Source organism: Eptesicus fuscus, chromosome 1 (assembly GCF_027574615.1).
Source record: "Eptesicus fuscus isolate TK198812 chromosome 1, DD_ASM_mEF_20220401, whole genome shotgun sequence".
In the NCBI taxonomy this organism is placed as follows: domain Eukaryota; kingdom Metazoa; phylum Chordata; class Mammalia; order Chiroptera; family Vespertilionidae; genus Eptesicus; species Eptesicus fuscus.
In genome coordinates, this window is record NC_072473.1 from 71,393,975 (window position 1) to 71,538,153 (window position 144,179).

Genomic DNA, 144,179 nt, shown 5'->3' on the forward strand with positions numbered 1-144,179 from the left:
AATGTCCATACTACCCAAATCAATCTACAGATTCAATGCAATCCCCATTAAAATAGAAACGGCATATTTCGCAGACCTAGAATAAACTCTCCAAAAATTCATCTGGAATAAAAAAGACCCTGAATAGCCACAGCAATTCTGAGAAAGAAGAACAAAGTTGGAGGGATCACAATACCAGATATAAAGCTATATTACAAAGCCACAGTTCTCAAAACTGCCTGGTACTGCCACAAGAACAGACATATAGAACAATGGAATAGAATAGAGAGCCCAGAAATCAAGCCACACCACTATGCTCAATTAATATTTGACAAAGGAGGCAAGAGCATACAATGGAGTCAAGACAGTCTCTTCAATAAATGGTGCTGGGAAAATTGGTCAGATACATGCAAAAAGATGAAACTAGATCACCAACTTACACCATACACAAAAATAAACTCAAAATGGTTAAAGGACTTAAATGTAAGACTGGAAACCATAAAAATCTTAGAAGACTCCATAGGCAGCAAAATATCAGACATAGGTCGTAGCAATATCTTTACCGATACAGCGCTTAGGGCAATAAAAACTAAGGAGAAAATAAACAAATGGGACTACATCAAAATAAAAAGCTTCTGCACAGCAAAAGAAACCCTCAACGAAACAATAAGAAAGCCCACTGCATGGGAGAACATATTTGCCAATGCTATCTCAGATAAGAGTTTAATCTCCAAAATTTACAGGGAACTCATACAACTTAACAAAAGGAAGATAAACAATCCAATAAAAAAAATGGGCAAAGGACCTAAATAGATACTTTTCGAAAGTGGACATACAGAAGGCCAAGAGACATATGAAAACATGCTCAAAATCACTAATCATCCAAGAGATGCAAATCAAAACAATGAGGTACCTGTCACACCTGTCAGAATGGCTATCAACAAATCAACAAACGACAAGTGCTGGTGAGGATGTGGAGAAAAAGGAACCCTCGTGCATTGTTGGTGGGAATGCAGACTGGTGTAGCCACTGTGGAAAACAGTATGGAGTTTCCTCAAAAAGTTAAAAATGGAACTCCCATTTGATCCAGTAATCCCACTTCTAGGACTATATCTCAAGAAACCAGAAACACCAATCAGTAAGGAAATATGCACCTCTATGTTCATAGCAGCACAATTTACAATAGCTAAGATTTGGGAACAACCTAAGTGCCCATCAGCAGATGAGTGGATTAGAAAACTGTGGTACATCTACACAATGGAATACTAGGCTGCTATAAAAAAGAAGGAACTTTTACCATTTGCAATAGCATGGATGGAACTGGAGAGCATTATGCTAAGTGAAATAAGCCAGTCGGAGAAAGATAAATATCATATGATCTCATTCATCTGTGGGATATAATGAACAACATAAACTGATGAACAAAAATTGATCCAGAAATAAGGTAACACTGACAGACCATCCACATTCAGAGATAAGGCAGGGGAGGGGGGTTAGAGATCAACCAAAGGACTTGTATGCATGCATATTAGCATAACCAATGGACGCAGACACTGGGGCTGTGGGGGCTTGTCCTGGGGGGTGGGAGTGGCTGGGGGATCAATTGGAGAAAAAGGAGACATATGTAATACTTTAAACAATAATAAAAATCTTCTCCAATAAAACACTTCTATGCCTCAGGAAAAAAAAAAAGCTATGATACATTTACACCATTGAATATTATGCAGCAATACAGAAGAAGGATCTCTTACTCTTTGAGACAGCCTGGAGGGACTGGAGGATATTGTGCTAAACAAAATGAGCCAGTCAGAGAAAGACAAGTATCACATGATCTCACTCATATGTGAAATATAAAGAACAAAATGAACTGAACAAAATAGATCCAGAGACGTAGAAGCATGGAACAGATTGTTGAATCTTAGAGGGAAGGCGGGGGTGTGTAGGTGTGTGGGAAGAGATTAACCAAATAACTTATATGCATAACCCATGGATGCAGACAATGGTGTGGTGAAGGCCTGGGGAAGTGGGGGAGTATGGGCTAGAAGGGGTCAATGGGGAAAAAAGGATAGATCTGTAATATTTTCAATAATAAAGATACATTAAAAAATTAAATACACTTCATTTTCAAAGTTGAGCTATCAGCTGTTAAAAGTGTATACGTTTTTGGGACTGTATATATACATATATATATATATGTGTGTGTGTGTATGCATATATATATATATATAAATATATATATAAATATATGTATATTTATATATCACACATAGACACAGACAACAGTATGCTGATAGCCAGAGGGAAAATTGGGGGGCAGGGAGAGGTGGAAGAGGGCAAAGGGGGAATAAATAAATGGAGATGGAAAGTCCCTTTACTTTGGGCACACGATGTAGTGTGCTGATGATGCTTTGTTGAGTTGTACACTTGAAATCTATATGGTTTTGTTACCAATGTCACCCCAATAAATTCAATTAATATAAAAAAAAATAAATAAATGCTAGAGACTTCCATGGATGAAGGGGAAGACTGGACCTTCTGGTCTTGGCCCTGTTGGCTCATGTTGGGACAGGGGAAGAGCAATCCAAGACACAAAACATACAATGTGCAATGTAACTCTTTAATATGAAATTAAACAGGGATCTTGAGTGGGAAAACTACAGAACAACTGGCAGGCTTCAAGGTAAACTTTGGATTCCTGGTCAGTCCGGCTTCAACCTTAGTCATGGTGTGGCCTCAGACTGCAAGAGAGATATAACAAATATGATGAGGATGAAAATGAGAGTACCTAAGGGCTCATTTCCCGGGCTTTGTTTACAAGATCCTAGGTCACTGCATGAAGGCTTCCTCTGGGATCTTGCCCTTCATCTAGAAAAAGTCAAGAGAGAGCATTGTGAAGACAGCAGAGCAAGGAGCACTGAGATTCATCCCCAGGCCACCTGACTTGTGTCCACTTGGCCTTGCTAAAAGCCTGGGACCCACTTCCTTTTATCTCTGAATTCTCAGACTTCACTTTTTAATGGGCTGCTATCATGTATTCATTGTACTAAAAGCACATGTGGTGGGGGAGGACAGATGATCTCTCTTAGGACCAAAGTGGAGACACTTTGACCACACAATGTCACTGCTAAATCTTGCCACAGAAAGAAGCCTCCAAATTTACCAAGATGTATGCACCAGAATGACCAAGTGGCACTCCACGTAATCTTGAAAAAGCAGTGGAAAGACAAATATCTATCAATAATAGCTTATGGCCTACTGGAATTCAATTGCTTAATGTATACTTCTTAGCAGAAATAAGGTAGCCTAAGATATACTTACAGCAAACTATGATGGTGCTAATAATTAATAAACAAGTTTCAAAACAGTATGTTCAGCAGGAAAACTAAATGTTATATTTCAATGTATTAGCATAAAATTAAGGTATTTTTCACGTGAACTTTTGAAAAAAAAAAAAAGATCTAAAATAATTACCTGCAAGTTCCCACTATTCAATCCTCCCAGCTCCCTCCTATCCCATGCATACACATCACTTACTTCTGAGGCAACTAGAGGCTCATCTGAGAGAGGCTGAAGGAAATCTGCACAATTTCCTGCTGTTCCTGAGAGAGGGTGGGCCCAGTGCTGCAGGAAGGTGTGGGCACTTGGGTAGAAAACGCACTTTGAGTCTCAATTGGAGTGGCATCCCTCACAAACAGCTCATCATTCATGATGAACATACTGGGGAAAAATGATACCTCAGACAACTGATGGATGGACAACCCCACAGCCTCAACAATTATCCTGCTTCCACTGCCACTCAGCAACCAGATTCCTCCCATACCCACCTGTTATCTGCTCCCCAGATTCCTCTTCCCTTCCCACATCCCAACCCTTGGAGAGATTGCCTACCAGCTTCACTAGATTTGTACCCCTAGCCCCATTGCATTTACTCAGTGAAACAGCCCAAGGGAGAGGACAGTTAATCCCATTTTCAGAGGAAGACATAGGTCACAGAGAGGGTCATGTGATTTCACTCAGGGACAAATCTAGTGAGTGTTGGCGCCATGAAGAGAACCTGAAAGAAACCTGAAACACTTTCAGTGTTCTAACTCCAGAGCCCACGCTCTTAACCCCTATGCAGGACTGTTCCTTGGATCAACCTACTGGCTTCCCGCAACACTGAGAAAACCCTGAGAACAGGCACTGCCACATTCCCACAGCCCTGAGCCCAGGTTGGGCTGTATGTTCCCACCCAGAGCATAACACTCACCTGGAATCGCTGGCAGGGGTAGCGATGAAGGTCCGGGTGAAGGCACGCACAGAACCCTGAGACCTTCCTTCCACTTCAACAACAACAAACAACAATACCCCCTTGGAGTCACACATGCGTCACACACTCACTCAGCATTCCCAAGTCAGGGTGGGACTGCATACTCATGCCCAAGGAGACAACTATTCTCTGGGAGTCAGGGTGCGGGGAATTGGGAGGGCAACATTAGGAGAAATCTGCTTCTACTGAGAGGGAACCTACAATGTGCTGGGCCCTGGGACAACCACTTCACTAGTTCATTTGATTCATTTTTGGAAGCCACCCAAGAGGTGTATTTTGTTATCCCCATTTTGCAAATGAGGAAAATGAGAAGTTAGGTAATGGACCTATTTTGCACAGACAGGATCTGGGATGATAGCCATCAAACCCCACATTTGTGTACTCATCACCCCAGCTGTGCAGGGCTGATAGGCATGGATGCAGGTCAGACCAGGCTGGTTTGGGGGCAGTCTGGAGGCAGGAGAACATGGAGGGAATAATGAAGGAATCAAGGAAGCTGTGAGAGTTCTGAGAGGTAGCCCAGCCTGGAGGAGGGAGCAGTGGGGGACCTGGGGAGGGGTCTCTACACACACTCACTTTCTTTAAACACTCCGTTGACACAGAAGAAAAGCAGGTTTTCCTGAACAAAAAAAGACCACATGTGCTCAGTCTCCACATACACTTCACTCCCATCTGCATCTTTCTGGGCCTGCCCCAGGGAGGAAGAGGGTGCTCACCGACTGGAACCACATGTCCACCACAAAGGAGTTGAGGTCATGCTGAGTTTTGGGAAACACACAGAGAGAGCTCACAATGTCACGTTTTGTACGTTTCAGCAGCTGAAAACGCAGGTCTGAAGGGGAAGGACAGAAAAGTTCAGGGTTGCCACATTCTGGGGCCTATGACTGACCCTTCATGCCCCCTTTCCCTGCCCAATCCTCCCCATCCCACACGCACTGGGGTCCTGGAGGTTCTTCATATTCCTGTTATCCTTGAAGTACTCAAACAAGCTGCTTCTAGGAGAAAACACAAAACAGGATGTGGAGGTCCAGACAGTGAGGATGTTTCCATGAGGTGGCAGATTTCTGATAGGGAGACACATGCCCCAAATGAGAGTCTGAACTGTGATACTCACGTGGCTGGGTTGTCTTGGATGAAGGGAATGGTCAAAGAGAAGCAGGCCTCATCGTGATAAGCACCGAGGAGACTCTGTCTGTCTCCAGAGTCATAGATCAAGTAATATCTGTGAGGGGACAATGAAGACAGTGTACCTCTATGGACTGGATCTCAAAAGGGACTTTAAAACTTACAGGGGTACTTACTGCTGCAGAAATTGCAGGATTTGACTCTTCATAACATCAGATCCTTTACATTTTTCCTGAAATCAAAGACATTTGAGACCATGTGGTTGATAAACCCTCCCTTACAATAGCCCAAGTGTTGATGTTTCTTCCTCACCTTTATTAAGGGCTTTATTAAGCAGTGTCTGTCAATGTCAAGAGCAATCGGTTGGGGTAATTCCTGGCCATCCTGGAGAAGGGAGGGGTAAGTTAGCAGTATAGACCAGGGCGGGGGGGGGGGGTACTGGATGACTATGGGAAGTATGTGCCCAGAAGATGGTGAAGGTGAGAGGTCAGGAGTGCATGGCCCCAGGAAATTCCATGGGCAAGATTCCAGTGGGCGTCTGCATCATGAGGTCCTGGAAGTCTCTACTGTTTACTTTTATGGTTGACTCATTTATAGGTGTTCCCCCACCCCCACCTTTGTCTCTCTCCACCCTGCAACAGTACTCTCCACGACCCCCAATCCCCCCACCCCCGCCCAGGCCTTCACCACATAAATGTCTGTGTCCATGGATTATGCATACTACTTTACGCAACTTTTGTGTATGTGTGTTTGTTTTTCTCTCTCTCCCTTCCTCCCTCCCACTTTCTCTCCCTGTCTTTCTACCTCTGTGTGTGTGTGTGTGGGGGGGGGTACATTTTCATAAATATCATCTTCATGTCTTTTTTAGAAATCCATGTCCCCCACAATGGAGAAGGCTCTGATGCAAACATGTAATCTAAGCAAGACACAAAGGGCTTGAGGGCAGGTGTGGAGGTTGTCAATGTAAGTAAGAGATGATGAATGTAGGCACTTACCAAGCGTAACAACTTGGGGAAGTATTTCCTGATGGCGCTGTCCAAATGCAAAAAGAAAGAAGTGGTTGATAGTTTGGGTTGCAATGCTTCCATTTACTTAAAACACTGATGTAATGAACAGAGACGGGTGTTCTGCCCACCCAGAATCCCCTTTGCCCGCCTCAGCCTCACATTTCAAGGCTTCTGGGTCTACTTCCCTGCTGAGCACTGACCATCTGCCATATGGAATCTCTGAAACACAGTCTCCTCACCTCTCTCCACACCTTCACATTCATATTACCTCCCTTCCTTCCTGCATCCCTCACCTTTTCCCTCTATCCCTCCCTCCCTCTCCATCCTCCTGGTTAACTCCTGCCTAGAAGGCCCTGCCTCCTTCCTCAGTGCCACAACCCTCAGCATTTGGATCCCAGACTCCAGAGCCCCTTTTCCCTCCCTGCCTCCCTTTCCTTCTTCCAGGCCACCACTGATGGCTCCAGAGAGAAGAGAGAATGGGGTGGGGGCCCAGGGCTCTGCCACCTCACTGGGGATCCAGCATCCTGCCATGAACAGGACATGCCCCAGGGATGGCCCAGGACCCTAGGGCAAGGGGGTGATGGAGGGAGGGATTAGGAGACAGGGAGTGGAAGGGGGAAGGATGAAGACAGAAAGAGAGTGAAAATAGGAGATTGGGAAGACATCGAAGTGTAGAGACAAAGGACAAGGAAAAAGAAAAAGTAAAGGGAAGGGAAAGAAGCTCTGCCCTGGCAGTGGGGGTGGGTCAGAGAAGAAGAAAAGAGAAAAGGGGCATGGCTCCCCTGTAGCAGCCCTTTCCTTCTTCTGCCCCTGGCTGGCCCTGGGTCTCCAAGCAGGAATGGAAAGCATGTGTCTGTTAGCCTGTTAGAATGTTCGTTGAGCCTTTGTCACCTGTGGGAGCTCAATGTGAACTGGGCATGGGAAACACACCACCCACAGGATCAGGAGACCTTCCCAGAAGGAGTAAAGGGCCAGGCTGCAGCTCAGCTTAACCTTGGGGATCTGTGGCCCACTCATATAAAAACCACCTTCTCTCTTCATGGCCCCTGTGCATCTTTGTCTGTCTTAGTTGGTTTCTTTTCTGAGGAATCCTACCCATGTCAGGCTACCCAGGGCTCCTCTGAAGGACCGGGCAGGTGTGATGTCTGTAGGGAGGACCAGTGACCCTGAGAGGACTCTCCTCTGTCTCCTCAAACCCCTCTGCTGTCTGCCTTCCACTGCTGCTGCAGAGGGCCCCTACTCATTGCTGGTGGCTCACTTCTTTTTTTTTTTTTTCAATCCTCACCCAAGGATATTTTTTGAGGGCAGGTGTGGAGGTTGTCAATGTAATGTAGCTGATCATTAGAAAGACAGTGGAAGGAAGAGAGCGGGGGGAGAGAGAAATATCTCTCTCACATCAACTGGTTGCTTCCAACCATGTACCCCAACAGGGACCAGGGATCTAACTTGCATCCAAGGTACATGCTAAAAATTGAAACCCTTAGGTCTGTGGGGCGACACTTCAACCACTGAGCCAAACCCGCCAGGGCGGTGGCAGCTCACTTCTAGCCCCTTGACTAGGGAACCCTGGATTCTACTAAGGATGGCTCATTTCTGGTATTGCACTAAAGAAACAAATTGGGCCTGGGTCCTTGGCATGGGGTAGGTAAGTCCCCACATTGACCTGGGATTTGAGGGAGACCCTTTACAAGCAAGGGGAAAAGGGGTTCCTCCCAGAATAGGTTGGGGATACTCTATCGTTTCAGAAGAAGGAAGGACTATCTCAGCATGAGTCTGGGGTGGAGGAAGTTTCTTAGTCCAGATCAGCAGTATCTGCCTCGAGGCTCAACACTCCTAGTCCTGGTGGCAGGAGAAAGGGAGCTCTGCATCCTGGAGCATGTTTTTGGTGGGCATGCCAGAGAAAACTAGATGCAGAGTAAGGAACCACACTGGAGACAATGAGAACGGGTAAGCAGGTCAGAGGAAGGACAGAAGACCTCTAAGCACAGACGAGGGACATAGAGAAGAGACTGTGGGGCCTCTAGTCCTCCCAGAGGACCAGGGCTGCCACCATCTGCAATATGGTACTGTCAAGGGTAGTTTATGCTCCCAGGAGTCAAAGGACCCCAGGAATGATGAGAGGGCTCACACTGACCTTATGTAAGTGGACTGGTCTGAAAAGGTGCTGCACAAAGGGTTATCTTCCAGCCACAGTTCTTCCAGTTTCAGGCCTTTGATTTTGCCCAACTCCCAGGTAGAGTTAAGCTGAGAAATATGGGGGGAAACTGAAAAACAGTCCAAGGAAAAAGGGACATACCAGCCCCTAAACCCACAGCCCACTCCCTTCCCCACAGGTACCTTCGCTTACTTCCTGTCATCACTCTGATGAACACTACCACCCATATCAACCCAACTTTGATCTGTCCCTCTTCTCACCTCATTTTTGGAAAGGTTCAGGATTTTGACTGTGGGTGCCATCTGTGAAATATCAGACAGGCCATCCAGCTGGCGCAGTCTGTTGTTGTGCAAGTTCAAGGACAACAGCTTTGGGGAAGAAGAGTTAGAGTGATGCTTACCATCTAGGACCTGAGAGACAAATCTGCCCACTGTCCCATCTGTTCCACCCCCTACTGTAACACCAGCACTGGGTCTAAGGCCTCACCTCAGGGAAATCCTTTTCAATGATCTGCAGGGTGGCAGCCATGCAGTTTCTTCTATTCAGGATTATATCAACATCATGGTCCACCAAGTCTTCAGGAAGCCAAGAGTAAGAAATCAAAAGGCTGAGAGAGGTCCAGGATGAGCACCAAACCTTCCCTTGTAACCGTATCTAAATCTCCCTCCCAGGCAGAAACCTCTGCCCTAGAATTACTGCTGCCAGCTGTACCTGGGTCATAGCGGAGCAACTGGAGATCAAGAGCTTTCTGAGAGACATCATATCGTTTGCACATGGCCAGCTGCAGAGTGAGATGGAGAGAGAAGTCTGAGGCTGTGGTGGTGACAGGGAAATCAGGGTGGAGGAGGAAAAGGGAGGTATCTGAGGGCAAACATATACCCTTGAGTCTGCATTACCTTTAGCTGTTCCATTATTTCTGGCTCCAACTTATCCCGCACAGAGTAAGGTACAGCAGACATATTGACAAAGATAACTATCTGCAGGAAGAAGAGGCGGGGTTAGCACCAGGAACTCTAGTCCTACAGAAGGTGACCAGCTCTGCATGACCTCTTGCCACAGGACTAAGTACAGATAATGACTTTGACACATACCTTCCAGTTCTCCTGGTCACAAATCTTGTAGCTGACATCCTTCAATGCATAGGCAGCGCGAGCATCCTGGACAAAGAACTGGGCCCTGTTTTTCACGTAGTGAAACTACATGGAGTGAAGATAACAACAATAGTGTCAGAGGCCATGGGCTCCAGCTGAGTCAGGTCTCTCTCCCTTCCCTGTGCCCCCTCAAGTGGCTTCACCATCCTCTCTTACGTCCACTGGAGTGAAGGGGACACTGCAATGGCTCTGGATAGAATCCATTAGCCATGTCCTGTCGTACTGTCTTCCACAGGCAACCTAAGGGCGAAAAGGGCATGGAGACAGGAGGGACAACATGAAAGAAGGCTGGAGAACATACGTAACCCAGTGTTCTTTTCCTACCTTCTACTGAGCTTTAAAGGGCTTCTAAAGTAAAGACCACTCACATGATTTCTTATGTTTGTGACAAATATGGAGTTCTTAAATCCATTCTCTCTCCATTTGAGACTCTCCTCCCCATAATCAACTTAAGGTGTTAGACATTTCCTTCCTTTTATAAAGTTCCAGGGGATCCTCTCTAGGACACTGCTTGCCCCTCTGAGAAGTTTTCCACAGACTCTACCCCCCATTTCCCACATCCAGCTTGAGCCAAACTGAGACATCTAGTGTGGACTTGCTCCATTTCCTTGACAGTATTTCCACCTTTCCTTTTAGACAGCCCCCTGTTTATCATATAGTCAGCCTGTTTCCTTATATTGCTTCTCTGAATATGCCCTTAGATGGAGTAATAAAAAGGACAAATTGTAAATTCTCCCCAGCAAAGTACCGAGCATCTCTACATGAGACCACCATAGTCCACCTGACCTTTCTCTCCTTCATACTCCATAGATTTTTTTTTCAGGACACTCACTGTGACCTTGAACCAACTCCCCATGGTTTGATCTTGTGTATTCTCCCCAATTTCTCTCCTGAAATATTTTCTCTTATGCCATAGAGTAACACGGAGACAGCCTTCATCATGCCATAGCACTCTCCTCTTCTCATGTCTCATGGTATACGGAGTGCTGCGGGGGGAAGGGGGGCGGGAGTGGAGAGAAAAAGAGTGGCCATGAATGCTAAGTCTTCTATACATCCTTCATCCCTGAAACCAGGACTATAATTAGGATTGCTCAACCATGATTTCACTTCTAACATTCTTCAGTTTTCCAGTGAGAGAAGAAAAACAAAATTGCAGGCAGTGAGAGTTGCACAGCCCCATGGGCTGCTACATGAAAACCAGGCTTCCCAGTCACTTACTGTCTGACTGGGTACCTATGGACTCCCCTCATCTCCATGTATCCATCATCCTTCAGGAGGTGTGGAGGCTGACGCTCATATCCACCATGTTGATAATGACGGGTCCTGTTGCCAAAATTACGTCGAAAAGAACCCCAACTGTTCTTTCTTCCTTGAAGTGAGCTATAACCGTCATTGTCTTCTGAAACAAGGAACAAAAATACAAGTTTGGAGACACATGTGTACTCACTTATCATGTACCACATCTTGGACGAACACTAAGACAGGGTAACAAAATGCCAACCTGCCCTAAGAGATCAATCCCACAAACCTCAGAAAGGAAAATCCTCTGCCTGTCCAGGTAACTGACAGATGGTGCTATCAGGGGAGAAATGGTGCAGGGTGAGGAAGGAGGAGCAATAGCAGGAGGAAGAGGGGAGGAAAGAGGAGGAGAAAGAGGTAACTGTGCGAACCTTTTTAAAATGGTGTAGGATTTATAAAGGACAGAGGTGAATGCATCTATGTTACACTAGATGCCAGCCATACATCAGGAAGGCATATGAATCTTGCCTCTCTCAGAGTTCTCTGACAACCCCTCCAATACATGGGAAGCACCCTCTCTCATGCTTCCCAAACCCAATCACCCACCACACTGATTCCACTAACACTCAGCAAGCTGTGCTTCCTTTGCCAGTGTAGTACAAGCTTTAATGTCAGATGGAGCAGAGGTAGCAGCCTCCTAAACTGTCCTCCTCCATCCTGCTTTGCCCCCAACAAAACTCTACTTGAAATATCCAGAGTGAGCTTTCTCTTTGCCCAGTCTGAAATGCCTTTGAGTTCAGGAGACAGCTCTTCCAATCTCAACTCTTCTGTAACAAGGGTCTGAATGACAAACTGGAATAATGTTTCAACTACCATTTCCAAATCTCCAGGGATTCTTCTTTTCTCTTTCTGCTATGATCAGAACATGCTCTGTGTCATTTTAATTCTTTTTAAACTTGTGGGTTTTTTTTATGGCACAAGAGATGGCCTGTCTTGGTGAATGTTACATAGACATTTCAAAAGTACTGTACTCTGTTCCTTTTAGACGGAGTATTCTATTTGTCAGGTAAATCTTGCTAATTTATTGTGTTATTCAGATCTCCTATATACTGATTTTCCCTCTAGTAATTCTGTCACTTGCTGAGAGGGGGTATTGAAGGCATTACACAACAATAAAAGAACCAATCCAGTAAGTCTCTTGTAAATTTTCTACTTTATTGGAGAATGTAGCCACAGGTATGCACATAATGTGTGTTGTTTATATTGCACTCTGTAGTCACTCCTAGGAGTTGTGTTGCTGTCCATCCTTCCCCACACAAACACTCCCACCAACATATGTAATTCAACGTGTGGAAGGATATGGAAGTATTTTTTTGGCATATATAGAAATAAGGTACTCTCAATCATCTCTCTCATATGTGGATTCACTAATGATATTTTATTTTTACCACATTCAACTGAAACTGTACCAGCAGACAACAACACTGGTGGTTTGGAGGTACTGGAAGATTATGAGAATTAGACTGTTAGAAACCAGCTTCCTTTGGGTCTCATATTTAATGTTCTCTAGGTTTGTGTGTTGTACATCCATTACTCCATATTGCCTCAGGGCCACTTATGAGTGAAAATCTGTTCATGCTGACCACCTCACCGCGTACTGATGACAATCAGGCCTCAAATGAACTCCTCTGGGAAATCACTGTTGTCCCTCTGTGGCCCACTGTCAGGACAATCCTGTAATTCACAGCTTTTTAGACCTTCCATGTGTGGCACTGATAGTGAAATTATGACATTCTGATCTCTTATATTCTTGCTGATTTAAAAAATATATATTTAATTGACTTTTTTAAGAGGGGGATGAGAGAAAAAGAGAAACATGGATGTGAAAGAGAAACACTGATTGGTTGCCTCCACACACACCCCAACTGGGGATCAAACCTGCAACCAAGGTATGTGACCTGACTGGGAATCGAATGCACAAACTTTTGGTGTATGGTATGACACTGCAACCAATGAGCCACCTGACTAGGACACACATTGTGATTTTTATTTGCATGTCTCTGTTGGTTAGAGATGTTTCCTTCTATTACTTGTTTGTGGGGTGTTTTTTTTAACTTATGAAAGGATATTGACTCGTGTGAAATGTTAACAGCAGACACCAGAATCTTCTTCCATATACCCATCTATTCTCTTTCTCATTTTTTAGGGGACTTGTAACAATGTATATAAACAACACACATTCGTCCCTTGCTAAACACCAGACATTGTGCTAAGTTCCTGACCTAGTAAAGCTGAGACACTTAAGAGGTTTAAGTCACAGGCATTTCTCCAGGTACTTTCAGTGTAGCTCCATATAGTAACTCAATGCCTGCAATTACCTCATGACAGAGAGACTGTTACTATCCTCAGTTTAAGGATAAAAATTTATGTGAGTCACTATGAGGTCAAAGATACTTGACCCAGATAATATAATTTATTATTAGCATTCAAATCCTGACCAAGCCACCTCAAATCCTATGCGCAAAACCAATAATGTGTGACTCTGTGTTAGGGCTGAAGTGAGCCCTGGATGGGACTCACTCAAAGGTTGTTAGGCAGTGATGGGTACATTGTCCCGGACTAAGATGCCTAGCACTCCAGCCTCCAGCTGTCTGTTGAAGAGACTCATCATTGCACACAGTTCCCCTGTACTTAGTCTTTTTCCCACACTCCATGGGAACTGTTTCTAACAGGTATGAGGTGTTATCTCATTGCAGTTTTGATTTGCATTTCCCTAATAGTGTGGTTGAACATCCTTTAATGTATCTGTTGGCCATTTGTATGTGTTCTGGGGAGAGGTGTCTGTTAAGCTCCTCTGCCCATTTTTTAATAGGATCATTTGTTTGTTTAGTATTGAGTTGTATTTCTTTATATATTTTAGATATCAACTCCTTGTCAGAGTTATTTGCAAATATCATTGACCGTTCTTTTGGTTGCCTTTTTGTTTTGTTGTTGATTTCTTTTGCTGTGGAGAAGCATTTTAGTTGGATATAGTCCCATTCACTTGTTTTGGCCTTTACTTCCCTTCCCTTGAGGTCAACTTCAACACTGAAATTTTTAAGGTGGTTCTCAGACTTGTTTAAACAATTCAGCCACATGAGGAGACTGAAATAATCGCTAGCACCACTCCACACCCACAACACTTAAAGCACAATTGGGGTGAAACCCAGGCAAATATATTTTTAAACTTTCCATGTGACTGCAGTGTGCCACTGAAGTTGAAAACCACTGTGTTAAAATATCAGCTTTTGATGTATGCTTGCCATAAGTTCCTAGGAATGGCTTCCATCTTATTTTACTAATTTTCTTCTTCAATGTTGTTTTGGGGTGCTAGTGATTCCATATGCTTAGATCAGGCACTGGCAAACTATAGCCCATGGGCCAAACCTGGCTTGTGGAAAAATTTTGTGGAGCCTTTAAGATAATAATTATTTTTACATATTTGAATGTTTGCAAAATCAAAATAATATTTCCTGAGAAAATTATTTGAAATTCTGACGTCAGCATCCATACATCGAGTTTTATTGCAACGCAGCCATATTGTTTCTATTGCAGCTTTCACTCTACAATAGCAGAGTTGAATGGTCACAACAGAGATCAAACGACCCTCAAATATTTATGATCTGGCCCTTTCCAGAAGTTTGTTGAGCTCTAGCTTAGAACAAGTGTCCTTCAAGCAAATGCACAGTAACTCTGGTGAATCACTGACAGTCTCTCTGGAAAAGCTCAGGAAGATTTATGTTACTTGTGACTTCATTGTAGGGTATTTCCTCAGTAGTCTATTTGTTCATGGTTTTATGGGTCAGGTGTGGGAATTGAGTAAAGGACCATCATTTGCCATCAAGATGGCTCAAGTCCCCAGATCTAGAGTTTATATACATTTTGTTTTCTTATCTTTTATTATAATTATATTTTATTTATCTTTACATTGATCAAATGCAACATTTGAGAATTTCCAGATATTTTAAGATCCAAGGGATCTGTTTATCAATAAGCCATCTTCAAAGGTTGCTATAGCTCAAACCAATGTCAGTACCCTTCCATACTTATTGCCTATTAAGGTAAAGAGCATTCTCCTTCACCCAGGAAGTTAAGTGTTTCTACTTAGCCTGTGTCTTTAGAATTCCAACATCCCCACTGAAATAAGGGGACCATGTCAATGGCGGTATCCCCTATTCCCATTTCCTCTGTAGCCTACATAAGCCAGCCACTTCAGAACACTTCAAAGATGACGATGTCCTTCTCATCAATATGTTTCTCAATGCTGTGGGGAAAGGAGTGTCCTCCTGAGTTTCTAACAACAGCTATTTGGGTTACCAACACACTGGCCTTAAAGGTATTTCAATTCAAGTGACTATAAGTGATAACTTTTGCAACTGTTTAATCACTGCATGCTATGGAACACCAATATATCACCTAATGTCAATTGGATCTTTACTATCTTCACATCCTCCTAGGCCAGATAACCTGTTTCAAATCCCCATTTTCTTTGGGGTCCTTTAATTGCAACCAATTTTGAGGTCACCTACTCTGTTAATCAATGTTCCCACTTACCTATGACAGAGTTTATTCTAGCTACTTCATAAAAATAAGACATCTTTAATGTGATGATCAGGAAAGTGGGCTTAGATGATCAGGAAAGTGGGCTTAGATGCTGCACAGTTAGGGGAGACCTGCTCATGCCATGGGACTGTTATAGGTGAAATACCACTGCTCCCTGACTGCTACTTTACATGTATAACAGAGACTGAATTCTAGAAACTCTCCTATAGTTGTCCCATAAAAAAACATAGATTTCTTTCACCATACAGAGCTTACCACATCATTGAGCCATATGTGGCTCCCATGTCATTCAGTTACACCTCCAAGTCTCAGGCTGATGCATATGTTTGATACACAGAGATCTGTTTGGGACTCTATATGCAAGGAGCTCTAGTATATATACACACACACACATGCACACACACACACTCACATAAGCCTCCATTTTTGTTTTAAGCTTTCCAGTCTCTACAGTACAGGAAAGCATATAAGAATGTTTACAGCCCAGCTGGTGGTTGCACATTGACCAATGAATCAAGTGGTCAAGGTTTAATTCCTGGACAGGGCACATGCCCAGCTTGTGGGCTTGATCCAAGTTGAGGGTGTGCAGAAGGCAGTCTCTCTCTCTCTCTCTCTCTCTCTCTCTCTCTCTCTCTCTCTCTCTCTCTCTGTCCCGCCCTCTCTGAAATCAATAATATATATAAAGAATGTTTATGAGTGTTGAAATATTTTCCAAGTCTGCCAATTCATAGTGTATTTCACAGAACCAATTTTTTTTGCTATTGTAAATGGTATATTCACAGTGAAAATGTTATTTTCTATTTGCTGCAATTATGTTGTATATATTAGTCTTATATCTAATAAACTTATTAATCACTTTTACTATATTTTTGTAAATTCTCTTGAGGTTTATATAAAGACAATTATACTTACAGTTTTGTTTCTTTTAACATTTATACAATTATTAATTTATGTATATATTTATTTATTTTGCCTTATAGTAACGCCTCAGAGTCTCAGTTTAGATCTTGAACAGAAGTGATTATTTGTGAGTCATTTTTGCTGATTCTGATTTTAAAATGGAAATGCTTTGTCTTTCTCTGGCTGGCTTATGTTAATTCACTTGTATGCCTGAAACCTATATAATTCTATTAATTAATATCACTCCAATAAACACAATAAAAAAGCAACAGCCACTAAACTACTAGGCATCCTTAATGAAAAAAAAAGTTAAAATAGATAGAGTTAGCAAAAATGCTTCAAAAATTTAAATGGAATGCTTTGGATGTTTCACTGTTATGTATGGCATTCATTGTAGTTTTTTTTAAAATACCTGTTATCAGTTTAAAGAAGTATATTTTTGTATTCCCAGTTAGCTGAGAGAGTTATTGCTGTTCTTGTTCAAACTTCATTGGTTGTTGAATTTTATGGTATGCCTTCCCCTCCCCTCTGCCCTAGAATCTTTGTGGTAATCTCCCTTTTCTTACTCCCTTATCTTATTGTTAAATTACATTGTGGATCTCCTAATGTTAAACCAACATTGCAAGTTTGGGATAAACACAACTGTGGCATGGTGTAGTATCTGTTTTAGCCATTGCTGCATTTAATTTGTTATTATTTTATTTCTATTTTTTATAGTTCTATAACTAATATTGACCAGTAATTGTGTATTCTCATCACTGTTTGGCAAGAATACAGTTAATATTCATATTTTTATTTCTTCAATATAAAAAATTTTTCCTAGAATTTATCCATATAAATTTTCAAATTATTAGACTGTCTTATATTTTACATCTTTACTGTAAGTGCAAACATGATGCCTTTTTCATTCAAAGGTTACTTATTTGTGCCTTCTAATTTTCTTGACCCATTACACGAGAAATTTATTATATTTTAAAAGCACTAACATCTAGCACTTTATTCAACTTTTCCATATATTATCAATTTCATTGATTATTGCTCTCATTTTTATTATTTTTCCTTGACAATATGGAAAGACATGAGAGTATTTTTATTAAGTATGAAGCAAATGAACAGTCTCTCATCTACCATCAGGTTTTCATGGATATTCAAATATGTAATGACGTGTGGCTTACCAGTCCAGGGGATTTAAATCCATATTGTCTATTCAATTTCATTGTTGGAAAATCAGACAATTAAGGAAGATAGACCTGCAGCATTGTAGTAAAGGAATTTCTATTGTAAGTATATATGAACTTCATTTAAGAGGACAGCGTAAATGTACAAAGAAGTAGGAGTAGAAAGAGTGTGGATTTGAAATATATATGTTTATCTGGAATATGGTCTGTCACTTACTACCTATGTGATTTTAGGCAATACCCAATATCTCTGAGCTTCAATTCAATGATATGGTTGTCAATGGTGCTGTTTGCCAAGTGTTTCCATTTCTCCCGTTCCAGGCACCTGGTAGAACTGCACTTCTTGACACCCTTTTTATGAGTGTGGTGGTGTATGTGACTAGTTAAGGATAAAGGTTTGTGAGTAACGTGTTATTTCCATGTGATAACCTATGGTTGTTGGTTTGAATCACTTCAGGGCACTCTTCCCCTTAGGCACAGTGAGAGGCAATTTTTTAGATGGTGGCTCCTCATCAATTTGGGTCTCCAAGTCATTCCAATAAGAAATGCTCAGACCTCCAACATCCACCATCCTGTGATGGACATGCACCTGCCATGGATATGTAGTACAAGTGAAGAATAAGCCACTGACATTTGGGGATTTTCTATTACCATGGCATAACCCAACCTTTTCTGTCTCATATACTTCATCTTTAAATTAAAATAACACCCTCTCAGGATTTTTCTGAAAACTGAATAATTTATATGATGAGATTATCACAGTGCTTTACATAAAATAGAAATTTTAAAAATGGCAGCTATAATCCTATCCTATATAATAAAAGCATAATATGCATATCAACTGAATAGTGGAACAGCCAGTGGCTATGATGCCCACTGACCACCAGGGGGCAGATGCTCAATGCAGGAGCTGCCCCCTGGTGGTCAGTGTGCTCCCACAGGGGAAGCGCTGCTCAGCCAGAAGCTGGGCTCATGGCTGGCGAGTGCAGCGGCAGTGGTGGTAGCCTCTCCCACCTCCACTGCAGACAGGCAGTAAAGAGTGAGGGGTCCCGGACTGTGAGAGCCCCGGACTGCAAGAGGGATGTCCGACTGCCAGCTTAGGCCCTGTCCCCTAGGGAGTGGGCCTAAGCCATCAGTCAGACATCCCCCAAGGGGTCCTGGACTACAAGAGGGTGCAGGCTGGGCTGAGGGACCCCCCTGAGTGCACAAATTTTTGTGTACCAGGCCTCTAGTCCTATATAATAAAAGCCTAATATGCAAATAGACCGAACAGTGGAATGACTGGTCACTATAACATGCACTGACCATAGCTCAATGCAGGAGCTTCCCTCAGCCTGCAGGCCTCAGGCAAGCCAAGGCGGGTGTCAGCAGGGCCCCCGATTGCCCCACTGGTTGCCCCACAGAGGGAGGCAACCAGCGGCGGTGGAAGGCAGGGCCAGTGATCAAGCGGTACCAGGCTGCCAAAGCAGGTGCCAATGGGAGACCCACCCATCACCCTGCCGGTTGCCCCACAGATTGGCCCTGATCACCAGCCAGGCCTCGGGACCCTACCCATGCACAAGTTTCGTGCATCAGGCCTCTAGTTAAGTGATATCAGTTAAGTGATAATAGCTGGTTTTTAAAAAGTGTGGGAAATTGGTATAAAATGATTCTGCATCTGCTTATCTTTACGGGTAAGTTGTATCTTGCTCTATGAGTGGGACACTGTACTTGTAGTATTATATACTAGAGGCCCGGTACACAAATTTGTACACTGGTGGGGTCTAGCCATTGCTCCACTGGGGCGAGGGGCTGAAGGCGGTTTGCCTGCCAGCTGTTATAGTAATAATGATAAGAACAATATAGAATAAGTATCAAAGTGTGGAATTACAGTGTGATATTAAAAAATGATGTTAAGAAGTATTAAATGTAATGTAAACAAGTTGATTAAACACCCCTGAATGGCCTGTATGCAGAAAAAAAAAGTAAAGTGATCTGTTCCCCATATGTAAAACCAGATATGCAAGGCTCCTGGGACCCGCTGATAAGACACACTGAAGACGCCCATCTAGGCACATAAAAAGAGGAAGCACCAGAGGAAGATCAGAGAGGCTTGTTCTGCTCCTCCACAGACGGTCACTCTCCACCCCCCTTCCTGCAATCTGCCCAAGCTCTGCCGTGGACTGTGAGTCCAGACAGTGAGCCGGAAACTGAGGCCTCAAGCAAGACGCCGAGCCGCAGCTGCAACGTCCAACGTCCAGTGTGTGTGTCTGTCGGTGCGGATCCCCGGGTGGCCTGCCGAGGTCTGGAAACCACCAGGACTCTGGTAAATAAACCGTGTGTGATTCGTGCATTGCATGTCTGTCTCCTGTGTAACTTATGCTCGGTCAATATTAAGTAAGTACCTTGGGTAGTACGTGTCAGTATCTGTTTAGAGACTGGCTGAGGCACCCTTGGTCACCTGTGCTTACGTCCCTGAAGGAGAAATTGGGACAATTGGCGTAGTCGGCAGTTGCTAAATTAAAATTGGACATTAAGGGGGTAAGTGAAACAAAATTTCCTAAATTAATTTTTTCTAAATTGCTCCGGGCACAGCGGAGATTAATTTGGACAAGAGAGAAAAGGGGAAGCTTCTAGCCAAATCTGAAGTCAAGTGCTGGGCCTGCTAAAAGCAGATAATGTCGTCCACCCAAACCCGAAAGTAATCAGGCATAGAGAACCGATCGGTGTCACTTCTGAAAAACCTTGAGCTTGCTTTAAACTAAAAGTCGTCCACCGTAAGGGCACGCCCAGGAGAGGCTGACTCCCGAAGGCAAAGCCGGAGGGTCCTAGCAGTTTCTCTGTCCAAGCGGAGCCGTGCAGACGGGTTATATCTGCCGACCGTTTACGCAAGCAAGGGGCTGTGGAGGCAGCCAAGAGGAAGGACACGCGAAAGGGGAAACTACGCTTGAGAAATCGGTGGAGGGACCCGAGTTGGCGGATTATACCAACCGACAGCTTACGTAGGCAGCACAACCGTGGCATAAACGGGACGGAGGAATTGTGGTTGGAAGGAATAATTCTCTCATTGCAAATTAAGAAAAGAAAGAGGAATATATATATATAAATATAGATTTTATAAATGAATGGCAGAGCATAAATTACAAAACAGGATCCTGAATTTCTTAAGAAAGGCTCACAATTATCTCTTTCTTTGTAATATATACCTGACTGAAGTCCAGAGGGAAACTTCCCCTTGTGCCATCTATCCCTTTGGGAGAGCAGGTCCTAAAATAATAATTTGTCCGGACTGCCTTCGAGATAGGAAGGAAGATTAAAATGGAAAAACTCAGAAGCTTCTAGCAGAAACTAAGGAGGAATAAAGAACGACTAGCTAACATACCGGCCGAAAGTAAATAGTGCACCCTAGAGGACAGTCTCAGGGAGAAATGCAAGGTCGGATACACTCCCAGATTGGGAGAGAAAGTAACCAATAACCCTGACACATTAATACCAGTAATTCAAAGGGCTTCACCTGAAGAGGTGATCCCAATACTTCTACATACAATTCATAATCTTCAGGAAGATAATGATAAAGGCAAAAGATTAGCACAAAAGGTGATAGGACAATATTCTAGCAAACCAGCCATAGTAAGAAAAAAGGTGGTGAGGAAGGAAGGAACAGAAGGTGAAGGAGAGACAGTAGAATTTTCCTCCTTCACTAGACAAGAAATGAATGAACTTAGAGGCCTATTAATAAAGGGAGAACTGACAGACATTGATTGGTTGCTACATCTGTATGAGAAAGGAGGCCACACTCTTATGGTCAGTGCAGATGAATTATCACAAGTAATTGATGCAATAGAACACCCAAAACTAAGAGAACAACTACTAAAAGACATAGAACAGCAAGGAAGACAGGCACTGGCGTCTATATGGCACTGGGTGTCTAAGGCTTGGAAAAAGTCTTTTCCTCATATAGATTTCTCCTCATCACAATTTTCAAAACCATGGAATAATATAGGCCAGCTCCAACATCAATTGAGGAAACTTACTATCCTTAATGGAATATACCATGGAGATAATCCCTGGGAAGCCACTGATGTGGATGGCATCATAAGATGTCTAATTAAAAATGCACCCGAGGGATATAAAATACAAATGCAAAATTTATTAGCAGGGTCAAGAACCCCAAATGAGATTAAGGAAAAAATCACCCTCCATCAGGACATGATTACAGATAAAAAATTCACCTTTGTAGCAAAGGAGAAGAGAACACAAAATTACTCTTTTTTCACAGAAAAAAGGAAGGAAATAAGGGGACCCCAGAATATGTATAGAAATAATAATAATTTCCAGAACAAGGGAAGAAATTGGACACAACCAAAGCCATACCTAGCACAGCAAAAACCTTACTGGAAGGTGAATAACCCTTTCTTTAAAAAGGGACCCCCACAAAACCCATTTACAAAAAATCAATCTGGAAATTCATTTAATAAAACCCAATACAGAAACCCCTTCCCCACTTACCAATCTAAGAATAACCCATTTCAACAACAACCCAAAAATAATCCATTCAGACAACAGGGAAACTACCAAGGCCCCCGCCCCCAATGGAAGGGCAACCAAGGGGGCATAAGAAGAAACTAACCTCTCTTGCTCTAGCAGATGAGTTCTATAGGGAAAATGATAACAGACCATATATTACTTTGAATATAAAACCCCGAGATGATTTAATCTTACCTAAAACATTTTTAATAGATACTGGATCCCAAATCTCTTCAATGGCCATAGATAATATACCCCCAAAATCCTGTGAAAACACAATTTCTATTGAAGGAATCACTGTAAATATTATTAAGGCAAATCCAATAGACTGTAAAATACTGTACAGAAATAGATAGATTAAAGAATACATTGGGATTCTACAGGAAGAACAGTACCAAATAAGGTCATCAATAAATTAGACTTACTTAAAAGCCCCACATCAAAAAAGGAAGCACAACAAGTTATGGGATTATTTATGTTTTGGAAACAACACATACCATATCTGTCAGACATAGCAAAACCTATATACAAAGTAACTAGAAAGGCAGTAAACTTCCAATGGAATAAAGAACAGGAAGAAGCTTTCCAACAATTAAAACACTACATCCACCTCTTCTCTCAACTACAAAATATACAACCAGGTGACAAGGTAGTTCTAGATATTGCTTTTATATCAGAACATGGTAATTGGGGACTATATAAAAAAGGGAAAGATGACCATAAGCTAATGCCAGTAGGATTCTGGTCCAAGAAATTTCCATACTCTCATTTTAAATACTCATATTTTGAGAAATTGATTTGGACTTTATATGCAGCACTGCTACACACAGAACCTCTGACAGGACAACAGCCAATAACAGTCAGGAGCACCCTGCCTCTTAAGGCATGGTTAAATATGTCAGCGGAAGAGTTGGCAGGTAGCCAAATTGAAGAAAAGGTACTCGCGTGGAAGTGGTACATAAACACGCGTTGTATCAGCGGCTCCGGAGAACCAGCCCTCCTCATCGAGGAGGTAAACAAACTTGAGGTGGAACCACCCACCTGTGCCAACAAGTTTGAACCTATAGAGACACCTATAGGTGTACAGGGGCCAAAATACACCCCTGTCTTTAAAAATGCCTGGTTTACAGACAGATCAGCCCCCGTATCCGGTGACCGCAACATCTGGAAGGCAGCAGCCTTCATTCCCGCGACACAACAAGCTCTGACTGTGTCTGGTGAGTCCAATTCTGCACAACATGCAGAACTTATAGCCGCATATATGGCTATACAGGAAGCAGTGCGGACACAAAAACATAAAATATATATATATTTACAGATTCTTGGGCAGTATATAATGGCATTATATTATGGTCAGGAAAATGGAAACAAACTAATTGGCAAATTAATGGCAAAGATTTATGGTCTAGAGAATATTGGGAAAAGATATATATTTTATCACAAAAGATAAAAATATATGTAACACATTTCAATGCACATGCTAGTGACAGCTCTAAAACAACACTATACAACAAAATAGTAGATCAGCTAGCAAAAGGACTAACACCAGGAAATAACCTCACTATCACTGACAAATCTAAATCTTTAGCTATAACATTAGCATTAAAAAAGGAAGATAACAATTCTTACTCCTTGCCACCAATTCCATCAATTAAATTAAAAAAGGAAGATGGAAAATACAAAATACAACCTCCAGAATTAGAAATGAAATTGACCATACCATTTATCACACAAATACATCAAACATTAGGACACATAGGACAATCAGCACTTATAAACTGGTTTCTAAAAAGAAACATAAAAGCCCCAATCAGAGACATTAAATCAGCTATAAATACATGCACTATTTGCAAAGGAACATACATGTTCCGCACACTTCAGCCACCTAGAATGAATAAACCATATATCCCCAACCAACTCTTACAGATAGATTTTATTGGACCTTTAAAAGTACCATATTCACAAAAATATGCATGCACATTAGTGGATGTAAATACAGGAATCCTTGCTGCCACAGCATCGTCACATCCAGATGCAAATACAACATTACGCTCCCTAAATACCTGGATGATGCATTTTGGCCCACCACAAATAATTGAATCAGATCAAGGATCACACTTTACTGCCACATCTGTACAAAGGTTGGCAGCAGAATATGACATAGATTGGAACTTTCACTTATCATACAACCCAACAGCAGCAGGAACAATTGAAAGGCACAATGGACTCCTCAAACATAAAATGCAAACACTATTGATGGATAATAAATATCCATCTTTACAAGTTCTTTTAAATAAAGCATGCCTTTTATTAAATTCTAGACCTAGACAGAACAGACCCTCCCCCCTAGAACAACTGTATCTTCCACACATTGAAAATATCAAAGAATACCAATTCAGCCCTCCACCTAGAATAAATAGGAAAATTCCTTACAAAATCTTAACAAAAAACTCTAAAGATAACTCCTTGTCCTTGCAGGAAATCATAGCTGACAGCGGAGCCTCACTTTACTGGACAGTAAATGATAAGGGAGAACTACAACAAACCAAAATCCAAAACACACAACCAAGATTTTAAATTAACATTATATTATTTATTTATTGTCTTATCTCAGCCATAATCACTCTTACACTCCTCCTACCATTCATATCATATATTGAACAAAATGTGCAGAAAAATAGAACGCCTCAGTTTTATTACCTTTATGCTCCTTTTACTATTGATTTCCACTTGGACTGCCTTGTCATTGACATGGTGTAAATATAGACATATTATAACCAATAATACCATAAACATTAGTAGCATAAGTAGCCTAACCAAAACCCCATTCCTTAAAACCCTGATCCAAGAATTATCAAACCCACTATCCAAGTTCTATAATTACACGATCTGTGCTCCCACAGGATTATCATGGAACAATGGGAAGCGGACCTAGAGAACTTTATGGAAGAAGCCAAAATACAAATAGTGTCCCCTACCCAACAACCTTCACCACCCCCATATTATCCCACACCCCCAAATTCACCAGATCTTCCCCAACTTCCATCACCACCAGCTACAGCTTTGCATATTCCTGATTTACAAACTTCTACTCCCTTGTTGCCCAATCAATACACACATAGACCAGGATACTGCAGATTTTATCCTGATATCTGCAACCCAGCATGGTACACTAGATTTCAATATGATCCACATACCCAATACCAAGGAATATATCGCCATGTATTTTCAGGAGGAGTCATCGAATCTATCCTAAACATACTGGATGAAACTCAATCTATTATAGAATATTTGCCAGGAGAAACGGCTGTACATTTCCTTGCTCTACTTAGAGACTATATTGCCATAGGAGAACAAGCAATCTATTCTGCTTACAGATACCCAAGCTCACTTCCACCATTAACAACCCCAAATGAATTACTGAATATAATTTGTATAGGAGACCTAAATGCAGAATATTTGACACCACCTTGGAACTATATCCCTGCAATCTCTCAGAGAGAACTTGAAGACAGAGAAAGATGGGAACATATGATGGAACTAGATGGCCCAGAGGAATTTTCCACTGGACATTGATTTCACTCTTTACTAATATTCTTGTTAATGATGCTATTTCTAGTGCTTCTAGCACTACAACTACTTTTAGTACCTCTACTAATGCTGATATTACTACTGAAGTGCCTACTACTACTTTACCTACTACTATTACTACTACTAATACTGGCAAGCCAGATACTATAAAACCAGCTATAACCCATAAATTATCCATACAACTAACTAAACCAAACAAACATTATGTTTTCCACCACCCAGTCACACTTACAGCAAATAACTCAATCTTTTCACTAACTATAGGTGATTTTTCTTTCAATACTTCTTTACAATATTATTCCACATACAAGATGTGTCCATCATATTACCACCCAGATTTTTGCCAACTTAAAACATTGAATTATATACAAAATTCTATGAGGACATATGGTCACACTCAATTGAAAGAATGCATTTCCCAACAATGGTTTCAGGACTCTCTGACTCTGAGATCAGTTTCCATTATAGATGTCCAATCAAGAGATCCTCCCACATCAACTTATCATATAACTACTGATACCCTTATAACTCTCAATTCCAAATTTATAAACATAGTTCAAAATGTAGATCCATATTTAAATATAGAAAATAATTCATGCATTCAGAGAGCACTAGTTAATGTAGTTCCATTTCAAGAACATCTCATACATTTTTGGTATACAGGAGAACTAGGTGATGAATTTGAGGATTATGATGAATATGAGGAGATGATGAACACAACAGAGACATCCACACCTACACTCACAACAGAAGCACCCATATCAACCTATTTTAACAGACAACCATTCTTTTCACCACCCACCACGAACCCAACCCTACCAGAAGGCTTTCCTATCTCACCATATTATAACATGACACACATTGTAAAAGAAAATGATATAACTTATTATCAATATTATTTAACAGGCTTTCCAAATTTTCCAACATTTGGCAACTTTTGTGTAGGCATTAAATGTCACATGTCAAAGTCTGAATATGGCCCTGTGATGATAACCTCTTTAACTGATGCCATCACACCAGAAGAATATTTAGCTCATGATAACAACTATTGGCCATTTAGACACATACCTCAGATGATGACGGACCTCATTAGTCCTGTCAATTTTGACTCTGGTGAAACTATGTATAAACTTTGGAATTCACCTATGTTTGGCACCATACATCAAATTTGCTTTCCAGCAGCTATATCTAATAATTCCCTTCATATTAATACCACTGGGACAAACTTTACTCATTTTTATACCAAACTAGAACCAGCTATATATTGTGTTGACCCCAACAAGAAATTGGCCAAATCTGTTCTAAATCTATTACAAAGACTAACCCCCAATATGCTATATCCAAATTCTTACAAACTAAGATCACAGCAATTTCTAGGATTCTGGAATATTAATTATACCACCCTTTATTATCCAGATATAATTACACATACCTTTACAGAAATCCCACAAGGAGAACAATTTGTCATGAATTCAACCCACATTTGTTCTAATACCATAGCCATTGGTAAAATCAACCCACCAATTATGCCCTCCTATAACTGCTCTACATTATCCACAAAAATGACAATGGCTATAACGGATTGGTTACAGTCTAAAAGATACATACTAGAACAGGCTAATTCCTTAGCAAATGTAACTATGTTTTTCTCTAACTACACACAGAAATTTTTTCCTTTATTCATGTTTAATTCCTCTACAACATCATATCTATTAGATTGCTCCCCAAGTATCACAGAAATGCTCACCTATGCAATTATTCCTAAACATGATCAACAAGCACGACAACCTACATTTTTAAACCACCCATACTCATATGGACCATTCCCCATTATAAGCTATAGAAATTTTACATTTAGCTACACCTCTACAAACATTCTTTCAAATCTTACCACAGGCCAACAACACCAAACAACCTATACAGTTCTTTATCCCAACTCAACATTAAGACCTACCCCTATACCACTAAATCACTCACATTTTGCTTGCAGAGGATATGACCCACTCATTAGTTTACATTATAATATTTCTTATGGACTAAAACCTACTTCTTGGTTTACAACCTTTGGAGCCTATATTAATCCATCAAAAGCAAAACGTATAGCTGGATCCTTCACTACTGGTTTTCAATCATATATGCTACATTACTTAGACGGCGGATGGAAGAAATTATTCCTCCACCACCATTCACCCATGACTAATCATTCTCTTCTACCCTTCACTGATTTCTACTATGTACCTAATATAGCTGATAAATGTTATAATAACCTATTAGAACCATGTATCATACAAAGAGGTTGCTACAATTCTACAACATGCCTAAGAACCTTACATTTCTCACCTGTCTATTCTTATGGCATTACAAAACCTGCACCTAAACTTCTTGAGGCCCCATCAGTAATTACACAAATCAATAACCCAGGTAGACTAATTTTCCAACCACAGATTCAGAGAACTACCATATACTTCTCACCAGATGATTTTTTAGCCTCCTCATTAGTCAAAGCTTGTGCAGATGTAGAACCCCCAATTCCAATTAGAAATGCACCATTCCCTCAAAAATTTAGACAACATTCAGGAAGGAAACTCTTACAACTAGATGCAGCTTCCTTTGCATTGGCATCAATCGCCGCATCTGTATCTATAGCAAATTCAGTTAAAATTAATCAGTTAACTAATGATTTAAATAAATACTTCCACCATACAACCGAATTTGAAACTAAAACATTAGAACTCATTTCTAAATCATTTGACAGTGCCTATCAACTGGCAGCACAAACCCATCAGCAAGTTATGCTCTTATCAGACATAGTTAAGGAACAGGATCACTATATGAACACATTACATCAAGACATAGAGGACATTAATCAAAGATTCCAAAAATACCAATTTAGACAACAATGTCAACTTATACAAAATTCCCTAACACAAGCCCAAAGAGACCTTTTGTCTCTCATTGTCAGGGGACAAGGACTGAACCCATTGTGGAATGATGCAATAGCTGCAATTGACTTTACAAAACCTATAGGATGCTCCTACTCAGATTGTGAACTTTCAATACTCACAGCAGTAGGAGGAGAAAACTTAGTGGCATATCCTACATTGAATATACCAATACACATAAACAATAATGAATATGCAATGCCTAATGGAGACATACTATATGTGGAATCTTATTTCTTCTTAAAATCTTCACTAATACAATTCACTCCAAATATCTTCATTGCATTCCAACCACTATCTGTAGATACATTTCCTATATCACTTCTTCCACATGACCCAAGACCACTCATGTATAATATAGGCAGACATAACTTTGTCGCCTGCTTTACAAATATCTCTGTATATGATCACACAATAAGAAAGAATGTGAATTACTCCTTCCCTAATTCTTGTCACTTAATCACTAATGCTATGAACATCACCTTTAATAATAAAATATATTATTCATTCTTTGACACCAAAACCTCTCTATACTTCTCACCCTCTTTACCCTTATACCAACGCTTGCAAGAAAAACATTATACTGCACCCCCTACTCTTAATGAATCTTTTAACAAGCTTAGCTCTTTAGAACCCCTCGTAAAAGATACCATGAAGACCTTGAAGTCGCAAGCTGAACAACTACATCACTTAGCCTACATCCCAAACGCCGGAACCATCACAACCTTGGAAGACTTGAAAAAACTACACCGAAATTGCAAGACAGCAGATACTCTCCTATCCTTATGGAGGACCGTCCCCTGCACTCCTGATTGGAATTTCATCAACCCCATCGCATGGATTCAGCATGGACTCTCTTCATTTGAAGCTACATGGACTTTAATTAAGGAGATATTATTTGCATTGGCTATTATTTTCCTCTTTTGTTTATTTGTTAAGATTGCTAAAATCATTATATGCCTTATCCCCAATAAAATAAAAAATAATTGATTCCCTTGGGGTAAACCCTTCAGGAATCACCGGGTGGAATGTTATAGTAATAATGATAAGAACAATATAGAATAAGTATCAAAGTGTGGAATTACAGTGTGATATTAAAAAATGATGTTAAGAAGTATTAAATGTAATGTAAACAAGCTGATTAAACACCCCTGAACGGCCTGTATGCAGAAAAAAAAAGTAAAGTGATCTGTTCCCCATATGTAAAACCAGATATGCAAGGCTCCTGGGACCCGCTGATAAGACACACTGAAGACGCCCATCTAGGCACATAAAAAGAGGAAGCACCAGAGGAAGATCAGAGAGGCTTGTTCTGCTCCTCCACAGACGGTCACTCTCCACCCCCCTTCCTGCAATCTGCCCAAGCTCTGCCGTGGACTGTGAGTCCAGACAGTGAGCCGGAAACTGAGGCCTCAAGCAAGACGCCGAGCCGCAGCTGCAACGTCCAACGTCCAGTGTGTGTGTCTGTCGGTGCGGATCCCCGGGTGGCCTGCCAAGGTCTGGAAACCACCAGGACTCTGGTAAATAAACCGTGTGTGATTCGTGCATTGCATGTCTGTCTCCTGTGTAACTTATGCTCAGTCAATATTAAGTAAGTACCTTGGGTAGTACGTGTCAGTATCTGTTTAGAGACTGGCTGAGGCACCCTTGGTCACCTGTGCTTACGTCCCTGAAAGAGAAATTAGGACACCAGCCCCACCCCCGATCGGAGTGGGGAGGCCCGCTGGGCACGGGGCTAGCAGGGGCGAGGGGCTGTAGTCCTTCTGGTCGTTTTGTTTGGTCACTGGGCTTTTATTATATAGGATGACTTCCTAATGACTTGCACTTATACACTTATTTCTTGCCATCATGATATTAGAAACATATAAATTGGGGTTATGTAAAGAATAAACAAGTGGAAAGATTAAGAATGAGAGAGAAATAAGATAAAATGAGTTAAGGAGAAATAAGTAGTTTCTTAATGAGCGGCATAAGTTATACATATTAGTAAACATACATTACATTGTAGGTATACATAGGTACACAGTATTAGTGTTGTACAAGAGAATTAGTTTGAACAGTGTCTCCTAAATGTTTTCCATAGCACACTAGTACCTCAAATGGTCTGTGGAAAAGTGTTCCATTCCCATATAAGTTGAGGAAACTACCTACTTTAGACTGAATGTTTACATTTCAACCTAATTTCTAATTTGATCTGAAGATGTGATTTTGGGAGGTTATTAGGTCACAGCGGAGGTACGTTCATGAATGGAATTAGTGTCATTATAAGAGACCCAGAGAGCTCTCTTGCCCTTTCTGCCATGTGAGGACACAGGAAGAAGACAGACATTTTTGAACCAGGAAGTGGACCCTCATGAGACACTGACCCTGCCAGTTCCTTGATTTTGGACTCCTCAGCCTCCAGATCTGTGAGAAATAAATGTCTTCTGTTTATAAACCACCCAAACCATGATGTCCTGTTTTAGCAGCATGAGCCAACTAAGACACTACCCACTCCTTGAGATATTAGCATATCTTAAAAAATACGATATGGAAACCCTTTTACCTTCATTTCTGTATGTCCCATAGTCTTTTAATAGAGCACCACATTTTTGTTGTTGCTGTCTCTTAGACATAGTGTCTCTTTTAACAAACCTGGAAGTGCTGAAATGAGAGAAAAATAAAGTGGATATAATAAAATTATAGCATAAGTGATAATATTCCTTAACCATCCTTCATACAATATTTAAATACCCATAAATGTAAACATATCCCTTACTTGATGAATTTTACTCATTCAGTATCATCTACATGTTTATTAAATGCAAGTATCACATATAATTTCACTTAATGTGTTTTTCCTTAAAAAGTTATTGTTTTCCACTTGAAGAAAAGCATCAAGTTTTAAAGGAGTCTAAGAAGCAATGGTTAGAAAATCAAAAGCTAATAGTGTTTGGTTGGACTAGTTTAAACCATTTAGGGAACCCAAGCAGAAAAAGATTATGGCAACCCACCCTATATGCCTTTATTTATTTATTTGTCTATCTATCTATCTATCTATCTATCTATCTATCTATCCATCCTCACCCGAGGATATGCGCCCTGACTTGGGATCGAACCTGCAGCTTAGATATGTGCCCTGACCGGGAATTGAACCAGGAACCTTATAATGTTTGGGACAATGCTCCAACCAACTGAGCCACCTGGCCAGGTCTCACATGAATTTTAAAGAAACTATTGAGCAGCAAAGTAAATATAAGAAATTCTGATTCTTCACAACATGGTACTTTCACACTTTTACTGAAAAAAAATCAAATTCCTTTAAAAAATTATTTATCTTTTCTTCCCTCTCTTTTTCTCTAGAAGCCAATACGGAACAGAAATTAAAATCAGATTTGGAATCGGTTATACAAATTGGCATCTGAGAGGTCTCTGGTGACCTTAATAACCAGAGTAAGCCATCACACTGCACAGACAGTGAATATGGGAGGGTGGTAAGCAAGATCAGAGTTAGTTTTTTTTTGTTTTGGTGTGTGTGTGTGTGTGTGTGTGTGTTTATCAGAAGTTCTCTTTGAACCAGAGATCACCTCATTTAACCTTCACATGAACTTTATAAGGCAGGTACCATTATTATTCCCATTTTGAAGATCAGAAAATGAGTACAAAGAGGTAAATTATTTACCTGAAGTTGCACATCTGGTAAGTGGCAGAGTCAAGAAGACTGAAACTCAAGTCTGGTTAACACTTAATCACCAAGAATATGTTTCTGCTGTATAAATATTGAGGGTGGAGCAAATGGCCACCTTCTACTTCTAAAAACCCTAATTCCTAGGTTTTATATGCACTCCCAAGCAGAGTATTCCTCAGCTGGGTTTTTTTCTTTTATGGGGGAGCTACTTTTTTAAAATCTTTATTATGAGAGTATTACAGATGTCTCATTTTTCCCCCACAGCCCTCCTCCACCAGGTTCCCCGCCTGCTCCAGTCCTTCACCATGAGGGAGCTACTTTTTAAAAATATGTATTTTTATTAATTTCAGAGAGGAAAGGAGAAGGAGAGAGATATGTAAACATCAATGATGAGAGAGAATCACTGATCAGCTGCCTCCTGCAGGACCCATACTGGGGATCTAGCCGGCAACATGTGCCCGACTGGGAATTCTGACTTCTGGTTCACAGGTCAACGCTATACCACTGGGTTGGCTGGGGAGCTACTTTTTGTTACCCAAAATGCTTCCAGTCACTATGGAGAGAAGAGGGGAGGGGTGTAGAACGACCATTGAGAAAAAATGGGAAAGGGGCAACAGGGCTGGTTTACTATCCTCCCTTCAAGAAATTTGGCAAATTGAGACATAGGCCATGGCAGTAGCTAATGATAATGACCCTGCCACAGCTAGAACATCCTGCCTATTTTATTTTATATTATTTTGCTTTTTTAATTAAAATTTTCCCATTTACCCGTTCTATGACCTCTTCCACCTCCACCTATGACCCCCGCCCCACAATCACCACACTGCTGTCCATGTCCATGAGTTCGCTCTTTTTTCTTTTTTGCTCAATCCCTCCATCTCCTCAACACCTCTTCTAACAACCCCCCCCCCCCCCCCGCCACACACACACACACACACCAGAACTGTCTGCCAGAAGAGCAGGGCTTTGGTGTGGCAGTGAAGGGAAATGGGCCGGGGTCTCACCCTTTTTCCTGAGCCTGGGCCCTGAGAGAAGTCCATAAACCCCTGCCGCGCCCTCTCCCGCCGCCAATTCTCTGAGGAACCTTCTAGTACAGACTCGGGACCCTCCTACCGAGTGGGTGGCGCCCCTCTACCGAGTACGGCCCACCGCCCAGGGAGGCAGGACAGGAACGGGGAACGATAGGGTGTGAGCCGGTCTCATCAAAACCCCCCTCAGCCAGCGCGGACCAGTTTTAACGGTTTTCTGAACCCACCGGCAGGTCTGACTCCTCAGAAAGGTAAGCGGAGCTACAGTTGAGGAGTTACCACACACTTAAATGGTAGACATGACCATAGGGGGGTCACAAAACTGCGGAATCCACGGCACCCCAGCTGTGGGGCCTCACCTGACTTCCAAGACCTCTCCTGACAAGAGTCACAAGACGGAGACACTCAGGGTTCTAGAACTCTCGATCCTCGCCTGAGAACGGACTCTCGCGTGATCCTATGTGATGACAGCGTGATACGTGATCATAGCGTGGTGCGTGATCATAGCGTGGTGCGTGATCATAGCGTGGTGCGTGATCATTGCGTGGTGCGTGGTGCGTGATCATAGCGTGACCCTAGGATAAACATGACCCGCAGTGATTGGGTAGCGGCAGGGTTCACCCGAGTGGCCGGCTCTGCCTGTGCTGTGATGGCAGAAGCCACGGAACTGCTGAGTTAAAATCTGCGCAGTTCCGGAGCCCACAATCTTCACATGATTGAGATGGCTGAGCCTGACATGTGACCATAGGCGCATACATGTCCATACCATCCACATAGTAGAGTTTCCATTTACTTTGTGCCTGTGTTTTTCTGGTGTGTTCGCATCCTACAGGTCTTGCCTTCCAAGGTATTACTCTTTCCTTGAGAAGTTTATTTTGCTGTCATAATACTGCCTAAGATCAGCTTTCTCCGGATTCTTCCTCCATTCACTATCTCTGGATTCTTTCCCCTTCACCTTACCCACAATGAGTCTGTCCAATTTGATTTCTGAAACTAACATTCTATTTGTTGTTCTGAAAGAAACTATATGCTTGATAGTTCTGAAATCCTCAAGTGCTTAGTTCACCACAGCATTCTGATCTGTTGCTAATTTTGTGCAGTTTTTTTCTACTGACCTGTAATTCAGAACCTGTGATGATTTTGCCAAAATTTCCAGTTACTTTCAAATCTATTTTACCAGTTTGATTAAAAAATAATATTTCAGATTAGGGTGCTGGCAGTGACAAAAATAATTGAACATTAAGAGAAGTATTTTGGTGAGATGATCAAGGGGAATTGTTTATGGTCTAATATAGTAGTGAAGAGGTGCTCAAAATGGTGTGTGGCTTGAGCAATTGGATGAACATTTTACAGAAATGGGGGAAAGTGGGAGAAGAATGATTGGCAATGACAGAAGCAGGCACTCTATTTGGCTATATTAAGTTTGAAGTACATAAAATATAGCATGTGGATATATATCAAAGAAAGTCTTTGAACTGAAAGGAAAAGGTCTGTTTAGATGTCACTTTGGGAAGCCTTTCCTGAATGCCCACTTCCCATCCCTTTAAGATTGTTACCCTTGCTACTCATAGCATCCATCATCACTTCTAGTGTAGATTTTATCAAATTTACATTGCAATTTCCTTTTTATTGGTCCATTTTCTCTGTTAGTAAAAAATGTTCTGGTTTTTTTTTTTTTTACTAATGACTGTGAGTTGTTTGTGGAACAGAACCTATGTTCTCATGTTTTTCTCAGGTTCTTTCCTGGCTCAATGCTGACAGTCATCTCTTCTTATTTGTTCAATGCATGCATATAACAAGGTAGTCAACTCAGTTTTTTCTATAGCTCCAATTATTGAAACTCATTTTCCAAATTCAGTTAAAATTTGCCTTCATTTATCTTTTATTCCTATGAAGCTAGATGCTATTAATTTACTTGTCTGAATACTGACTTCAATAATTTTCCTTAGATCATATATCTGGATGAGTATACTACTCTTTCAAACCAGGCATGAAATAAAAATCCTAACACTGTTTCTGTATGTAATATCTTAAAGTATGTCTTCTCAAATATGTTTTGTATTGTCTTCCATAGCCAAATGCAGGATTAAATACATATTATTCAATTTCATTTTACTAGAGATTCAGCACTTAATTCCAGAAGTGGAGATCATTTTGGATTTTGGATCATAATATATATATATATATATATATATATATATATATATATATTTAAATATCTTGACTTACACTTTTACCTCTAAGTGTTCAGATGTCAAAGTAGGTGTCAGGTCCTTCTCCCCAGCTTCAACCAGAAAACAACGCTTTCTGGTTAACAGAAATTTTATTTTATGGTGGCTAAACATAAAGTTTATTTTGGGTAACTTTTAAAAACCACTGTCTACAGCAAGTCAGTGGTGACTTCATCAATAATGTAGTCAACACCACACCCTCATCCGTCCCCAAGTTGCCACCACCACCAAATTAAAATGGTTTTAATGTTTAAAATTTGTATGATTTACCCATTATTAATTAAAAATGTGTGGCTAATTTTAATGAATCATCTATCTATTTAAGTTATTTTGAAAAAATCACAGTAATTTGGTATCTTAGTGAATATTCTTATAAGTTTTGAATTCCCACCCCCCAGCTTTAAACACAAAGTGGACTTTATGCAAAAGAGTTTTTCAGTTCTTTTTGATTTCTCACCCCCACCCCCGCCTTCTCTCTGAGGTTGGATGGTCTGTTCAATGCTTCTGTCTATGGATCTATTTTAGTTCATCAATTTATGTTGTTCATTAAACATGTATGCATGCATATAAGCATAACCCATGGACACAGACAGAAGGGGGGTGAGGGCAGGTGCTGAGGAAGTGGGAACAACCAGGGAGAGGTCAATGGAGGGGAAAAAGAGATATATATGATACTTTAAACAATAAAGAATTAATAAAAGTAAAATAAAATTTTAAAAAATAATTTGTCAGTTCTAAAAATGCTTACAATTCAATTTATCTTGTCTCACATTTTTTGTGGGGGGAAAAAAGTTGCCTTTTTGGCATGTTCAGAAAAGAGAAGTTGTCTTTTTGTGTGTGTGACTAATTGACACCCTCTTTGCTTGACTGTGGTTCTTCTTTCCCCATATCTCCAGTACACCAGATATGTTTAAATAGGGAAAATGATATTGTATCACCAAATAATCTTATACCAACTGTCTTGTGGAATACAAGTTAATTTGTGGACCATCTAAATCCCTTTTGGACTATTCATTCTACCAGCTACAAACCCAACCAATCATATGCTTCTGCTCATATTTACCATTTTATTCAAATCTCAAGAAAACCCAAGTATTTCCTAAGTGAAAATACATCACCATCTAATTTTATGTGCTTTTTGATAGGATTAACCATCAAGGAAATACTGTAGCCTATTTTTGTTTCCTGTTCCTGATGACTCCATGTTGAATTCTTTTTATTTTACTTTTTATTTTTATTTTTATTTTTATTTTTTAGATTTCAGAGAGGAAGGGCAAGGGAGAGAGAGAGATAGAAACATCAATGATGAGAGCGAATTTTTGATTGGCTGCTTCCTGCACTCCTCCCACTAGGGATCAAGCCCACAACCTGGGCATGTGCCCTTAACAGGAATCAAACCTGGGACCTTTCAGTCCATAGGCTGATGCTCTATCCACTAAGCCAAACCAGCTAGGGCCATGTTGAATGAATTCTGGTAATATTCCCACAAGGTCACACAGAAACTTGATGTTACAACTGAAGCCAGAATCCCGAGATTTAGATTCCCTGGCTATTACTCCCTCTATACTATGGTGATGCTCAAATGCTTACAAGAGGTGCTTACTATATAAAAGGAGTAAAAAAATAATCAAGATGAAGCCCTTTAAAGGTAATGTACCCTCACAGCCTTCTTCCACATATAAATTATCCCTTCTTCATTTTCAAGTATATTTCTCTAACTTAAAACTGAGCTCATATGAATATCAGCTTCTAAGCAAGCTGTAGAAGAAATAAAATTATTACCACTTTATAATGTGATCTCCCCAGAGGTACAGTCTTGTTTAATTATTTCCTCTCTTATTCTCAAAATAAAATTATCTTTGGCTGGGAAATGACCATTTACATAAAACAATATGTAGAAATTAAAACACTTTAATACAATATAAACATTTCCAGAATATAGACTGACTTTGTATCAGTACTTTTAAAACTATATATCATCTAAGATTATTATAGACTGTTTCATTTTCCACTTTCAGAACTATAAAATACAAAAATACACTGCAAATTAAATTGAACAAAAAAGTAGTCTAAATCTCTTCATACATTTTGCTTAGAGAAAATCAAGAAACGTAAACAAACACACAACAACAATAAAATACCATCAACACTAACACAAACCCAAACAAAGAATGGATTTTGTAATGCCTAGTAATTCTTTCACTTAAAATAAATTATCTCTCATGGGTAAATTTCATTATCACAGCGATTTGATGAGTAGAAAGAGAGAAAACCTCACTAAGGGAAATTACATTATATGTAAGAAATATGTAATCTCTCTCTCTTAAAAGAAAACGAGGAGGAGAAAACCAAGATGGCGACATAGGTAAACACCTAAACTGCTGCCTCACACAACAATTTCAAAACTACAACTAGAAGACAAAATGAACATCATCCAGAACCACAGGAAAGCTGGCTGAGTGGAAATTCTACAATTAGAAGGAAAGAGGAAAACACACAGAGAATCAGAGGAGCTGCAAAAGGCTGAGGTACAGAGACACATACGTGGGCGGCTGAGTGCCTGGCTGGCTTTCTCTAGCAGGAAGGAGACAAAAGCTCCCGACTGCACTGAACCCCAGTTCCGACTGCACTGAACCCCAGTTCCGGGCGAGACCCTGGGGACCCAGGCTTATATGGGGGGAATCTGGACTGTCAGGCGGAAACTCAGGGGAGCCACGAAAGGCAGAGGTTTGGAGGCGCGAACGCGCAAGTGCGCGAAGAGAGGACTGACTGCTGAATGCCACTGGCTTTCTCTAGCTGGTGGGAAATGGAAGCTCTCCCATTACGCTGAACTCCAGTTATGGGTGAGAATCTGGGAATCCAGATTCATTGGGGGAGAAACTGGACTGTCTGGCAGCGGGTGAAACTCAGGGGCAGCTTACTCTTAGAGGTGCTTGCAGCTATTACTGAGGGACACTGAGACCCAGGGGCATCATAGGGCAGGGCTGATGGGAAGCCAAGACTGTCTGCTCAGCCCTGAGACTCTGCCCCATCCAAGCTGAGCACAGAGGCTTTTGCAATTTTGCAAGTCTTTTCTCATAAGACTGTCTCCATCACAGAAGTTCTCCCGGTGTAGACACAGCTGATCCTCACAGCCAATTGGCCTGGAGGTCAATTCCTCCTAGTGATACCAACAACAATCAAGACTTAACTACAACAAGGCTGTACACACAGTCCACAAAGGGGTGCACCAAGAGTGTCCACCTCAGGTAACTGGGGAGGCCGAGCCACTGGGCCCTATAGCACACCTACCACACAAAGCTACCCTACCAACTCAGGGAAGCAGTGAAAATGCAGAGACAAAGAAACAGATCACAAACAAAAGAAATAGAAGAAAACAAATGACTGGATATAGAGTTCAAAACCACGGTGATAAGGTTTTTCAAGAATTTCCTAGAAAAGGCCAATAAATTTAGTGAGACCCTCGAGGATATGAAAAAGGACCAACTAGAAGTTAAACATACACTGACTGAAATAAAAAATATTATACAGAGACCCAACAGCAGACTAGAGGATCGCAAGAATCAAGTCAAAGATTTGAAATACAAAGAAGCAAAAAACTCAACTGGAAAAGAAAAAAGAAAAAATAATCCAAAAAGTTGAAGATAGTGTAAGAAGCCTCTAGGACAACTTCAAGCGTACCAACATCCAAATTATGGAGGTGCCAGAAGAAGAGAGAGAGCAAGGTATTGAAAACCTATTTGAAGAAATAAAGACAGAAAACTTCCCCCACCTGGTGAAAGAAATAGACTTACAAGTCCAGGAAGTGCACAGAACCCCAAACAAAAGGACTCCAAAGAGGACCACACCAAGACACATCATAATTAAAATGCCAAGAGCAAAAGACAAAGAGTGAATATTAAAAACAGCAAGAGAAAAATAGTTAGTTACCTACAAGGGAGCACCCATACGATTGTCAGCTGGATTTCTCAACAGAAACTATGCAGGCCAGATGGGAGTGGCAAGAAATATTCAAAGTGATGAATGGCAAGAACCTACAACCAAGATTACTCTACCCAGCAAAGTTATCATTCAGAATTGAAGGTCAGATAAAGAGCTTCACAGATAAGGAAAAGCTAAAGGAGTTCATCAACACCAAACCAGTATTATATGAAATGCTGAAAGGTATTCTTTAAGAAGAAGAAGAAGAAGAAAAAGGTAAAGATAAAAAATCATGAACAACAAATACATATCTATCAACAAGTGAATCTAAAAATCAAGTGAATTAAAAATCTGATGAACAGAATAAACTGGTGAATATAATACAATCAGGGGCATAGAAAGGGAGTGGACTGAAAATTCTCAGGGGGAAAGGGGTGTGGGGGGTGCGGGAAGAGACTGGACAAAAATCGTACACCTATGGATGAGGACAGTGCAGGGGAAGTAAGGGCAGAGGGTGAGGTGGGAACCAGGTGGAGGGGAGCTATGGGGGTGGGGGGGGGAAGAGGAACAATAGTAATAATCTGAACAATAAAGATTTATTAAATTTTTTAAAAAAGGAAAAAAAGTGAAATTATGATACATGCTGCAACATGGATAACCCTTGAAAACATTATGCTAAGTGAAATAAGCCACACAAAAAAGGAATATCATATCATATTAAATAAATATTATAAAAGTAAAAAAAAAAGAAAACAAGGAAAAATAAATCGACAAAAAGGCATATTAAATACTTTTACTTCACTTGGCTTTTGTTAGAGGTTAAAGTCACTGTCCACTTAGGAAAATTCAAATAACATGTATCTCATAAAATGAAACTCTTTAACTTATTTCTTCAATTCAAACTTAAAACTAAAACATTCAAAATCCAAGAGTAGACTCATCCCAAAGAATGACTTCTATCTTTTCTTCAATAGGTATACTTTTGTCTTATGTTCTTGTTTTGTTCTTATGTTCTTTCTCAAAGGCTAGGTTTAGGGTTGTTTGTTTCTTCTTTTAATTCAATTTCAATTTTTACACACACACAAAAAGCTTTACTGAACAGACACTGACTGTATCCACCTCTCTTTTTCTTCACTGAATGTTTCTTTGCCTAAATCCATATTCTTATAAGATTTCTTCAATGCATCTTCAGGTAAATTAACCTAAAAGTTCAAAATCCAAGAATAGACTCATCCCAAAGCATTTCCTCTTCTGTCTTTTCTTCAACAGATTTCTTTTTCTCTTTCCTGTGCTTACGTTCTTCTTTTGTAGAGGGTATACCATTACTTTTTTTATTTTTTCGGTGTTTAAGCTTGCCTGAACTGACACTAACTTTATCTCCCTCTCTTTTCTTTTGTCGGATGCTCTTGTCCATATTTAGATCCATATCCCCATCACTCTTTTTCTTTTTATGCTTGGACTGCTCTTTCTCTGGCTTTTCTTCACCTTCCTCCAGATGCCTTCTCTTCTGATGTCTCCGTTTATGACCTGCTTGAGGGTCACTGGTGTTGTTTTCTAAGGAGAGGTGCTTGTAAAATTCAGATTCTACACTGTACAAGCCAGAGTTATTTTCTTGCTGACTAAGGCTTAGGGGTACTGGTTTTTCTGGGAAATAGTCTCTGGTGGGCTGACAATAGGTCATAGAGTCTAGTTTCTTTTTGCTGTCATGAGCTGGTAAGCAATGAGGTAACTGATTTTTCACTACTTGTGAAATATTGTGTGATTCTGGGTAGATCTGGAAAGTCTCAAATGGGAGTCTTGGCTCAGACATTCTATGTCTGGATTTGGAATCAAACATTTCTCTGTACTTATTGGTTTCTGTAGAACTATCACTTATCTTTCTGAAACAAGTCTTCGGATGTAGTCCTCTGGCTTTCTGTACTTCGATGTAATCTTCAAGTTCATTCTGGAAAGAATCGTATGTCCTCTTTAAATAAGTTGGTGGTAACCAGTGATGTGACTGGCTTTCCACTGGTGAAATATTGTATGGTTGTTGGAAGGTATGGGAAGTCTGAACTGAAAATCTTTGCTCATTGATTCTTTGTCTGGATCCAGAATCAACTTCTCTGTACCCATGGGTTTCCATAGAATTCCCTCTTATCTTTCTGAAACAAGTCTTTGGGTGTAATCCTCTGGCTTTTTGCACTTTGATGTAATATTCCAGTTCATCTTGGAAAGAGTCATATGTCTTCTTTGAATAAGCTGGTAAGTAATGAGGTAAGTGGTTTTTCACTGTTTGCGAAATTTTGTATGATTCTGAGTATGTCTGGAAAGTCTCATATGGGTGTCTTTGTTCATATACTCTATGTCTGGATTGGGAATCAACCACTTTTCTGTATCCACGGGTTTCCAAAGAATTATCTTCCATCTTTCTGAAACAAATCTTGGGCTCTGGTTCTCTAACTTTCTGCGCTTTGATGTAATCTGCACTTTCAACTTGGTAAGAGTCTTGTGTCTTCTTTGAATTATTCACTAGACTAATAATAATGGATTCTCTGCAACAAAAAACAGTAGAAAGTTCTTGTTACTAGATTATTTTATTCTGAATATTTTTCTGTACCTTTGAAAAGATTAGTCTAATAAAATCCCACAAAATCCCAAACAAATTTTTAAAACCTACCTAAAATAAAAGCTATAAATCATGATCTTTTATGCCAACACAGAAGCAGCAAGAATGGTCAGATATGTCCCAGGTACTTCTCAATATTTTACATATAAAAACATTTTCAGGCCTGGGAATATGGGTACAAAGAAGCAGACATATCTGATAATATTGTAGTACTTACAATGTAAGACATGCTTGGATGTGTGGGAAAGGACCAATAATATTTAAAGACCATCAGAAGATTATCTCATCTGAATATCACATTGTCTTAAAGTTTTGGTTAGTTAGTTCCTTGTATAAATATTTTAAATGTGATGGATATTTATTCTGGAACCCTGAGATTTTTTAGAAGTCTAAATGAAGGTTAATTTGGTGAGTCAGACAATTTAGCTCCTATGTATTCAGACTCAATAGTATAAATCTTTTCTACTAGAATAAAAAAAATAATGTTATGCTTTGATTTTAAAAGCAACAAACCAATATACAATAGCTACCAGTAAGTACCCATCTGTCCTGCTACCTGACTTATCTAGCCCCTTAATGTCCACTCAATCTTCTCCTCCTCCTTAAAATAATAAAATAAAATGGAATAGACATTTATTGAGCTCCTACTATGTTCCAGGCCAGGCACCTTACCCATATTTTTATATTTCATTATAACCACTTTATATCAGAACTGTCCAAAGTTACATAATTGATAGAAAGATAGATCTGGTATTCCAATCCAGGTCTCTCAACCAGCAAGACTTTTGTTATTAACCACTATACTTCACTGGAAGAATGATAACCAGATCACTGAATCTGGAACTAAGCCAACCTACCAGGTATTATTTGAATTTGTATTGTTAGCCAGAGAATGATCCTTTAACATCTCTCCAAAGAAAAATAATGCTGTTAGAGAACTTCCTGGGAGATGTTACAAGCATGAAATATGTTACAAATACCACAAATCATATACAGGATTAACTCATAAGGAAATAAATGCTTAGGAAATTTGTAAAATACATGCAAGGGTACTGGTCTTTGGTGTCACAGGAGCATTTTGGCAAAAAATACTTACTTGATTTGATGATCACTTCCTTGCACATGGAACTGGAACATTTCTAATGATGTAAAGGTGATATTACAAATATGACAAAAGTAGGTTCTCATACTAAATGCTGAAAAAAACAGTTCAAATTAAGAAGGTCAATATAGATACACTTAGAATCACATAACTGGACAGGAATTTAGTAGACACCATCTACTTGAACTTACGCAATCCTATATAATAAAAACCTAATATGCAAATCAACTGAACTGCAGAATGACCGGCAGAACAATCGGTCACTATGACATGCACTGACCACCAGGGGGCAGACGCTCAATGCAGGAGCTGCCTCCTGGTGTTCAGTGCTCTCCCGCAGAGGACAGGCTTGCAGCATCTGCGCTAAGGAACAGCTAGCCAAGTGGTAAGGAGAAATGAGCAGTTGAGCAGTAAGGAGCAAGGGGTCCTGGACTGCGAGAGGGATGTCCCTGGGGAGCGGGCCTAAGTCAGCAGATGGACATCCCCCAAGGGGTCCCAGACTGTAAGAGGGTGCAGGCTGGGCTGAGGGACCCCCCCCCCCCCCAGTACACAAATTTCATGCACCGGGCCTCTAGTTTAAAGATAAGTCCTAGAGAGGTCAAGTGACTTAGTCAAAGTCACAGAACCAGTTAGTAATATAGATAGCCTCTCAGAGCTCATGTCTCTTAGTTTAAAGCCCAGAATTCTTTATACAACATCACACTGCTTCTCTAGCCTTGGCCTCCTTCCTAAAAAATCTGCTATCTGCCTGCTTATTGTTTCTATGTGTGAGTGCTGTAGGCCCAATGAACCTTTGCCTCTTAACCCCTCAACCAACCTCTTTTTGTTTGCCCCTTATTCTTTACACCCAACCAAAACCTGAAACATCCCAAAAGATTAAAAGCAAACAAAAGCAAATTTTTACTCTCTTACCTGAAATTACTGTAGTACATTAGTTTATCAAAAGTACTTTCCACAGACAGATTTTAGAAAGGAGAGAGGTTTAGTGAGAACCACTCTCAGGACAAAAGCTGAAAGCAAAATTCTAAAACAAAAGTATGAGTTACCACTTCAAAAGAGTTAACAGCTACAGAATAGGTACACTAGCTACCTCTCTATTCTGCTATTTAGGTAGAATTGTAAACAGGGGATAAATTAATTTTTATTTTCTTGATCTCATCATCCTTCCATTATCTTTTTGGTCAGAAGAAACAATAAATTTCATAAGCCAAAAATAAAAAACAATCCCACCCTTAAAAGGCAATAAATTGGTGGCTGCTGAGATTTTAGTGTCAAGAAAGGTCACCTTCGAAATAAAGTAACAACTTAATCATTTAAATTATGCTAAAATAATCATTACCAAGTATATTGACCTTTCCAAAGCAAAGATTATTCATAGAAACAGGAAACTACTGCCAAAGGGAAAGAAAGATGTTGACTTTGAAGAACATGAGAACTCTGCTCACTCTTGACACACACGCTATTTGGGGCCAGGAAAACTTAGCAGATTATGACAAAGTTTGAATGAGTGATTCCTCAAAACTATCCTCTCTCCCTGTGCTCTGATTTTGTGCTTGCAAAGTTATATTCTGATTATAATTTGGCTTCCCATATTATTTGATACCAAAAAAAAAAAAGGATACCCTGGATGATTATTTTTTTAAACCCTGGGAACTGAAATATATACAGGGTGGGGGAAAAGTAGGTTTACAGTTATGAGTATGCAAGACACAGTTTATTCTTGTATTATTATTTATTAATTATTATATTATTTTCCATAGGAAAAACTGGGAAGTTAATGAAAAATACAGATCTTCAGGCTCTTCCTTTGGAGAACATGCTTTTCTGTGTCTGGGGCAGGGCATTTGTATTTTAATAATACCCAAAGCTGTGGTTATCAGAGAATGTGTGAAAAATGCACTAAGGGAATACTTTCCAGTTCCTTATTTATCAGCATCTTCCAAGTCTGTGGTTTGGTGAGTACCTGATTTGAGGCAGATGAACTTAGAAGATTCTGGATGTCTTTCAAAGCTAAGGACTAAATTGAGGTCTCTTCATGCTCACAACAATGCTTTTCAGTAAATTATTACTATCTTTATTTAACAGATATGGAAATTAAGGCTCAGATTCACTTGGCCAATACCATACATTTTGAGGGCATTCAAGTTATGCAAGATAAGCAGGAGTCCTGGTTTCCTCTAAATTAGTGTTTCTCAATGCTAGTTACACATTAGAACCACATGGAGAACTTTAAAACTTTTCATGTTACAGCTCACATCAGAGCCATTAAATCAGAATCTCTGAGAGTGGAACCAAGCTTTCTGACTTTTTAAAAGTGTTCTAGATGATTTTTCTGTGCAGCCACTGTTGAGCACCACTTCTCTAGATTATCAAGTCAATGACTTTCATTATGATTATAAACTCAGATTGTATTTCAGAGGTTTTATATATTTCTTTAGTGTGTATAAAATAAATGGTATATAATGTCTTTCTCAGTTCCCCCTTTGTTTCTTCAAAAATCACATAAGATTATAATATAGACTACAGGCCCGATGCATGAAATTCGTGCATGGGGGGGGGGTCCCTCAGTCCAGCCTGCGCCCTCAGGGGATATCCCACTGCTGGTTTAGGCCCCAGCCCTGGCAGTTGGACATCCCTCTCGCAATCTGGGATGCTGCATGCACCAGTGACCATACTTTCATACAGGTGAAAGGCATCTTGCTCTTGTATGGGCACCCACATTTTTTTGCCCTGATTATAAAAAGTAGTATATAACATGATCCTTCTGAGGCAGTAGTGCCATTTTCCCCATCTTATGGGTGGAAAAACTGAAGCAGAGAGAAGTTAAGTAATTGGCTTTGTCACATAGTTATAAGTGTCAGAATCAGGGCTGACCACAAAATGTGCAAGCCAGAGTCCATGCATGTCATCACTGCATCATCCTGTTTTTTTCAGTGTTAGAGTAGCCTTGCCAGGTTTTAATTTTTAAATCTAAGAGACTGTTCCCAATGTATAGGGTAGGGTCCTGAGGCCTGGCCGGCAATCAGGGCCAATCTGTGGGGCGACCAGTGGGCGGGGCAATCAGGGGACCCCCTGCTGGCACCTGCCTTGGCTGGGGGCCTGGTGCCGCCTACTGGTTACCTCCCTCTTGAGGGGCAGGCAATTAACACAGGAGCTGCCCTCTGGTGGTCAGTACGCATCATAGCAACCGGTCATTCACTGTTCGGTCTATTTGCATGTTAGGGTTTTATATAGGACTAGAGGCCTGGTGCACAAAATTATTGCACTCAGGGGGGTCCCTCAGCCCAGCCTGTGCCCTCTTACAGTCCAGGAGCCCTCGTGGGATGTCTGACTGACGACTTAGGCCCGCTCCCCCCAGACATCATTAGCACTGCCACAGAGCCTGGCTTCTGGCTGAGCAGCGCTCCTCCTGTGGGAGCACACTGACCACCAGGGGGCAGCTCCTGCATTGAGTGTCTGCCCCCTGGTGATCAGTGCACATGATAGCTACTGGTCATTCCACCATCTGGCTGAAACCAGCTCTCCGACATCCCCCAAGGGGTCCTGGATTGCGAGAGGGCACAGGCCAGGCAAGAGACCCCACCAGTGCATGATCGGGGCCAGGGAGGGACACGGGAGGTTGGCCAGATAGGGAGGGACCACAGAAGGGCTCCCGGGCATGTCCAGCCTGTCTCGCCTAGTCCCAATCAGTCGGACCCCAGCAGCAAGCTAACCTACCAGTCAGAGCATCTGCCCCCTGGTGGTCAGTGCACATCATAGTGACTGGTCAACCAGTCAACTGTCTGCCCCTGGTGGTCAGTGCACATCATAGTGAACCACTGAGTGGCCTTAGCATATCATTAATATATTACACTTTGATTGGTTGAACGGCCAACTGGACGATTGGACACTTAGCATATTAGGCTTGTATTATATAGGATAATATAAGGTTTTATATAGGATAATACAAGAGTTTAGAGGAACTGCAGATCACACATGAAAGGTCTAGAGTCAGTTCTGAAACTGTGGTCTCATTACTATTAACTTAGCCATTGTCTTTTTCACACACTGATAATCCTTATCTTTTTTTAAGATATCCACATTTCAGAAAATAATATATAAATACAGTGTAAACCCTTTCTGTGAAGATATAAAATATATTTATTGGCCCTGAGATTAAAATTCCTGATCTAATACTCCTGGAATCTGCCTCAATATGTTTCTTATGCTCTCTAACCCCCTATCTGAATCTGCTCCTTAGTCCTGTCCAGCTTTGCTGCCCTTAGCTCTCCTAGGATTCCTTGTTTCTGACTTCACCCAGAAACTCAAGATTCTTTGCACCTTGTACCTTTCAGAATCTTCCATAACCACATGTGGGGCCCACATTTCTCCTAATCATAGCCCAATCTCATAAATCCCTTCATTAAGGTCTTTGTTTTCAAAGCATAGATTAGGGAAGTGCATGTCTTCATAGTCTAACATTGTGGTCCTCAATCTTGGCTCTATATTATAATCAATTAGGGAGTTGAAAAAGAAAACAAAACATTAATATGTAGGTCCCAGGGATTCTTATATAATTGATTTGAGGGAAGGCCTGAGCACTGGAATTTCTAACAGCTCCCTGAGTTATTCTAATATGTAGTCAAGGATGAGAAACATAGGTCTAATATCTTAAATGGGGATAAAGCAATTAATAGCTATGTGTAAGCAAAAATGCAACTTAATATGGGATTTAACTTATGAAGAAAAAAATGTCCAGTTTACCTTTTTAAAAAATTTTTGTGACAGGAGAACAAAGCATTTTTTAAAAACTAACATTTGTTGAGGACCTATTCTGTGGATACTGTATATACTGCTTTATTTCATCCTTTTTCAATCCTGTGAAGTAGCCTTATTTTCATTTTATAGTTGAAGAATCTGAATTGCAACTGGGCAAGTGACTTTAAACATGTCTCTGAATCTATGTTTATCCATCTACACAACACTTCCTCTCCATAAACTATTAGCAAATATTAATTGAGGAAAAATTATATAGTCATTGCCATATAAAGCACTGAGAAGGATATTAAAGAATAAAATATAATGCGTTGTCTCAAGGAGACTAATTCAATTAAGGGGCTATAGTTAATGCAATTGTCAATGAACAGTAAAGCCTATGAAAAATCAGAGGAAGAGGATAATACCAAGAGCTAGAGCAGTGAAGAAAGTCGTGATGGATCTTGGAGGAGAAGAAGGATTTGAAATGTAAAAGAAAACAGATAAGGGCATTCCAGGGGATAAAAACAATATCAGGTATGGCAGAGACAGAAATTAGCATGATGTGTTTAATTCAAATAATCTGTTCAACAAGCATCAATGTGGGACCAAACATCATGCTAGATGCTAAGGGTACAAGATGAATAAAATGGGCAGGTTGCTCACAAATCCAAGTGAAAAACAGATGCATGAACAGAGTTCAACTTCATTTGGTAAAAGGTAAGAGAGGTATGCTTAATGTGTACAGGAGCTCAAATAATCAGAGGCAATGAGAACAATACGAGGGTCTGAAGAGGTCTCCTGGAAGAAATGATGCCTTAGTTAAACTTGGAAGGATGAAAAATAGTTAACGTGATGAAAAGAGTTGAGTACCGCAGGCAGAGGAAATAGCATTAAAAAAGAAATTGATGTGAGATACACACACACACACACACACACACACACACACACACACACACACTGGAATGCTACTCAACCATAAGATGAAATACTGCCATTGCAACAACATGGATAGATCTTGAGAACAGCATGCTAAGCAAAATAAGTCAGGCGATAAAAGTCAAGAACCATATAATTTCACTCATATGTGGGATATAAAACTGGAAGCAACTAATGAACAAACAAGACAAACAAACAAAATCTCATAGACACAGACAACAGTATGGTGTTTACCCGAGAAAAGGGGTTGGGAGTGGTAAAGGGTAAAGGACATCAAATATATGGCGAGAGAAGGAGATTTGAATTTGGGTGGTGGACACACAATGCAATATACAGATGATATAGCATAGAATTGTACACTTGAAACCAATGTCACCCCAATAAACTCCTTTTTAAAAAGAGGGGGGAAAGCACCGGAATGTCTGCAGGAACTTCTTAAAATTTCGAATTGTTTTTTAAAATTTGAATTGTTGTAGAAATAAATATAAGGGTATGAGATGGGAGAGGCAAAAGGCTGTCATATCAAAGAGAGACTTATATGCTATGCTAAGGAGCCTAGACTTTTTATTTTGTGCATTGGGAACCTTGAAGTGGTTTAAGCAGAAATCTCTCCTCTAGCTACAATAGGAAGGATGAATTTGAGAGGAGAAAGCCTAGAAGTAAGGAGACCACAGTTATGTAAATACTAGAGGCCTGGTGCACAGATTTCCACACTGGTGGGGTCCCGCGGTGTGGCCTGTGGGGATCGGGTTGAAACCAGCAGTCCAACTCCACCTGCCACTCCCGCTCATCCCAGCCCTGTTGCTACTAGGTAATGAGAGAATAACAATGAGATATAAGTAAAGCCTTTCAGAAGGTTGTTGCAGCATTAAAGTGTGAGGTGAAGGTAGTGGGAATGTAATGGAAGGGTACAGTAAGGAGAAATAGTGCTAAGAAGACTTAGTAAGACTGACTGATGGACAGGATAGAGAGAATTAAGTATTCAAAGCCCTCAAAGATTCAAGTGTAGGTGACAAAGAGTGGTACTGCTGGCAAAGAGAGACAACTTGGGAAATTCAAGTTGGTTTTAGAGTAGATTATTATTTCAGTGTAAGATATGTTGAGTTACAGGTGAAAATGAGACAACTATGTGCAATAATGGGGCTAGAAATTAGTAAGATATGCAAAACAAATAAATAAATAATACATACATACTTTAGTTCCATATTGTTATGGTAGCCATTCCTGTGTTAATAAGATCTGGGCTGGTAAAGAACATAAAGAAACAATGAAAATGATGAAGAAAGAGGGAGATTAGATATGGTAGAAACATATAAACAATAGCAGATGGAAAAGAAGGCAGGGAGAGTAAGAAGGGAGAAAATGGTTGGAGAGTGACATATTTAAGGTGGCACATGTTAAACACTTTTTGTATTACCACTTGCTCATATATAATGTAGGCTTCTGCTGTTACTGTTCTTTGAAATTCTCATTTGCTAAATTAAATTCTCCAGCTACTTTTTAATCCTCAAATGGTTACTGTTCTAAAAAATGGAATAGTCAAGGCAAGGTTGATAATCTCTTCTTTGAGCTCTAGCTTTAGAAGCTTGTGTAAAATGACTTCAATTATTGGATTGAATTCTGAAGATGATCAGCAACACTTCCCCAGGCAGATGATAATATTATCCAAAACTTTTTTTCTCTTATTCTAATAACCTTGAGACCTCAGAGCACTAAAATGATCCCCCTTCAGAGTACACACACTTCTCATAGCTGACTCAGTTCCAACTTTACCTAATGCCATTAAACTAGAAGCCAGTTATTTCAGATACCCTCAGCTCAACAATACCAAAAACTAAAAAAATAAAAAACCTCTACCAAGTGGAAGTTTGTGATTTCTCCAAACATCTACTACTCTCAGAAGTGCTATGACTTCTATTTCTACACTGCCTAAATAAACATTCTATAAAAACACAGATCTCTGTGTGACTTTGGGAGATAATTTGAATCACATTAAGAAACTTAAGTAGTATAAAGACAGGGTTAGCACTCAATATATAAAAATAAATAGTTTGTTGGTTCATATATTAGACTAATCTCTATTTAGGTAGACATACTCTGCCACTGGAAATAGAAATTAGTTAAGTGATGTCCCTTCCCTCAAATACCTTACATTCTAATGGGAGCTAAAGATACATGGAGAGATAACTAGATATGCAAGAATGGGTGGAAGTTAGCCAAGACAAGAAGGACATGGAGATGTTCCAGGCAAAGGCAACATGAACAAGGCCATAGATACAAGAAATAGGATAATGATTTTTGGAAACCTTAAAGAGTTTGTAGGTTCTGACCTATGCAGATCATGGCAGGAAGTAGCAGAGGATAAGCCTTGAGAAGGTAGGCAGGGACAAGATGGTAAAGAGCTTTGAAGCTTAGATTTTATCCTTAGAAAATAGAGAAACAATTAAGAATTTTTAAGCAAAGGAATGACATGGAAAAATGTACACTTTATGTGAAATACTAGAGGCCTGGTGCACAAAATTCGTGCAAGGGGATTGTGTCCCTCAGCCCAGCCTGCACCCTGTCCAATCTGGGACCCCTCGAGGGATGTCCGACCAGGGTATCAAGCCTAAATGGGCAGTCGGACAGCCCTCTCACAATCCAGGACTGCTGGCTCCCAACTGCTTGCCTGCCTGATTGACCCTAACCGCTTCTGCCTGCCAGCCTGATCACTCCCTAACCACTCCCCTGCCAGCCTGATTGACGCCTAACTGCTCCCCTGCCAACCCAATTGCCCCTAACTGCCCTTTCCTGCCGGCATGGTCACCCCTAACTGCCCTGCCCTGCCAGCCTGGTAACCCCTAACTGTCTTCCCCTGCAGGCCTGGTCACCCCCAACTGCTCTCCCCTGCCTGCTTGGTCACCCCTAACAGCCCTCCCCTGCCAGCTTGGTCACCTCTAACTGCCCTCTCCTGCAAGCCTGGTTCCCCCCAACTGCCCTTCCCTGCAGGCCTAGTCACCCCCAACTGTCCTCCCCTGCTGTACCGGTCACCCCTAACTGCCCTCCCCTGCAGGCCTGGTGCACCCCAAGTACACCCCCCCACAGGCCTGGTTCCCCCCAACTGCCCTCCCCTGTTGGCCCAGTCACCCCTAACTGCCTTCCCCTGCCAGCCTGATTGCCCCCATCTGCCCTCCCCTGCAGGCATGGTCCCTCCCAACTGCCCTCCCCTGCAGGCCTGGTCCCCCCAACTGCCCTCCTCTTCAGGCAATCTTGTGGCAGCCATCTTGTGTCCACATGGGGGCGGCCATCTTGTGTGTTGGAGTGATGGTCAATTTGCATATTACCTCTTTATTATACAGGATTCTAGTGGTTAAATTGAGGACAGATCTGGACAGACAAAACAGACAGCAGGGAGAGTGGTTGAGAGGTTATAGCAATATTCTAGAACAATGCTTCTCAAAATTTATTGTGTATACAAATCACCTGGGGATCTTGTTAAAATGCATATTTTGATTCAGTAGGTCTGAAGTGAGGCCTGAAATTCTTTTTTTTCTAACAAGCTCTCAAGTGATGCCAATGATGCTGTCCACAAACCATACTTTGAGGAGCAAAGCTGTAGGAAAGATGTTGAGGGTCTGAACTAGTGTGGGAAGAACAGGCTGAAGATAAGGAAAACAATATTTTGGAGGTAAAACAGTCATGGTTTGGTGCTTCATTCGATATAGAAAGTGATTACGGTGGTGTGGGGGATTCTTAATTAATTACAGGTTTCTAGTTTGAATGACTCAGTGGATTTGAAATAGCTATAAGGTATCCAGGGGAAGTAACAGCTGCCATTTGGATCTATGAGTCTAAAGCTTGACGGAAAACTCATAAGCATACAGATGAGAGACAAAATCAGAGAGTAGATTAGGTCATGTTTGTAGAGTAAGGTCAAGAATGGAACAATGGGAATATCTACATTTAGGTAATGGACTTTTTTTAAAAAAGAGCCCCCCCCCAAAAAAAAAAACAAAAAAACACAAACAGAAAAGAAGTAGAATCACAGGAGAAGAACCAGAGCATAGGAGTAACATATGACAAAAGAATAGAGCTTTAAGAAGAAAGTAATGAACATTTTCACATGAAGCAGAAAAGGTCTAGTAAGGAAAGACTTAAAAATAACAGTGAGTAGAGGAAAAGACATAGGTGGAAGAAAATATGAAAAGGGAATAAAATATACAAATAGTGAGAAGGTGCCTATGAGGGTAAAATGAAAAAAAAAAAAAAGGTTAGAACAGCAAGTAGATTACTCCAATCAGGATCAGAATTTTTATTTATGCCTGAATTCTTTTTTTATGATTTCTTTATTGATTAAGTTATTACATACTAGAGGCTGGTGCATGAAATTCATGCACAGAGGGGGGTTGTCCCTCAGCCCAGCCTGTACCCTCTCCAATATGGGACCCCTCAAGGGATGTCCGACCAGGCCTAAACGGGCAGTCGGACATCCCTGTCACAATCCAGGACTGCTGGCTCCCAACTGCTTGCCTGCCTGCCTTCCTAATTGCCCCTAACCGCTTCTGCCTGCCAGCCTGATCACCCCCTAACCACTCTGCTGCCAGTCTGTTTGCCCCCAATTCCCTCCTCTGCTGGCCTGGTCACCCCTAACTGCCCTCTCCTGCAGGGTTGATCACCTCCAACTGCCCTCCCTTGCAGGCCTGGTCCTTCTCAACTGCCCTCCCTTGCAGGCTGGGTGCCTCCCAACTGCCCTCTCCTGCTGGCCATCTTGTGGTGGCCATCTTGTGTCCACATGGGTTCAGGATCTTTGACCACATGGGGGCAGCTATATTGTGTGTTTCAGTGATGATCAATCTGTATATTACTCTTTTATTAGATAGGATAGAGGCCTGGTACAGGGGTGGGGGCCAGCTGGTTTGCCCTGAAGGGCGTCCCGGATCAGGTGGGTGTTCCCTTGGGGCATGGGGCGGCCTGAGCGAGGGGCCTGTGGTGGTTTGCAAGCTGGCCATGCCCCCTGGCAACCCAAGCAGAGGCCCTGGTATCTGGAATTTATTTTCCTTCTACAATTGAAACTTTGTAGCCTGGAGCGGAGCCAAGCCTGGGGCTCCCTCCAAGGCCGGCAGCCATTTGTGTTGGGGTTATAATTGAAACTTTGTTGCCAAAAGCAGGTGGGCCCGGCCAGGGTGTGTGGAAAGCTTTGCTTCCCCTGTTGCTGGCGGCAACCCTGGCCTGCTCTCTCAAGCTCCATTCTGCCGCCATTTGTTTGAATTTGTTTACCTTCTATAATTGAAACTTTGTAGCTTGAGTGGAGGCTTAGGCCTGGCAAGGGCCGGAGGATAGCTTGTCTTCCTCTGTTACCTAGGAAACCTTGCTCTCTGTGGCTGTAGCCATCTTGGTTTGGGTTAATTTGCATGCTCGCTCTGATAGAATGGTGGGCATGGCTTGTGGGCATGGCTTGTGGGTGTGTCAGAGGTATGGTCAATTTGCATATTTGTCTATTATTAGGTAGGATGTGGCCTGAATTCTTGACACTCTTTCTTAGCACCTTTGTTCATCCTCTCTCCTTCCCACTCCTACCAATCTAAATCATGTATTTCCTCTAAGAAGATTTTTCAACCATGATGTTTCACTCCTCCATAAATACGTGCATAAATCCATGTCTGTAGCCACTTGCAATGAAATATTGCTAACCTAACTAGTTTATACACTTACTCTGGGAAAATAGTATATCCATCCTCATTTGTATTCCCAAGAGACACTTAAAACATACTTAGTGAATACATGGTAAAACCACACAATACTAATTTAAAATACTTCCTTATGTACTTATGATATAACAAGGAGCCATGAAAATATCTATATTTTTTCCTTAATTAATAAGGGTCATTTAAAACTTTCTGGGTCTCATTTTCTAGAAAACCAACAGACAGAACCAGATAGACTCTAAGTCCTTACTTACCTAAAAATATATGATCCCATGAGTACTATCAACCTCCTATTCAATAAGAGTAAAATTGTATCTACATAAGCCAGTAGTTTGTGTTTAAAAATACAAACTTCCTATGAAATTTTTGTGATATTTTTACTGTTTACCATTTGCATCTGATTTTGATAGAAAAAGTTTCTCTTTTATCTTTTCTACATACTTCTTTCTAGCTTCATTTATTTTGTGTTTTGTCCCAACATAATGTTGTTGGGCCATTAATAGACTATTAAAAGAAGCAAAGCAGAGTTTGCAATACTTGTTTGGATTATTCAAATCCAAAGCAGTGCTGGAAGAGTAAGGCATAGTCTTGTCTTTAATCCCACCTGAAGGAGGCTTGACTGCAAGGGGCTTCAGAAAAGTTGATTCTGCAGAAGTAATAGGCACACCTGCTGAAATAGTCATAATGAGAAGGGATCAACATGTGTTCAGCTATGAGAGCTACATTGATTATAAAGTATTAGGGAAATTTAGAATGCTTTTAAAACCCACTATCTTTTTATTTTTTTCACATTCAGGTTAAAAATAATTGCCTTCTGTGAGAAAGGAAAGGAAAGTTGAATACAAAGCAGTCACCAAGTTTCTCCAATAAAGATACAGGAAAGGATATTTGACATCAGGCATTGACTAATTATATTAATTGGAAAAAAAATCAATGAAAGCATGAGAGCTGTTTTAGGATGATTCTTGAAATTGGTGAGGGTAAAACAAATGATACCAAATACTAAGTTGGGGTCCCTGAGTAGCAGAGTAAGTCATCTATTCAGTCCAGATTTGCTGTATCTGTATCAAAATAAAATGTATGCAGGTGTTTAAGGCTATAAAATTATATACTTTCACAATTATTGTTATTTCAGAGCTCTTTCATTTGATCTCCTCTCTGAGACCAAATTGATGCATTTGGGGAACTGAAGATAAAGCTTTACAAGATGATTTCTTTTGTAGGGCACACTGATTTTGGCCCTTTTAGGCTGACAGACAGAAAAACAAAAATTAGAGAGACTAAAATAAATTTTAAAATAATTCTGAGTTAATTTATTAAGACAATATGTTTTAATGCTGGATGAGGCCTACACTATCAATTGGAAATTAATGTTGGTAAATTTTCCATGCCAGGCATGCCATATCCTTAAAATGTTGAAGCTAGTGAAAATGTGGTAAATTATTTATTCAGAGGATTAATCATCTCATTTTCCGTTCTAGCACACAAATTTTTTGAAGTACTAGTTAGGTTTTCCAGGGTGTACTCTGCCACCTCAGGCCAGAAATGAGAAGTTTGGGTGATATCTCTCATATGCTTGTGACCCAACATCACTGGAAGGAAGAAAGAGGCAATGTTTTATAGTTCACTATATCTTTAGGGTCTAGCATAAAAATAGATACTTAATAACTATTGATTGATGATACTTTTTTCTTTATATTCTTAGAAAGAAAGAAATGAGCTATCAGGGTAAAAGGAGATTCTATAACTTACTTATTTTTTTTTTGCCTACAGTTGTAGTCAGGACATGCTGAATCATAGCTATATTATGGAGTCTGAACCCACACATGAGATGACGTTCTGAGAAGTACTAAATTTAAAAAAAGAATGAGACAGATGCCAAGGGGAAGAAGTAAGAAGCTAAGATTTTATGATTTGATTAGAAAGTGAAGAATTCATGCTGGTTATTGTTTCTTCATAGCAGGCATAGCAAATCACCTGCTTTTGAATTTAATAAACTGAAAAGAAGAGGTCATAATATTTCCTAAAATTCAGCTAACAATTATAATCTGTATAGTAAATTATAAGTACACAGAAAGCGATTAACTGGGAAGAAGAAGAAGAAAGAAGAAAAAAGAAAGAAGAAAGAAAAAGGGGGAGGGGAGGGGTAGGGGTAGGGGGAGGGGTAGGGGTAGGGGTAGGGGGAGGAGGAGGAGGAGGAGGAGGAGGAGAAGGAGAAGGAGAAGGAGAAGGAGAAGGAGAAGGAGAAGGAGAAGGAGAAGGAGAAGGAGAAGGAGAAGGAGAAGGAGAAGGAGAAGGAGAAGGAGAAGGAGAAGGAGAAGGAAGGAGAATCAATATGTTGCCCTGGAGTGAAAGTTTCTCTGAAAAAGAAAATGGATGGCAGAGTTGGGGGGAAATGAGACATCCTGTATTGAAGCTAAATAAGTAAATGTAATCTTACCCATCTTTGGCTGAAATCCTGATCTAGATATCTGATCATGCTCCTCCATTAATTGCTTCAATTTTTTAGTATGGACTTTCCCCACATAGTGAGACTGAGCAACAACTGGAGAGCTAAAAATCATGTTGCAGAGATCACAAAATTTGTTTCTGTCCACTACTTCAGTCTTATGCACCTGAAATAAGCACAATCTTATTAGAAAGATTCAATAACTCAAAATTTAGAATTACAACATCAACATAGACCACTCACCTGGAAATTTCTAACATCCATCTTCATTTTTTTACTAGGCACTTCATTTTGTTTTCCATACATATGAAAATAAAACCTAACATTTTGAGCATGTTTTTCACTCTGTAAAAAGATGTAATATGACTTTGTTTATTCAATAACAGAGACACCTCAAATTTATACCTCGTTGAATTTGAGGACAGAATTTGTGAGCTGTAATTTATTTGGTGTTTACCAAGTTTATAAAAGAGATTCACATGCTTTCAAATCTTTAAATCTCAGTGAAATGAAAATTATGCCACAACTCAAGAAGCCAATAACATTTTGGTACAGAACCATAAAATATAGGAGAAATCTATATGACAAAAGTGCAGCGAATGGTTTCTTAAACATGTATAAGTACAACCTCATCAAAATTCAAAACTCCTGCAGAACAGTTCTATTTTAAAATAAATACTATACTGAGATAGTCTAAAAGTATTAACCAAGCTATATACTAAAGAGAAAAAAATCACCTTTTCAGAATACACGGAAAGTCATGTACAATTTTGATTTGACGAGTTAATAAGCTTAAGCACCAAACTTACAGATGGCACTGAAATTTAAATTTTAAAATATGCTACAACATTACATTATGTGCTTTATAGCCATTACAATATTATAAAAGAAGAAAAAGGTGTAATAATAAGACAAAGTGTCCAGAATATGGTCTCATATGAAAAAACAAATACAACACAACATATACAATTTTCTTTTATAAAAATGTGTGCATGTGTGTTCAGAAAGCATACTGAAATCATATAAGCAAAAGAGAAGTTAAATGATGCGAGTGATATAATTATGATTTTATTTATTTATTTATTTTTATTTTTATCAAATTTTATTGGGGTGACATTGGTCAACATAATTATGATTGATTTTTATTTTCTCACTAGAGGCCCAGTGCATGAAAATTCATGCACTGGAGTGGGTGGTCCCTCAGCCCAGCCTGCCTCCTTTCACAGTCCAGGAGCCCTCAGGGGCAGGAGGTGACCAGGCAATCAGGGAAAGGTGATGCCCCATCACACCTCTGCTGCTGCCACTGCCAGCAGCACAAGCCTCGGCCAGCCCTGGTTACCTGAGACTTGGGCAGCCCTGGGCAGCTGGGCAGCCACCATCCAAGGCTTGCCTGTACCTCGGGCCAGCCCTGGGTGGCTGGGGGGCTGAGGGGACTGGGGGACTCTGGAGGCAGGCGCGTGGAGCAGTTGGGCCCGCCTGGGGGCAGGCTCTGCCTTGCTGTGCACCTGCCACCCTGGCAGGGCTGAAGAGACTGGGTGCCACCACCTTGTGGCTGTGGGTGCCGCCATCTTTGAGGGCGTGGCAGTCAATTAGCATATTCCCTCTTATTGGCTGTGGGTGCCACCACCTTTGAGGGTGTGGCAGTCAATTAGCATATTCCCTCCTTATTGGCTGTGGGCACCACCATCTTTGTGACAGTGTGAGGGTCAATTAGCATATTCCCTCTTTATTAGATAGGATTTTTAGTACTAGAGGCCCAGTGCACAAAATTCGTGCACTTGGGGGGTCTCTCAGCCTGGCCTGCACCCTCTCGCAGTCCAGGAGCCCTGGGGGGATGTCCGACTGACGGCTTAGTGGGCCTATGCTGTCAGTCAGACATCCTTAGTATTGCCACGGAGATGGGAGAGGCCCCCACCACTGCTGCTGTGCTCGCCAGCCATGAGCCCGGCTTCTGGCTGAGCAGTGCTCCCCCTGTGGTAGCACACTGACCACCAGGGGGCAGCTCCTGCATTGAGTGTCTGCCCCCTGGTGGTCAGCACGCATCATAGTGACCTGTCATTCCACCATTCGGTCATTTGCACATTAGCCTTTTATTATGTAGGATATGCTGTAGATGAGGCCCCCTAGAACTATAAGAAAGGCAAAAAATTCACTGTTAACTCATTCTCAAATTGCCCCCACTTAAAATCAAATTGCGCCCCCCTCTGTGGGGCATGTGCTGCACCTTGGGAACCAGTGGGCTTGACACTTTTCCTCTCTGAGCTTCATTTCTGAATACATACGCATATACAATGGGAACTGTAATCTCTTCTCTGCCTACCTCACTGGGTTGTCATGAGCAGGTTCTGAGCTAATAAACCTAGAAATGTTTCATCAAGTAAGTGATGTCTAAATGGGAAGGGATTGTTATTTTTAAGCCCACGTGTACTCTCGCAGGCAGCAGGTGCTGATTAGGGGGAGGACGGCATGATTATTTCCTGGGACTGTAGCTATGGAAGCTTTGCAGAGGGTTCCACAGGCCTCAGAGGGGTGGGCTCTGGCCAGCAGCAGCCCTGTAGTGGTGGTCATCCCTAGAGGTTCTGGTGGGGGGCAAGGTAGTTAGGGGGTGCTAGGGGGCGGCGAGGCCGAAGGGGAGTAACTGTCATACCTTCCCACTTGGCACCATTCTTTAAATTGTATGTGGCTGTTTCACAGCTGTACCTGCTCAGGGTGGGGTTCCAATATCCTGGAGTGGGGTGGCGGCCAGGCAAGGTTGGAGCCAGGCAGGCTAGGAGGGCAGGTTTAGCCGGGCCCCCAGAGAGGTTTACCACACTTCTTCTGCTGTCAGGGGAAGGATCTGACCCTGGGGGGCCTCTCAAGTCTGCCTCCACTCAGGTCTGGAGTTGTAGGGAGGAGAGGAGGAGGGGGCCCAGCAGTGGCGGGCTGAAAGCCCCAGGTGCCTCAGGGGCACTAATGGGTGGTCGCTGACTTGCTATTGTTGTGGGTGCCCCTGGCGGGGGTGGCGGGGGAAGAAATCGAGAGTCAGAAGTGCAGGCTGCAGCTTCCCCCCAAGCTGGGTCTTCTCCCTGTCCAGTCAGCCTCTCCACCCCCGCAGTGGGTGCAGGGGTGGGGGTAGGGTGGCCATGTAGGGGAATTGGAAGAGCTCCCCATGGCTGCTTCCTCTTCCTTCTTTGCAGTCCAGGCTCCTGTCAGGCACTCTCCTCAGACCCCCGGGAACTTGGCTCTGGCCGCCCACCCCTGCTGTGCACACATCAATATGCAAATTGGTTGTTACTGGAACACCATAATGGACAATTAGCATATTACCTCTTTATATGTATAGATATTTTCCCCACTGAATAGCAATCCATAAGCCCATAAAAAGCTACTTTTCAAATTTAAATTCAAATGGTTCCAACCACAATTATCACCAAGTCCTGGATTGTGTGTTTCACTTTACTAACTCTAAATCTTTGAGCTATGGAGTCTAAGAATGAGCTAAGCACACTCACATATTTGATTTCATTTAATTCTCACAAGTATATTAAGAGGGATTTTACCAGCCCCATTTTACAGGTTCAAGAAATACGGTCAGAGAGGTAAAGTGACTTCCTCAGGGTTACACAACAATGATGGAGTTAAGACTCGATCCTAAGTCCTTTCAATCCACAGCCAACACAGTTTCCCTATCTGTAACTATATTAATTGAATCCCAATGAAGATAAGGACTTAAATATAGTTGCCAATAAGATTTGCAATGGGAAAAATGAGATAAGGTGTTTTAAAAAGTACAGCTGGCATTCTATTTCTTTTAAGTAAATGTTCCTATTACTTTTAGTAACCCAGATACCAGATATGAAAAAAAAAATCCAATAGCTCATTATATGATGTAGAAATGAAAGGCAATAGCAGATTAAAGAACACTGAATATGAAATCACAAGAAATCATTTTTAAGCTTAGCCATACCAATACTAGCTATGGAGAATCACTATCCCTCTGGGTCTCAATTTTCTGACCAATAAACTAAAAGAGTAAGAACATTAAATTTTCCATGTTCTAGCTCTAGAATTCTATGGTTTCATTCCTAAAAACATGTGGTTAAGTCAAGTGCAAGACTGGTTCATTTGGTTTTTATAGCCTTCATCCTATATAATAAAAGCCTAATATGCTAAGTGTCTGGTCATCCGTTCAACCAATCAAAGAGTAATATGCTAATGATATGCTAAGGCTCCTCAACCACTCGTTATGATGTGCACTGACCTCCAGGGGTCAGACGCTCCAACTGGTAGGTTAGCTTGTTGCTGGGGTCTGGCTGATCAGGACTGAACGAGAGGGGCCAGACACGCCTTGGAGCCCTCCTCTGGTCCCTCCCTGGCTGGCCAGCCTCCTGTTTCCCTCCTCAGCCCCGATCATGCACCTGGCCTGCACCCTCTCACAACCCAGAACCCCTCAGGGGATATTGGAGAGCTGATTTCAGCCAGATCCTGCAGGCCAGGCCAAGGGACCCCACTGATGCACGAATTTGTACACTGGGCCTCTAGTTTACTATAAAGGAACACTGGAGTTCTATAATATTCCTTGATTTACAGGAACAGTTTTCCTTACATTTATTACAAAGACATGAAGGATATAGTAGTGGATTGATGAATACAAAGAGATACAGAACGGTGTGAAGAAAATAAAGCAATTTTTGTAGTAAAAAAATAGAGAGACCAAGTTTAAGCTCTAATTCCCCAAATTTAAGCTAGTAAATTACTGTCCCTCTCTGAGATAATCTCCTTATCCATCAAAGGGAAATAATGTCATCTGCTCTACATAATCAAAAAATATAACATAGGAAGTTTATCTGCTACATTTAAAAACCCATTTTAGACTCTATTCCAATTTTTTTTTCAATTTATCCTTATTGTTTAAATATTACAGATGTCCGTCCTTTTCCCCATTGCCTCGCTCCCCACTCCAGTCCCATTCCCAGGCCTTATTTTTAACCTACCTCATAATGTGAAATCCTTTGTGACTCAAATGGTAGCACCACTCTGCATACATTACAAAAGTTATCTGTAAAAAGTTCAGCCTTTTCCTGTACATTCAAAGTTGTATCTATGAACAAAATAAAGGGAGGTGAGACTATATATCCCATTAATGAATATTTACAAGTATCATTTTTATTCTTCAACCATATATTATTTCATATGCCACCTCAAATTGTATGTTTTTGGACTACAGTAATAGCTTTTTGCTTACCAAGTATGTAATTTAATATGGGTATATTAAGTCTGCCTTTAATGTCTGATATGGCAAGAGTTATTTATTTATTTTTTTTTAATGAATCTTTATTGTTCAGATTACAATTGTTTCTCCTTTTTCCCCACATATCTCCCCACCACCCAGTTCCCACCCCCCTCTGCCCTTATCTCCCCCTTCTCCCCCCCACTGTCCTTATCCATAGGTGTATGATTTTTGTCCAGTCTCTTCCCATACTCCCCACACAGACACCCCTTTCCCCCTGAGAATTATCAATCCACTCCCATTCTATGCCTCTGATTCTATTAAGTTCACCAGTTTATTCTGTTCCTCAGATTTTTAATTCACTTGACTTTTAGATTCACTTGTTGATAGATATGTATTTGTTGTTCATGATTTTTATCTTTCTTCTTCTTTTTTCCTCTTTTTAAAGAATACCTTTCAGCATTTCATATAATGCTGGTTTGGTGGTGATGAACTCCTTTAGCTTTTTCTTATCTGTGAAGCTCTTTATATGCCCTTCAATTCTGAATGATAACTTTGCTGGGTAGAGTAGTCTTGGTTGTAGGTTCCTGCTATTCATCACTTTGAATATTTCTTGCCACTCCCGTCTGGCCTGCATGGTTTCTGTTGAGAAATTAGCTGATAATCGTATGGGAGCTCCCTTGTAGGTAACTAACTGTTTTTCTCTTGCTGCTTGTAAGATTCTCTCTTTGTCTTTTGCTCTTGGCATTTTAATTATGATGTGTCTTGGTGTGGTCCTCTTTGGAGTCCTTTTGTTTGGGGTTCTGTGCACTTCCTGGACTTGTAAGTCTATTTCTTTCCTCAGGTGGGGGAAGTTTTCATTCATTATTTCTTCAAATAAGTTTTCAGCATCTTGCTCTCTCTCTTCTTCTGGCACCCCCATAATTCTGATGTTGGTACGCTTGAAGTTGTCCCAGAGGCTTCTTACACTATCTTCAACTTTCTGAATTCTCTTCTCTTCATGCTTCTCTGGAGGAGTGTCCTTGGCCTCTTTGTATTCCAAATCTTTGAGTTGATTCTTGCAATCCTCTAGTCTGCTTTTGGGTCTCTGTATAATATTTTTTATCTCAGTCAGTGTATGTTTAATTTCTAGTTGGTCCTTTTTCATATCCTCAAGGGTCTCATTGAATTTATCGGCCTTTTCCATGAAATTCTTGAAAAACCTTATAACCGTGGTTTTGAACTCTATGTCCAGTCGCTTGTTCTCCTCCATTTCTTTGGTTTGTGATCTGTTTCCTTGCTTCCTCATTTTCACTGCTTCCCTGAATTGGTAGGGTAGCTTTGTGTACTAGGTGTCCTATTGGTTCAACGGGTCAGCCTCCCAGTTACTTGAGGTGGACACTCTGGGTGTACCCTTGTGTACTGTGTGTCCCCCAGCAGGAGCTACAGCAAGGGCTAGTTTTCTTCTCCTTTGCTTGGGCGGATTTGGAGCAGTCTGACTGGAGCTGCAATTTATTTGGTTAAGCTGTCACAGAACAGGCCATTTATATGCAAAAGCCGCTGTGTGGAGCCTGGGAGGGTTTGTAGAATGTGCGGGGCGGGGCCTCAGGGCGGGGCGGGGTCTCAGGGCGTCACTAGGCTGGGGCGTGGCCAACGGCGATGGCTGGCGTCAGCCGTCTCTGCCTTTCCACGTTTCCAAGTCCCTGCGCCCCGCGCTCCAGCGCAGTAAACAATGATTGCTGGGCGCACCTCTGCAAAAAAGTCACTCTCACTTTCCGACCCGATGGCCGAGAGTCCAGCCTCTCCCCGTAGGTGCCTGGGTCCCCCGCGTGTCCCCAGAAACTGGATTTCCGAGTGATTGGGAGCTTGTCTCCCTGCGGGTTGAAGAAAAACCGTGCACCCAGCCGCCCGCCGCCAGCCCAATTCACGTGCCTCCGTACCTCAGCTTTTCAGCGTTTGTGCTCCTTTCTCTTCTTAGGTATAAATCTTCCACTCAGCCAGCTTTCCCGTGGTTCTGGGTGGTAGATGTTTTGTCTTTTAGTTGTACCCTTGAAATTGTTGTGCGAGGCAGCAGACCAGCCGTTTAACTATGCCGCCATCTTGGTTCCTCCCCAAGAGTTATTTATTTAGTACTAGAGGCCCGGTACACAAAATTCGTGCACGGGGGGGCTGTCCCTCAGCCCAGCCTGCACCCTCTCCAATCTGGGACCCCTCGAGGGATATCCGACTGCCCATTTAGGCCTGATTACAGTAGGATCGGGCCTAAACGGGCAGTCAGACATCCCTCTCACAATCCAGGACTGTTGGCTCCCAACTGCTTGCCTGCCTGCCTTCCTGATTGCCCCTAACTGCTTCTGCCTGCCAGCCTGATCACCCCTCACTACTCCCTTGCCAGCCTGATTGATGCAAAACTACTCCCCTGCCAGCCTGATTGCCACTAACTACCCTCCCCTGTAGTCCTGGTCACCCTTAACTGCCCTCCCTTGCAGGCCTGGGGCCCCCCCAACTGCCCTCCCATGCAGGCCCGGTCGCCCCCAACTTCCTTCCTCTGCTGGACGGGTCACCCCTAACTGCCCTCCTGTGCAGGCTTGATCACCTCCAACTGCCCTCCCTTGCAGGCCTGGTCCCTCCCAACTGCCCTACCCTGCTGGCCTGATCGCCCACAACTGCCCTCCCTTGCAGGCCTGGTCCCTCCCAACTGCCCTCCCCTGCTGGCCATCTTGTGGCAGCCATCTTATGTCCACATGGGGTCAGCCATCTTTGACCACATGGGGGCAGCCATCTTGTGTGTTGGAGTGACAGTCAATTTGCATATTACTCTTTTATTAGATAGAATAGAGTCCTGGTGCATGGGTGGGGGCTGGCTGGTTTGCCCTGAAGGGTGTCCCGGATCAGGGTGGGGGTTCCCTTGGGGCATGGGGTGGCCTGGGTGAGGGGCCTGTGGTTGTTTGCAGGCTGGCCACGCCCCCCAGTGACCCAAGCGAAGGCCCTGGTATTTGGGATTTATTTATCTTCTATAATTGAAATTTTGTAGCCTTAAGCGGAGGCCAGGTCCAGCCAGTAAGATTGGCTTCTTCCATCGCCGGGGGCAACCCAAGCCTCCTGCTCTCTACAACTCTATGGCTGCAGCCATTTTTGTTGGGATTTATTTATCTTCTATAATTGAAACTTTGTAGCCTTGAGCAGAGGCCAGGGCAAGCCAGAGAGGGTGGGAAGCTTGGCTTCCTCCATTGCCAGGGAAACCCAAGCCTCCTGCTCTCTCTGTGGCTGCAGCCATCTTTGTTTGGTTAATTTGCATACTATCTCCTGATTGGCTGGTGGGCGTGGCTTGTGGGCATAGCAGAGGTACGGTCAATTTGCATGTTTCTCTTTTATTAGTGTAGATGGTAAGTCTAGGCACTACCATTCCAAAGGAAAAGTTATAGGAGTATCAGTGACTTCATGAGCTTCATGGAATGATTTGGGGCACCAATAATGACAGGCAGGATTAAAACACCCATCCCTGGAATTCTGTGTTTTACAGCAGACAATCCAAAAAAGGCATTGTTTTAAGACTGCCATTTATTTGGACCCATTGCCCCAGTACTAAGTAAAAATCATGTGGAGTCTTGTCCAGGTGGCTCAGTTGATAGGAGCATCCTTCCATAAACCAAAAGGTCTCAGGTTTGATTCCTGGTCAGGGCACATACTTAGGTTATGGTTTCAATCCCCAGTCAGGGTGGGTATGGGAGGCAACTAATCGATGTTTCTCTCTCTTTTTCTCTCTCTCTCCATCTCTCTCCATCCCTCCAGCTCTCCATTCCTCCCTCTCACTCTCTAAAATCAATAAAAACATATCCTCAGATGAGTATTAAAAACATAAATAAATAAAAATCACATGGAACCACCAACAAACTTTGTACATGGTAGGCAAAGATCCTCCATTGTTGTACAAACACTAGCACATTCATTTGGCCAAACAACTCTCACACAGCCCCCAAAGCTATAAAATAATCTATATATATATATAAAAGCCTAGGCAACCGCCCAACTATTGACCAGCAGCTATGACATGCAATGACCACCAGGGGTCAGGTGCTCCAACCAATAGCTATGACTTGCACTGACAGCCATGGGGCAAATGCTCAACGCAGGAGCTGCCAAGCTGAGGTGACTTGGCAGCTGCAGTTCTTGGGTGATGCACCGGGAACCAGAGAGGAGTGAGCCTGATTCCGGGATGCATCATCACCCGAGAACTGCCCTCTCGCAATCCGGGGCCCCTCAGAGAATGTCAGAGAGCCAGTTTCGGCCTGATCCCTGCAGGCCAGGCCGAGGGACCCCACCGGTGCACGAACCTGTGCACTGGGCCTCTAGTGTTGAAATAATAACATCTAGAAATTATGCTATAGTGTTTCTCATTGTGATAAATAAAACATACCAAAACTTCCTGCATTTACATTTGAGATCCATACTTCTTTCTAAAGTTCTGAACAGTTGCAATGTATTCTGTCAAAGCTTATTAGTTTACTAGAGGCCCAATGCACAAAATCCGTGCAAGTGTAGGGCCTCGCAGCTCCAGCTTCACCCGGAAGGTCGTCCGAATGGGTCGTTCCGCTATTTGGCCATTTGATCAATTTGCAAATTACGCTTTTATTAATATAGATCTATAGGGTATAAATCACAAAACATCAAACTTTGCTTGCTATTTGTCTATTTTAATTGAAAAGTTTATACCAGAGTAGAGCCAGTGTGGCTCAGTGGTTAAGCATCAACCTATGAACCAGGAGATCCCCATTTGATTTCAGGTCAGGGAACATGCCCAATTTGCAGGCTCAATCCCCAGTAGGGGGCATGCAAGAGGCAGCCCATCAATGATTCTCTCTAATCATTGATATTTCTATCTCTCTCTCCCTCTCCCTTCCTCTCTCTAAATCAATAAAAACATATATTCTTTAAAATGATTAGACCACATATACTTTTGTGGAAAAATTACAATGATATATTAAATGGACAAAAAGTTATAGAACAATGAATATAATACATCCAATCCCCAACACTAACAAAAATTAAATATACATTACATATAAAAATATAAATTAAATTGAAAAGTGATTAACTTTTAAAAGTGGGGCTAGATTTCCTTTCTTGGCGACTCCACATTTTCTTTCCTCTGTGAGTTATTTCGTTTCCCCATTCTGGCTATCACCAGAAAGCTCAAGCTTCCGTTTGAGTGGACCTGGGCCGTGTGCTGTGGGGACTTCACTCCACCCGAGTTTCACTGAAGTGCTCTGACACTAGGACGTGTGGCTGCCTTTGGTTGGTGGGAACCAGACTTGCCCAGGGTCAGTGTCCCCAGTGTTCCGTGTGGTCTCGTGTGCACACTTAGAATCAGGGGCCCTGTCTGCACCACACTGTTGGTATGTGCCGAAAATGAGATCCTTAGCATGTGCCAGGAGTCAGAATATCCCTGTGTCTGCACCACGACTCGAAGAAAGGAAATCAGTGAAACTGAAGCTTGCAACATGACTGAAAAGGAGTTTAGAGTAATGGTCGTGGAATTTATACATCGGATGGATGAGAAAATAAACAACTTATGCAAGAATCAGGAAGAAATGAAAAGTGATATAGCTACAATCAAAAAGACCATGGAAAGTTTCAACAGTAGACTACAAGAAGCAGAGGACCGAATTAGTGAGTTAGAAGATCAGGTACAGAAACAAGCTCAATCTGAACAGCAATTGGAGAAAAAAATTAAAAAGCAGGAAGAAAGACTAAGGGAGCTTCGGGACAACATGAAACGAAGTAACATGCGTATAATAGGGCTGCCATAAGGACAAGAAGAGCAGCAGGGATTAGAAAATCTACTTGAAGAAATAATGACAGAAAACTTCCCTGATATGGGAAAGATAAAAGTTACGCAAGTACAGAGAGTCCCAAGCAGGATCAACCCCAAAAGACCCACACCAAGACATGTCATAATTTCAATAGCAAATATAAATGATAAAGAGAGAATCTTAAAGGTGGCAAGAGAGAGACAGTTACCTACAAAGGAACACCCATCAGATTGTCAAATGATTACTCAACAGAAACACAAGCTAGAAGTGAATGGAAGGAGGTATACAAAGTGTTGCAAAGCAAAGGGCTGAATCCAAGAATACTATATCCAGCAAGACTATCAATCAAAATTGAAGGGGAAATCAGGAGCTTTGCAGATAAAAAAAGGCTCAAGGAGTTTATCACCACCAAACCAGCAATGCAAGAATTGCTAAAGGGAATACTGTAAAAAGAAGAAATAAACAGGTAAGAAGGATTGTAGACACAAAAATAGATATGACTACAAACAAATACCTTTCAGTAATATCTTTAAATGTAAATGGACTAAATGCTCCAATCAAAAGATATCGAGTAGCTGAATGGATAAAAAAACACGACCCATATATATGCTGTCTACAAGAGACCCACCTCAGAACAAGAGACTCACACAGATTGAAAGTGAAGGGATGGAAAAATATCTTTCAGGCAAATGGAAATGAAAAAAAAGCTGGGGTAGCAATACTTATATCTGACAAAATAGACCTCAAAGTAAATGCCATAACAAGAGATAAAGAAGGCCACTTCATAATACTAAAGGGAGAAATCCAACAAGAAGAAATAATTCTGGTAAACATATATGCTCCCAATATAGGAGCACCCAAATACATAAAAAAACTCCTGGAGGATTTCAAGGGAGAGATTAATAGCAATACAATCATAGTAGGAGACTTTAATACCCCACTATCACCATTGGACAAATCCTCTAAACAAAAAATCAGCAAAGAAACAGCAATCCTAAATGAATCACTAGACCAGATGGAATTAATTGACATCTTCAGAACATTTCACCCCAAAGCCACAGAATATACATTCTTCTCAAGTGCACATGGGTCATTTTCAAAGATAGACCATATGCTGGGTCACAGGCAAAGTCTCTTCAAATTCAAGAAGATAGAAATTATATCAAGCGTCTTCTCAGATCACAGTGGCATAAAACTGGAAATCAACTACAATAAATACAATCCAAAGAAATCAAACACATGGAGACTAAACAGCATGCTATTAAACCATGACTGGGTCACCAGAGAGATCAAGGAAGAAATAAGAAACATCATGGCAACAAATGACAATGAAAACACAACAAACCAAAATCTATGGGACACAGCGAAAGCAGTCTTGAGAGGGAAGTTCATAGCTCTACAAGCCTATTGCAAAAAAACAAGAAACAATGGTAATAAATTACTTAACCCTACAACTCAAAGAGCTAGAAAAAGAGCAGCAAGAAAAGCCCAGTGTAACCAGAAGGAAGGAAATAACAAAGATCAGAGCAGAGATAAATGACATAGAGACCAAAGAAACAATACAAAAGATCAACAAAACCAAGAGCTGGTTCCTTGAAAGGATAAACAAGATTGATGGACCTCTAGCCAGGCTCACCAAGAAGCAAAGAGCGAGGACCCAAATAAACAAAATCAGAAATGAAAGAGGTGAAATAACAACAGACCCCGCTGAGATACAAAGGATTGTTACAAAATACTACAAACAACTCTATTCCAACAAACTGGACAACCTGGAGGAAATGGACATATTCCTAGAAAAATATAACCTTCCAAAAATCAATCAAGAAGAATCTAAAGAGCTCAATAGGCCAATAACTATGGACGAAATTGAAGCAGTCATCAAAAAGCTTCCGGCAAACAAAAGCCCGGGGCCTGATGGATTCACAGGAGAGTTTTACCAAACATTCAAGGAAGAACTAAAACCTATCCTCCTCAGACTATTCCAAAAAATTCAAGAGAAGGAACACTTCCAAGCTCCTTCTATGAAGCCAGCATCACCCTAATACCAAAACCAGATAAAGACAACACAATGAAAGAGAATTACAGACCAATATCCCTCATGAACATAGATGCCAAAATCCTCAACAAAATTCTAGCAAATCGGCTCCAGCAGTACATCAGAAAGATCATACACCATGACCAAGTAGGATTTATCCCAGGAATGCAAGGATGGTACAATATCCGCAAATCAATAAACGTGATACATCACATAAACAAATTGCGAGATAAAAATCACAGTCATATCAATTGATGCAGAAAAAGCATTTGACAAAATCCAACACCCTTTCTTGATAAAAACTCTCAACAAGGTGGGAATAGAAGGCTCATACCTCAACATAATAAAAGCTATATATGATAAACCCACAGCAAACATCATACTCAATGGACAAAAACTAAAAACATTTCCCCTAAGAGCAGGAACAAGACAGGGATGCCCACTCTCACCACTCCTGTTTGACATAGTACTGGAAGTATTAGCCATTGCAATTAGACAAGAAGAAGAAATAAGAGGCATCCAAATTGGAAAAGAAAAAGTAAAGCTGTCTTTATTTGCAGACAGACATGATATCGTACATAAAAAATCCGAAAGACTCCGTCAAAAAACTAATAGACTTAATAAATGAATTTGGCAATGTAGCAGGATACAAAATTAACGCCAAGAAATCTATGGCCTTTCTATACACCAATAGTGAACTTAACAGACAGAGAGACTAAAAAGGTAATCCCATTTACCATTGCACCAAAAAAATTAAGATACCTAGGAATAAACTTAACTAAGGAGGTAAAAGACCTATACACGGAAAACTACAGGACACTGAAAAAAGAGATAGAGGAAGACGTAAACAGATGGAAGAACATACCATGTTCATGGATTGGTAGAATCAACATCATTAAAATGTCCATACTACCCAAAGCAATCTATAGATTCAATGCACTCCCCATTGAAATACCAACAGCATATTTCACAGACCTTGAAAGAATTCTCCAAAAATTCATCTGGAATAAAAAAAGACCCCGAATAGCCACAGCAATCCTGAGAAAGAAGAATAAAGTAGGAGGGATCTCAATACCAGATTTCAAGCTGTATTACAAAGCCACCATTCTCAAAACAGCCTGGTACTGGCACAAGAACAGACATATAGATCAGTGGAACAGAATAGAGAATCCAGATATTGACCCAAACCACTATGCTCAATTAATATTTGACAAAGGAGGCATGAACATACAATGGAGTCAAGACAGTCTCTTCAATAAATGGTGTTGGGAAAATTGGACAGATACATGCAAAAAAATGAAGCTTGATCACCAACTTACGCCATACACAAAAATAAACTCAAAATGGGTACAGGACTTAAACATAAGACGGGAAACCATAAAAATACTAGAGCAATCCACAGGCAGCAAAATCTCAGACATATGCCAAAAGAAATTCTTCACTGACACTGCTCCTAGGGCAATGAAAGCTAAAGAGAAAATTAACAAATGGGACTACATCAAAATAAAAAGCTTTTTCACAGCAAAAGAAACCATCAACAAAACAACAAGAAGTCCTACTGCATGGGAGAACATATTTGCAAATGGCATCACTGATAAAGGTTTGATCTCCAACATCTACAGGCAGCTTATACAACTTAATAAAAGGAAGATAAATGATCCAATAAAGAAATGGGCAACAGACCTAAATAGAATCTTTTCAAAAGAAGACAGAAGGAAGGCCAAGAGACACATGAAAACATGCTCAAAGTCACTAATTATCCGAGAGATGCAAATCAAAACAACAATGCGGTACAATCTCATACCTGTCAGAATGGCTATCATCAACAAATCAACAAACGACAAGTGTTGGCGAGGATGCGGAGAAAAGGGAACCCTCGTGCACTGCTGGTGGGAATGCAGACTGGTGCAGCCACTGTGGAGAACAGTATGGAGTTTCCTCAAAAAACTGAAAATGGAACTCCCATTTGACCCAGTAATCCCACTCCTGGGAATATATCTGAAGAAACTAGAAACACCAATCAGACAGGATATATGCACCCCTATGTTCATAGCAGCACAATTCACCATAGCTAAGATTTGGAAACAGCCTAGGTGCCCTTCAGCAGATGACTGGATCAGAAAACTGTGGTACATCTACACAATGGAATACTATGCTGCCATAAAAAAGAAGGAATTCTCATCATTTGCAGCAACCTGGATGGAATTGGAGAACATTATGTTAAGTGAAATAAGCCAGTCAATGAAAGAAAAATACCACATGATCTCACTCATTTATGGGTAATAAAGAACATTATAAACTTGAACAAAAAGATAGATACAGAGACAGTAAAGCATCAAATAGACTGTCAAATTACAGGGGGAAAGTTAGGGAGAGGTGGGGGAGATAAGAGATCAATCAAAGGACTTGTATGCATGCATATAAGCATAACCAACGGATGCAAAACTCTGGGGGGTAAGGGCATATATGGGAGTGGGGTGGGGGGTGGCAATGGTAAGATATGTACACATATAATACCTTAATAAAAAAAATTGGAGAAAAAAAAAAGTGGGGCCAGAAAATGAACAAAGGGAGAAAATTTACCATTTTGTTCTCTGGACAATTATCTTTTAATTTAATTAATTATTTAATTGAATTTATTGGGGTAACATTGGTTAACAAAATTATACAGGTTTCAGGTATACAATTCTACAATATATCATATGCATATTGTATTGTGTGTTTACCACCCCAAGTCAAGTCTCTTTCCATTACCATTTATCCCCCTTTATCATCTTCTACCTCCTCCCACCCCTCTGCCCTCTGGTAATCACCATACTGTCATCTGTGTCCATGAGTCTTTCTTTTTTTTTTTTTTTTGCTTAGTCCCATCACTATTCTCACCCAGCACCCAAGTGCCTCCCCTCTGACAGCTATCAGTCTGTTCTATATATCCATGAGTCTGTCTCCACTTGGTTAGTTTATTTTGTTCATTAGACTTCACATATAAATGAAATCATATGTTACTTGTCTTTCTCTGACTGGCTTATTTCACTTATCATAATGCTTTCCATTAATGCTGTTGCAAAAGATTTCCTTCTCTTTCACGGCTGAGTAGTATTCCATTGTATAAATGTACCAGAGCTTTTTTATCCAATCATGTACTGATGGACACTTAGGCTGCTTCCAAATCTTGGCTTTTGTAATTAACACTGCAGTGAATATAGTGGTGCATATATTTTTTTTGAATTAGTGTTTTGGATATATATAATTCAAAAAAAATATATGCACCACTATATTCACTGCAGTGTTAATTACAAAAGCCAAGATTTGGAAGCAGCCTAAGTGTCCATCAGTACATGATTGGATAAAAAAAGCTGTGGTACATTTATACAATTGAATACTACTCAGCCGTGAAAGAGAAGGAAATCTTTTGCAACAGCATTAATATATATATATATATATATATATATATATATTCTTTAACTTTTTGTAAAAACATGTAGGACTTTCTATTTTAAAATAAATATATTTATTTTAAAAGCTATGTTGGATATCTTCAATTAAACTTAAATTTCAATATCAATGTATGAATTAAAAAAAAAAAGCTTAGTTTAAAAATTTCAGTGTTCAAGAATAACTATAGGGTATCCCCAAACATATATATGTATACACTTAAACAGCTGATAGCTCAATTTTGAAAATGAAATGTATTTTAATAAACACTGCCTTATTAATTATTCAAAGTGTGTATATACATTGTTGGGGACACTTTATATAATTAGGAACATGTCAGAAATGACTTGATAGCCCAGCCAGCATGGCTCAGTGGTTGAGTGTCATCCTATGAACCAGGAGGTCACTGTTTGATTCCCAGTTGATTCCCAGTCAGGGCACATACCCAAGTTTCGGGCTCGATCCCCAGTAGGGAACATGTAGGAGGCAGCTGATTAAAGGTTCTCTCTCATCGTTGATGTTCCTCTCTCTCCATCTCCCTTTCTCTCTGAAATCAATAACAAAAAAAGAAATGACTTGATGAACAGTTACAAATGAATCTCTATAATATATATTATCACTTCTGAATTATATTTTAAATTGTTTTGAAATATATGATTTATCTAACTTTGACTCTAAAATCAGTAAGGCAGAGTGTTTAAAATGTATATCAAGACTTCATTTTATATTTAAGTATTATATGCAATCTGAGCATAGTGGTAGGATCTTGAACTTGCCATTAAAATCTTTAATAAGTAAATATTATCATTTGGTGGCAATATAACTTACTACAGAGGCAAAGTTTCCTTTAAGAAGACAACAGATGTTTAAAAATCCATAAAATGTAACACTCATTTCTTTTGTACATTAACCTTTAATTCTAGATTTCCCCACTTCTGATAATCAAAGTTTGAAACTGCAAGATCCAAGATGGCTGCCGATGGGAGAGCAGGCTGCAAGATAGAGTGTGAGTGACAGTATGAAAGGAGAGTGCGTGGATGTGTAGGAAGTGTCTATACTTGTAAGTGAGGGACAGATATTTCCCAGGGACTGCTGGATGGGGATTCCCTGGCCAGGCAACCTCTACTGCTGCTTAAATCTCTCTTGGAGTGGCCAGCACTGCCCCAGAGACCATGCCATCTTGAAGAGGAGAGTGGCGGTGATCTGAAGCCCAGCATTACCTTCCACTGGGGATATCTCAGATACCTCCTGGGACCCTACAATGACAACCCCAGGGACAAGCTGCCTCAGTTGCGAACACAGGAATACCAAGACTCCAGCCTCTCCGACCACGGGCACCTAAAAAGTTGGTCCAGGAGGAGAAAAAGTGATGTGAATAAGCAGATGAGCCCTGCGCCTTCTCACAAAGCAAATAGAAGGAACAGCTGAATCGATTACATCCACTGGAATGGCAAATTAAACACAGCTAGTGAGGCAATCCATGGACAGAAAGGTCAGATATTGTCTAGGGAAAGGACAGAGAGAGCTACATAACCAGACATCCAGAGAGGAGGGATCATGGGAAGACAAAGAAACAGCAGCCCAAATACGAAAGAAAAGGAGGAATCACCAAAAAAGAAAGTAAACTAAATGGAGGCAAGCAATATGTCAGAGAAAGAATTCAGAGCAATGGTCATAAGGTTGCTGAAAAGGATGGAAGACAAATTCAACAATGTGTGTAAGAAACAAGAGGAAATGAAGAAGAACCAAGAAGAAACGAAAAATGACGTCGCTGCAATAAAGAACACAATAGAAAGCATCAAGAGTAGACTAGAAAAAGCAGAGGACCATATCAGTGAGCTAGAAGACAAGGCAGGAAAAAATACCCAAGCAGAGCAGCATCCAAAAAAAAAAAATACTTAGAAAACAGGAGGAGAGTCTAAGGGAAACTTGGGACAACACGAAATTAAACATCAGCATAACAGGGGTGCCAGAAGAAGAGGAAACTGAGCAAGAAATAGAAAACCTGTTTGAAGAAATAAGGACAGAAAACTTCCCTTATAAAGAAAAGAAAAAATTCACACAAGTCCAAGAAGCTCACAGAGTCCCAAACAAAATGAACCCAAAAAGACCGACACCAATACACAATATAATTAAGTTGGCAACACCAACTACAAAGTAAGAATTTTAAAGGCTGCCAGAGAGAGAAATAAAGTTGCCTACATAGGATCCCCCATCAGACTAGTGACTGATTTCTCAACAGAAACACATCAGGCCAGAAGGGAATGGAATGAAATATACAAAGTCATGCAAAGGAAGGGTCTGAATCCAAGAATACTGTATCCAGCAAGGCTATCAATCAAAATTAAGGGGGAAATCAGGAGCTTCACAGAAAAAAAAGGAATAAGGTAGTTTATTACCATCAAATCAGCAATGCAAAAAATGCTAAAGGGTCTGCTGTAAAAAGAAGAAATAAGAAGGGAAGAAGGAACACAAGCATAAAGAATAAAAATGGTGACAAACAAGTACCTATCAATAATAACTTTAAATGTAAATGGATTAAATGCCCCAATCAAAAGAAATAGGGTAGCTTAGTGGATAAGAAAACATGACCCATATATCTGCTGTCTACAGGAAAATCACCACAGAACAAAGGACTCACACAGACTGATGGTGAAGGGATGGAAAAAGGTATTTATGGTGAATGGAAAAAAAGCTGGGGTAGCAATACTTATACCTGACAAATTAGACCTCAAAGTGAAAGCCATGCAAAAGATAAGGAAGGGCCATGTGCCCCTGGGTCCGGGTGAGGCCATGTGTCCCTGGATCCGGGTGAGGCCTCGCGCACCTAGGTCCGAGTGAGGCCACGCGCCCTTGGGTCTGGGAGAGGCCACGCGCCCCTGGGTCCGGGTGAGGCCATGTGTCCCTGGATCCGGGTGAGGCCTTGCGCACCTAGGTCCGGGTGAGGCCACGCACCCCTGGGTCTGGGAGAGGCCACGCGCCCCCGGGTCCAGGTGAGGCCATGTGTCCCTGGATCCGGGTGAGGCTGGATCCCGGGTCCGGGTGAGGCCTCGCGCACCTAGGTCCGGGTGAGGCTGGATCCCGGGTCCGGGTGAGGCCTCGCGCACCTAGGTCCGGGTGAGGCCACGTGCCCCTGGGTCTGGGAGAGGCCAAGCGCCCCCGGGTCCGGGCGAGGCCATGTGTCCCTGGATCCGGGTGAGGCCTCGCGCACCTAGGTCCGGGTGAGGCCACGCGCCCCTGGGTCTGGGAGAGGCCACACGCCCCTGGGTCCGGGTGAGACCACGCGCCCCTGGACCCGGGTGAGGCTGGGTCCCTGGGCCCGGGTGAGGCCACGGGCCCCTGGGTCCAGGTGAGGCCTTGCGCCCCTGGACCTGGGTGAGGCTGGGTCCCTGGGCCCAGGTGAGGCCACGCACCCCTGGGTCCGGGTGAGACCACGCGCCACTGGACCCGGATGAGGCTGGGTCCCTGGGCCCGGGTGAGGCCATGTGCCCATGGGTCCGGGTGAGGCCTTGCGCCCCTGGGTACGGGTGAAGCCGGATCCTGGGTCCGGGTGAGGCCGTGTGCCCCTGGATCCATCCGGGTGAGGCTGGGTCCCGGGCCCGGGTGAGGCCACGCGCCCCTTGGGTCTGGGTGAGGCCACGTGCCCCTTAGTCTGGGTGAAGCCATGCCCCTGGGTCCGGCCGAGACCAAACCAGAGGGAGTCGGACCTCCGTTACCACCATTTGTCCACCATCCAGAGCTGAGGGGTCAGTGCTGACATGTACACATAAGGAACCCGTGGACATTGAAATTGGGTCTCAAAAGAACTGTTGGTCCAGAAAGAAACTCACTACAGACTGATTCATTTGCCTGTCAGCATAACTATTATTGCTCGTCTCACATTCAGTTCTTATAAGTATATATCTAGTGACATATGATCTCGCTCATCTAGGGGAAATGATGAACAACATAGACTGAGGAACAAGAACAGAACCAGAAACAAGGAGGCATCGATCGGACTATCGGGCCTCAGAGGGAGGATAGGGGAGGGTGGGGGGAGGGGGGAGAGATCAACCAAAGGACCTGTGTGCATGCATATGAGCCTATCCAATGGTTAAGCTTAACAGGGGGTTGGGGCATCCGTGGGGAGGGGTGTGGGATGGGAATGGGGGGATGAAGACAAATATGTGACACCTTAATCAATAAAGAAATTAAAAAAAAATAAAATAATATAAAATAAAAGCAAAAAAAAAACAAAAAAAACAAAAAAAAAAGATAAGGAAGGCCACTTCATAATACTAAAGGGAGCAACTCAACAAGAAGATATAACTCTGGTAAACATATATGCACCCAATACAGGAGCACCCAAATACATAATAAGCTTCTGGAGGTTATCACGGGAGAAATTGGCAGCAATACAGTCATAGAAGGGAACATTAATACCCCACTAACACCACTGGACAAATACTCTAAACAAAAAATCAGCAAAGAAACATCAATCATAAATGACTCACTAAATCAGATGGACTTAACTGACATCTTCAGAACATTTCACCCCAAAGCCACAGAATATATATTCTTCTCAAGTGCACATAGGTCATTTTCAAAGACAGACCACATATTGGGTCACAGGCAAAGCCTCTTCAAATTCAAGAAGACAGAAATCATATCAAGCATCTTCTCAGATCACAATGGCATAAAACTAGAAATCAACCACAATAAAAACAATTAAAAAAATCAAACACCTGGAGGCTAAATCCCATGCTATTCAACAATGATTGGGTTACCAAAGAGATCAAAGAATAAATAAAAAGCATCATGGCAACAAATCACAATGAAAACACAACAATCCATAATCTATGGTACACAGTGAAAGCAGTCTTGAGAGGGAAGTTCATAGCTCTACAGGCCTATCTCAAAAAACAAGAAACAATGGTAATAAATTATCTCACCATACAACTCAAAGAGTTAGAAAGAGAGCAACAAGAAAAGCCCAGTGTAAGCAGAAAGAAGGAAATAATAAAGATCAGAGCGGAGATAAATGACATAGAGACCAAAAAAAATACAAAAGATCAACAAAACCAAGATCTGGTTCTTTGAAAGGATAAACAAGATTGATGAACCTCTAGCCCGGCTCACCAAGAAGCAAAGAGAGAGGACACAAATAAACAAAATTTGAAATGAAAGAGGTGAAGTAACAACAGAAATACAAATGATTATGAAAAAAATACTATGAACAACTCTATTCAAACAAAATGGACAACCTAGATGAAATGGACATATTCCTAGAAAAATACAAGCTCCCAAAACTCAAAAAGGAAGAATAATAAAACCTGAATACACTGATAACTACTGAAGAAATTGAAGCAGCAATCAAAAATCTTCCAGCAAACAAAAGCCCTGATCCGGACTTTACAGGGGAATTCTAACAAACATTCAAAGAAGAACTAAAACCCATCCTCTTCAGCTATTCCAAAAAATGCAAGAGGTAGGCACCCTTACAAGCTCTTTCTATGAAGCCAGCATTACCCTAAACCCAAAACCAGATAAAGACACCATAAAAAAAGAACTACAGGCCAATATCCTTGATTAGCATAGATGTTAAAATCCTCAACAAAATTCTAGTAAATTGGATTCAGCAGTACAGTAGAAAGATCATACACATGACCAAGTGCCATTTATTCTGGGGATACAAGGATGGTACAATATCCGCAAAACAATAAATGTGATAGATCACATAAACAAAATGAGACAAAAATCACATAATCATATCAATTGATGCAGAAAAAGCATTTGACAAAATCCAACACCCTGTCTTGATAAAATCTCTCAGCAAAGTGGGGATAGAGGGATCATACCTCAACATAATAAAAGCCTTATATGACAAACCTACAGCCAACATCATACTCAATGGGCAAAAACTAAATTCATTTCCCCTAAGAACAGGAACAAGACAGGGATGCCCACTTTCACCACTCTTGTTCGACATAGTACTGGAAGTGCTAGCCATAGTGATCAGACAAGGAGAAGAATTAAAAGGCATACTAATTGGAAAAGAAGAAGTAAAACTGTCCTTATTCACAGATGATATGATACTATACATAGAAAACCCCCAAGACTCCATCAAAAACCTTCTAGACCTAATAAATGAATTTGGCAATTTAGCAGGATACAAAATTAACACCCAGAAATCTATGCCCTTTTTATACACCAATAATGAACTCACAGAAAGAGAAACAAACAAACAAAAATCCCACTTACCATTGCACCAGAAAATTAAGATACCTAGGAATAAACTTAACTAAGGGTGTACAAGACCTGTACTCGGAAAACTTCAGGAAATTGTAAAAAGAGATAGAGGAAAACATAAACAAATGGAATACAATACCATGTTCATGGATTGGTAGAATCAACATCATTAAAATGTCCATACTACCCAAAGCAATCTACAGATTTAATGAAATCCCCATTAAAATACCAATGGCATATTTCAAAGTTCTAGAACAAACTCTCCAAAAATTCATCTGGGATAAAAAATAAAAATAAAAAGACCCTGAATAGCCACAGCAATTCTGAGAAAGAAGAACAAAGTTGGAGGGATCACATTACCAGATATCAAGCTATATTACCAAGCCATGGTTCTCAATACTGCCTGGTATTGGCACAAGAACAGACATATAGACCAATAGAACAGAACAGAGAACCCAGAAATCGACCCAAGCCATTATGCTCAATTAATATTTGACAAAGGAGGCAAGAGCATACAATGGAGCCAAAACAGTCTCTTTAATAAATGATGTTGTGAAATTTGGACTGATATATGAAAAAAAATGAAACTAGATCACCAACTTACACCATACACAAAAACAACTCAAAATGGCTAAAGGACTTAAATGTAAGATGGGAAAGCATAAAAATCCTACAAGACTCCATAAGCAGCAAAATAGCAGACATATGTTGTAGCAGTATCTTTACAGACACAGCTCCTAGGGCAATGGAGACTAAGGAGAAAATAAACAAATGGGACTACATAAAAATAAAAAGCTTCTGCACAGCAAAAGAAACCATCCACAAAACAACAAGAAAGCCCACTGCATGGGAGAACATATTTGCCAATGATATTTCTGGTAACGGTTTAATCCCCCAAATTTACAGAGAACTCATACAACTTAACAAAAGGAAGATAAACAACCCAATCAAAAAATGGGCAATGGACCTAAATAGATACTTTTCAAAAGAGGACATAAGGAAGGCCAAGAGACATATGAAAACATGCTCAAAGTCACTAATCATCCCAGGGATGCAAATCAAAACAACAATGAGGTACCATCTCACCCCAGTCAGAATGGCTATCATCAACAAATCAACAAATGACAAGTGTTGGCAAGGATGCAGAGAAAAAGGAACCCTCGTGCACTGCTGGTGGGAATTGAGATTGGTGCAGCCACTGTGGAGAACAGTATGTAGTTTCCTCAAAAAACTAAAAATGGAACTCCCATTTGACCCAGTGATCCCACTTCTAGGAATATATCCCAAGAATCTAGAAACACCAATCAGAAAGAATATATGCACCCCTATGTTCATAGCAGCACAACTTACCATAGCTAACATTTGGAAACTGCCTAAGTGTCCATCAGTAGATGAGTGGATTAAAAACCTGTGGTACATCTACACAATGGAATACTACACTGTGTTAAAAAAGCATGAATTCTTATCATTTGCAACAGCATGGATGGAACTGGAGAGCATTATGCTAAGCTAAATAATACAGTCAGAGAAAGATAAATATCTCATGATGTTGCTCATGTATGGAAAAGAATGAACAACATAAACTGATGAACAAAAACAGACCCAGAGACAGAGAAGCATCTTTCAGACCATCAAACCTCAGAGGGAAGGTAGGGGAATGTGGGGGTAAGAGGGAGAGATCCACCAAAGGACTTGTATGCATGCATATGAGCTTAACCAATGGACACAGACAACAGGGGGGTGAGGGCATGAGTGGGGGGGCAGGTTGGTGGGCAATGGGGAGATAAGGACACATATGTAATACCTTAATCAATTACAAAATAATTTTTAAAAACCTTGTGGTACATCTACCCAATGGAATACTATAAAAAAGAAGAAGCTTTTACCATTTCCAACAACATAGATAGAACTGGAGAGCATTATGCTAAGTGAAATAAGCCACTCGGAGAAAGATAATATCACATGATCTCACTCATATGTGGGATATAATGATCAACATAGTTTGATGAACAAGAATAGATAGATCTAGAGACAAATGGTAGGGGACAGGGGGTTAGAGAGCAACCAAAGGACTTGTATCCATGAATATTAGCAAAATCAATGGACACAGACACTGGGTCAGTGGGGGCTTGCCCGAGGTAGGAATGGCTGGGGGGGAGAGGTCAATTGGGGAAAAAGGAGACATCTGTAAAACTTTAGACAATAATAACAATTTTAAAAAAAGTTTGAAACTGATACTCGATTTGGAAAATACCAAGGCTGAGTATTTTAACCCAGCCTTTCATTACTGGTGCTCCAGGTCATTTCCATGAAGCCCATGAAGTTACTGGTGGCCCGTTAATTTTTCCTTTGAAATAGTATGGCCTAGACTTATTGCCTTTGACTAATTTATCAAACAAGTTCTTGATCTCTTTTTCTTTATTAAATGGTGTAATATTCCAGGCTCAAAATCACAGACATTCTTCTCCCCAGAAAATCAGTTTCATGTCAATTCTAACTTATAATGTCATTTCATATTCATCTCAACCTTTTCATTTTCCATAACACTGCCCTAGTTCAGGCCCTCCATGCCTTTGGGCATCATTTAGCTTTGTTGACTTTTACTGAGGTAAGTTTAGAAGTACTATGGTAGACATTTTAGAAAGAGACAAGAAAAAAGAATGAGCACTTATTGAAGGCCTTCTATATGCCAAACAAGGTAACTGTTATATCTTTAAAACAAATCTGCAAGGTAAGGTATTTCCCACATTGTGAAAGTAAGGAAATGGGAAATCAAAATAATTTGTCACATGTATTATTTGGTGGAGCTGGCACCTAAAACTTTGTTTTATCTTGACTTTTCCATTATGTACACATAATAGTTCCATATGGTGGAAATGATAATACAAGTACATAATTCCTAATTTCAAGGAATTTAAAAATTAGTAAGGAAGATAATATGTCTATAGAAATAACTATGATCCCAAGATCAAAATGTCTTAAGTGCTATAAAACATAAAGTACAGTATGTTCCTGTTGAGGAGTTTGAGAAATGCTTTCTAAATGAGAACATGTTTTGAACTAAGTTTTAAAAGATGTGTAAAATTCAGATAAATAAAGAATAGAATCTACTTTGCAGATTGGTTTAAAGGGCTAAAGATATAACAGTTACCTTGCTTGGCATATAGAAGGACTTCAATAAATGCTCATTTTTTTGAGGGGGGAAACAAGAGTATGAAGGACAATAACTGAAAGCTTTGAATGTGGCCAAACTATAATCAGCTTCATGAGGGCATCTGAATTTAATTCTGCATTCAACAAAGAAAGAGACTTAAAATGGAGATATGGGTTAGGAACCAGTTTTAGGCAAGCAGTCATGAGATCTGAATCAGACTAGGACAGAAGGTGCCTGCACATACACACACACACTACATACCACACACACACACGAGTGAATATAGGAGACACATCTATCAAAACTAGAGGGTGTTAAAGCCTGAGCTTAGAACTTGGTATTAATGCAGTAAGTCTTTTGATCTATAACATTTAACATTAAGCAATGTTGTTCCTGATGCAAGAAGTGGAACTTTGACCTTAGGTGCAATAAATTCACCTACAATTACTTGTCAATGGCAAATTCTTTGTGGGTGTACTATAATGAATATGTTGATGTTTGACTTCAGTATATCAAAAAGTAATACATAAAAACCTGAAATTAAGAAAGAAGATAGAGTGATGATACATATTAAAATTTACTTTAAAAGGATTTACCCTAATTTTCTTTAATGAGCATTCTTACCTAATCAATTCAAATATGATTACATTTACATTCAAAATTTCAGGAACAAATCTCCATGCAAATGTCATTCTTACCCAGAGTTTCACATCAAATTCACATGCACAGATTTTCAAAATCATACATGCTGAATTACAATAAAAATGTGACAAGCACAGTTAATGTGAAAGATTCAGCAGTCAGTAAGTTTCTTTAGATTTTCAAAGGTATGTTATATCTACCACAGTAGAAGTAAAATGATTCCCAGCTATGTATGTTCTTAAAATAAAGTAAATTAAAAATCTAAAAACAAAATCTCTGCAGGTAACTTCATATATCCATAAGTAATTCTGATGATCAACCACATTGGGAATCACTGCCCTATAGGATAGGCTCAGATCCTGACACATAGTGGCTATCCAATAGCTATTTGGTGACTCAGCAAGTTGATATAAAGGTCTTATGACCTACAATGATAGTTATCAAGCTAAATGTATTTTAGTGTAACCAGAAGAATTTTATTTTTAAAAGGAAGAAAATAATCTTTTTTAAAAAATACATTTTATTGATTTTTTTACAGAGAGGAAGGGAGAGCGATAGAGAGCTAGAAACATTGATGAGAGAGAGAGACATCGACCAGCTGCCTCCTGCACACCCCGGCTGGAGATGTGCCCGCAACCAAGGTACATGCCCTTGACCGGAATCGAACCTGGGACCTTTCAGTCTGCAGGCCAACGCTCTATCCACTGAGCCAAACCGGTTTCGGCAGGAAGAAAATAATCTTTGCCACTACCTCAAATCTATTTAAATCTCCAGGATTATGGCCCAAGAATCTGTGTTTTTAAATAGGGTCCCCAAGTTATCTCTTAAAAACTGCCAACCAAGTGATCCTAGTTAAACCTTCCACCAAGGAAGTTCTCAACCCTGGCTGCATATTAAAATCACCTGGGTTGTTTTTAAATTGTAAATTCTACTATGAACATAGGCGTGCATATATTCTTTCTGATTGGTGTTTCAGAATTCATAGGATATTCCTAGAATTTTTTGAGTAAACTCCATACTGTTTTCCACAGTGGCTGCATCAGTCTACATTCCTACCAACAGTGCACAAGTGTTCCCTTTTCTCCACATCCTCACCAGTACTTGTTCTTTATTTATTGATGGGAGCCTTTCTGACAGGTGTGAAGTGATACCTCATTGTGGTTTCAATTTGCATCTCTCTGATGATTAGTGATGAGGAGCATTTTTTCCTATGTCTATTGGCCACCTGTATGTGCTCTTTGGAGAAGTGCCTATTAACCCTTTGCACTCGCTTGCTTTTTTCTCGATTCCTTTATTCTAATGCTAACCATGTCGAGTCACACTCGACATCCGAGTGCAAAAGGTTAAGGTCCTTTGCTCTTTTTTAAATTGAATGTTTGTCTTCCTGGTGTTGACTTCTATTTGTTTTTTAAAGCTTTCCAAGTGATTATGTTGCACAGTGAAGACTGAGAAGCACTAGCATCTTTTTAGCAATCAAATTTTCATGAGTTTTTATTGAACTACTAGGGGCCCAGTGCACGAATTCATGCACCTTGAAAGGAACTGTGGGTTGCGAGGCTGCGGTGGGCACAGGGGCAGGTCTCAGACCATCCTCTGCACCCCTGCCTGGCCTCTCCCACCATGCCCCTGGTCCCCTATCTGACAGCAGCCCTGCTCCCACCACTGCTACTTCCACCCACTGATGGCACAGAGCTTTTGGGGCCAGCACCAGCAGTGGGTGCGAGCAGGGCTGGTGCTGTCAGCAGGTGCAAGCTGCGAGTGCTGGCCCTGATTACCCCTCAGGAGCAGGGGGAGGTGGAGAAGCCCTCAGGGGTGATTGGAGCCAGCACCCACCACTAGCACCTGCTGACAGCGCCGAGCAATCAGGACTGGCACCAGACACCAGCAGTGGGTGCGAGTGGCAGCTCCAGTGCCAGCTGCGGGTGCAAGCAAGACCATCACTGGCAGTGGGTGCAAGCGCCCATCAGGACCGCACAGCACAGGAGCAAATAATTTTCATTAGCACATCAAGTGCCCAGTCAGTCACTGGTGACTAACACTATACTTTCTGTCCGGAAGACAAAACAGGCTGGGCGCTTAACGTGTTAAACACCAGAGGCTTGCCCCGATAACAGCGACTGGCGCCCTGCCTTGCTCTGGCACCCCCACTCACCTGCTCCACCATCTTGCCGTGGCCTGCCATATTCTGTGCTCTGCCGCCTGCTGCCGAAGCCTGCCATGTTCCACACATGCCCCCTGGTGGTCAGCACACGTCATAGTGAATGGTTGTTCAGTTGTTCTGCCATTTGGTCTATTTGCATATTAGGGTTTTATATACATAGAAAATCTGATTTCCTAGAGTAGAGGGTCTCGAGCCTTATTGTACATCAGAATCACTGGAGAGCATGTTAAAAGATATTGCTGGATCAACCCCCAGAATTTCTAATTCAGTAGTTCTGTGATGGGGGCCAAGGAGGTGCTTTAAAAAAAAAAATCCTCACCCAAGGATATTTTTCCATTGATTTTTTAGAGAGAGTGGAAGAGAGAGGGAAAGACAGAGAGAAATATCAATGTAAAAGAAACACATTGAATGGCTGCCTCCTGCACCCGCCCTGACCAGGGCCCAGGCTGGGGAGGAGCCTGCAACCGAGGTACATGCCCATGACTGGAATCAAACCCGGAACCTTTCAGTCTGCAAGCCGATGCTATATCCACTGAGTCAGACAGGCTAGGGCAGTGGTCGGCAAACTGTGGTTCACAAGCCACATGCGGATCTTTGGCCCCTTGAGTGTGGCTCTTCCACAAAATACCACGTGTAGGCACGCACGTACAGTGCGATTGAAACTTCGTGGCCCATGTGCAGAAGTCGGTTTTCGGCTCTCAAAAGAAATTTCAATCGTTGTACTGTTGATATTTGGCTCTGTTGACTAATGAGCTTGCCAACCACTGGGCTAGGGCATTAGGTATATTTTTTTAAAGTTCTCTGATGAGGTTGATGCTGCTGATCCAGGGAGCCACACATTGAGAATCACTGTTTTAAAGTTTCCATTGATCCTAGTTCTATTCCTTGAATTGTGGTAAGTATAATTCCTCTTCTAATATGGAAATCCTGAAATATTTTAAGAGAACCATTACAGCTTTATTCCTTCCCTCCATCTTTAGCCTTTTTGTGAATTGATCCCAGTTCCATCATGCAGCATGATTTTGAGTCCTCCTACTAGTTTTCTGAAATCCCTGCCATTCATAAAGTGCAACATAATCACCCTAATAGGTCACTAGAACAAAATAAATAAATAAATAAATAAACAAAAAAAGTAAAATGAGATCATCACCTCATTATTTAAATTGTGGTAAAAAAAAAAAAAACAACCCACGAAATTTACCATCTTAACCATTTTGAAGTGTATTGTTGCATAGTGTTAAGTATATTCACCTATTTATTTTGAACATTTCTATTTATATAGCCTAAGAAAATGCAATTAGTCCACCTTCTTACATTATATATTCAAAATGGATTAAAGACAGCCCTGGACGGTGTGGTTGAATTGGTTGTGTGTTGTCCCATGAAGTGAAGGGCTGCCGATTTGATTCCTGGTCAGGGCACATGCCTGGACCTTGAGCTCCATCCCTGGTAAGGGACATGCAGGAGATAGCCAATATATATTGTGCTCTCCCATTGACGTTTCTCTCTCCCATTAATGTTCCTCTCTCTCTACCTTCTTCTCTCTAAAATTCAATAAACTATTAAAAAAAGATTGAGATTTTAAAAAAAGGATTAGATTTAAATGTACGGCTTGAAACCATAAAAATCCTAGAAGAAAATACAGGCAGTGAAATCCCTGACATTTCTCTTTACCAATATATTTTTTTCTGATATACTTCCTTGGGCAAGGAAAAAAAAAGAAAATATATACAAACTAGAGGCCTGGTGCACAAAATTCATGCACGGGGATGGTGTGTCCCTCAGCCCAGCCTGCACCCTCTCCCATCTGGGACCCCTCGAGGGTTGTCCGACTGCCCAGGTAGGATCAGACCTAAATGGGCAGTCAGACATCCCTCTTACAATCCAGGACTACTGGCTCCCAACTGCTCGCCTGCCTGCCTTCCTGATTGCCCCTAACTGCTTCTCCATGCCAGCTTGATCACCCCCTCACCACCCCCCTGCCAGCCTGACTGATGCCTAACTGCTCCTCTGCCAGCCTGTTTGCCCCTAACTGCCCTCCCCTGCAGGCCTGGTCACCCCTAACTGCCCTCCTCTTCAGGCCTGGTCACCCTTAACTGCCCTTCCCTAGAGGCCTGGTCTTCCCCAACTGCTCTCCCTTGCAGGCCTGGGTCCCCCCCCCCCAACTGCCCTTCCCTCCTCTGCCAGCCTGGTCACCCCTAATTGCCCTCCCCTGCAGGCTTGATCGCCCCCAACTGCCCTCCCTTGCAGGCCTAGCCCCTCCCAACTGCCCTCCCCTCCTAGCCTGATTGCCCACAACTGCCCTCCCTTTCAGATCTGGTCCCTCCCAACTGTCCTCCCCTATTGGCCATCTTGTGGTGGCCATCTTGTGTCCACATGGTGTCAGTCATTTTTGACCACATGGGGGCAGCCATCTTGTGTGTTGGAGTGACAGTCAATGTGCACATTATTCTTTCATTAGATAGGAGGATTAGATAGGATAGAGGCCTGGTGCACAGGTGGGGGCTGGCTGGTTTGCCCTGAAGGGTGTCCCAGATCAAGGTGGGGGTTCCCTTGGGGCATCAGGCGGCCTGGGTGAGGGGCCTGTGGTGGTTTGCAGGCCGGCCATGCCCCGCGGCAACCCAAGTGGAGGCCCTGGTATCTGGGATTTATTTATCTTCTATAATTAAAACTTTGTAGCCTTGAGCGGAGCTAAGCCTCCTGCTCGCTCTGTGGCTGCAACCATTTTTGTTGGGATTTATTTATCTTCTATAATCGAAACTTTGTAGCCTTAAGCGAAGGCCAAGGCAGGCCAGGACAGGTGGAAAGCTTGGCTTCCTCCATTGCCGGGGAAACCCAAGCCTCCTGCTCTCTCCATGGCCACAGCCATCTTGGTTGGGTTAATGTGCATACTCGCTCCTGATTGGCTGGTGGGCGTGGCTTATTGGTGTAGCGGGGGTATGGTCAATTTGCATATTACTCTTTTATTAGATAGGATGGGACTACATCAAACTTAAAAGGTTTTGCATAACAAAGGAAACCATAAACAAAATAAAAATACAACCTACTGAAAGGGGAAGATACCCACCAATGATACATCTTATAAGGGGTTAATATCCAAAATTTATAAAGAATTCATACTACTCAATAGCAAAAAAACAACCAAACAATCCAATTAAAAAATGGCAGAGGGCCCTGGCTGGGTGGCTCAGTTGGTTAGAGCTGTGGTTGGCAAACTGCAGCTCGTGAGCCACATGCGGCACTTTGGCCCCTTGAGTGTGGCTCTTCCACAAAATACCACGGCCTGGGCCAGTCTATTTTGAAGAAGTGGTGTTAGAAGAAGTTTAAGTTTAAAAAATTTGGCTCTCAAAAGACATTTCAATTGTTGTACTGTTGATATTTGGCTCTGTTGACTAATGAGTTTGCCGACCACTGGGTTAGAGCATTGTCCTGTACACCAAAAGGTTGCGGATTCAATTCCAGGACAAGGCACATATCTAGGTTTTGGGTTTTTACCTGGTCGGGGCTCATGAGGGAGGCAGCTGATCAATGTTTCTCTCTCACATTGATGTTTCTCTCTCTCTCTCTCTCTCTCTCTCTCTCTCTCTCTCTCTCTTTCTTCCTTACTCTCTCTCTAAAATCAATAAAAACATATCCTCAGCCAAAACCGGTTTGGCTCAGTGGATAGAGCGTCGGCCTGTGGACTGAAAGGTCCCGGGTTCGATTCCGGTCAAGGGCATGTACCTTGGTTGCGGGCACATCCCCAGTAGGGGGTGTGCAGGAGGCAGCTGATCGATGTATCTCTATCATCGATGTTTCTAACTGTCTATCCCTCTCTCTTCCTCTCTGTAAAAAATCAATAAAATAAATTTAAAAAAAAACATATCCTCAGGTGAGGATTTAAAAGAATGGGCAGAGGACTTCTCTAAAGAGGACATACAGCCTGGCTGGCATGGCTTGGTGGTTAAGCCTGGTGGTTGAGCATCAACCTATGAACCAGGAGGTGGAGGTTTGATTCCCAATCAGGGCACATGCCCGTGTTGAGGGCTTGGTCGCCAGTGTGGGGCATGTGGGAGGCAGCTGATCAATGATTCTCTCTCATCTTTGATGTTTCTCTCTCTCTCTCTCTCTCTCTCTCTCTCTCTCTCTCTCTCTCTCTCTCTCTCCCTCGTCCTTCCTCTCTGAAATCAATAAAAAATATTTTTTAAAAGAGAGGAAATACAGATCACCCAGAGACATATGAAAAGATGCTCAACATAAAATTAAAACCACAAGACGATACCACCTCACACCTGTCAGAATGGTTATCATCAATACATCCACAAACAACAAGTTCTGGCTAGTATGTGGAGAAAATGAAACGCTCACCCTTGTGCACAGTTGATGGGAATGAAGATTGGTGCAACCACTATGGAAAATAGTATGGAGTTCCCTTCCAAAATTAAAAATGGAACTGCCTTGTGACCAAGCAATTCCACTTCTGGAGATTTATCTGAAGAAACCCAAAACACTAATTTGAAAGAATATATGCACCCCTATGCTCATTGGAGCATTATTTACAATAGCCAATATATGGAAACCACCCAAGTGCCTATCAATAGACAAGTGCATAAAGAAGAAGTGGTACATATATACAATGGAATATTACTCGACCATAAAAAAATTCAAATATTACCATTTGAGACAGTATGGATGGACCTAGAGGGTATTATGCTAAGTGAAATAAGTTCCAAGAAAGACAAATATCATGATTTCACTTATATGTGGAATCTAAAAAACAAAATAAAATTGAAACATACTCATGGATACAGAGAGCAGACTGGTGGTTGCCAGAGATGAGGGGGTTTGGGGGACTGGGTGAAAGAAGTGAAGGTATTAAGAAGTATAAATTGGTAGTTACATAATAGTCACAGGGATGTAAAGTACAGCATAGGGAATATACCAGTAGACAATAATGTTGCAATGACTTTATGGTTGCCAGGTGGGTGCTAAAAATATCAGGGGGAACACTTTGTAAAGTGTATGATTGTCTGGCCACTATAATGTACACCTGAAGCCAATATCATGTTGAAAGTGAACTGTCATTGAAAAATTAAATTAAAAATTAAAAAAAACTTTAAGGCAATATAGCCTAAGATACTTTCACCATTTTTTGGTGGTCACATCATACTGTTGACTCATGCTATGCCAACTTTTGACTAAGATATAAGCTTCTTTTTCACCTAAGCTAGTTAAACTTTATCTCTCTATCTAGAACATAGTTATATAGTTAAAAATTTTTCAGACCCAATATAAACTTATATTTGTCTCATTAAACATTTATCTTGTTGGATTCTACCAATTATTCCAGCCTCTCAAAATCTTTTAAATCCTAAATCTGTCAACAGGAGGTTTGTGGATGGTGGCTTTTTACTAAGAACAATTATATATGATGGGGTATTGTTTGTCAGAGGCCACTTCACACTGTCAACTTCTCCTCAAGAAGCATTTATCCTAAGTTTAACATGATTATAATGATTTATACTTTCTAATGGTGATACCTAAGGCTTGAATAGATTAAGCAATTTTCCCAAAGTCACACTGCTAGTATAATGTCCGATTCAAATCTGTCTGCCCAAAATATCCCTGAGAACTGGTTCTTAAAAAGGCAAAAGTCTTGTGTGAACAACTTCCTCTCTAGGTTTGGCACATGTAAGAAATATATGTCTGCTTCCCAAGAGATGCTAAAGAAGACCCCACTCTACCCGCATCACCAATATTTGAGACATGATGTTTGGACTCCCAGAAATAAATAGCCTATCACCAATTCTGAAAATGGGACAGGAAACTGTTGATAGTACAGATGTTTTTCATCCTGTCTCAAGGAGAAGAGCTAGAGGGCAGGCCAACCTCAGGGAGATGTTAAATTAAGGGTCAGGTGAGCAAATGACATTGGCTGTTAGGAAGATGGCTGGGACAGTAACTAATGTTTACTGAGCACTCACTACATGCCAGGAACTAAAGTAAGTGTTCTCACAAAGAACTGAGACTTAGGAGTTCATTCCGGTAGACATGGGGACCAGAAAACAGCTGAAGAAAATTGGGGGTTTGTATCTTTGTTCCATTCTTTCTTTTCTTTATACTCTCTCCATGTTTTTCTCTCCCTTAACTGATTAGAATAAGAAACAAATGTATTTTTATAGTTTGATTGCTAAATATAGGCTTATATTGGTTCTTAAGAGTTGTAAAAAGCACTACACTGAAATTACATTATAGTCTTTATGCTTCTATTAACTAGCTGTATGACTAAGAACATGTAACAATGTTTCAGGTTTCCATTTAAGCTTTTTATGTACTTGACTATAAGTTCATCGACATCTATGGAATAACGTATTTTAGATAGGAATACATACACAGAAGCAAAATTTTGGTGGGGTCCTTACAGAAGGATGCAAATATCTTAACTGCTTCCAAATAATAAGTCTATTGGGAAACACAAGAGATGATTTGAAGTTTTAAGCAGCTATACAGTTCATACAGACTTTAAGGTCCTAATATTAGAAAGATCCCAATATTTTCCCCTATTTCTCCATTGTCTGCATTTCATTGTCTATGTCCTAATCCTAAAGATGGTTCTCTCCAAAATACTTCTTTGCAAAAACAGACACAGCATTTCTATTAGAAAGTACAATATTTTAGTCATTGTAGATAGTGTCAAAAAGAAAAAAAATATTATTTTGGTTATAATTTAGGTATAAGTGCTTTACTTTTCTTTCTTGACAATGACTACCAAATTCATGGCAGATGGCTCTGCATCTTTCAATCTACTTTAATTAGAAATTAAGAGAGCTAGGGTTAAAATATATAAATACGAAGATTACACATTAGAATAGTCATGGGGATGTAAAGTACAGCATAGGGCCCTGGCCGGTGTAGCTAAGGGGTTAGAGCATCAGCCCTCGCACTGAAGGGTCAGGGTTTGAATCTCAGTCAAGGGCACATACCTGGGTTGCAGGTTTGAACCACAGGTCCTTGTGTGTGGGAGGTAAACCAATTGACATGTCTCTCTCACATCGATGTTTCTCTCTCTCTCCCTCCCTCCCTCCCTCCCTCCCTCCCTCCCTCCCTCCCTCACCCTTCCTTCCTTCCTTCCACTCTCTTTTAAAAAAATCAATGGAGAAAGATGGCGGCAAAGTTAAACAACTAATCTGCTGCCTTGCACAACAATTTCAAAAATACAACTAAAAGACAAAACGTCTACCACCCAGAACCACGGGAAAGCTGGCTGAGTGGTAGATTTACAACTAAGGAGAGAAAGGAGCACAAATGCTGAAAAGCTGAGGTAGGAAGGCAAGTGAATCGGGCTGGCGGCGGGCGACTGGGCGCGCGGCTTTTCTTCAACCCACAGGGAGACAAGCTCCCGATCACTCTGAAATCCAGTTTCTGGGGACACGCAGGGGACCCAAATACCTATGGGGAGAAGCTGGACTCTCGGCCATCGGGTCGGAAAGTGAGAGTGATTTTTTGCAGAGGTGTGCCCAGCAATCATTGTTTTACTGCGCTGGAGCGCGGGGCACAGGGACTTGGAAACGCGGAAAGGCAGAGACGGATGACGCCAGCCATTGCCATTTGCCATGCCCCAGCCTAGTGACTCCCTGAGACCCTGCCCAGCCCTGAGGCCCTGGCCCTGCACATTCTACAAACCTGCCCAGGCTCCACACAGCGGCTTTTGCATATAAATGGCCTGTTCTGTGGCAGCTTAACCAAATAAACTACAGCTCCAGTCAGACAGCTCCAAAACCGCCCAAGCAAAGGAGGAGAAAACTAGTTCTTGCTGTAGCTCCTGCTGGGGGACACACAGTACACAAGGGTGTACACAAGAGTGTCCACCTCAAGTAACTGGGAGACTGACCCATTGAACCAATAGGACATCTAGTACACAAAGCTACCCTACCAACTCAGGGAAGCAGCGAAAATGAGGAGGCAAGGAAACATCACAAACCAAAGAAATGGAGAACAAGCGACTGGACATAGAGTTCAAAACCACGGTTATAAGGTTTTTCAAGAATTTCATGGAAAAGGCTGATAAATTCAATGAGACCCTCGAGGATATGAAAAGGACCAACTAGAAATTAAACATACACTGACTGAGATAAAAAATATACAGAGACCCAACAGCAGACTAGAGGATCGCAAGAATCAATTCAAAGATTTGGAATACAAAGAGGTCAAGGACACTCCTCCATAGAAGCAAGAAGAGAATAGAATTCAGAAAGTTGAAAATAGTGTAAGAAGCCTCTGGGACAACTTCAAGCGAACCAACATCAGAATTATGGGGGTACCAGAAGAAGAGAGAGAGCAAGATGCTGAAAACCTATTTGAAGAAATAATGAACGAAAACTTCCCCCACCTGATGAAAGAAATAGACTTACAAGTCCAGGAAGCACACAGAACCCCAAACAAAAGGAATCCAAAGAGGACCACACTAAGACACATCATAATTAAAATGCCAAGGGCAAAAGACAAAGAGAGAATCTTACAAGCAGCAAGAGATAAACAGTTCGTTACCTACAAGGGAGCTCCCATACGATTATCAGCTAATTTCTCAACAGAAACCATGCAGGCCAGACGGGAGTGGCAAGAAATATTCAAAGTGATGAATAGCAGGAACCTACAACCAAGACTACTCTACCCAGCAAAGTTATCATTCAGAATTGAAGGGCAGATAAAGAGCTTCACAGATAAGAAAAATCTAAACCTTGGATGGGCGAAAAAGCTAAAGGAGTTCATCACCACCAAACCAGTATTATATGAAATGCTGAAAGGTTTTCTTTAAAAAGAGGAAAAAGAAGAAGAAAGATAAAAATTATGAACAGCAAATACAGATCTATCAACAAGTGAATCTAAAAATCAAGTGAATTAAAAATCTGAGGAACAGAATAAACTGGTGAACTTAATAGAATCAGAGGCATAGAATGGGAGTGGATTGATAATTCTCAGGGGGAAAGGGGTGTCTGTGTGGGGAGTACAGGAAGAGACTGGACAAAAATCATACACCTATGGATAAGGACAGCGGGGGGGGAGGTAAGCGCAGAGGGGGTGTGGGAACTGGGTGGTGGGGAGATATGAGGGGAAAAAGGAGAAACAATTGTAATCTGAACAATAAAGATTCATAAAAAAATCAATGGAAAAATATCATTGGGTGAGGATTAACAACAAAAAAGTACAACATAGTAACTATAGTCAATAATATTGTAATAACTGTGTATGGTGCCAGGTGCATACTAAACTTATTGGGAGATCACTTTGTAATTATATAAATGTTTAACCACTATGCTGTAAACCTGAAACTAATCCTCGTATATAATAAAGAGGTAATATGCAAATTGACCATCACACCCTCACACAAGATGGCCGCCACAAGATGGCCAGCAGGGAAGGGCAGTTGTGAGTGATCAGGCCTGCAGGGGAGGGCAGTTAGGGGTGACCAGGCCTACAGGGGAGGGCAGTTGGGGGGGACCAGGCCTGCAGGGGAGGGCAGTTGGGGGGGGACCAGGCCTACAGGGGAGGGTAGTTGGGGGAGACAAGGCCTGCAAGAGAGGGCAGTTGGGGGTACCAGGCCTGCAGGGGAGGACAATTGGGGGTGAACAGGCCAGCAGGGGAGGGCAGTTGGGGTGACCAGGCCTGCAGGAGATGCAATTGGGTGGGGGACCAGGCCTGCAGGGGAGGGCAGTTGGGGGGGACCAGGTCTGCAAGGGATGGCAGCTGGGGGCAACCGGGCTGGCAAGGGCGGACAGTTGGCTGTGACTGGTCCTGCAGGAGAGGACAGTTGGGCTCAACTGGGCTGGCAGGGGAGGTTAGTTGGGGGCAACCGGGCCAGCAGGGGAGAGCAGTTAGGGGCAACCAGGACTGCAGGGGAGGGAAGTTGGCGGGGGGGGGGGGTGGACCAGGCCTGCAGGGGAAGGCAGTTGAGGGGGACCAGGCCTGCAGGGGATGGCAGTTGGGGGGGACCAGGCCTACAAGGGGGGCAGTTGGGGGCAACTGGGCCTGCAAGGGAGGGCAGTTGGGGTGGGGGAACCAGGCATGCAGGGGAAGGCAGTTGGGGGGGACCAGGCTGGAAGGGGAGGGTAGTTGTGGGGAGGGACCAGGCCTGCAGGGGAGGGCAGTTGGTGGCAATAGGGCCTGCAGGGGAGGGCAGTTGGGGGTACCAGGCTTGCAGGGGAGGACAATTGGGGGTGAACAGGCCAGCAGGGGAGGGCAGTTGGGGTGACCAGGCCTGCAGGGGAAGGCAATTGGGTGGGGGACCAGGCCTGCAGGGGAGGGCAGTTGGGGGGGGACCAGGCCTGCAGGGGAGGGCAGTTGGGGGGGGACCAGGCCTGCAAGGGAGGGCAGTTGGGGGCAACTGGGCTGGCAGGGGTGGGCAGTTGGGGGCGACTGGGTCTGCATGGGAGGACAGTTGAGCTCAACTGGGCTGGCAGGGGAGGTTAGTTGGAGGCAACCGGGTCGGCAGAGGAGAGCAGTTAGGGGCGACCAGGCCTGCAGGGGAGGGCTGTTGGGGGCAACTGGGCCAGCAGGGGAGGGCAGTTGGGGGTGACCGAGCCTGCAGGGGAGAGCAGTTGGGGCAGACTGGGGTGGCAGGGGAGGGCAGTTGGGGGTGACCGGGCCAGCACGGCAGGGCAGTTGGGGGCCGCCAGGCCGGCAGGGTAGGGCAGTTGGTGATCAGGCCGCCTAGGGAGGGAAGTTGGGGGCGATCGGGCTGGCAGGGGAGCAGTTAGACATTGATCAGGCTGGCAGGGTAGTGGTTAGGGGGTGATCAGGCTGTCAGGCAGAAGTGGTTAGGAGCAATCAGGCAGGCAGGCAGGCAAGCGGTTGGGAGCCAGCAGTTGTAAATTGTGAGAGGGATATCTGACTGCCAGTTTAGGCCTGATCCCTGGGTGTCGGACATCCCCCAAGGGGTCCCAGATTGGAGAGGGTGCAGGCTGGACTGAGGGACACCCCCCCCCAATGTGCGAATTTCATGCACCGGGCCTCTAGTTTAAAATAATATTGAATATTAACTGTAATCAAAAGTAAATTAAATTTTAGAAATACAGAAAAGAATATCCAATGACAAATTACTGAATGCTGTGAAGTGTGACCTCATCTCTCATCTGTAGCAAATGGACTTCTTTGAACATGGGAAGGTAATTAACTACTGGTTAATCTCAGGAATGTTGTTTTACTATTCCTAGCATAGCACTTCTCAAGTGTTCTTCATTCCCTGACATATTTGAATTTTGTATGCTATCAGGAATTTGGAAAAAAGATAAGGATCGGAATCAAGATTTTATACTCTGAATCAAAGCCCACTTTAGTTCAACTTGGTAGTGAGATCTTAATGATACAACAGTGACCTCTCAAATGTGGATTGGAAAAAAATGCCTTTGAAACATACAGGAGTTTCTGGTGCTGATACAATTACTTTGTGTTTTAACATAAAATAAAAGCAGTGGGGAATAAAAAAGTACTATCAAAAACTAGGTTCAAAATGGGAAGAGAACCTAAGTTTGATAATGGAATAAGGGCTTAAACTAGTAGGATCTGGAAAAGATAAAATAAAACCAATATTCAATGCATTGTCCTATGATCTGTAGTCATAATTGTACTTTCTAAGGTTGCCAAATGTTAAAAAATTAAATGTAACATATATGTTTTTTACTTTTAAAGGTTTTTTATTTATTTTTAGAGAGAGAAGGGAGAAGGAGAGAGAAACATTGATATGAGAATGAAACATTGATCAGCTGCCTCCTGCATGCCCCCTACCAGTGATCAAGCAGCAAGCCAAGCCTGTGCCCTGACCTGGAATTGAACCAGTAACATTTCAGTACACAATGCAGTGCAATCAACTGAGCCACACCAGCCAGGGCTTACATATAACTTTTAAATATCTGTTGTTTTCCAGAAATTAGACATATCAGTAAAGTTCTTGTGAGTGGAGGAATATGGTCATATAACAAAACTATGACCTACAGGTACGGAGTTGCAGTTTTGGATGATGAAAAATTTCTGGAGATGGATAGTGGTAATGGTTGTTGCATAACGTGAATGTACTTAATGTTGAATTTAATTACTGAATTGCATACTTTAAATGTTTAAAATGGCAATTTTTGTTATGTATATTCTATCATAGTTAAAAATATATTGGGAATACCAGGCCGGTGTGGTTGAGTGTTGACCTATGAACCAGAAGGTCACAGTTCGAGTCTCAGTTGGGGCACATGCCCAGGTTGTAGGCTCGATCTCCAGTTGAGGGCATACAGGAAGGAGCTGATCGATGATTCTCTATTATCATTGATGTTTCTATCTTTCTCTCCCTCTCCCTTCCTCTCTCTGAAAGAAATAAAAACATATTAAATATACATATATATCGGGGGGGGGGGGAGCATGAAAGCACCTTCTTCTCCCTGAACCACAGCATGAAGGACAATTGCCCCCATAAATCCATCATGCAGAGGAAACTGCATGAACAAGTAATAAATCAGTCCTGATCAGCCGGACCCCAGCAGCAAGCTAACCTACCAGTCGGAGTTTCTGCCCCCTTTGTTTTGCTACCAAGACCTAGCCATCCTCTCCTGAATAACATTTTTGAGGATTATTGCAAATGAAATAGGGGTTTGTGACAAATTATAAATGGGATCTGATAAGAAATTCATGTATTCAATGCTCCTACAATTTGATTATATTTACATGTGGCTTTAACCTTTGGTAAGAGAATGAATCAACCAACTTTTTATTAATGAAATTAATTTTCTTTAATTTATTTTCTTCCTACAAGTAATGTTTACATGACTTCAGAAAATAAAAATTTTCATAATAATTTGAAATGGGGAAAATTATGACCTACAGCACTAGGTAACAGGGAAAAAAATAAGATTTTGAGCTGGTCAAACAGATTGAAATCCTATCTCTATCTGTAATTATATAACTCTGAGCAAATTATTTAACTACTTTGAGTTCATTTTTTCATCTAAAGAGTGCAGAAATACAATGTTTGTCCCAGCATATGATGAATACTAAATACAGGAAAAAAAATTAAATGATTAACATATGTAGGCACTTGGCAAACTATGCTTGTTATGAATCCAGAAGCTTTAAAATTTTTAGTTAATATTATACATAATAATTTTATTTCAGATCAGAACACTTTAAAATTTTTTAATATATATATATTTTTATTTTAGAGAGGAAGGGAGAGGGAGAGATAGAAACATCAATGATGAGAGAAAATCATTGATCAGCTGCCTCCTGCACGCCTCTTACTGGAGATAGAACCTGCAACTTTTGACCTCCTGGTTTATAGGTTGACACTCAACCACTGAGCCACACTGGTCAGGCAAGATCAGAATCCTTTTAGAGATAATCTAGTCCAGGGTGTCTCAATCTTGGTACTACTGTTACTTTGGGCCAAATAATTTGTTTTTGTGAGGGGCGGTTTTATGCATTGTAGGATGTTTAGCAGAATCCCCAGCCTCTACTAACTAGAAATTGATAGCATTCCCCAGGTATGACAACCAAACATGTCTTTAGACATTGCCACATGTCCCTTGTGAGGCAAAATTGCCTCCAGTTTATAAATTATTAAGCCTAATGTCTTTATTTCAAAACTAGAAGCCCGGTGCATGAAATTCATGCACTGGGGGGAAGTCCCTAAGCCCGGCCTGTGCCCTCTCACAGTCCAAAACCCTCAGGGGATGTCCACCTGTGGGCTTAGGCCTGATCCCTGGCAGTCGGACATCCCTCTCACAGTTTGGGATCCCTCACTCCTTAGTGCCCACCTGCTCACTGCTCCTTACCACTCAGCTCGCTGCATCTGCTCTCTGGTGGGGAAGGACCATGGGAGGGCTCCAGGGCATGTCTGGCCTATCTTGCTCAGTCCTGATCAGCCGGACCCCAGCAGCAAGCTAACCTACCAGTCGGAGTTTCTGCTCCCTGGTGGTCAGTGCATGTCATAGTGAGTGGTTGATAGGCCTTAGCATATCATTAGCATATTACACATTGATTGGTTGAATGGATGACTGGACACTTAGCATTTTAGGCTTTTATTATATAGGATGAGAAAGCTAAGGCCCAGAGAGCTTATCCTATATAATAAAAGCCTAATATGCAGGAGAAAACCAAGATGGCGGCATAGGTAAACACCTAACCTGCAGCCTCGCACAACAATTTCAAAAATACAACTAAAAGTCAAAACAGACACCATCCAGAACCACAGGAAAGCTGGCTGACTGAAACGCCCACAACTAGAAGGAAAGAGAAAACCACAAGGAAAATCAGAGGAGCTGTAAAAGACTGAGGTACAGAGACACGGGCGGAGACACGGGCGAGTGCACATGCGGGGAGGACGGAGCCAGAGAGGACGGGGTGGCTGAGTGCCTGACCGGCGTTCTCTAGTGGGAAGGAGATAAAAGCTCCACATTGCGCTGAACCCCAGCTCCGACTGCACTGAACCCCAGTTCTGGGTGAGACCCTGGGAAGCCAGGCTCATGCTGGGGGAATTTGGGTTGTAAGGCGGAAACTCAGGGGAGTGGCGAAAGGCAGAGCTCCGAAGGCGCGCACATGAATGCGTGCAGAGGACGGACTATTGACTGTGCCGCTGAATTGCCCTAGCGGGAAGGAGACAAAAGCTCTGGACTGCACTGAACCCCAGCTCCGACTGCACTGAACCCCAGTTCTGAGCGAGACTCAGGCTCATATTGGGGGAATCTGGGCTGTAAGGCGGAAACTCAGGGGAGCGGCGAAAGGCAGAGCTCCGGAGGCATGCACGTGAATGTGCGCAGAGGACGGACTGTTGACTGTGCTGCTGAATTGCCTTAGCAGGAAGGAGACAAAAGCTCCAGACTGCGCTGAGCCCCAGTTCCGACTACACTGAAATCCAGTTCCGGGCGAGAATCTGGGAATCCAGATTCATTGGGAGAGAGACTAGACTGTTTGGCAGCAGGCGAAACTCCAGGGCGCCTTTCTCTCAGAGGTGCTTGCAGGGAGTACAGAGGGACACTGAGGGACACTGAGACCCAGGAACCTCATAGGGCAGGGCTGATGGGAAGCCAAGGCTGTAGGCTCCACCCTGAAACTCCGCCCCATCCAAGCTGAGCATAGAGGCTTTTACAATTTTGCAAGTCTAGTTGAATAAGGCTGTCTCCCGGCATAGACAAAGCTGATCCTCACAGCCAATTGTCCTGGAGGTCAAATCCTCCCAGTGTACCAACAGCAACCAAGGCTTAACAACACCAAGACTTTGCACTCAGCCCACAAAGGGGGGTACCAAGAGCGACCACCTAGGGAGATTGGGGAAGCTGAGCTACCGGCCCCTATAGGTCACTGACCGCACAAAGCCACTCCATCAACACAAGGAGGCAGCCAAAATGTGGAGACACTGAAGCAGGTCATGAATAGAAGAGATGGAGGAAAGTAAACTAATGGACGACACAGTGTTCAGAACCACATTTATAAGGTTACTCAAGAATCTTCTAAAAACCGCTGATAAACTTGAAGAGACCTTCAAGGACCTTAATGAGAATACCAAAAAAATGGAAAAGGACCAGTCAGAAATTATGCGTACACTATCTGAAATAAAGAATATACAGAAACTCAACTGTAGATCACCATACCCCAAGAGTCAAACCAAAGATCTGGAACATGAGGAAGCAAAAAACACCCAACCAGAGAGGCGGAAAGTAAGAAGAATCCAAAAGTGTGAGGATAGCGTAAGGAGCCTCTGGGATGGCTTTAAGTGTACCAACATCCGAATTTTTGGGGTGCCAGAAGAAGAGAGAGCAAGATACTGAAAACCTATTTGAAGAAATAATGACAGAAAACTTCCCCCACCTGGTGAAATAGACTTACAAGTCCAGGAAGTGCACAGAACCCCAAACAAGAGGAATCCAAAGAGGACCACACCAAGACACATCATAATTAAAATGCCAAGGGCAAGAGACAAAGAGAGAATCTTACAAGCAGCAAGAGAAAAACAGTTATCTACAAGGGAGTACCCATACGACTGTCAGCTGATTTCTCAACAGAAACTATGCAGGCCAGATGGGAGTTGCAAGAAATATTCAAAGTGATGAACAGCAAGAACCTACAACCAAGATTACTCTACCCAGCAAAGCTATCATTCAGAATTGAAGGTCAGACGAAGAGCTTCACAGACAAGAAAAAGCTAAAGGAGTTCATCACCACCAAACCGGGACTACATGAAATGCTGAAGGATATTCTTTAAGAAGAGGAAGAAGAAAAAAAAGGTAAAGGTAAAAATTATGAACAACAAAAAGACATCAAATACATACCTACCAACAAGTGAATCTAAAAATCAAGTGAATAAAAAAATCTGAAGAACAGAATGGACTGGTGAATATAATAGAATCAGGGACATAGAAAGGGAGGCGACAGACAATTCTCAGGGGGAAGGGGGTCTGAGGGGTGCAGGAAGAGATTGGACAAAAATCTTACACCTATGGATGAAGACAGTGGCAGGGGGGGGGTTAAGGGTATGGGGTGAGGTGGGGAATCAGGTGGAGTGGAGCTATGGGGGGGAGGAACACCTGTAATAATCTGAACAATAAAGATTTATAAAAAAGAAAAAGAAATAAATATGTGAGTTTTAATATATAGAGGGCAATGTAGTGGTTGGTGTGTTAGCTCTTTTTTGACAATAAATTAACCACCACATTTATCTGATATGTTTTTAGTATATGCAATAATATTATATGAGGTACTGAGTTAACAACTGTATATTTCAGTTACATGCTATAATCATAATTTTCTTTCCTTTTTTTCCACGTTGCTTTCATTCTCTTTCCTGGCATACCACAGACATAGAAATTTCAACTCTAGAAATGTACATTACCTTATTGTAATTATAAGTATTTTCATTATCATTTTGAAGATAGCTATTGTTTTGAAAGCTATTCTATTATCAGGTGTTTGTTACTATTTCCATTACTTTTATGAAAATTATGAGTATCTAAAAGAAAAGCAATAATTAATAGAACTCATATTCATTCAGCAAATATTTACTGAGTGCCTGTAATAAACTCTGTTCATTTTGCATAGTTATTAAAATACTGAATTTGATTAATAGCCCCAAATGGCATCAATTAGGAACCTCCAATATGTTTTCTTAAACTTCAATTTATAACTCCTGGCATTATAATGTAAAAAAAATTCATTTTTACACTTTCATTTCACCTCTTCATTGAAAAGCTTTGGGAATATTTCTCTGGATTTTTTAAATTCACAGTGAAAAAAATAATAAAATAAAAGCCTAATATGCAAATCAACTAAACGACAGAATGACTGGTGGAATGATCAGTCACTATGACACGCACTGACCACCAGGGGGCAGATGCTCAATGCAGGAGCTTCCCCCAGCCCCCAGCCCCCAGGCCCCAGGTTAGCCAAGGCAGGTGTGAGCTCCCGCCCCACCCCCCAATCACCCTGCCAGTTGCCCTGCAGTTCGGCCCTGATTGCCGGCCAGGCCTAGGGACCCTACCTATGCATGAATTTCGTGCACTGGGCCTCTAGTAGGAAATAAAGGACTTGGGAAGCTAAACTTTAAAAGATATGATTCTGTACTCAGGTGGACTTGAACCATGAAAATAATTTCTGTAATCTGGGGGAGACATTAGTAATAGCAGGGGAAGGTTCTTAAGTCAGTTAAATACAAATGTGAGTACTAATACTTCACATTCTATGGACTTGGGCATTACTGAAATCCCCTATGTTGATATAAAAGTATTCAATTCAGCTTGTACCAGAATATTTGCCTTTGATAATATAAAAAGCAAAGAGGATTGATTTACTTGCCAGAAACTCACTTTTTAGGGACCTTGTTGGAATGTGCCTACTCCAAATAGTTGTATTACTGTATTATACTAGAGTAAAATAGCTTTAACTTCTTTATCCAAAAAAGCAATTGAGTGTGACATCTAAATGATCATAATTGAAACTTTCTTCTAATTAATACTGGTATATAACACGACAATTTACAATAAAATAGATTTTTGTGACAAAAGAATAACATTTATGGCTTGAGTCAGAAAAGAATAATGAATCTCTGCCTACAATTTGGTTTATTTTCAGTATTAGCCATTGCAATTAGACAAGAAGAAGAAATAAAAGGCATCCAAATTGGAAAAGAACAAGTAAAGCTGTCTTTATTTGCAGACGACATGATACTGTAAATAAAAAATCCGAAAGACTCCGTCAAAAAACTAATAGACTTAATAAATGAATTCGGCAATGTAGCAGGATACAAAATTAACGCCAAGAAATCTATGGCCTTTCTATACACCAATAGTGAACTTACAGAAAGAGAGCCTAAAACGGCAATCCCATTTACCATCACACCAAAAAAATTAAGATACCTAATAATAAACTTAACTAAGGAGGTAAAAGACCTATACGCGGAAAACTACAGGACACTGAAAAAAGAGATAGAGGAAGACGTAAACAGATGGAAGAACATACCATGTTCATGGATTGGTAGAATCAACATCATTAAAATGTCCATACTACCCAAAGCAATCTATAGATTCAATGCACTCCCCATTAAAATACAAATGGCATATTTCACAGACCTTGAAAGAACTCTCCAAAAATTCATCTGGAATAAAAAAAGACCCCGAATAGCCACAGCAATCCTGAGAAAGAAGAATAAAGTAGGAGGGATCTCAATACCAGATTTCAAGCTGTATTACAAAGCCACTATTCTCAAAACAGCCTGGTACTGGCACAAGAACAGACATATAGATCAATGGAACAGAATAGAGAATCCAGATATTGACCCAAACCACTATGCTCAATTAATATTTGACAAAGGAGGCATGAACATACAATGGAATAAAGACAGTCTCTTCAATAAATGGTGTTGGGAAAATTGGACAGGTACATGCAAAAAAATGAAGCTAGATCACCAACTTACGCCATACACAAAAATAAACTCAAAATGGATACAGGACTTAAACATAAGACGGGAAACCATAAAAATACTAGAGCAATCCACAGGCAGCAAAATCTCAGACATATGCCAAAAGAACTTCTTCATCGATACTGCCCCTAGGGCAATGGAAGCTAAAGAGAAAATAAACAAATGGGACTACATCAAAATAAAAAGCTTTTTTACAGCAAAAGAAACCATCAACAAAACAACAAGAAGCCCTACTGCATGGGAGAACATATTTGCAAATGGCATCACTGATAAAGATTTGATCTCCAACATCTACAGGCAGCTTATACAACTTAATAAAAGGAAGATAAATGATCCAATAAAAAAATGGGCAACGGATCTAAATAGAATCTTTTCAAAAGAAGACAGAAGGAAGGCCAAGAGACACGTGAAAACATGCTCAACGTCACTAATTATCCGAGAGATGCAAATCAAAACAACAATGCGGTACCATCTCACACCTGTCAGAATGGCTATCATCAACAAATCAACAAATGACAAGTGTTGGCGAGGATGCGGAGAAAAAGGAACCCTCGTGCACTGCTGGTGGGAATGCAGACTGGTGCAGCCACTGTGGAGAACAGTATGGAGTTTCCTCAAAAAACTGAAAATGGAACTCCCATTTGACCCAGTAATCCCACTCCTAGGAATATATCCTAAGAAACTAGGAACACCAATAAGAAAGGATATATGCACCCCTATATTCATAGCAGCACAATTTACAATAGCTAAGATCTGGAAACAGCCTAGGTGCCCATCAGCAGATGACTGGATCAGAAAACTATGGTCCATCTACACAATGGAATATTATGCTGCCATAAAAAAGAAGGAATTCTTACCATTTGCAGCAACCTGGATGGAATTGGAGAACATTATGTTAAGTGAAATAAGCCAGTCAATGAAATAAAAATACCACATGATCTCACTCATCTTACCTTATAATAGACAAATATGCAAATTGACAGCACCTTCGCTACGCCCAAGCCACGCCCACCAACCAAGCCACGCCCATCAACCACGCCCACCAGGAAACCGTTGCAGGGAAGCTGGGGTGTGGCGGAGCCCAAGGCCGGGAAAGCCGGCCTTGGGCGCCAGCGGGGTGCCTGCTCTGATCGCAGGAGTGAGCCGACCTGGGGGTCGGCTGGCTCCTGAGATTGGGTAGCAGGGACGCTGGGTGCAGCCGAGCCCAAGGCCACCACCCAGGGCCAAGCCCGGACCCTGAAAGAAGGCAGAAGGCGGTGGCCACAGCCAAAGCCTGGGTCCCCGGTGCCGGCAGAAAACTGGTGCAGGCAGCCAGGTGAATGAAGGTCTATTGCACGAATCTTCGTGCAAACGGGCTACTAGTTTATGGATAATAAAGAACATTATAAACTTGAACAAAAAGATAGATACAGAAGCAGTAAAGCATCAAACAGTCTGTCAAATTACAGCAGGAAGGTTAGGGAGAGGTGGGGAAGATAAGAGATCAATCAAAGGACTTGTATGCATGCATATAAGCATAACCAATGGACGCAAAACTCTGGGGGGTGAGGGCATATATGGGAGTGGGGTGGGGGGCAATGGTAAGATATGTACACATATAATACCTTAATAAAAAAAAGTTGAAAAAGAAGAAGAAGAAGAAGAAAGTAGGAGGGATCTCAATACCAGATTTCAAGCTGTATTACAAAGCCACTATTCTCAAAACAGCCTGGTACTGGCATAAGAACAGACATATAGACCCAGAAACACGGAGGCATCAATCGGACTGTCGGGCCTCAGAGGGAGAGTAGGGGAGGGTGGGGGTAGGGGAGAGAGATCAACCAAAGCACTTGTGTGCATGCATACGAGCCTAACCAATGGTTAAGGACAACAGGGGGGTGGGGGTATCCGTGGGGAAGGGTGGGGGGTAGGAATGGGGGGATGAGGACAAATATGTGACACCTTAATCAATAAAGAAATTTTAAAAAAAGAAACTGGGAACACCAATAAGAAAGGATATATGCACCCCTATGTTCTTAGCAGCACAATTTACAATAGCTAAGATCTGGAAACAGCCTAGGTGCCCATCAGCAGATGACTGGATCAGAAAACTATGGTACATCTACACAATGGAATACTATGCTGCCATAAAAAAGAAGGAATTCTTACCATTTGCAGCAACCTGGATGGAATTGGAGAACATTATGCTGAGTGAAATAAGCCAGTCAATGAAAGAAAAATACCACATGATCTCACTCATTTATGGATAATAAAGAACATTATAAACTGTTGAACAAAAAGATAGATACAGAGGCAGTAAAGCATCAAACAGTTTGTCAAATTACAGCAGGAAGGTTAGGGAGAGGTGGGGAAGATAAGAGATCAACCGAAAGACTTGTATGCATGCATATAAGCATAACCAATGGATGCAAAACTCTGGGAGGTGAGGGCATATATGGGAGTGTGGTAGGGGGGACAATGGTAAGATATGTACACATATAATACCTTAATTAAAAAAATGAAAAAAATAAAAATAAAAAAACCTTATAAGATCTCAAAGGAAGGAATCAGAAGATTATCACATCTCATCAATTCTAGGTAAGAGAACTTTCTCTCTTCACTCCAATTAAATGTTTGTCAGTTACCCTGCTAAGAAATTGAGCTTATTCAAATTAGGTGACTCTACTTTATATAAAATTGGCTATATTTAATAAATTGAATACTACTTTCATTTGTTATATGACAGATTTAGTTGTACAAAACCCCACACTTCTTTCTTAAGATAACCCATCAGTTGTTTATGGCAATAATAGCTATCAACTGTTGTTGTTTTTTTTAATTTTTAATCGTCACCCAAGGATATATTTTTGTTGATCTTTAGAGAGAGAGGCTGGGAGAGAGAGAAAAGCATCAATGTGAGAGAGAAATATCAATCGGTTGCCTCCTGGACACGCCTCAATCAGGGAGCAAACTCAAAAGCTAGTTATGTGTCCTGACCAGGAATCAAACTCACACAACCTTGACGATACTCCAACCAATTGAGTCACCTGGCCAGGGCAGCTATTAATTGTTTTAATGCTTTGCTGAAGTGGGAATTTTACAGTCCAACTGATCTTGAAGCTAAACATAAACATAACTAATATACATATAAATAATATAGATATAGATAGATATAAATATAGAAAATTGTAAAGAACTCTGCATATCCTATTTTAATATAGTGAAAAGAATTGAGCAAACCTCAGAAGGGTTGACTCTAATACTATACACAAATCTCATTCTTAGTCACAGGTTTAAAGCCAGGCATTAATAAATCCGAGAAATAATCATATTAATTCTACAAAGAGCATATGTGCTATATAGTCTCCTTGATTACACTTTTAGAGATAACCTTCCTCAAACATTTTTTATTTAAAAAAATGATTTTTAAAAATAGCTGACTTGACATCTGCAATATTCTAATACCATCATAATTTTAAGAAAGAATGAGAAGAACTCAACACTAAGTTATAGGAGACTGGGGAAGTGCCTATGCTATCCTTGCCAAGATGTTTTAACTCTCTTTTTTCCCTAAAGTCCACACCCCATTTCAGGAGTTTTCAGAGATATTAACTTTGCCAGAAATAAAAACCTGTTGAACACTCTTAACTGTAATGCTATCTAGTATCCTTATTTTCTCAGGCTAGAAGATAAATGTGATATGTGAGTTTGGCAAGTTTTGGTAAAGGTTTTCCCATGTCATATTAATAGTTACAAAATATAATGAAATTAACAAAATTAATTGGGAATACTAGTTATATGTTTAATGTTTACTAAGTCTTGAACTTTATAATCATAAGCACTCTGTGGCTAACTATTTCAGAAGATATGATTGTGAAAAACTGAGTTTAAATCCTATTTAAATCCATTAATTTACTTGATCCCATGATAGTTACTTTGCATGAGAAAGCCACCATGCCATTCATTCCAACAGGTTAGTAAATGTGGATGGATCTGCAAGACTGGTTTCAGGTAGAAAATAATCCTAACAGATAGGTGATGAATACAGTAGGGGACATGCTTAGTCAATATCTTCACATATTGACACCTAATCAAGACAGAGGGTCAGAAACAAATGGTCATTAACCTTTCTCCAGACATCCCTACCATGTCAAATGCAGAGGATTAAAAATTAATTCTAACAATTTTCTAATTATTCTTCCTAGATGCCAACATTAGATTAACAATATAATGTGTTTCATTGTTTTTATAGAGGCCTGGTGCATGAAATTTGTGCACAGGTAGGGTCCCTAGGTGATCAGGGCCACTCAGGGCCTTCCGGCTGCCAGCTGGGGCCTCCCTTCTCCGGCTGCCAGCTGCCAGCAGCCAGCAGGGGCTTTCCTTCATTCCTCACTGTCCCCTGGTGGTCAGTGCACATCATAGCAAGTGATCAAACTCCAAGTCTCCAGGTCAAACTCCCAAGGAGACACTTTGCATATTAGCCTTTTATATATATAGATAAGCCACCATGAGAAGAGTACAGATTTATAATTTTAAAAAATGGAAAAGTCCTATAGTTTAGGAGTGCAACTAGTTATATTTAAAACTGCATTTCCCCAATGATCTTATTCATTTTATAATTTTACTATCAAGTTCTTTAATATAACTGTGTCTAATTCATCTGTATATCTCAGCACTCAGCACAGTGTGTGGTGTGCACACACTTGTACACACACACACACACACACACACACACACAGGTGTTCAATAAATGATTCCTGAATGAATAAAGGAAAGGCTATTAACTAGGTTTCTTATGGTGAACCTGAAACTTTACTGAATAATACAGAGACAAAGGGAAGTCTTGTTAGGTAATTTCTATGCAAATTAATTAGTAACTAAATACAAATCCAGAATGCCCTCCAGTCTAAAACAGAATCCATTTAATAATTTATTTTTCTTAAAGAGGGTTTTTGTTTAATTTTGTTTTGATTTTTACTCTGATTACATCAGGGATATCAATACTGGGTGAAAATTCATTTTTGAGCCATTGAATGTGTTTATTTTTAAAAACTTCAGTGACTAAAACATGAAGTGCCCTACAAAATCTCATTACTTCCTTTACCATGGATTCTGGGTATGTGTTTTTCATATGTCTGTTCACTGGGCACTTTTGCTTGTTGTTTTTATTTTTAGGCTGATTGCCTTCCCCTTTGGAACCTTGAAAGTTTCTAATCTTCCCTGCTTTGCAATTTCTAATCTCCACTGCCATTTGCTCATTACCAACCCAAGACAGATGAGATCCTCAGGAATGTTAGCTATCATTGAAAATGGATCTGCAAATAGTTTATAGCAAGACACTTTCAATGGTCCTATTTGAAGTAGACTTGTAATAATTGAAATCTTGACAATTATTTGCCACCTTTAAGAGAATCTCCTAACTAGGGCTTAAGAAAACACAAGATATTGGCACACCACCAAACAACATTTTTCTCTCTTCTCCTTTATCCACTATCATAAATGACAATCATTTATGGCCTTTATAAAGATCTAAACAAAAATATTTTGAGACCTAATAGTGTTTTAGACAGTGTACTATATGAAAAGGTAAGAGAGTTTTATTTGGACTGAAGTTAATGAAGGATATTTACCTAAAATAAAATGATAGTTTTTGGGTAGCAATTATATTTGGTTTTTCATATCCTAGTAAATTGGCTCAACACTAACAACACAGATTTTATTACTCACTGAATATCAGGTGATATTATTTGGGCAAGGTTTCTTATGGTTTCTAGTGCACAGCCATGGAAATGCCATTGAAAGAATATTAATACAGAACTGCAAAATCATGGTTCATATGTTCAGATCTGAAAACAACCTCGGACTCTGGATAGTCCAAAACCTGTACTTCAGAAATGTCAAAACTCAAATCCAGGAAGCTTGGGATCTGTTCAGGGCAACACATTTTAGTAGATTAACAACAGAACCTATGGTTAATGCACCAGACTCATACACTAGGGCTCTCCTCATTTTACCAGCTAGCAATACTATAGATATGGTATTGCAGCTACTTTATGAATTTTATCTCTTAAAGCTGTTAAAACCTGCATATATTAAAAGACATTGAAACCAAGCCAGGCAAAAAGCCATTTTCTCCATGAAATAGTAGCTCTAAACCTTACTATGCAAAGGCCATGAGAGCCAAACTGAATTGTGGTTATGACCACCTATAACACTGTTCTCTCCTCCTTGCTGGTTATAGACAGAAAGTTTGGTATAAAAACAAAAATCCAGGAGATTTCATATTTTCATTCCAGAACAACTGTACAAATCCCGGCTGACTGAAGACATTAAACAGAGGATTTCAAAGGTTGCCTTCAGTAAGTGAGTTAATAAAAACATCACATCACAGTGCATTTCTAATTTATATATTTAGTAAGTGGCATGTATGTAATGAGCCTATGAGAAATATTGTAAGGTATTTTTTTACTGCTTTGCTTTTCCTCCAAAGTGAAAGGTGCGAACAGATATGGAATAGCACACAGGGATGTGTCATTTAAGAATGTGAAGAGAAAAATCATTTTATGGGGTAATTTTAATGAGCTGTGCTCCTAAGAAAAAGGAACTTACATTATTCTACTCTATTTTGGAGTCCATGACTTTTCACTTTGGAGGCAAGTTAGCAACATAAGGTAACACAGCAAATAATGAAAATTAATACAAAGTATGTGTTGGCAAAATGCTTTAGAGATCTTCAGTTGGAATCCGTTTCAACCACCTAAGAAACATTTCCAAAAGATGCTTCAAAACAATGGCAAATTTTACAGTTTGCTACTAACAGGCTGCTTACAAGTATATAGTACTTTGTGTGAACTAAATACCATATACTGAAATAGTCAATATATATTTTTTTCTGTTAGGAATATGTGTTGTAGGTACAACAGCACTTATTAAAACCAAAACCACCTTAAAGATGGGTCCATAAACCTTGCTGTACAAGGTTTCATTCTCAAATAGCCAAAGAAAACTCTCCAAAGTGACTCCTGAAATCGGTGCTTCTGCCACACTGTCTTCCTCTCCTTTCGATACAACTCCCTCCTCCACCAGACCCTAGGATTCTAAAATCAAACAGATCCTACTTGAAAGCTAAAGTATACACTCTAATACCCCCAAATTCCTAACCAAAGGGGGATTCTTCTCTCTGATTTCTTTGACCTTTACTCTTCGGATCTCTGCCCCCTTTCTCATCCGTCAGTCTCTCTTCCCTTTCCCTGATCCTATAGTTTCCACAGCACTTCTTTACCGTGCCTCCTATCTCTTACCAAATCACACCACAGCTTCCCAGAGCATACTAAGGTGTCCTGACTGGGAAAGAAATTAGGGGCTTTTTTCCCTTTCAAACTCCTGCCTTGTGAATACCTGAGGTTCCTTTTCCTGGGAGCCCCATTCTTTTCGGGGTGCGGGGGCGCGGAGAATTAGGGAAGCCACTCTCTGCTTTGGTCTGTCTTGCACTCTCCGGGCTACTTCTGCGAGGCGGGGCGGGGCGGGATGAGCTTGGCCTTTTACTGCGCCACAGCAGGTGGGGGGGGGGGGTGAGGGTTGGGGCGGTGGCGAACCGCGCCCCTTCAGATCTTGGACCGGCTGAAGAGAGGCAGCAAAGGAGATGGGGCCGCCCCCACAACCCGGGACGGGAACTCACCTTCTCTGAGGCAAGGGCGGGTGTCTACTTTAAAACTACTGTCCCCCCTCCCCGCCGCCGCCATAGTGGAGCCGCCAAAGCCTCCGCTGCCGCAGTCGCCACAGCCACCTACTGGCGAGCTGGCAGGGGTGGAGGTGGCGGAGGAGGCAGACTCAATCACTGCTGCCCCCGCAGCTGCGAAGGCGGTGTAGGAGGAAGAGCCGGAGAAGGAGGAGCAGGAGCAGGAGGTGGAGGAGGAGGAGGAGGAGCAGGAGGAGGAGGAGGAGGCTGCAGAGAAAGTAGCTTCCTCAGGGGAAGACTCTGCCACCAAAGGTGTGACTGTGCTGGGCGCCTCCAGCGCAGCGAAGCGTGGACTATTGCACTGGCGCCTCGCTCCCATTAAATCCCTTAACCCCGCCTCCCTCTTAACCCCGCCCCCTTTGCCCCTCTTTCTCTCTCTTCAGCTTCTGCCTAGTCCTAGCTCCTTCTCTCTGCCAATAAAAACGCTTTAGACCCGAGGGCCGCCTTCTCCCTCTCTCCACTCCTTGGCGTCACACTTCTCCCATCTGTGGAGAAGCGAAGATAACCAAGGGCAAAGGGCAAAAAGCGAGGGATATGAAAGTACCTGGGCCTTACAGAGTCATCTAAAACCAATTCAAGGGGAAAAATAATGTCTGGAAAAACCAATTGATCCCACCCCCAAAATATCTCTAAAATACATCTCCTGTCTTTCTTATAGCTGTCAGTGAGAGGAGTTAGCTTAACAGGGGCAGACAAGGCAGGGGTCCAGTTGAAAACATCAGTACAGAGTACAGAAATAAGCAGCATCCTTGGTCATGACATATTTTCATTACGTCCCCATGAACAACTGCGTGTCCATCAAATGACCCATCTAAATTAAAAACCTGTGAATCCAGTACCCAACCAAAGAACTAGAATATTGCTGATAATTTAAATATCCTCACCATCTTTTCCCAAACTTTCCTCCCAGAGAAACAAATATCTTGATTTATATCAATTATGTCTGTTCTTTTTACATATATTCTTACCACATGGATATATGCCAAAATAGTATTGTTTAGTTTTTATTGTTTTCAAATTTCACGAGAATGTGTATCTTTTCTATGTAGCATTTAGGGACTAGTTTCTTTCACTAAACATTTTGTTCCTGAGATTAGCCATGTAACTAGTTTATTCATTGTCAGTGCTGTACAATATCCCATCCATTTCTGTTGATGTGTACGTGTCCTGTTGTATCTGTGCAAAGTTTCTTTTAGGTATGCCCTCCAGACTCACTTTTTTTTTTTTTTTTGTCTAAAGTTTCGCATATGTCTCCTTTTTCCCCAATTGACCCCCTCCCACATCCCTTACCACCCGGGCAAGCCCCCACCGCCCCAGTGTATGTGTCCATTGGTTATGCTAATATGCATGCATATAAGTCCTTTGGTTGCTCTCTAACGCCCCTCCCCTACCATTTGTCTCTAGATCGATCTATTCTTCTTCATCAAACTATGTTGATCATTATATCCCACATATGAGTGAGATCATGTGATATTTATCTTTCTCTGACTGGCTTATTGCGCTTAGCATAATGCTCTCCAGTTCCATCCATGCTGTTGCAAATGGTAAAAGTTCATTCTTTTTAATAGCAGCATAATATTCCATTGTGTAGATGTACCACAGGTTTTTAATCCACTCATCTGCTGATGGGCACTTAGGCAGTTCACAAATCTTAGCTATTGTAAATTGTGCTGCTATGAACATAGGAGTACACATATCCTTTCTGACTGCTGTTTCTGTTTTCTTGGGATATAGTCCTAGAAGTTGGATTACTGGGTCAAATGGGAGTTCCATTTTTAGTTTTTTGAGGAAACTCCATACTGTTCTCCACAGTGGCTGCACCAGTCTGCATTCCCACCAGCAGTGCACGAGGGTTCCTTTTTCTCTGCATCCTCGCCAGCACTTGTTGTTTGTTGATTTGTTGATAATAGCCATTCTGACAGGTGTGAGATGGTACCGCATTGTCATTTTGATTTGCATCTCTCAGATGATTAGTGACTTTGAGCATGTTTTCATATGTCTCTTGGCCTCCCTTATGTCCTCTTTGGAAAGTATCTATTTAGGTCCATTGCCCATTTTTTGATTGGGTTGTTTATCTTCCTTTTGTTAAGTTGTATAAATTCTCTGTAAATTTTGGGGATTAAACCGTTACCGGAAATATCATTGGCAAATATGTTCTCCCATGCAGTGGGCTTTCTTGTTGTTTTGTGGATTGTTTCTTTTGCTGTGCAGAAGCTTTTTATTTTTATGTAGTCCCATTTGTTTATTTTCTCCTTCGTCTCTCTTGCCCTAGGAGCTGTGTCTGTAAAGATATTGCTACAACATATGTCTGCTATTTTGCTGCTCATGGAGTCTTGTAGGATTTTTATGGTTTCCTGTCTTACATTTAAATCCTTTAGCCATTTTGAGTTGTTTTTGTGTATGGTGTAAGTTGGTGATCTAGTTTCATTTTTTTTCATATATCTGTCCAAATTTCCCAGCACCATTTATTAAAGAGACTGTTTTGACTCTGTTGTATGCTCTTGCCTCCTTTGTCAAATATTAATTGAGCATAATGGCTTGGATCGATTTCTGGGTTCTCTGTTCTGTTCCATTGGTCTATATGTCCATTCTTGTGCCAGTACCAGGCAGTTTTGAGAACCATGGCTTGGTAATTTAGCTTGATATCTGGTAATGTGATACCTCCAACTTTGTTCTTCTTTCTCAGAATTGCTGTGGCTACTTGGGGTCTTTTTTTATCCCAGATGAATTTTTGGAGAGTTTGTTCTAGATCTTTGAAATATGCTGTTGGTATTTTAATGGGGAGTGCATTGAACCTGTAGATTGCTTTGGGTAATATGGACATTTTAATGATGTTGATCCTACCAATCCATGAACATGGTATATTCTTCCATTTGTTTATGTCTTCCTATATCTCTTTTTTCAATATCCTGTAGTTTTCCGAGTACAGGTCTTGTACATCCTTAGTTAAGTTTACTCCTTTTTTTTCTTTTTTTTAAATTTCTTTATTGATTAAGGTGTCACATATTTGTCCTCATCCCCCCATTCCCATCCCACACCCCTCCCCACGGATGCCCCAACCCCCTGTTGAACTTAACCATTGGTTAGGCTCATATGCATGCACACAAGTCCTTTGGTTGATCTCTCCCCCCTCCCCCCACCCCCCATCGATAGTCCGATCGATGCCTCCTTGTTTCTGGTTCTGTTCTTGTTCATCAGTCTATGTTGTTCATCATTTCCCCTAGATGAGCGAGATCATGTGTCACTAGAGATATACTTATAAGAACTGAATGTGAGACGAGCAATAATAGTTATGCTGACAGGCAAATGAATCAGTCGGTAGTGAGTTTCTTTCTGGACCAACAGGTCTTTTGAGACCCAATTTCAATGTCCACCAGTTCGTTATGTGTACATGTCGGCACTGACCCCTGAGCTCTGGATGGTGGACAAATGGTGGTAACGGAGGTCCGACTCCCTCTGGTTTGGTCTCGGCCGGACCCAGGGGCACAGCTTCACCCGGACTCAGGGGCACGTGGCCTCACCCGGACCCAGGGGGCGCGTGGCCTCACCCAGACCCAGGGACCCAGCCTCACCCAGGTCCAGGGGCACACGGCCTTACCTGGACCCGGGATCCAGCTTCACCCATACCCAGGGGCGCGAGGCCTCACCCGGACCCAGGGGTGCATGGCCTCACCCGGACCTAGGTGCGTGCGGCCTCACCTGGACCCGGGACCCAGCCTCACCCAGATCCAGGGGCACACGGCCTCCCCCGGACCCAGGACCTAGCTTCACCTGGACCCAGGGTCGCATGGCCTCACCCGGACCTAGGGTCGCGTGGCCTCACCCGTTCCAGGGCGCACGGCCTCACCCGGGCCTGGGACCCAGCCTCACCCGAATCCAGGGGCACAGGGCCTCGCCCGGACCCAGGATTCAGCTTCACCCGGACCCAGGGGCGCATGGCCTCACCCAGACCAAGGGGCTCGGGGCCTCTCCCAGACCCAGGGGAGTTTATTCCTAGGTATCTTAATTTTCTGGTGCAATGGTAAATGGGATTTTTGTTTGTTTGTTTCTCTTTATGTGAGTTCATTATTTGTTTGTTTGTATCCCAGATGAATTTTTGGAGAGTTTGTTCTAGATCTTTGAAATATGCTGTTGGTATTTTAATGGGGAGTGCATTGAACCTGTAGATTGCTTTGGGTAATATGGACATTTTAATGATGTTGATCCTACCAATCCATGAACATGGTATATTCTTCCATTTGTTTATGTCTTCCTATATCTCTTTTAGGTGTATAAAAAGGGCATAGATTTCTGGGTGTTAATTTTGTATCTTGCTACATTGCCAAATTCATTTATTAGGTCTAGAAGGTTTTTGATGGAGTCTTTGGGGTTTTCTATGTATAGGATCATGTCATCTGTGAGTAAGGACAGTTTTACTTCTTCTTTTCCAATTTGGGTGCCTTTTATATCTTCTTTTTGTCTAATCACTATGGCTAGCACTTCCAGCACTATATCGAACATGAATGGTGAAAGTGGGCATCCCTGTCTTATTCCTGTACTTAGGGGAAATGAATTTAGGTTTTGCCCATTGAGTATGATGTTGATTGTAGGTTTGTCATATAAGGCTTTAATTATCTTGAGGTATGATCCCTCTATCCCTACTTTGCTGAGAGATTTTATCAAGAAAGGGTGTTGGATTTTGTCAAATGCTTTTTCTGCATCGATTGATATGATTATGTGATTTTTGTCTCTCAGTTTGTTTATGTGATGTATCACATTAATTGATTTGCGGATATTGTACCATCCTTGCATCCACAGAATAAATCCTACTTTGTCATGGTGTATGATCTTTCTAATGTAATGCTGAATCTGATTTGCTAGGATTTTGTTGAAAATTTTAGCATCCATGCTCATCAAGGATATTAGCGTGTAGTGCTCTTTTTGTGTTGTCTTTATCTGGTTTTGGGATTAGGGTAATGCTGGCTTCATTTAAAGAGATTGGAAGTGTGCCTTCCTCTTGCATTTTTTGTAATAGTCTGAGGAGGATGGGTTTTAGTTCTTCTATGAGTGCTTGATAGAACTCCCCTGTAAAGCCGTCTGGACCAAGGTTTTTGTTTGTTGGAAGATTTTTTATCGCTACTTCAATTTCTTCAGAAGTTATCAGCCTACTCAGGTGCTTTTATTCTTGATTGAGTGTTGGGAGCTTGTATTTTCCTAAGAATATATCCATTTCATCTAGGTTGTCCATTTTGTTTGAATAGAGTTGTTCATAGTATTTTTTCATAATTGTTTGTATTTCTGTGGGATTGGTTGTTACTTCACTTCTTTCATTTCTGATTTTGTTTATTTGGGTCCTCACTCTTTGCTTCTTGGTGAACCTGGCTAGAGGTTCATCAATCTTGTTTATCCTTTCAAAGAAGCAGATCTTGGATTTGTTGATCTTTTGTATTGTTTTTTTGGTCTCTATGTTGTCTATCTCTGCTCTGATCTTTATTATTTCCTTCCATCTGCTTATGCTGGCCTTTTCTTGTTGCTCTCTTTCTAACTCTTTGAATTGTATGGTTAGATAATTCATTACCATCATTTCTTGTTTTTTTGAAATAGGCCTGTAGAGCTATGAACTTCCCTCTCATGACTGCTTTCACTGTGTACCATAGATTTTGGATTGTTGTGTATTCATTATCATTCGTTGCCATGATGCTTTTTATTATTTCTTTGATTTCTTTTGTAACCCAATCATTGTTTAATAGCATGCAATTTAGCCTCCAGGTGTTTGATTTTTTTATTATTTTTATTGTGGTTGATTTCTAGTTTTATGCCATTGTGATCTGAGAAGATGCTTGATATGATTTCTATCTTCTTGAATTTGAAGAGACTCTGCCTGTGTCCTAATATGTGATCTATCTTTAAAAATGACCCATGTGCACTTGAGAGGAATGTACATTCTGTGGATTTGGGGTGAAATGTTCTGAAGATGTCAATTAATTCCATCTGATCTAGTGAGTCATTTAGGATTGCTGTTTCTTTGCTGTTTTTTTGTTTAGAGGATTTATCCAGTGGTGTCAGTGGGGTATTAAAGTCCTCTACTAAGATTGTATTGCTGTTAATCTCTCCCTTGGTATCGTCCAGAATTTTTTTTATGTATTTGGGTGCTCCTGTATTGGGTGCATATATGTTTACCAGAGTTATATCTTTTTGTTGAGTTGCTCCCTTTAGTATTATGAAGTGGCATTCCTTATATCTTGTTATGGACTTCACTTTGAGGTCTAATTTGTCAGATACAAGTATTGCTACCCCAGCTTTTTTTCTCTTTCCATTCACTTGAAAAACCTTTTTCAATCCCTTCACAATCAGACTGTGTGAGTCCTTCGTTCTGAGGTGGGTTTCCTGTAGACAGCAGATATATGGGTCATGTTTTCTTATCCAGTCAGTTACCCCATGTCTTTTGATTGGGGCATTTAATGCATTTACATTTAAAGTTATTATTGATAGGTAGTTGTTTGTCGCCATTTTTATTCTTTACCCCTATGTTCCTTCTTTGCTTCCTATTTCTTTTTTTTTTACAGCACACCCTTTATTTCTTGCATTGCTGGTTTGGTGGTAATAAATTCCGTTAGTCCTTTTTTGTCTGTGAAGCTCCTGATTTCACCCTCAATTTTGATTGATAGCCTTGCTGGGTACAGTATTCTTTGATTCAGACCCATCCTTTGCATGACTTTGTATATTTCATTCCATTCCCTTCTGGCCTGATGTGTTTCTGTTGAGAAATCAGTTGCTAGTCTGATGGGGGATCCTTTGTAGGTAACTTTATGTCTCTCTCTCTGGCAGCCTTTAAGATTCTTACTTTGTCGTTGATATTTGCCAATTTAATTATAATGTGTCTTGGCATCGGTCTTTTGGGATTCATTTTGTTTGGGACTCTGTGAGCTTCTTGGATTTGTGTTGGTTTTTTCTTCCCTATATCAGGGAAGTTTTCTGTCATTATTTCTTCCAACAGGATTTCTATTCCTTGCTCAGTTTCCTCTTCTTCTGGCACCCCTATTATGCTGATGTTTCGTTTCATGTCATCCAAAGTTCCCTTAGACTCTCCTCCTGTTTTTTAAGTTTTTTTTCTAGATGCTGCTCTGCTTGGGTAGTTTTTTCCTACCTTGTCTACTGTTAATGCTTTCTATTGAGTTCTTTATGGCAGCGATGCCATTTTTCATTTCTTCTTGGTTCTTCTTCATATCCTCTTGGTTCTTACACATATTTTTGAATTTGTCTTCCAACCTTTTCAGCGACCTTATGACCATTTCTCTGAATTCCTTCTTTCACATATTGCTTGCCTCCATTTCATTTATTTCCCTTTCTGGTGATGCCTTCTTTTCTTTTGTATGCATGCTGGTTTTTTGTCTCCCCATGATTGCTCCTCTCTGGATGTCTGGTTATGTAGCTCTCTCTCTCCTGTGTTAACTTAAAGGCACAAAATACATCACAACAAAACACAGCACACAGGGCACCAAACACAAATGTATTCACAACACTAATAACCCCAAATAAAGGTGACCACCAGAAAAAAAGATAGGGGATGGAGGAGAGTGTAAAAATGATATTGAGAAAAAGAAAAGATTTAAGAGTGAAAAGAAAGAGAAGAAAAAAGAAGGGGTAAAATATATGTATATGAGGAGATAACTCAAATAAAACAACAAATAATCAAAAAAATGCAAACAACAAACACCCAGAGATGAATGCAAACTATAAATAACAACTAATCCAAAATATGTAAACTACAAACCCTCAAACAACAAACAGCCAGATGAATCTGAGGAAGCAGAGCTTATTTCCAGAAGGTAAGGTCATTGATTGAATGGGGAAATAGCCACAATTCAAAATTCAGTATAGAGGGGGTAGCAAGCGAATGAGTGTATAAGAAGAAAAGTGAACACAAAACAAAACAACAACAACAAAAACATAAATACAAAAAAGAGAAAAATATATCTATATCAAGATATATATATATATATATATATATATGAAATATACACTGAATGGCAAGATTATTATGATCTCTGAATGCATAATAATCTGGCCCCTCAATGTGTGTGTGTGTGTGTGTGTGTGTGTGTACATATATATATATATATATATATGTATATATATATATATATATATATATGTATATGTATATTAGAGGCCCAGTGCATGAATTTGTGCATGGGTGGGGTCTGGCCAGCCTGGCCAGGGGGAGGGCACATGGGCAGTTGGCTGGCCTGCCTGTTGATTGAACTCCTGTCGAGGGGACAATTTGTATATTAGTCTTTTATTATATAGGATATACACTGAGTGGCCAGATTATTATGCATTCAGAGATCATAATAATCTGGCCCCTCAGTGTATATATAACTTTTCCCCTTATTTAATCTATCTATCTATGTATTCATTTACTATTGGAAAAGGAGAATAGAGAGTAGGTAGGCCTGAGTTTGTGCTTGTAATTAGTTAAGCTATTCGTAGAATAAGAGAACAAGTGAGGAAAGGAATAACAGAAGCAAAAAAAAAAAACCAACAAAATAGCAGCAACAACAAAAACAAACAAATAACAAAAGAAAAGAAAAACAAATACAAAAAAGCAATAAAAACCAAACTAATCAACAATCAAACATTAACAGCAGAGACAGAAAGAAAAAGGCAAATAATTTTTTAAATATACAACAAAAAACAAAAGGAAAGTAAAAGAAAATCTGGATAGTGAAGAAAGGGAAGATAAAAGTGTGTATTGGCTTGGCGCAGGGGAGGAGAAATTGGATATATGAGTAACATCAATTTTTAACAGGAAGTCAAAAGAAAGGATAGAGAAAAACTAAAGCAGGAACAGGATAAGAGAAATAGGGCAAAGGGGGAATGTGAGGAAGAGAGTGTTGATATAAAGGAAAAATTGAAATAGAGTAAAATAATGCTACAGAAAAACTAAAAATAGAATGTAGAACACTAATCCAAAAATAAAATAAAGAAAAAATAAAATAAAACTTTAAAAAAGTTAAAATAATAGTAGTAATAATAGTAATTAAAAACAAAAATATAATTAAAAAAGATAAAATCAGGTGAGAAAGAAAAAAATTAGTTTCTCAAGTAAAAGATAACTACTGTTCTGTTTGGCAGGTCTGTTTCCTGTCATGTAGACAGCCCAGTATTGGAGTTCGCTGCACTCAACAGCTCCTCTGCGTCATAAGCCACAATCCTTTTTTCAAGCAGTTGGGATCTCTTTGTTTCTGAGCCTGCCTTTATTATTTTTAATTTAATAAATCTTTATTGTTCAGATTATTACAATTGTTACTCCTTTTTCCCCCCATAGTTCTCCTCCACCCGGTTCCCACCCCACCCTCTGCCCTTACCTCCCCCCCAACTGTCCTCATCCATAGGTGTACAATTTTTGTCCAGTCTCTTCCCACACCCTCCACACCCCTTTCCCCTGAGAACTGTCAGTCCACTCCTTTATATGCCCCTGATTCTATTATATTCACCAGTTTATTCTGTTCATCAGATTTTTAATTCACTTGATTTTTAGATTCACTTGTTGATAGATATGTATTTGTTGTTCATAATTTTTATCTTTACTTTTTTCTTCTTCTTCCTCTTCTTAAAGAATACCTTTCAGCGTTTCATATAATACTGGTTTGGTGGTGATGAACTCCTTTAGCTTTTTCTTATCTGTGAAGCTCTTTATTTGACCTTCAATTCTGAATGATAACTTTGCTGGGTAGAGTAATCTTGGTTGTAGGTTCTTGCTATTCATCACTTTGAATATTTCTTGCCACTCCCGTCTGGCCTGCATAGTTTCTATTGAGAAATCAGCTGACAATCGTATGGGTGCTCCCTTGTAGGTAACTTACTGTTTTTCTCTTACTGCTTTTAATATTCTCTCTTTGTCTTTTGCTCTTGTCATTTTAATTATGATGTGTCTTGGAGGGGTCCTCTTTGGATTCCTTTTGTTTGGGGTTGTGTGCACTTCCTGGACTTGTAGGTCTATTTCTTTCACCAGGTGGGGGAAGTTTTCAGTCATTATTTCTTTAAATAAGTTTTCAGTATCTTGCTCTCTCTCTTCTTCTGGCACCCCCATAATTCAGATGTTGGTACGCTTGAAGTTGTCCCAGAGGCTTCTTACACTATCTTCATGTTTTTGTATTCTTTTTTCTTTTTGCTTTCCTAGTTGAGTGTTTTTTGCTTCTTTGTATTTCAAATCTTTGATTTGATTCTTGCGTTCCTCTAATTTGCTGTTGGGTCTCTGTATAATATTTTTTTTTCATTTCAGTCAGTGTATGTTTAATTTCTAGTTGATCCTTTCTCATATCTTAGCCTGCCTTTAGTTGCATTCACACAAGAGTCAATTTCTGATACAACCCCTGGGTGGCAGTGTTTCTGTATTGATATCCAGGGCTAAAAGCCTCCTCCCCTACCCAGTGTTTAGATGGCTTTCCCTGCTGCACTTAATGCTGGGATACAGGGATGGACTGCCCTAGAGCTGGCTTTCTGTTCGTTTCTCTGCACTCTGTTCTCCAGGTTCCACAAAAACAGCTTTCCCCTGCAGTCTCGGGGAGTGTTTTTTAATTGGAAGATCCTATGTACTGGGCTTAGTAATCAGAAGCAAGGGTTTAAAAAAATAAAAAGAAAATAAGAAAAAAAAAAAGCCACAGGATGCACGTAGACTCGCATCTTCCCCTGGCACTCTGCAGCCTGTGCACTGGCAGAACTCCAGACTGCCCTCCTGTGCCCAGCCTTGCTGTGGGTTAATTTCTATAGTCTCCTTCTGCCTGCAGCCCTGTGGACCCCCTTCCACATTCGAGGGCTACACTTACCCCAACAGCACGTATTTTGTGGGAGGCAATCTTCCTTTGAGACTCTAGTTCCCGCTTAGGGCGTTTCACACACATTTTGCGCACGTTTCTCGCTTCAGCCTGGACCCCAGATCTCGTGTCTCCCTAGACGATAGCTGACCTTTCTGTCCACGATTTCCTCACCGTCCACGTATTTCTCACCAGCTGTGTTTTATTCGCCAATTCCGGGTGGATATTAATTGATTCAGCTGTTCCTTCTCTCTGCTCTGTGAGAAGGCACAGGGGTTGTCCATGTACTTGCGCAGCTTTGTCTCCTCCTGGACAGACTTTCTAGGGGCCCACGGTCAGAGAGGCTGGATTCTTGGTGTTCCTGGGTTCGCAGCTGAGGTAGCTGGTGGCTGGGGGTTGTGGCTGTAGTGTCCCAGGAGGTATCCGAGGGTCTCCCTGGTTGAAGGTAAGGCTGGGCTTCAGATCACCGCCACTCTCCCCTTCAAGCTGGCGCAGTCTCCGTGCAGAGCCGGCTGCTCCAGGAGAGATTTCAGCAGCAGTAGAGGCTGCCCGGCCAAGGAAGCCCCATCTGACAGTCCCCAACAATTCCTTGAAATATAGCTATCCCTCACTCACAAATACATACACTCCCCGCACATCCACTCACTCTCCTTTTGTTCTCTCACTCACACACTCTCTTGCAGCCTGCCGTCCTGTCAACAGCCATCTTACAAATCTCTCCAGACTCACTTTCATTGCCTTATTTCAAGTCCTCATCATCTCTTTTCAGAACTATGGTATCTGTCCCACTGGCCACCTTTCCTCTGATTTCAATCCCTCCAATTTATTTCCATATTGCTGTCATTTATCACTAGCTCTCCATTGCTTGTTGGATACTCAAAGGTGGTGGCTTCCCACTATTACCTCCCTAATCTTATCCTCTTCTGCCCCACCTCAACACTCGTACTTTTATGATTCAGCAATATTAAGTCCTCGTATAGATTCTCGTGAAGACTATGATTTTTTTTTCATGATGCAATGTAATTGTATTTGTTTATCTTGCTTCCTGAAAGTCCCATTTCCTCACATTAGGCACCTGCCTATCAAACCCTTATACCCACCTTGAAACTCAGATAATACATCACAAAACACAGTTTGTTTTATTTTTGACACCCCATGCTTCAGCATAGTTAATTTCTAAGACAAAGTTCTCAAACCAGTGGACCTTAGGCCTAGGTCCCTAAGTCCCTAGATCTGGCCCACAGATATGTTTTGTTTAACTGCATAATTGTTCATTTACTTTTTTGTCAGTATTTGAAAGGGGCATTTCATACACAAAAAAAAAGTTTTAAACGCATTTGAAGATTGGCAGTAGTAACTGTGCACTGGACCTGAATAGCAAATTCTGAGAGTTGGAGTGCTGGGCTCTTAAGAACATAATGTTTTGGGGTTCTATTTACCCAATGTTATCTGAGTAATTGGGTGGTTTCTCTGATCTTCTATCATGTCCTTCTTTAATTAGTGCAACATTTACTCATCAAAGAAATCATTGGATAGGTCATGCACAAGAAATATTCCACTGAAATAGCCAGTAGGTCAAGGTAAGCATAAAAATAGAATGTAATTTCATTCCTTCCAATATGGAGAGGGAGAGAAATCCCTCAAAAGCATTGTTTCTCAAAATGTGAATCCCAGCCCACTTGTAAAGGAATATTCAATCAGAATCTCTGAGGAGTGTGGGAATTATAAAACCTTGAACATTGTTGTTATTTATGTTGTTAAAGTGTATTTTATTGACATGAAAGTTTTCATATTTACATATATATTTTTTATGAAAAGGAAGTTGTCCAGAACTTTTACAGAAAAATATCTGTGTATGCCTAATGTATTTGTGTCAAAGTATACACCTTCATATGTTCTCATTCTTGTTCTCTGCTCCCCACCCCATCACACTGTCATAGAGAGGGTCTAAAGGGAACATCCTACCAAGTGATTTAGCATCTCTGCCAGAATTACTCTAAATGTGCCTTACATTTTATAAACATCTAGAAAGTTCTCATTGTTTGAGAACTATAGAAAATAGTTTTCCATAACCTGAGGTTATCTTCTATGATTGGTTAAGGCAGGAACATGTTTAAGTATTGGTCCCTTAATCATCCAATGGAGTTTGGAGTTAAGAAACAATTTCAGCATTTCATTTCCTCTTACTTCATGTGCACCGCTGATCTCTAATTTTTCATTTTTATATTATTCATCATCTTCACATCACCATGCAGCTCTTACTTTAAGAGACATCAGCTGTTATCTTAGTCCTATCTAGGGTTGTTCTTTCAGCTAGAAACTATTTGCTATATTTAAGTGATAATGAAGTTAACTAAAAGTAATTGCACAAATAGTGTGCAGTAGAATATTTTTTAAATGTAGAACTAATCTTACCTTCCAGCTAATAATTATTTTCTGGATTTAAATAATATCAGAATAAATATCACTATAGCCACATTTTTGGTTATTGCTAAAGGGTGTATTTCACATGGGCATTTTAAAAATAGTTATCACTATTATAGAATTTAAGATTTTATGCTATAAGAAGGGTATATTACCCTAACTGGTTTGGCTCACTGGATAGAGCATCAACCTGTGGACTGAAGGGTCCCAGGTTCGATTCCGGTCAAGGGCACATGCCCAGGTTGTGGGCTTGATCCCCAGTAGGGGACATGCAAGAGGCAGCCAATCAATGATTCTCTCTCATCATTGTTGTTTCTATCTCTCTCTCCCTTCTCCCTTCCTCTCTAAAATCAATAAAGATATATTTAAAAAAATAAAAAAGAAGGGTCTATTAGCTTGATGATAGTGTGTGTGTGTGTGTGTGTGTGTGTGTGTGTGTGTGTATGCGCGCACGCATGTGCTGAATAGCCCAGATCCAGTTCTTTAACTCCTCTTCAACAGAACCACAAGTTTTTACTTTATGAACATTTTTCTTTTAAAATAGCCCTCTTCTGTCTGGCCAGCGTGGCTCAGTGGCTGAGCATCAACCTATAAACAAGGAGGTCATGGATTTCCAGTCAAGGCACATGCCCAGGTGTGGGCTTGATCCTCAGTAGAGGGTGTGCAGGAAGAAGCTGATTGATGATTATCTCTCATCATTGATGTTTCTATCTCTCTGAAATCAATAAAAATATATATGTTTTTAAAAAATAAATAATAAAATAGTTCTCTTTCGTGTCAGTTCTGGTCCTCAGAAGACATCAGAATAAAGTCTCTGGACAAAGAAATTGTCCACCAAAACAAATCTCTGGCAGACATTTTGGATTCAGACTCCAGAATGAAGACAGCTATGGGTCTGATGGGATATTTGTTTCCTCAAAATGTTTCACTTGCTGCAGGAAAACAGAATAAATAGGAAGGTGGTGCAGAGAACTGGCAACTGCCCAGGATATGAAAGCAAGAGGGGGTGAAAACAAGAAAACGAAGGACATGTTGGTCAACTGTCCTGCCTGCTACTGTGTGTCTGTTCCCAAAGTGGAACTTATAAACATAGTTAAAGATATACCAGAAGAAGTGAATAAAGAAGAGGAGCAGGGAGATGTCAACAGAAAGAAGGCCATGCTGATGGGAAGCCTTACCCACAACCTTGAGACACTCCAGAAAGAGAAGGAGAATCTGCTAATGGCCATCAAGCTCAATAATGCTTTGGGAGAAGAGGTGGAGACTTTGATCAGTGAGCTCTGCAAGCCCAGTGAGTTTGACAAGTACAAGATATTCATTGGGGACTTGGACAAGGTGGTAAATCTGCTGCTTTCCTGGTGGAGGCACCTAGCCCACATGCAGAACCTCCTTATTGGCCTTGGTGAAGATGCCAGTAATGAAGAAAAGAGCCCTCTCAACAAGAATCTGGCGAGACAGATAAGTGGACTGTCTGCTGAAGAGTCTTCCCTTAGATTTCATTCCAAAGGCAGGGGTCCTGGCTCTCCCTCCAAAATTCACCAGTATAATGACTCCTCTTAGGAGATGTACTTTCACTGGTATTTTCTCAACATTAACCTCTCCACATTACCCTCTTCTAAAATGCCCAACCAAAATATCACCCTTTCTTTCAACACTATTTAATCTGAAAAATGTATCAGTAAAAAACACTGTTTAAATTATATGGCTATGGATAAAAGAAAAATATTGTATCCAGGAAAAAAGCCTGTTTTTTTCCATCTCATCCTTATGATTGACCTTATGAGAGCTTAAATGCTGCTCAGAACTTGTTTCTATTATTATTTTCTAGTAGAATGAAAATTAATGAAACTGAGAATTGATTGGAGGGTGTTTGTTTCATTTTCAATAGGCTGAGGTGACAGAGATCAGAGTGTGTTACCCTCAGGAATGTATCCACAGTGGTCTTCCTTACTTGTGGGCAGTGTATCCTGATGACAGGTGCAAGTACTCATTAATGAAGGGTCTATGACATAAAATCCCTAAAGAGAAACACACAGACAGAAGAAAATTATAAAACCTTGAATATTGTTGTTATTTATATTTTTTTAAATTACAAAGTTCATTATGCTTGTGTATTAATGACTTATTTGGTTCTATTTTTTGGTGGACTTAGACAATTATCTTTGAGCTTCATATTTTGTGAAAACCTTAATGAAATGAAGAATTCCAAAGATAAAACCAAAATAAAATCATTCCATTCAATAAGTGTTTGTGTGAGGGTCTGAATATTTTTACAGGACTGAGTATTGCAAAGCTACTCAAAAGTACCACAGGACATTTACTTCACTATAATAATGAGTTGTCATTTATTGGATGCTGAATATGATGATAGAGGATGTGACTTATCTCAAGTGTTACAAAGTCTGACTCTAGGACACATACGTGCTGACTCTCACTTTAGTATCCAATCCAACAGACCAAATCCTTTGAGTATTTTGTCTTGTTGGCCTCCAAACACAGGGCAGATACCAGGTCTGGAGAAGGAAGGAAGTTGCAAGTCTATAGCAAGTCTATACTAATGATTCTCATAGTCCTTCCTCAAAGGGACTTATGGTCATTTACTTAGTGAATTGTACACTGAGAAAAATTACCCAGGTATTTTTAGGCTTTTTGACATGGAGTTCTTGTTGACACTGATGCCTGAAGACCTGAGACATATTCATGGCCTTCTCTTGGAGAGGAAACATATGAATTAGCTCAGATTGACTCACTATGGTTTTACTGGGTCTGTCTGTCCAGACATGGATCACTATTGTTCTAACAAGTCCATGAAATAATCTGCTTATCATCTTCCTGATCCACAAATATACATTGAGTGGCCAGATTATTATGATCTCTGAACGCATAATAATCTGTCCACTCAGTGTATATCCTATATAATAAAATGCTAATATGCAAATTGTCCCCTTGACTAGGAGTTCAACCAGCAGGCAGGCCAGCCAACTGCCCATGTCCCCTCCCCCTGGCCAGGTTTGCCGGACCCCACCCATGCATGAAATCATGCACTGGGCCTCTACCATATATATACTGAGTGGCCAGATTATTATGCGTTCAGAGATCATAATAATTTCGCCACTCAGTGTATAATTTGAATACATATATATGGCAGGTGGAAGAACTTTAACATTAGTTCCTTAGCCTATGAGGAAAAATCTATCATTCTGGGGAAATCCAGGTGGAAGCTTCTGAAGCTGCTACCAATGCAGCCAAGACAGTAAATTAAAAAACCATACAAAATCCTGTGGGGAAAATTTGTGCTACCCTTAAAAGACTTAACTGATGCAGAGATAATGATGTCCATCATTTTCCCTAAATAAGTCAAGAGGGATTATGAAGGAAAATAAACTACCACAAACTCAAACAAGTATTAGCCCAAATTGCAGCTGCTGCATTGAATATGGTATCCTTATTAGAAGAGATTAACATGGCGTCAAGTACATGGTATGTGGCCACCAATCTAGGATATGAGGTTTTTCCCATCCCTACCATGAATAACGCCCAGATGCAGTTCACATTTACATGATTTAGACAACAGAATTAATTATGACTTTGTCTGAGGGATATGTTAATACTTCAATTCTGTTATTACATAATTTGAAATAGTATACAATACACCTATTTGGTCAATTAATATTTGACAAATAAGGCAAAAACCTACAATAAAGACAGTCTATTAAAAAATGGTGCTAGGGAGAAGAGAACCAAGATGGCAGCATAGGTAAACACCTGTACTTGCTGCCTCTCACAGCCACATCAAAACTACAACTAAAAGACAAAACAGCTATCATCCAGAACCACAGGAAAACTGGTTGAGTGGAAGTTCTATAACTAGGAGGAAAGAAAAAAGCACATTGAGACTGGTAGGAGGTGCGGAGTTGCAGAGGTACTGAGGCATGCACGAAACAGGTTGGCAACTGGGTACACTATTGTTGTTTTTCAATCAGGAGGGAGCTACAAGCTCCTGATTGCTCTGAACTCCAGTTCAGGGTGAGATTCTGGGACCTAGACTCATACAGGGAGAAACTGGAATGTGTGGCACTGGGCCCAAACGTGAGGGCAGCTTTCTCTCAGAGGTGTTTGCAGCGATCATTGTTCCTGCATGGAGGCGTAGGACACAGAGACATGGAGACGCGGAGACAGCTGACTGGAAGCCATTGCTGTTTGCTACGCCCCGGTATGCCCTGAGACCCCGCCCCACCCAATTTACAATCCCACCCAAGCTGTGCACAGTGGCTTTTGCATATGAATGGCCTGTCCTTTCACAGACTAACCTAACAAACTGTATCTGGTCACAAAGCTCAAAAGCTTCCAAAAGAAGGCCCAAGGCTCTTGGCGGCAGTAGCCTGCCTTGCTTCACAGCTGGGCCTCGTCTGGGCACTTCCAAACCCCCAAAAAAGAGGAGGAATCTTTAGATCTCACTGTAGCTCCTGCTGGGTGGCCTCAGGCAGTGGCTGACTTTGCACTGCCTTGGAGATCCAAGAGCCAGTGTACCCAGTGGTCAGTGTGAGACCATACCAGATTACAACTCTATACATCCATAAGCGACACACTCAAGGTGCAGACTCAGTGAGCACCAAAGCTCCACTGAAGCAAGTCCTTCCCCATAAAGGTGTCTCAAGCACAGCAGTTCTTCCATTGTAGACACAGCTGGTCCTCACAGCCAATTGGCCTGGAGGTCAATTCCTCCCAGTTATACCAACAGCAATCAAGGATTAACTACAACAAGACTGTGCACTCAGTCCACAAAGGGGTGCACCAAGAGTGCACAGATAAGCTTCACAGATAAGCTTCACAGACCTAGCACACAAGGCCTCTCTATCAACACAGGAAGGCAGCCAAAATGTGGAGACAAAGAAACGTGTCACAAATGAAAGAAATGGAGGAAAGCAAACTACTGGATAGATAATTCAAAACCACAGTTATAAGGTTACTCAAGAATCTTCTAGAAACCTCCGAGGAAGTTAATGAGACCTTCAAGGATCGTAGTGAGAATGCCAAAAAAAAAATGGAAAAGGACCAGTCAGAAATTAAGCATACACTGACTGAAATAAAGAATAATATACAGAAATTCAACAGTAGACTAGAGGATCCCAAGAATCAAGTCAAAGATTTGAAATATGAGGAAGCAAAAAACACCCAACCAGAAGACCAAACAGAAAAAATAATCCAAAAATATGAAGATAGTGTAAGGAGCCTCTGGGACAACTTCAAGTGTACCAACGTCCAAATTATGAGGGTGCCAGAAGAAGAGAGAGCAAAATATTGAAAACCTATTTAAAGAAATAATGACAGAAAACTTTCCCTACCTGGTGAAAGAACTAGATTTACAAGTTCAGGAAGTGCAGAGAACTCCAAACAAGAAGAATCCAAAGAGGATCACACCAAGACACATCATAATTAAAATGCCAAGGGCAAAAGACAAAGAAAGAATCTTGAAAGCAGCAAGGGAAAAACAGTTACCTACAAGGGAGTACCCATACGACTGTCAGCTCATTTCTCAACAGAAACTATGCAGGCCAGAAGGGAGTGGCAAGAAATATTCAAATTGATGAATAGCAAGGACCTACAACCAAGATTACTCTACCCAGAAAAGCTATCATTTAGAATTGAAGGTCAGATAAAGAGCTTCACAGATAAGAAAAAGCTAAAGGAGTTCATCACCGCCAAACCGGTATTATATGAAATGCTGAAGGGTATTCTTTAAGAAGAGGAAGAAGGTAAATGTAAAAATTATGAACAACAAAGTGACAACAAATACATATCTATCAACAAGTGAATCTAAAAATCAAGTGAATAAAAAATCTGACGAACAGAATAAACTGGTGAATATAATAGAATCAGGGGCATAGAAAGGGAGTGGACTGACAATTCTTGGGGGGAAAGGTGTGTGGGGATGCAGGAAGAGATTAGACAAAAATTTTACACCTATGGCTGAGGACAGTGGCAGTGGGTAAGGGCATGGGGTGTGGTGGGAACCAGGTTGAGGGGAGCTATGAGGGGCAGGGGAAAGAGGAACATCTGTAATAATCTGAACACTAAAGATTTTTTTAAAAAATGGTGCTAGGAACATAGGACCGATACATGCAGAAATATGAAACTAGACTACCTTCTTACACCATATACAAGAATAAACTCAAAATGGATTAAAGACTTAAATATAAGACTCAAAACCATAAATTCCATAGAAGAAAACATAGGCATAAAATATCTGAAATTTATCTTAGAAATATTTTTCTGATATATCACCTCAGGCAATGGAAACATAAGAAAAAGTACACAAATTAGGCTACGTCAACAAAATGAAAAGACACCCCACTGAATGGGAGAACATATTCGCCAATGATACATCTGATAAGGGGTTAATATGCAAATTATAAAGACCACAGAGAACTTAGAACCAAAAAACTAACAATCCAATTTAAAAATGGGCAAAGGACCTGAATAGACACTTCTCCAAAGAGGACATACAGATAGCCAATAGATATATGAAAAGATGCTCAACATCACTAATCATCAGAGAAATGCAAATTAAAACCACAGTGAGACATCACTCACACTTGTCAGAATGGCTACCATCTATAAATCAACACACAACAAGTGTTGGTGAGGATGAGGAGAAAAGGGCATCCTTGTGCACTGTTGGTGGGAATACAGATTGGTATAGCCACTATGAAACACAGTATGGAGGGTCCTCAAAAAACTAAAAATGGAACTGCCTTATGATCAAGCAATTCTACTTCTGGGGATTTACCTGAAGAAATCCAAAATGCTCATTTGAAAGAATATATGTACCCCTATGTTCATTGCAACATTACATACAATAGTCATGATATGGAAGCCACTCAAGTGCCCACCAATAGACAAGTGCATAAAGAATAAGTGGTACATATATACAATGGAACATTACTCGACCATAAAAAATAAATTAAATCTTATCATTTGAGACAGCATGAATGGACACAGAGGATATTATGCTAAGTGAAATAGGCCAGTCAGAGAAAGACAAATACCGTATTATTTCACTTTTATGTTGAGTCTAAAGGGATTTGGTGGACAAAGTGAAAAATGTGAAGGGATTAAGGAGTAAAAATTTGTAGTTACAAAATAGTGACAGGAATGTAAAGTACAGCATAGCGGATATAGTCAATAATATTGCAATAACTATGTGTAGCACCAGGTGGGTACTAGAAATATTGGGTGGGAAGACACTTTGTAAAGTATATGATTGTCTAAGCACTATGCTATACAACTGAAACTAATACAAAATAATACTGAAAGTAAACTGTAATTTAAAGACACTAAGAGAAAAAAATAACATCCTATATGAAATATCATTTCTTTTTAAATTTATCTTTATTGTTGAAAGGGTTACAGATGGTCCCTCCCCCTCCCATTTACCCCCTCCTAACCACTCTTGCCCTCTCCCCAGGCCTTCACCTTACTATTGTCTGTGTCCATGGGTTATGCATATATCATATACATTCTTTGGTTAATCTCTTCCCGCCCCCTCCCCCCCCCCCGCCCCTTCCCTCTGATAATCATCAGTCTGTCGCAGGCTTCCATGTCTCTGGATCTATTTTGTTTGTCAGTTTCTTTTGTTTTTTAGATTCCACGTTGAAATATAATTTTGAAAGCAATACTTCAATCATGAAATTGGTACACAAGGAATGAATGTATTTTAGTTGAATAGTAATAATGCAATAAAACACAAAATAATCAGCTTAGGATGAAATGGGTCATATAGGGTTCAAAAATCAACAGCCTCTAGGCGCTATCTGAAAATTTACTCTAAACACCTGTGGTTCTTTACTATGAGCTTATTTTCTTCATGGAAAAGAACGAGTAAAGACCTATTTACATTCTTCTGCTCAAGTAAATACAAATATAATTTTAAAGAAAGAAAAGGTATAAAACACGTGGTCCACTATATAGATGGCATAATGTGGGTTGCACCATATGAGAAAGAACTGGCAGGTATATATGGGAAAATATGGTCAATTCAAAGGTCAGTGAGTGATTAGTTGTAGGGCACAAATAGAGAAGAAGTCAAAAAAAGAATGTCAAGAATCAACTCATGAAGAGCATTGGGTGGTATGTTAATAGGTCTGTGTTTTCTTCTTTGGTCAATGGGAGCCTTTGAAGAGTTTAAAGCAGGGGCGTGAGAGACTAAGGGAACTTTGGGACAACACAAAACAAAACAACATCTATATAATAAGGGTGCCAGAAGGAGAGGAAAATGAGCAAGGAATAGAAAACGTGTCTGAAGAAATAATGACAGAAAACTTCCCTGATATAGGGAAGAAAAAACTAACACAAATCCAAGAAGCTCACAGAGTCCCAAACAAAATGAACCCGAAACAGATGGAAGAACATATCATGTTCATGGATTGGTAGAATCAACATCACTAAAATGTCCATACTACCCAAAGAAATCTATAGATTCAATGCACTCCCTATTAAAATACAAAGGGCATATTTCACAGACATAGAAAGAACACTCCAAAAATTTATCTGGAATAGAAAAAGACCCAGAATAGCTGCAGCAATCCTGAGAAAGAAGAACAAAGTAGGTGGGATCTCAATACCAGATTTCAAGCTGTATTACAAAGCCACTTTTCTCAAAACAGTCTGGTACTGAAACAAGAACAGACATATAGATCAATGGAATAGAAAAGAGATCCCAGATATTGACCCAAACCACTATGCTCAATGAATATTGCCAGAAGCTTTTTGATGACTGCTTCAATTTCGTCCATAGTTATTGGCCTATTGAGCTCTTTAGATTCTTCTTGATTGATTTTTGGAAGGTTATATTTTTCTAGGAATATGTCCACTTCCTCCAGGTTGTCTAGTTTGTTGGAATAGAGTTGTTCGTAGTATTTTGTAACAATCCTTTGTATCTCAGCAGGGTCTGTTGTTATTTCACCTCTTTCATTTCTGATTTTGTTTATTTGGGTCCTCTCTCTTTGCTTCTTGGTGAGCCTGGCTAGAGGTCCATCAATCTTGTTTATCCTTTCAAGGAACCAGCTCTTGGTTTTGTTGATCTTTTGTATTGTTTCTTTGGTCTCTATGTCATTTATCTCCGCTCTGATCTTAGTTATTTCCTTCCTTCTGGTTACACTGGGCTTTTCTTGCTGCTCTTTTTCTAGCTCTTTGAATTGTAGGGTTAAGTAATTTATTACCATTGTTTCTTGTTTTTTGCAATAGGCTTGTAGAGCTATGAACTTCCCTCTCAGGACTGCTTTCGCTGTGTCCCATAGATTTTGGATTGTTGTGTTTTTATTGTCATTTGTTGCCATGATGTTTTTTATTTCTTCCTTGATCTCTCTGGTGACCCAGTCCTTGTTTAATAGCATGCTGTTTAGTCTCCATGTGTTTGATTTCTTTGGATTGTATTTATTGTAGTTGATTTCCAGTTTTATGCCACTGTGATCTGAGAAGATGCTTGATATAATTTCTATCTTCTTGAATTTGAAGAGTCTTTGCCTGTGACCCAGCATACTGTCTATCTTTGAAAATGACCCATGTGCACTTGAGAAGAATGTATATTCTGTGGCTTTGGGGTGAAATGTTCTGAAGATGTCAATTAGTTCCATCTGGTCTAGTGATTCATTTAGGATTGCTGTTTCTTTGCTGATTTTTTGTTTAGAGGATTTGTCCAGTGGTGGTAGTGGGGTATTAAAATCTCCTACTATGATTGTATTGCTGTTAATCTCTCCCTTGAAATCCTCCAGGAGTTTTTTTATGTATTTGGGTGCTCCTGTATTTGGAGCATATATGTTTACCAGAATTATTTCTTCTTGTTGGATTTCTCCCTTTAGTATTATGAAGTGGCCTTCTTTATCTCTTGTTATGGCATTTACTTTGAGGTCTATTTTGTCAGATATAAGTATTGCTACCCCAGCTTTTTTTTCATTTCCATTTGCCTGAAAGATATTTTTCCATCCCTTCACTTTCAATCTGTGTGCGTCTCTTGTTCTGAGGTGGGTCTCTTGTAGACAGCATATATATGGGTCGTGTTTTTTTATCCATTCAGCTACTCGATATCTTTTGATTGGAGCATTTAGTCCGTTTACATTTAAAGTTATTACTGAAAGGTATTTGTTTGTAGTCATATCTATTTTTGTGTCTGTATTCCTTCTTACCTGTTTATTTCTTCTTTTTACAGTATTCCCTTTAGCATTTCTTGCATTGCTGGTTTGGTGGTGATAAACTCCTTGAGCCTTTTTTTTTTCGGCAAAGCTCCTGATTTCCCCTTCAATTTTGATTGATAGTCTTGCTGGATATAGTATTCTTGGATTCAGTCCTTTGCTTTCCAACACTTTGTATACCTCCTTCCATTCACTTCTAGCTTGTTGTGTTTCTGTTGAGTAATCATTTGACAATCTGATTGGTGTTCCTTTGTAGGTAACTCTCTGTCTCTCTCTTGCTGCCTTTAAGATCCTCTCTTTATCATTTATATTTGCCATTGAAATTATGACATGTCTTAGTGTGGGTCTTTTGGGGTTGATCCTGCTTGGGACTCTCTGTACTTGCGTAACTTTTATCTTTCCCATATCTGGGAAGTTTTCTGTCATTATTTCTTCAAATAGATTTTCTAATCCCTGCTGCTCTTCTTGTCCTTCTGGCAGCCCTATTACACGTATGTTACTTCGTTTCATGTTGTCCCGAAGCTCCCTTAGGCTTTCCTCCTGCTTTTTAATTCTTTTCTCCAATTGCTGTTCAGGTTGAGCTTGTTTCTGTACCTGATCTTCTAACTCACTAATTCGGTCCTCTGCTTCTTGTAGTCTACTGTTGAAACTTTCCATGGTGTTTTTGATTGTAGCTATATCACTTTTCATTTCTTCCTGATTCTTGCATAAGTTGTTGATTTTCTCATCCATCCGATGTATAAATTCCATGACCATTACTCTAAACTCCTTTTCTGTCATGTCGCAAGCTTCAGTTTCACTGATTTCCTTTCTTGGCGACTCCACATTTTCTTTCCTCTGTGAGTTATTTTGTTTCCCCATTCTGGCTATCACCAAAAAGCTCAAGCTTCCGTTTGCGTGGACCTGGGTCGTGTGCTGTGGGGACTTCGCTCCACCCGAGTTTCACTGAAGTGCTCTGACACTAGGACGTGTGGCTGCCTTTGGTTGGTGGGAACCAGACTTTCCCAGGGTCAGTGTCCCCAGTGTTCCGTGTGGTCTTGTGTGCACACTTAGAATCAGGGGCCCTGTCTGCACCACACTGTTGGTATGTGCCGAAAATGAGATCCTTAGCATGTGTCAGGAGTCAGAGTTTCCCTGTGTCTGCACCAAGACTCGAGTGTCAGAGTCTCTGTTGCCTTGTGCGGTTTCTCATTGAGAATCAGGGTCCCTGTGTGTGCATGCACCAACAATTGGGGTCGCTGGCTCTTAGTGTGAATGCGCTGTGAGTCAGGGATCCCAGGCAGCTGTGTCCGGCGTGCCAAATTCCCTGAAGTGGAGCTGCGTCCTGTGTGTGCTCTCTCTACTGAGCCAAACCGGCTAGGGCGCACACTCTTAATTTCCTGAAGGTGAGCTGGCTCCGTGCACTCTACCGGAGTCCCAGAAGGGGGTCGGAGTCCGTCCTGCGCGCCAAATTCCCCAAAGGGGAAGCCCCTCTGTGCAAGCACTAAGATTCCCCGAAGGGGGAGCTGTGACCCGCAAGCCAAATTCCCCCAAATTCTCAGAAGGGGAGCCCTCTGGGCGCACTGACAGATTTTCCCAACAGGGAGCTGCTTCTGTCCTGTGCGCGCTTGCGCCAAATTCCCTGAGGGGGAGCGAGTCCCTGTGCAAAGTTCTGCGCTACAGCGAGGGGTGGGTCTATCAGTTAAAATGGCGCTGTCTGCGCAGCTGCGGGAAGGGGGATAGGCTCTTTGACTCACGGAATTCTGCCGGGAAGTCTGGATTCTTGTTGTTCGTTGGTCTGAAGCTGTGATAGCAGTTCTCTGTCCCCAGTGGCTGCAGTTTCCTGGTTTGTGTCAGAAGCCAGGATCCGAGCCTCAGGCAGCTCTGTTTCTCAAGATGGCATGGTCTCTGTGTCCGCAACAGCCGCGGAGATGTGTCCGCTTTGTGCGCGGGGCTCCGCCGTCTAGGACTGCCGGTTAGACAGCCCCTTGGAAGACGTCTTGCTCAGTTTCTTACTTTTTAACAGAATTCTGCCCAATTAGTCTGGCTAAAAAAAGATGTTCCCACCCTACTCACAGATCACGACTTCTGCAGCTGGCTGTGGGCTTTCACACAATGAATTCTTCCCCATCTTGCCGGTGAAACTTTGTTTTTCTGCTGTAGGTGAAATCTTCTCCTCCAGATGTCCCTCATTGAGGCGCCATATGTGTGAGCCACGTCCCACGTGGTTCAGGGTTCAAGATCTAGAGAAGGGCCACATGCAAATGACAGAGACGAGACAAAAAATAATAACTTGGAAATATTGGGGGCCAGGTGAAAGTCCTACTCAAGGGGAAGGACTTCACTGATGCCCAGGCCTTGCCAACCTTTTATTCAATTTTGAATACACATATAGCCCCTAGTCAGGCAGGCAATTTTAGTAACAGACAGACTATCTTAAAGGTCAGTAAATATTAGAAAGATTTACTCTGAGACTATTTGGTCAGGAACTTGCTTGAGCTACCATTGTCTCAACTAAACAATAGGTACATAGCTCTGACCCTTGCCAGGGCTCAAGGTTCACCAGCATTCCGGGTTCCTTATTTACACTTCTCTGATAGTGAAGACAATGGATAGCTTCCAACAGAGAATGCCTGGTGTTCCCTAGGAAGGTGGCTATCTCTTCTGTGTTCAGGACACCTCCATCTCAGGGGATCAACCCTGAGGGGGAATGTGGTGGGTGATAAGGTCCCAAATCCATAAAATATCAGTGCTGTCCTCTGTAGCCAGACACTGCTTCAGTGCAGCCTTGATGGGTGGACTTGAAATTACCTAGGGAAAAGTGGTTGCTGCCTTTGTTGTTTTTTTCTCCCAGTATTGGTGACTGAAAGACCTCAGAGGTTTCCCCTCTGTATCTCTGCATGACCCTTGGATTAGTTGAAGAATGTGCCTGTTGCTCCAGGGAAAAAATGTTTCTGTAGTAGCATTTCTCAGGTTTTCTGATAATGTGTCATGCAACACAACACTCACTGCTATAGTTTCTCCTAGGGCCTGCTGCTAGCTCTGGGAAGGTGAGGGGAGAAGAGCTCTGGGGAGGGGACGGGAAGGCAGCCTGGCTCTGTAACTTTGTTTTTCTGTCTGGAATGGCAATATCCAGACAGCCATGGCTACAACTCGGAGTTTTGTCTCTGCCAAGGTCACTGGGTTCAGCTGCATTGCATACTGAGCTACAAGGTTGCTCACTATATCTCTCTGCACCTCCGGACAGAAGGGAGTACCAGTGACAACCTGATTCCTTTCCTATCTGGACTGAGACCCAAGATATGAGTTCCAGCCTGCGAGCCTTAGGGTGCATCCTTGACACCATCTAAACTCCCTTACCACCTCCTGGGTTTGCTCCCACTTGCTCAACTTCAGATGTTTTAATGCACAGATCTGTTTGTATGTTAAACAGGGAATCCTTTGTTGAATTATAGCTGTTCAAATTGTTGAAACTTCAAGGGAAGAGAAAAAGGGGACCTCTCATGCTGCCATTTCTCTGATGTTGCTCACTTTTTCTTTGTTTAGTCAATATACTGTATATTGCTACATGTGTATATTTTATGTGTATTTGCTAATTTTTATTAATTCTAGGTTCTCATTAGATAAATTTGACTTTCTTTTTGTAATTAAAGTTTTCCCTCACTTTTTGTACATTTTAAAAGGTAGTGTCTTTCTTATTGAATTTATTGGGGTTACACTGGTTAATAAAATTATAAAGATTTCAGAGGTATAATTCTATAATACATTTTCTGTTTATTGTGTGTGCAATAAGTCAAGTCTCTTTTCATCACCTTATCACCCTTTTACTCTCTCCTACCTCCCCCAATAGCTCTGTCCCACTGATAGTCACCATATGGCTGTCTCTATATGAGGGTTGTTGTTTTTTTCTTCTTAATCCCTTCAGTTTTTTTCACATAGCCCCCACATCCCCTCCCCTCTGACAATTGTCAGTCTGTTCTCTATATTTATGAGACAGTTTTTATTTTATTTTTTATTTTAATTTCTTTATTGTTAAGGTATTACACATGTGTCCTCATCCTTCCATTAACCCCCCCAATGCCCCCCCTCATGTCCTCACCCCCTAGTGTTCATGTCCATTAGTTAGGCTTATATGCATGAATACAGGTCCTTTGGTTGATCTCTCCTTCTTTCGCCCACCCTCCCCTAGCTTCCTTCTGAAGGTTGGCAGTCTGATCAATGCTTTCTGCTTCTGGTTCTGTCCCTGTTCGTCAGTTTATGTTGTTCATTATATTCCACAAATGAGTGAGAACATGTGGTATTTGTCTTTCTCTGACTGGCATATTTCACTTAGCATAATGCTCTCCAGTTCCATCCATGGTGTTGCAAATGGTAAAAACTCCTTCTTTTTTACTGCAGCGTAGTATTCCCTTGTATAGATGGACCAGTTTTTTAATCCACTCATCTGCTGATGGGCATTTAGGCTGTTTCCAAATCTTAGCTATGGTGAATTGTGCTGCTCTGAACATAGGGGTGCATATATCCTTTCTGATTGGTGTTTCTAGATTCTTGGGATATATTCCTAGAAGTGGGATCATTGGGTCAAATGGGAGTTCCATTTTTAGTTTTTTGAGGAAACTCCATACTGTTCTCCACAGTGGCTGCACCAGTCTGCATTCCCACCTGCTTTGCACGAGGGTTCCTTTTTCTCCACATCCTCTCCAGCACTTGTCGTTTGTTGATTTGTTGATGATAGCCATTCTCACGGGTGTGAGATGATACCACATTGTTGTTTGATTTGCATCTCTCAGATAATTAGTGACTTTGAGCATGTTTTCATATATATCTTAGCCTTCCTTCTGTCCTCTTTCGAAAAGTCTATTTAAGTCCGTTGCCCATTTCTTGATTGGATTATTTATCTTCCTTTTGTTAAGTTGTATGAGTTCCCTGTAAATGTTGGAGATTAAACCCTTATCAGTGATGTTGTTGGCAGATATGTTCTCCCATGTAATGGGCTTTCTTGTTGTTTTGTTGATGGTTTCTTTTGCTGTGCAAAAGCTTTTTATTTTGATGTAGTCCCATTTGTTTATTTTCTCTTTAGTTTCCATTGGCCTAGAGCAGTATCAGTGAAGAAGTTCTTTCGGCATATGTCTGAGATTTTTCTGCCTGTGGATTCCTCTAGTAATTTTATGGTTTCCTGTCTTATGTTTAAGTCCTATATCCATTTTTAGTTTATTTTTGTGTATGGTGTAAGTTGGTGGCCTACTTTCATTTTTTTTGCATGTATCTGTCCAATTTTCCCAACACCATTTGTTGAAGAGACTGTCTTGACTCCATTTTATGTTCATGACTCCTTTGTCAAATATTAATTGGGCATAGTGATTTGGGTCGAGTTCTGGGTTCTCTATTCTATTCCATTGCTCTATATGTCTGTTCTTGTGCCAGTACCAGGCTGTTTTGAGAACAGTGGCTTTGTAATACAGCTTGAAATCTGGTATTGAGATCCCACCTACCTTGTTCTTCTTTCTCAGAATTGCTGCAGCTATTTGCGGTCTTTTTTTTTTATTCCAGATGAATTTTTGGAAAGTTCTTTCTAGGTCTCTGAAATATGCCGTTGATATTTTAATTGGGATTGCATTGAATCTATAGATTGCTTTGGGTAGTATGGACATTTTGATGATGTTGATTCTACCAACCCATGAACATGGTATGTTCTTCCATCTGTTTATGTCTTCCTCTATTTATTTTTTCAGTGTCTTGTAGTTTTTCTCATATAGGTCTTTTACCTCCTTAGTTAAGTTTATTATTAGGTATCTTAATTTTTTTGGTGCGATGGTAAATGGGATTGCTTTTTTAGTCTCTCTTTCTATAAGTTCACTATTGGTGTAAAGAAATGCCTTCGATTTCTTGGCATTAATTTTGTATCCTGCTACATTGCCAAATTTAGTTATTAAGTCTAATAATTTTTTGATTGAGTCTTTAGGGTGTTCTATGTACAATATCATGTCATCTGCAGATAAGAACAGTTTTACTTCTTCTTTTCCAATTTGGATGTCCTTTATTTCTTCTTATTGTCTGATCACAATGGCTAGTACTTCCAGTACTATGTTGAACAGGAGTGGTGAGAGTGGGCATCCCTGTCTTGTTCATGTTCTTAAGGGAAATGGTTTTAGTTTTTGTCCATTGAGTATGATGTTGGCTGTGGGTTTTTCATATATGGCTTTTATTATGTTGAGGTATTATCCTTCTATTCCCACCTTGATGAGTGTTTTGATCAAGAAAGGGTGTTGGATTTTGTCAAATGCTTTTTCTGCATCAATTGATATGATTATGTGATTTTTATCTTCCAATTTGTTTATGTGATGTATCATGTTTATTGATTTGTGGATATTGTACCAGCCTTGCATCCCTGGGATAAATCCTACTTGGTCATGGTGTATGATCTTTCTGATGTATTGTTGCATCCAATTTGCTAGAATTTTGTTGATGATTTTGGCATCTATGTTCATGAGGGATATTGGCCTATAATTCTCTTTCATTGTGTTGTCTTTATCTGGTTTTGGTATTAGGGTGATGCTGGCTTCATAGAATGAGTGTGGAAGTGTTCCTTCCTCTTGAATTTTTTGGAATAGTCTGAGAAGGATAGGTTTTAGTTCTTCCTTGAATGTTTGGTATAACTCTCCTGTGAAGCCGTCTGGCCTCGGGCTTTTGTTTGCTGGAAGCTTTTTGATGACTGCTTCCATTTCTTCCATAGTTATCGGCCTATTGAGATTTTTACAATCTTCCGAATTGAATTTTGGAAGGTTGTATTTTTCTAGGAATATGTACATTTCCTCTAGGTTGTCTAGTTTGTTGGAGTAGAGTTGTTCATAGTATTTTTTAACACTCCTTTGTATTTCTGTGGGGTCTGTTGTTATTTTGCCTCTCTCATTTCTGATTTTGTTTATTTGAGTTCTCTCTCTTTGCTTCTTGGTGAGCCTGGCTAGAGGTTCATCAATCTTGTTTATCCTTTCAAAGAACCAGCTCTTGATTTCATTGATCTTTTGTATTGTTTTTTTTTGTGTGTGTTTGTTTGTTTTTTTTTTTGTCTCTATGTTATTTATTTCTGCTCTGATCTTTATTATCTCCTTCCTTCTACTCGCTCTGGGATTTTCTTGTTGCTCTCTTTCTAATTCTTTGAGTTGTAGAGTTAGATGATTGAGTACCATTTTTTCTTGTTTTTTTGAGGTAGGCTTGTAGAGCTATAAACTTACCTCTCAGGACTGTTTTCATTGTGTCCCATACATTTTGGATTGTTGTGTTTTTGTTGTCATTAGTTTCCAGGATGCTTTTAATTTCTTCTTTGATCTCATTGATAACCCAATCATTGTTTAGTAGCATGCTATTCAGCTTCCAAGTGTTTGAGATTTTGGGTTGTTTTTATTGTAGTTTATTTCTAATTTTATGGCATTGTGGTCTGAGAAGATGCTTGGTATGATTTCAATCTTCTTGAATTTGGGAGACTTTGCTTGTGACCCAACATGTGGTCCATTTTTGAAAATGTCCCATGTGCACTTGAGAAGAACGTATATTCAGTGGCTTTGGGGTGAAATGTTCCGAAGATGTCAGTTAAGTCCATCTGGTCTAGTGAGTCACTTAGGATTGCTGTGTCTTTGCTGATTTTTTGTCTAGAGGATTTATCCAGTGATGTCAGTGGTGTATTAAAGTCCCCTATTATGATTGTATTGTTGACTATCTCTCCCTTGATATCCTCCAGTAGTTTTGTTATGTATTTGGGTGCTCCTGCGTTGAGTGCATATATGTTTATCAGGGTTATATCCTCTTGTTGTATCGATCCCTTTAGTATTATGAAGTGGCCTTCCTTATCTCTTGTTATGGCACTTACTTTGAGGTCTATTTTGTCAAATATAAATATTGTTACCTCAGTTTTTTTTCATTTCCATTTGCCTGAGATATTTTTCCATCCCTTCCCTTTCAATCTGTGTGAGTCTCTTGTTCTGAGGTGGGTCTCTTGTAGACAGCATATATATGGGTAATGATTTTTTACCCACTCAGCCACTCGATGCCTTTTGATTGGAGCATTTAGTCCATTTATGTTTAAAGTTATTACTGAAAGGTATATGTTTGTAGTCATATCTATTTTTGTGTCTGTTTTCCTTCTTACCTGTTTATTTCTTCTTTTTACAGTATTCCCTTTAGCATTTCTTGCATTGCTGGTTTGGTGGTGATAAACTCCCTTAGCCTTTTTTTTGTCTGTGAAGCTCCTGATTTCCCCTTCAATTTTGATTGATAGTCTTGCTGGATAGAGTATTCTTGGATTCAGTCCTTTGCTTTGCAACACTTTGTATACTTCCTTCCATTCCCTTCTAGCTTGATGTGTTTTTGTTGAGTAATCATTTGATAATCTGATGGGTGTTCCTTTGTAGGTAACTCTCTGTCTCTCTCTTGCTGCCTTTTTCTCTC

The 144,179-nt window shown here is 41.0% G+C and overlaps 3 protein-coding genes across 3 annotated transcripts; 1 reads left to right on the forward strand and 2 right to left on the reverse strand.

Annotated features, from left to right (window-relative positions):
* Positions 1 to 2,588: 2,588 nt before the first annotated feature.
* On the reverse strand, positions 2,589 to 33,663 carry LOC103299725 (nuclear RNA export factor 2-like). Its single transcript, XM_054720801.1, has 21 exons — positions 33,607 to 33,663; positions 31,230 to 31,327; positions 10,945 to 11,125; positions 10,559 to 10,712; positions 9,883 to 9,966; positions 9,667 to 9,771; positions 9,472 to 9,552; positions 9,287 to 9,356; positions 9,062 to 9,150; positions 8,836 to 8,943; positions 8,555 to 8,664; positions 6,409 to 6,445; positions 5,726 to 5,797; positions 5,590 to 5,645; positions 5,403 to 5,510; positions 5,225 to 5,283; positions 5,005 to 5,120; positions 4,865 to 4,907; positions 4,229 to 4,301; positions 3,514 to 3,696; positions 2,589 to 2,717 (listed from the first exon to the last, which is right to left on the reverse strand). The coding sequence occupies exons 2-20, from the start codon at positions 31,297 to 31,299 to the stop codon at positions 3,525 to 3,527; spliced, it is 1,788 nt and encodes a 595-aa protein (XP_054576776.1). The 5' UTR covers positions 31,300 to 31,327; positions 33,607 to 33,663; the 3' UTR covers positions 2,589 to 2,717; positions 3,514 to 3,524.
* Positions 33,664 to 40,741: 7,078 nt separating this feature from the next.
* On the reverse strand, positions 40,742 to 112,349 carry ZMAT1 (zinc finger matrin-type 1). The gene is made up of 7 exons (XM_054716858.1): positions 112,286 to 112,349; positions 62,021 to 62,127; positions 57,291 to 57,392; positions 57,039 to 57,213; positions 54,987 to 55,268; positions 43,236 to 43,335; positions 40,742 to 42,065 (listed from the first exon to the last, which is right to left on the reverse strand). The coding sequence occupies exons 1-7, from the start codon at positions 112,347 to 112,349 to the stop codon at positions 40,742 to 40,744; spliced, it is 2,154 nt and encodes a 717-aa protein (XP_054572833.1).
* A 14,209-nt stretch (positions 112,350 to 126,558) lies between these two features.
* Positions 126,559 to 127,128, forward strand: LOC103302192 (protein Shroom3-like). The gene has a single exon (XM_054719148.1). It carries the CDS (start codon positions 126,559 to 126,561, stop codon positions 127,126 to 127,128), a length of 570 nt encoding a protein of 189 aa, XP_054575123.1.
* The last annotated feature ends 17,051 nt before the right edge of the window (positions 127,129 to 144,179 follow it).

Coding starts and splice junctions, on each gene's coding strand:
- ZMAT1 (XM_054716858.1), bottom strand. CDS start 112,349: ATGGCGGCGGCGGGGAGGGGGGACAGTAGTTTTAAAGTAGACACCCGC. Junction 55,269..57,038: donor AGGATTTCAGCCAAAGATGG/GTAAGATTACAT, acceptor TGACTATTTCAG/CAGGTGTGCCTATTACTTCT. Junction 43,336..54,986: donor ATCAAAATCAGATGCAAATG/GTAAACAGTAAA, acceptor TGTTTTTTTCAG/CATTTAGTATGAGAACCTAC.
- LOC103299725 (XM_054720801.1), bottom strand. CDS start 31,299: ATGTCTAAGAGACAGCAACAACAAAAATGTGGTGCTCTATTAAAAGAC. Junction 8,944..9,061: donor TTGAAAAGGATTTCCCTGAG/GTGAGGCCTTAG, acceptor TCTTCCCCAAAG/CTGTTGTCCTTGAACTTGCA. Junction 8,665..8,835: donor TGAACCTTTCCAAAAATGAG/GTGAGAAGAGGG, acceptor CATATTTCTCAG/CTTAACTCTACCTGGGAGTT.
- LOC103302192 (XM_054719148.1), top strand. CDS start 126,559: ATGAAAGCAAGAGGGGGTGAAAACAAGAAAACGAAGGACATGTTGGTC.